The 125450-nt window shown below is 50.4% G+C and overlaps 7 protein-coding genes and 1 non-coding gene across 16 annotated transcripts; 2 read left to right on the forward strand and 6 right to left on the reverse strand.

Annotated features, from left to right (window-relative positions):
* Positions 1–35289: 35289 nt before the first annotated feature.
* LOC122373773 (DEAD-box ATP-dependent RNA helicase 40-like) lies at positions 35290–43857 on the reverse strand. 4 transcript variants are annotated; one of them, XM_043352134.1, is made up of 10 exons: positions 42872–43304; positions 42541–42583; positions 41899–42114; positions 41407–41586; positions 40537–40626; positions 40234–40345; positions 39789–39902; positions 39289–39456; positions 38672–38914; positions 35290–37708 (listed from the first exon to the last, which is right to left on the reverse strand). In XM_043352134.1, exons 3-10 carry the CDS (start codon positions 42080–42082, stop codon positions 35443–35445), a joined length of 3357 nt encoding a protein of 1118 aa, XP_043208069.1. In that variant the 5' UTR covers positions 42083–42114; positions 42541–42583; positions 42872–43304; the 3' UTR covers positions 35290–35442. The 4 variants fall into 4 exon arrangements, with proteins under 4 accessions (XP_043208069.1, XP_043208068.1, XP_043208066.1 ...); XM_043352133.1 differs by lacking the exons at positions 42541–42583; positions 42872–43304 and adding an exon at positions 43621–43857 and having other exon boundaries at positions 41899–42117; XM_043352131.1 differs by lacking the exon at positions 42541–42583 and having other exon boundaries at positions 42872–43411.
* LOC122373775 (1-acylglycerol-3-phosphate O-acyltransferase ABHD5-like) lies at positions 43364–64234 on the forward strand. Of its 5 annotated transcripts, none has more exons than XM_043352140.1 (11): positions 43364–43592; positions 51276–51344; positions 53880–53963; positions 54199–54275; positions 54516–54725; positions 57935–58002; positions 59707–59813; positions 60238–60392; positions 60772–60895; positions 61943–62126; positions 62493–64234. In XM_043352140.1, the coding sequence occupies exons 2-11, from the start codon at positions 51286–51288 to the stop codon at positions 62736–62738; spliced, it is 1314 nt and encodes a 437-aa protein (XP_043208075.1). In that variant the 5' UTR covers positions 43364–43592; positions 51276–51285; the 3' UTR covers positions 62739–64234. The 5 variants fall into 5 exon arrangements, with proteins under 5 accessions (XP_043208075.1, XP_043208071.1, XP_043208070.1 ...); XM_043352136.1 differs by lacking the exon at positions 43364–43592 and adding an exon at positions 44946–45232; XM_043352135.1 differs by lacking the exon at positions 43364–43592 and adding an exon at positions 44946–45142.
* Trnaq-cug lies at positions 62297–62368 on the reverse strand. The gene has a single exon. It is a non-coding gene; the product is annotated as a tRNA-Gln (tRNA).
* A 1256-nt stretch (positions 64235–65490) lies between the features above and the next one.
* On the reverse strand, positions 65491–86331 carry LOC122373777 (echinoderm microtubule-associated protein-like CG42247). Of its 2 annotated transcripts, XM_043352142.1 has the most exons (19): positions 85105–86331; positions 82969–83105; positions 74823–75065; positions 74253–74369; positions 73605–73788; positions 73059–73272; positions 72653–72802; positions 72224–72359; positions 71773–71901; positions 71311–71448; positions 70899–71030; positions 70437–70565; positions 69479–69607; positions 69029–69160; positions 68502–68664; positions 67934–68116; positions 67567–67662; positions 67279–67435; positions 65491–66784 (listed from the first exon to the last, which is right to left on the reverse strand). In XM_043352142.1, the coding sequence occupies exons 1-19, from the start codon at positions 86039–86041 to the stop codon at positions 66628–66630; spliced, it is 3663 nt and encodes a 1220-aa protein (XP_043208077.1). In that variant the 5' UTR covers positions 86042–86331; the 3' UTR covers positions 65491–66627. The 2 variants fall into 2 exon arrangements, with proteins under 2 accessions (XP_043208077.1, XP_043208078.1); XM_043352143.1 differs by lacking the exons at positions 82969–83105; positions 85105–86331 and adding an exon at positions 75357–75884.
* On the reverse strand, positions 78680–81288 carry LOC122373778 (ornithine aminotransferase, mitochondrial-like). Its single transcript, XM_043352144.1, has one exon. It carries the CDS (start codon positions 80950–80952, stop codon positions 79669–79671), a length of 1284 nt encoding a protein of 427 aa, XP_043208079.1. The 5' UTR covers positions 80953–81288; the 3' UTR covers positions 78680–79668.
* Positions 86332–87772: 1441 nt separating the features above from the next.
* LOC122373776 (C-type mannose receptor 2-like) lies at positions 87773–88210 on the forward strand. Its single transcript, XM_043352141.1, has one exon. The coding sequence runs from the start codon at positions 87773–87775 to the stop codon at positions 88208–88210; it is 438 nt and encodes a 145-aa protein (XP_043208076.1).
* A 1064-nt stretch (positions 88211–89274) lies between these two features.
* Positions 89275–112823, reverse strand: LOC122373779 (protein bric-a-brac 1-like). Its single transcript, XM_043352145.1, has 6 exons — positions 112712–112823; positions 102282–102437; positions 98229–98351; positions 95255–95430; positions 91506–91821; positions 89275–91231 (listed from the first exon to the last, which is right to left on the reverse strand). The coding sequence occupies exons 1-6, from the start codon at positions 112821–112823 to the stop codon at positions 90717–90719; spliced, it is 1398 nt and encodes a 465-aa protein (XP_043208080.1). The 3' UTR covers positions 89275–90716.
* A 2165-nt stretch (positions 112824–114988) lies between these two features.
* LOC122373780 lies at positions 114989–121611 on the reverse strand. The gene is made up of 2 exons (XM_043352146.1): positions 121443–121611; positions 114989–117037 (listed from the first exon to the last, which is right to left on the reverse strand). The coding sequence occupies exons 1-2, from the start codon at positions 121602–121604 to the stop codon at positions 115709–115711; spliced, it is 1491 nt and encodes a 496-aa protein (XP_043208081.1). The 5' UTR covers positions 121605–121611; the 3' UTR covers positions 114989–115708.
* Positions 121612–125450: the final 3839 nt, after the last annotated feature.

The raw sequence follows: 125450 nt of genomic DNA on the forward strand, positions 1-125450 counted from the left end.
GACGGAAAACATGTCCGAGTAAGAGGAAGACTGGACAGATGAGCCCTAGCAGTGCTCAGCCTAAAACTGAGCTAAGGATATGTATGGCTTGATTTGGAATATATTTTGCTCCTACCAATAACGTTTTTTTTTTACTTTTATCACTCACTGAAATTTAAACCGTCTTAATACCTATCAACAATATATAAATTTCAGGGGCTGGGTAAAGTATCGATGGCCAATTGTAAGAGAGAAAATGCTCTTCTTAGTTTTTTTTTTAACAAAACACCAACAAAATGTCATCGACACCAATTAAATCAGCATTCCAGATTCCTACCTTTTCACGTAAGAGTTCAAAGTAGCACGCTCTCCGATGTTTGTGTGCTGTGCGCTGCCGACCCCGGGCGCACATGCTCATTGCTCACCGACCTGCCCCGGGCGTCCCGTGGCTCCCGGGCTGCAGCAGCCATTAGCACGTGCTGTGACAAAGGGAGTGGCGCGACCCTGCGGCGCTACCATTACCACCATAATGCACACTGCGGAGCGCGGGAGTCGTACGTAACCCACAGACGAGCGACCTCCGGCCAGCCGCAGACCACCGCCGCCGGCCGGCGGCTCATTTTCATCTGCCCAACATAAACCCTGATATCTAGTCGACCGGACCGACCTTTACAGCCGCCACCCGGGGGCCGGCTCGTGCCGCGGCGCCGGCACACCCATCTGCGTTACCGCGCCGTCGCATTAGCCTTTATTCCCAACAGATTACGGGGACGGCATTTTATGGCTCTAAATCTAATGAACCAACACGGCAACTTTTCACTCTAACAGTGTGTCAACTCCCCAGCTCATTAGCTATAGCGAACGAATGCGGCGACCCTGGTGACGGCGCGACTTTGGCAGAGCCGTTGAGCCCGACCAAAGCCAAGCCGCACTGCGGTAGCGGCGAACTGCAAAGCCGTGCATATATTACAAGGTGTTGCATTAGCCTGACAAGAACAATGTAAAATGTGTGTAATATTACGGTCCAAGCACCGCGGCTAAGACGTGCATTATGACGCTGCTTTGGTGCGACGTGTCGCCCTGATCCAGGGCGGCGGAATTGGCGCCGCTGCGGCGAGCACGGCGCGGTGGTCCGATTTACGGCGCGCGGCGCTGCGTCTCAGCCGCGCCAGGAAAGCCGCAAACACACAACGTGCCATTTAGGTACCGAGTAGTGCAGTGGCGGCAAGTCTTATTACCAATGGAGGTGGCAGGAAGTCAGCATGGTTATTTTGACATAGGTTTTGGTTAGTATGATCGTGTTCGAAGACTGCTGACGGTGTAGTTTCTCAGTTTCTGATTGGCTGTGATTGATGAGAGTACGAACGGCTAAATGTCAGTCTAGGTAACGGGTGTGGAGGTAAAATATCCAGGGTGTGGAATGAGATGACGGTGCCAAGTTATCATAGTCCGACCTGTTACTGATTCATGATACGAGCTAATGAATTATGACGCCCGTCCATCAGCATTAACGACTGCACCCAAAACAGATTTACTATATCAGCAATGCTTGTCAGCAATGCTCTTCATTTCTGAGTATTTCATCAACCCGAGCCATCCAGGCCCGTGGAATTTCACTTTGTCATAAAGGGATCTTGTTTCTCTCACAAGAGATATGGGCTGGCAGTGTCCGTTCAGGTTAACCTAACGATGCTATGGATTGCAAGTAATAAAACTTCCAGCTCGTCGATCTCTTCTGCCAGACTCATTTCGACACATATGTCGACACAACTGTCGACAGGGGACTGCAGCTCGCCTTTTTGTCCAACAGCTGTTGTCGATGATCTTTTTATTCAGGAACAGTCACGCCAGTTCACTGATTTGACATTCCAGGGATTATCCGCGCCAAGATCTTCATGCAGCATCGACATGCCATGAAAAGAATGGAACTGGCCATCAGTTGCGAGCTGTGCTGACCAGTTCTGACCGTGAAAAATGCCAATAGATGGTGTAGCCCATCAATACTGGTGTCACTACGTGCATGTAGCGCAGTATTTTTACACATTTGCAGAGCGATTCCCATGCATTCATGCGCCACAAGGTTGAAACGGAACCGGGCTTGCAGTGGCTGAATGTCACCCTGCCAGTCAAAGTACGTCCTCTTCACTGTCGACATAAGGTCACCAGTATCGATTCGGAAGTCAAGGTAGAATTTGGGGAAGGATAGGAAGGTTAACTGGCACACACTGTCACCGGTTCTACGTTTTAAGTCAATTGGTCGTACCTTGCGTTGGTCTGGCCTATAGCTATTGATGGATGAGGAAGTAAAAATATATTCTAATGTACTGGCTACTACATTAGTTGTGCTAGAACATGTAAGTGTTTTATGGTTAAAATAAATATGAAATACTTATATAGAAAAACGAACAAGACTGAAAACTTACCCGTACCAAATTGTGTATTGTCTCATTCACGTTCGCTTTCTTCCTCTGGACTTCAGAGCGCCCGGCTGAGCATGTGGAGCATTCCAGAATTTACGACAGCATGACACCCACAGAACAGCCGATCTATCCAATATCGGCCGGTACTTTGTCTGACACCGGGCCAACAAAGGCCAACAAGTTTATCGCGTTTGGCGACTTTTATCCCACACCGCCGCATAAGGAGAGGCAATCGCGCTTTTTGCCCATTAACAAAGGCGTAATTTAGTCGCTAAAACGGCAGTAAACTTTATTGGACATAATCTCCGAGCCGGACTGTACAAAGGTGGCGTCCGAAAATGGTGGTTTCCTCTCGGACGCGGACCCTAGATCGACGTGATATAAATTACCGGGCGTTATCGTAAGGGTCCGACCGTAAACGGTCCACTCGGGCTGACTCCGTGTCGGGTAGCCGGACTGCCTCGGGGCTCTGGTTTGGGCCCGATCTGGTTCTTATTTAAACGAAGGCAGTCGGTGATGGGGTATGCGGAACGGTGCAGAGGCTTTTGGATATGCCTATGTGTAAGTAAAAGGTATCATGTAATAAAATGGACGGCATGCAAAATTCTGCAAAGAATGTGCTCATAAGTACTCGTACATAATTGGTCAAAGTTATCACAGCTCATCAAACGCATCAGCACAACAGTGATTGCAACACAAAAAGTCTGCATGAGAGAGCTCGTAATGCCAGTCAGGGCAGTGTTGCTGCATAGTGTAAAATATAATGTGCGTGCAATGGGGTGCGAGAGCCTCATGAAATCCACTGCTCGTGATCTATTAGTATCGGGGCTTCGATAAAACTGCCGCGACTGACTGACACGTTGGGTTTGACCTCCAACTGTTCCATATCTACTAAAATTACACCAGCCCGTCTGGAATTTCTGACCGGGTCGTTATCTGGCCAAACGTCGTCAAGCCTTGTCAACCAAATAGACTTACAGGCTTATCCTGCGATCCATCTCTCATTAGAACCTGTAGGCATGACTTCCAGCTTTTTATAGATGAAACAGCATTTTTTCGGCTTGTCCGCGCTGCTTATTTTACCACAGGAAAGTGATAAACCAAAGGTGCGGGTTGCAGATTTGCAATTTAGCATGAGAAACGATGGAAAACACTGCTAGCTAGCAGAGAACAGTTGATGTTTTACACGACTAAGCTGTCCTCAAACCGGATTATGTGCTTGTACAAAATCCCAGTACTAGAAAATATCTGCTACTGGAAGTTTCGACTCGCCTGATAACCGCCACCCAGGGAATCAAATGGTGGGGGAAAGTCGCCGTCTCAATATAACGACACCGGTTAGGCCATTACGTGTACCGTGAAAACAGATCTTTGGTTATTTCAAAGAAGTTTTGTATTGTTCCGTATCCCCGGACTTTTGGGAGGTTCAATTCAAACAACAATACATTTTTGAAGGAGCTTTTGTACATATTCAATACGTGTTAGTGGGTATCCATCTTTTGTAGATGCCTCGTAGCATAATAAAATATGTAACGTCACCTTTCTTCGAGGCAGTTTGAAGCAGGGAACATAGGTATTCCAGTCGTAGCTAACTTCGAGGGAGTTACAGCTAATATTCATGTCCCTTGTGCAGTAGTTACTTACTTGAAAGCTATAGGTAATAGTGAGACCAACTGCTGCTTAGAACCATGTTTTGCATCAACATCAACCGAACATAAAGTCAATCTGACGTCATTTCCGGCAACCCTACCGTAGCTACCAATTTCCCTTAGGGAACAGATGTCAAATTGATTCAGCAGAAGATGCTGAAAGTTTTGTGTTGATAGGTCAAGTGCTTTAGAAAATTCTGCAGAAAAACGAGAGGGGAGCTAAGTAGAGCGCGCCCCCCTCCCCCCCCCCCCCCCCAGTTATGCACATTTCACAGGTCAACATACTTAAAGGTAGTGTGCCAGCTTTCCTGGACCGTATGGAGTTAATGGCCCAGATAAGGAGAACCGGATTTTTAGAACTTATCCATACCTTCAAAACTCATGGAAACGTCTTAAATTCTTCAAATTTTGAGTACCCCAGTGCGAAATTCGCCCCGACGGGTTGTCGGTCGTACCCAACCACATTTCACACCACTATGAACAATAAATGCACACACTGAAATCGCTATTACCGATATGTTCATCCAATCAAGTTTCGATAAACCCGTTCACCATCATCTCCTGCGGTTTCGAACACGCCTGTTAGGTGGTGCGGTAGACCGCGCCCAAAGCCAGGGCCCCGGTAACGTGAGGTAGCCGAGTCGGGGCAGCGTGCGCTGACCCAAGCCGGGGCCGCGCGTCCTCCCGGTGTCATGTGATAGCCCGGGGCTGCCCGCGGGGATGCGGTAGACCGCGCCCAAAGCTGCGGCCCCGGCTTGGATCAGCGCACGCTGCCCCGACTCGGCTACCTCACGTTACCGGGGCCCTGGCTTTGGGCGCGGCTTCTGCTCATACTTTGTGGTGCGGTGGTGGTGCGTCGGGCCGCGCGCTCTGACTTCGGCCAAGAAAAATGCGTCAGCTGATCATTGTCATTTCTGCCACTTGCGTGTGGTGAAATGGGGTCATAACTTAAGAGACGGCTTTTTCATATCAATTATTTTACATAAAATCATATTTCAAACCATAAATAATGTTCGACAGCCAAATAAAAGAAACAATACCAATACAGGCTTACAGTTTAAGGCTCGACATTGTGTTGTCTACGATTAGACAGCTGATAACTCATTCCCGTACGTCGTAACTCTATAATGACCTTTGCTTATTGTCACATGTGCGCCGCATTCGCGATTGTTGCCGACGCCTGTTTGCAGGTCAGCCCACTACAGTTGTTATACATATCGAAAAACCGATAAACTTTTAGGCGAAAAAGGGACTATTCCAGGCCCATTTTTGATTTTTTTTGCGATATTAGGTAAAAACAGAAGCTTCTTATCCTAGGAAAAATAAAATGGGAAAACTTTCAAAGGTGGCACACTACCTTTAAAGATTGTGGGAAGGAATCAAGGTCCTTTATAATCGCCAGTCTTAGGACGGCCGCATTGGCATGGCAGGTAACAATAGCAGGGCTTTTCCTGTAAGAGAACAGATTAAGACATTTCACATATAACCATGCATAGAAGGGATTGGGAACGAACTCCCGGCCAGCAGTTTTGGCGGTTGACCCTCCCCTCCCCCTCCCTTTCAACCCCGAAGTGACCGTGGATACCGGGGCCCTGTTTCACGGCCGCTGCCAGCGCGCTGCCGCGCATTTTCGCGAGCTGACGTCACAGATTGTGGTAATGTTAGAGATACGAGTTTGTTGACGTCTTCATGGAAACCCAATTTGACACGTATGCTGGCAGCGCGCTGGCAACGGCCGTGAAACAGGGCCCTGACCGCCAGGCGCCCCGCGCCAGTGCCCTTCAGTCGACCTTGACATGCGCCACGCACTAGCCATGAGGGGCCGGGACGTGAAATACCTACAGCCGACTCAATGCATCAATTAAGTTCATGTCACTATGCAATAGCTCACAAGGTAACAGAGACAGTGATTATTTATCGGTACATTACCGTCACGGTGTGCCCGCTCCTGTCCTTCCGTTGGCAGGTCCAGTCTGAGTCTGCTGAGCCACCGACCGGCCTCCATGGCGGGCGGACTGTCCTTGCTCTTTCGACTTCCAGAGTCTGAGTCTCTTTACGCGCTGATATTTCCTTCAGTCACATCACTTTGACCACAAATCACACCACAAAGGCAACACTGCATACTTCGCAACACACCACTGCCACACAACCCTTCAAAACTTCCGGCACATTTAAACAAAATCACAACCGTCACAGATGTCCGTGAAGTTAGCGTCAGCAACAGCAACGAATACAGCGTCGGATTAAGAATCGCTTAAGAAACTCGTATTAGGTCAATTGGGGGACGGGGAGCAAGAATATGACCTTTATTTGGCCCTAGCTCTTACCCCTTACCCCTTAATCGGCCCTTAAAGGAAGGGGCGCGTCAAAAGTGCCTCAAGGGTTCGTTTGATCGCCAAAATAAGTGTCGCAATCGATTCCTCGGGTCAATATCTAGCCGCAGCCTCGGGTTCCAGATGTGTGCAACTTACCCCTTACCCCTTAATCGGCCCTTAAAGGAAGGGGCGCGTCAAAAGTGCCTCAAGGGTTCGTCTGATCGCCAAAATAAGGGTCGCAATCGATTCCTCGGGTCAATATCTAGCCGCAGCCTCGGGTTCCAGATGTGTGCAACTTACCCCTTACCCCTTAATCGGCCCTTAAAGGAAGGGGCGCGTCAAAAGTGCCTCAAGGGTTCGTCTGATCGCCAAAATAAGGGTCGCAATCGATTCCTCGGGTCAATATCTAGCCGCAGCCTCGGGTTCCAGATGTGTGCAACTTACCCCTTACCCCTTAATCGGCCCTTAAAGGAAGGGGCGCGTCAAAATCGCCTCAAGGGTTCGTCTGATCGCCGAAATAAGGGTCGCAATCGATTCCTCGGGTCAATATCTAGCCGCAGCCTCGGGTTCCAGATGTGTGCAACTTACCCCTTACCGCTTAATCGGCCCTTAAAGGAAGGGGCGCGTCAAAAGTGCCTCAAGGGTTCGTCTGATCGCCAAAATAAGGGTCGCAATCGATACCTCGGGTCAATATCTAGCCGCAGCCTCGGGTTCCAGATGTGTGCAACTTACCCCTTACCCCTTAATCGGCCCTTAAAGGAAGGGGCGCGTCAAAAGTGCCTCAAGGGTTCGTCTGATCGCCAAAATAAGGGTCGCAATCGATTCCTCGGGTTAATATCTAGCCGCAGTCTCGGGTTCCAGATGTGTGCAACTTACCCCTTACCCCTTAATCGGCCCTTAAAGGAAGGGGCGCGTCAAAAGTGCCTCAAGGGTTCGTCTGATCGCCGAAATAAGGGTCGCAATCGATTCCTCGGGTCAATATCTAGCCGCAGCCTCGGGTTCCAGATGTGTGCAACTTACCCCTTACCCCTTAATCGGCCCTTAAAGGAAGGGGCGCGTCAAAAGTGCCTCAAGGGTTCGTCTGATCGCCAAAATAAGGGTCGCAATCGATTCCTCGGGTCAATATCTAGCCGCAGCCTCGGGTTCCAGATGTGTGCAACTTACCCCTTACCCCTTAATCGGCCCTTAAAGGAAGGGGCGCGTCAAAAGTGCCTCAAGGGTTCGTCTGATCGCCAAAATAAGGGTCGCAATCGATTCCTCGGGTCAATATCTAGCCGCAGCCTCGGGTTCCAGATGTGTACAACTTACCCCTTACCCCTTAATCGGCCCTTAAAGGAAGGGGCGCGTCAAAAGTGCCTCAAGGGTTCGTCTGATCGCCAAAATAAGGGTCGCAATCGATTCCTCGGGTCAATATCTAGCCGCAGCCTTGGGTTCCAGATGTGTGCAACTTACCCCTTACCCCTTAATCGGCCCTTAAAGGAAGGGGCGCGTCAAAAGTGCCTCAAGGGTTCGTCTGATCGCCAAAATAAGGGTCGCAATCGATTCCTCGGGTCAATATCTAGCCGCAGCCTCGGGTTCCAGATGTGTGCAACTTACCCCTTACCCCTTAATCGGCCCTTAAAGGAAGGGGCGCGTCAAAAGTGCCTCAAGGGTTCGTCTGATCGCCGAAATAAGGGTCGCAATCGATTCCTCGGGTCAATATCTAGCCGCAGCCTCGGGTTCCAGATGTGTGCAACTTACCCCTTACCCCTTAATCGGCCCTTAAAGGAAGGGGCGCGTCAAAAGTGCCTCAAGGGTTCGTCTGATCGCCAAAATAAGGGTCGCAATCGATTCCTCGGGTCAATATCTAGCCGCAGCCTCGGGTTCCAGATGTGTGCAACTTACCCCTTACCCCTTAATCGGCCCTTAAAGGAAGGGGCGCGTCAAAAGTGCCTCAAGGGTTCGTCTGATCGCCGAAATAAGGGTCGCAATCGATTCCTCGGGTCAATATCTAGCCGCAGCCTCGGGTTCCAGATGTGTGCAACTTACCCCTTACCCCTAAATCGGCCCTTAAAGGAAGGGGCGCGTCAAAAGTACCTCAAGGGTTCGTCTGATCGCCAAAATAAGGGTCGCAATCGATACCTCGGGTCAATATCTAGCCGCAGCCTCGGATTCCAGATGTGTGCAACTTACCCCTTACCCCTTAATCGGCCCTTAAAGGAAGGGGCGCGTCAAAAGTGCCTCAAGGGTTCGTCTGATCGCCAAAATAAGGGTCGCAATCGATTCCTCGGGTCAATATCTAGCCGCAGCCTCGGGTTCCAGATGTGTGCAACTTACCCCTTACCCCTTAATCGGCCCTTGAAGGAAGGGGCGCGTCAAAAGTGCCTCAAGGGTTCGTCTGATCGCCAAAATAAGGGTCGTAATCGATTCCTCGGGTCAATATCTAGCCGCAGCCTCGGGTTCCAGATGTGTGCAACTTACCCTTACCCCTTAATCGGCCCTTAAAGGAAGGGGCGCGTCAAACGTGCCTCAAGGGTTCGTCTGATCGCCAAAATAAGGGTCGCAATCGATTCCTCGGGTCAATATCTAGCCGCAGCCTCGGGTTCCAGATGTGTGCAACTTACCCCTTACCCCTTAATCGGCCCTTAAAGGAAGGGGCGCGTCAAAAGTGCCTCAAGGGTTCGTCTGATCGCCAAAATAAGGGTCGCAATCGATTCCTCGGGTCAATATCTAGCCGCAGCCTCGGGTTCCAGATGTGTGCAACTTACCCCTTACCCCTTAATCGGCCCTTAAAGGAAGGGGCGCGTCAAAAGTGCCTCAAGGGTTCGTCTGATCGCCGAAATAAGGGTCGCAATCGATTCCTCGGGTCAATATCTAGCCGCAGCCTCGGGTTCCAGATGTGTGCAACTTACCCCTTACCCCTTAATCGGCCCTTAAAGGAAGGGGCGCGTCAAAAGTGCCTCAAGGGTTCGTCTGATCGCCAAAATAAGGGTCGCAATCGATTCCTCGGGTCAATATCTAGCCGCAGCCTCGGGTTCCAGATGTGTGCAACTTACCCCTTACCCCTTAATCGGCCCTTAAAGGAAGGGGCGCGTCAAAAGTGCCTCAAGGGTTCGTCTGATCGCCGAAATAAGGGTCGCAATCGATTCCTCGGGTCAATATCTAGCCGCAGCCTCGGGTTCCAGATGTGTGCAACTTACCCCTTACCCCTTAATCGGCCCTTAAAGGAAGGGGCGCGTCAAAAGTGCCTCAAGGGTTCGTCTGATCGCCAAAATAAGGGTCGCAATCGATTCCTCGGGTCAATATCTAGCCGCAGCCTCGGATTCCAGATGTGTGCAACTTACCCCTTACCCCTTAATCGGCCCTTAAAGGAAGGGGCGCGTCAAAAGTGCCTCAAGGGTTCGTCTGATCGCCAAAATAAGGGTCGCAATCGATTCCTCGGGTCAATATCTAGCCGCAGCCTCGGGTTCCAGATGTGTGCAACTTACCCCTTACCCCTTAATCGGCCCTTAAAGGAAGGGGCGCGTCAAAAGTGCCTCAAGGGTTCGTCTGATCGCCAAAATAAGGGTCGCAATCGATTCCTCGGGTCAATATCTAGCCGCAGCCTCGGGTTCCAGATGTGTGCAACTTACCCCTTACCCCTTAATCGGCCCTTAAAGGAAGGGGCGCGTCAAAAGTGCCTCAAGGGTTCGTCTGATCGCCAAAATAAGGGTCGCAATCGATTCCTCGGGTCAATATCTAGCCGCAGCCTCGGGTTCCAGATGTGTGCAACTTACCCCTTACCCCTTAATCGGCCCTTAAAGGAAGGGGCGCGTCAAAAGTGCCTCAAGGGTTCGTCTGATCGCCAAAATAAGGGTCGCAATCGATTCCTCGGGTCAATATCTAGCCGCAGCCTCGGGTTCCAGATGTGTGCAACTTACCCCTTACCCCTTAATCGGCCCTTAAAGGAAGGGGCGCGTCAAAAGTGCCTCAAGGGTTCGTCTGATCGCCGAAATAAGGGTCGCAATCGATTCCTCGGGTCAATATCTAGCCGCAGCCTCGGGTTCCAGATGTGTGCAACTTACCCCTTACCCCTTAATCGGCCCTTAAAGGAAGGGGCGCGTCAAAAGTGCCTCAAGGGTTCGTCTGATCGCCAAAATAAGGGTCGCAATCGATTCCTCGGGTCAATATCTAGCCGCAGCCTCGGGTTCCAGATGTGTGCAACTTACCCCTTACCCCTTAATCGGCCCTTAAAGGAAGGGGCGCGTCAAAAGTGCCTCAAGGGTTCGTCTGATCGCCAAAATAAGGGTCGCAATCGATTCCTCGGGTCAATATCTAGCCGCAGCCTCGGGTTCCAGATGTGTGCAACTTACCCCTTACCCCTTAATCGGCCCTTAAAGGAAGGGGCGCGTCAAAAGTGCCTCAAGGGTTCGTCTGATCGCCAAAATAAGGGTCGCAATCGATTCCTCGGGTCAATATCTAGCCGCAGCCTCGGGTTCCAGATGTGTGCAACTTACCCCTTACCCCTTAATCGGCCCTTAAAGGAAGGGGCGCGTCAAAAGTGCCTCAAGGGTTCGTCTGATCGCCGAAATAAGGGTCGCAATCGATTCCTCGGGTCAATATCTAGCCGCAGCCTCGGGTTCCAGATGTGTGCAACTTACCCCTTACCCCTTAATCGGCCCTTAAAGGAAGGGGCGCGTCAAAAGTGCCTCAAGGGTTCGTCTGATCGCCAAAATAAGGGTCGCAATCGATTCCTCGGGTCAATATCTAGCCGCAGCCTCGGGTTCCAGATGTGTGCAACTTACCCCTTACCCCTTAATCGGCCCTTAAAGGAAGGGGCGCGTCAAAAGTGCCTCAAGGGTTCGTCTGATCGCCAAAATAAGGGTCGCAATCGATTCCTCGGGTCAATATCTAGCCGCAGCCTCGGGTTCCAGATGTGTGCAACTTACCCCTTACCCCTTAATCGGCCCTTAAAGGAAGGGGCGCGTCAAAAGTGCCTCAAGGGTTCGTCTGATCGCCAAAATAAGGGTCGCAATCGATTCCTCGGGTCAATATCTAGCCGCAGCCTCGGGTTCCAGATGTGTGCAACTTACCCCTTACCCCTTAATCGGCCCTTAAAGGAAGGGGCGCGTCAAAAGTGCCTCAAGGGTTCGTCTGATCGCCAAAATAAGGGTCGCAATCGATTCCTCGGGTCAATATCTAGCCGCAGCCTCGGGTTCCAGATGTGTGCAACTTACCCCTTACCCCTTAATCGGCCCTTAAAGGAAGGGGCGCGTCAAAAGTGCCTCAAGGGTTCGTCTGATCGCCAAAATAAGGGTCGCAATCGATTCCTCGGGTCAATATCTAGCCGCAGCCTCGGGTTCCAGATGTGTGCAACTTACCCCTTACCCCTTAATCGGCCCTTAAAGGAAGGGGCGCGTCAAAAGTGCCTCAAGGGTTCGTCTGATCGCCAAAATAAGGGTCGCAATCGATTCCTCGGGTCAATATCTAGCCGCAGCCTCGGGTTCCAGATGTGTGCAACTTACCCCTTACCCCTTAATCGGCCCTTAAAGGAAGGGGCGCGTCAAAAGTGCCTCAAGGGTTCGTCTGATCGCCAAAATAAGGGTCGCAATCGATTCCTCGGGTCAATATCTAGCCGCAGCCTCGGGTTCCAGATGTGTGCAACTTACCCCTTACCCCTTAATCGGCCCTTAAAGGAAGGGGCGCGTCAAAAGTGCCTCAAGGGTTCGTCTGATCGCCAAAATAAGGGTCGCAATCGATTCCTCGGGTCAATATCTAGCCGCAGCCTCGGGTTCCAGATGTGTGCAACTTACCCCTTACCCCTTAATCGGCCCTTAAAGGAAGGGCGCGTCAAAAGTGCCTCAAGGGTTCGTCTGATCGCCAAAATAAGGGTCGCAATCGATTCCTCGGGTCAATATCTAGCCGCAGCCTCGGGTTCCAGATGTGTGCAACTTACCCCTTACCCCTTAATCGGCCCTTAAAGGAAGGGGCGCGTCAAAAGTGCCTCAAGGGTTCGTCTGATCGCCAAAATAAGGGTCGCAATCGATTCCTCGGGTCAATATCTAGCCGCAGCCTCGGGTTCCAGATGTGTGCAACTTACCCCTTACCCCTTAATCGGCCCTTAAAGGAAGGGGCGCGTCAAAAGTGCCTCAAGGGTTCGTCTGATCGCCGAAATAAGGGTCGCAATCGATTCCTCGGGTCAATATCTAGCCGCAGCCTCGGGTTCCAGATGTGTGCAACTTACCCCTTACCGCTTAATCGGCCCTTAAAGGAAGGGGCGCGTCAAAAGTGCCTCAAGGGTTCGTCTGATCGCCAAAATAAGGGTCGCAATCGATTCCTCGGGTCAATATCTAGCCGCAGCCTCGGGTTCCAGATGTGTGCAACTTACCCCTTACCCCTTAATCGGCCCTTAAAGGAAGGGGCGCGTCAAAAGTGCCTCAAGGGTTCGTCTGATCGCCAAAATAAGGGTCGCAATCGATTCCTCGGGTCAATATCTAGCCGCAGCCTCGGGTTCCAGATGTGTGCAACTTACCCCTTACCCCTTAATCGGCCCTTAAAGGAAGGGGCGCGTCAAAAGTGCCTCAAGGGTTCGTCTGATCGCCGAAATAAGGGTCGCAATCGATTCCTCGGGTCAATATCTAGCCGCAGCCTCGGGTTCCAGATGTGTGCAACTTACCCCTTACCCCTTAATCGGCCCTTAAAGGAAGGGGCGCGTCAAAAGTGACTCAAGGGTTCGTCTGATCGCCAAAATAAGGGTCGCAATCGATTCCTCGGGTCAATATCTAGCCGCAGCCTCGGGTTCCAGATGTGTGCAACTTACCCCTTACCCCTTAATCGGCCCTTAAAGGAAGGGGCGCGTCAAAAGTGCCTCAAGGGTTCGTCTGATCGCCAAAATAAGGGTCGCAATCGATTCCTCGGGTCAATATCTAGCCGCAGCCTCGGGTTCCAGATGTGTGCAACTTACCCCTTACCCCTTAATCGGCCCTTACAGGAAGGGGCGCGTCAAAAGTGCCTCAAGGGTTCGTCTGATCGCCAAAATAAGGGTCGCAATCGATTCCTCGGGTCAATATCTAGCCGCAGCCTTGGGTTCCAGATGTGTGCAACTTACCCCTTACCCCTTAATCGGCCCTTAAAGGAAGGGGCGCGTCAAAAGTGCCTCAAGGGTTCGTCTGATCGCCAAAATAAGGGTCGCAATCGATTCCTCGGGTCAATATCTAGCCGCAGCCTCGGGTTCCAGATGTGTGCAACTTACCCCTTACCCCTTAATCGGCCCTTAAAGGAAGGGGCGCGTCAAAAGTGCCTCAAGGGTTCGTCTGATCGCCAAAATAAGGGTCGCAATCGATTCCTCGGGTCAATATCTAGCCGCAGCCTCGGGTTCCAGATGTGTGCAACTTACCCCTTACCCCTTAATCGGCCCTTAAAGGAAGGGGCGCGTCAAAAGTGCCTCAAGGGTTCGTCTGATCGCCGAAATAAGGGTCGCAATCGATTCCTCGGGTCAATATCTAGCCGCAGCCTCGGGTTCCAGATGTGTGCAACTTACCCCTTACCCCTTAATCGGCCCTTAAAGGAAGGGGCGCGTCAAAAGTGCCTCAAGGGTTCGTCTGATCGCCAAAATAAGGGTCGCAATCGATACCTCGGGTCAATATCTAGCCGCAGCCTCGGATTCCAGATGTGTGCAACTTACCCCTTACCCCTTAATCGGCCCTTAAAGGAAGGGGCGCGTCAAAAGTGCCTCAAGGGTTCGTCTGATCGCCAAAATAAAGGGTCGCAATCGATTCCTCGGGTCAATATCTAGCCGCAGCCTCGGGTTCCAGATGTGTGCAACTTACCCCTTACCCCTTAATCGGCCCTTAAAGGAAGGGGCGCGTCAAAAGTGCCTCAAGGGTTCGTCTGATCGCCAAAATAAGGGTCGTAATCGATTCCTCGGGTCAATATCTAGCCGCAGCCTCGGGTTCCAGATGTGTGCAACTTACCCTTTACCCCTTAATCGGCCCTTAAAGGAAGGGGCGCGTCAAACGTGCCTCAAGGGTTCGTCTGATCGCCAAAATAAGGGTCGCAATCGATTCCTCGGGTCAATATCTAGCCGCAGCCTCGGGTTCCAGATGTGTGCAACTTACCCCTTACCCCTTAATCGGCCCTTAAAGGAAGGGGCGCGTCAAAAGTGCCTCAAGGGTTCGTCTGATCGCCAAAATAAGGGTCGCAATCGATTCCTCGGGTCAATATCTAGCCGCAGCCTCGGGTTCCAGATGTGTGCAACTTACCCCTTACCCCTTAATCGGCCCTTAAAGGAAGGGGCGCGTCAAAAGTGCCTCAAGGGTTCGTCTGATCGCCGAAATAAGGGTCGCAATCGATTCCTCGGGTCAATATCTAGCCGCAGCCTCGGGTTCCAGATGTGTGCAACTTACCCCTTACCCCTTAATCGGCCCTTAAAGGAAGGGGCGCGTCAAAAGTGCCTCAAGGGTTCGTCTGATCGCCAAAATATGGGTCGCAATCGATACCTCGGGTCAATATCTAGCCGCAGCCTCGGGTTCCAGATGTGTGCAACTTACCCCTTACCCCTTAATCGGCCCTTAAAGGAAGGGGCGCGTCAAAAGTGCCTCAAGGGTTCGTCTGATCGCCAAAATAAGGGTCGCAATCGATTCCTCGGGTCAATATCTAGCCGCAGCCTCGGGTTCCAGATGTGTGCAACTTACCCCTTACCCCTTAATCGGCCCTTAAAGGAAGGGGCGCGTCAAAAGTGCCTCAAGGGTTCGTCTGATCGCCAAAATAAGGGTCGCAATCGATTCCTCGGGTCAATATCTAGCCGCAGCCTCGGGTTTTAGATGTGTGCAACTTACCCCTTACCCCTTAATCGGCCCTTAAAGGAAGGGGCGCGTCAAAAGTGCCTCAAGGGTTCGTCTGATCGCCGAAATAAGGGTCGCAATCGATTCCTCGGGTCAATATCTAGCCGCAGCCTCGGGTTCCAGATGTGTGCAACTTACCCCTTACCCCTTAATCGGCCCTTAAAGGAAGGGGCGCGTCAAAAGTGCCTCAAGGGTTCGTCTGATCGCCAAAATAAGGGTCGCAATCGATTCCTCGGGTCAATATCTAGCCGCAGCCTCGGGTTCCAGATGTGTGCAACTTACCCCTTACCCCTTAATCGGCCCTTAAAGGAAGGGGCGCGTCAAAAGTGCCTCAAGGGTTCGTCTGATCGCCAAAATAAGGGTCGCAATCGATACCTCGGGTCAATATCTAGCCGCAGCCTCGGATTCCAGATGTGTGCAACTTACCCCTTACCCCTTAATCGGCCCTTAAAGGAAGGGGCGCGTCAAAAGTGCCTCAAGGGTTCGTCTGATCGCCAAAATAAGGGTCGCAATCGATTCCTCGGGTCAATATCTAGCCGCAGCCTCGGGTTCCAGATGTGTGCAACTTACCCCTTACCCCTTAATCGGCCCTTAAAGTAAGGGCCGCGTCAAAAGTGCCTCAAGGGTTCGTCTGATCGCCAAAATAAGGGTCGTAATCGATTCCTCGGGTCAATATCTAGCCGCAGCCTCGGGTTCCAGATGTGTGCAACTTACCCCTTACCCCTTAATCGGCCCTTAAAGGAAGGGGCGCGTCAAACGTGCCTCAAGGGTTCGTCTGATCGCCAAAATAAGGGTCGCAATCGATTCCTCGGGTCAATATCTAGCCGCAGCCTCGGGTTCCAGATGTGTGCAACTTACCCCTTACCCCTTAATCGGCCCTTAAAGGAAGGGGCGCGTCAAAAGTGCCTCAAGGGTTCGTCTGATCGCCAAAATAAGGGTCGCAATCGATTCCTCGGGTCAATATCTAGCCGCAGCCTCGGGTTCCAGATGTGTGCAACTTACCCCTTACCCCTTAATCGGCCCTTAAAGGAAGGGGCGCGTCAAAAGTGCCTCAAGGGTTCGTCTGATCGCCAAAATAAGGGTCGCAATCGATTCCTCGGGTCAATATCTAGCCGCTGCCTTGGGTTCCAGATGTGTGCAACTTACCCCTTACCCCTTAATCGGCCCTTAAAGGAAGGGGCGCGTCAAAAGTGCCTCAAGGGTTCGTCTGATCGCCAAAATAAGGGTCGCAATCGATTCCTCGGGTCAATATCTAGCCGCAGCCTCGGGTTCCAGATGTGTGCAACTTACCCCTTACCCCTTAATCGGCCCTTAAAGGAAGGGCCGCGTCAAAAGTGCCTCAAGGGTTCGTCTGATCGCCAAAATAAGGGTCGCAATCGATTCCTCGGGTCAATATCTAGCCGCAGCCTCGGGTTCCAGATGTGTGCAACTTACCCCTTACCCCTTAATCGGCCCTTAAAGGAAGGGGCGCGTCAAAAGTGCCTCAAGGGTTCGTCTGATCGCCAAAATAAGGGTCGCAATCGATTCCTCGGGTCAATATCTAGCCGCAGCCTCGGGTTCCAGATGTGTGCAACTTACCCCTTACCCCTTAATCGGCCCTTAAAGGAAGGGGCGCGTCAAAATCGCCTCAAGGGTTCGTCTGATCGCCGAAATAAGGGTCGCAATCGATTCCTCGGGTCAATATCTAGCCGCAGCCTCGGGTTCCAGATGTGTGCAACTTACCCCTTACCGCTTAATCGGCCCTTAAAGGAAGGGGCGCGTCAAAAGTGCCTCAAGGGTTCGTCTGATCGCCAAAATAAGGGTCGCAATCGATACCTCGGGTCAATATCTAGCCGCAGCCTCGGGTTCCAGATGTGTGCAACTTACCCCTTACCCCTTAATCGGCCCTTAAAGGAAGGGGCGCGTCAAAAGTGCCTCAAGGGTTCGTCTGATCGCCAAAATAAGGGTCGCAATCGATTCCTCGGGTTAATATCTAGCCGCAGCCTCGGGTTCCAGATGTGTGCAACTTACCCCTTACCCCTTAATCGGCCCTTAAAGGAAGGGGCGCGTCAAAAGTGCCTCAAGGGTTCGTCTGATCGCCGAAATAAGGGTCGCAATCGATTCCTCGGGTCAATATCTAGCCGCAGCCTCGGGTTCCAGATGTGTGCAACTTACCCCTTACCCCTTAATCGGCCCTTAAAGGAAGGGGCGCGTCAAAAGTGACTCAAGGGTTCGTCTGATCGCCAAAATAAGGGTCGCAATCGATTCCTCGGGTCAATATCTAGCCGCAGCCTCGGGTTCCAGATGTGTGCAACTTACCCCTTACCCCTTAATCGGCCCTTAAAGGAAGGGGCGCGTCAAAAGTGCCTCAAGGGTTCGTCTGATCGCCAAAATAAGGGTCGCAATCGATTCCTCGGGTCAATATCTAGCCGCAGCCTCGGGTTCCAGATGTGTGCAACTTACCCCTTACCCCTTAATCGGCCCTTACAGGAAGGGGCGCGTCAAAAGTGCCTCAAGGGTTCGTCTGATCGCCAAAATAAGGGTCGCAATCGATTCCTCGGGTCAATATCTAGCCGCAGCCTTGGGTTCCAGATGTGTGCAACTTACCCCTTACCCCTTAATCGGCCCTTAAAGGAAGGGGCGCGTCAAAAGTGCCTCAAGGGTTCGTCTGATCGCCAAAATAAGGGTCGCAATCGATTCCTCGGGTCAATATCTAGCCGCAGCCTCGGGTTCCAGATGTGTGCAACTTACCCCTTACCCCTTAATCGGCCCTTAAAGGAAGGGGCGCGTCAAAAGTGCCTCAAGGGTTCGTCTGATCGCCGAAATAAGGGTCGCAATCGATTCCTCGGGTCAATATCTAGCCGCAGCCTCGGGTTCCAGATGTGTGCAACTTACCCCTTACCCCTTAATCGGCCCTTAAAGGAAGGGGCGCGTCAAAAGTGCCTCAAGGGTTTGTCTGATCGCCAAAATAAGGGTCGCAATCGATTCCTCGGGTCAATATCTAGCCGCAGCCTCGGGTTCCAGATGTGTGCAACTTACCCCTTACCCCTTAATCGGCCCTTAAATGAAGGGGCGCGTCAAAAGTGCCTCAAGGGTTCGTCTGATCGCCGAAATAAGGGTCGCAATCGATTCCTCGGGTCAATATCTAGCCGCAGCCTCGGGTTCCAGATGTGTGCAACTTACCCCTTACCCCTTAATCGGCCCTTAAAGGAAGGGGCGCGTCAAAAGTGCCTCAAGGGTTCGTCTGATCGCCAAAATAAGGGTCGCAATCGATACCTCGGGTCAATATCTAGCCGCAGCCTCGGATTCCAGATGTGTGCAACTTACCCCTTACCCCTTAATCGGCCCTTAAAGGAAGGGGCGCGTCAAAAGTGCCTCAAGGGTTCGTCTGATCGCCAAAATAAGGGTCGCAATCGATTCCTCGGGTCAATATCTAGCCGCAGCCTCGGGTTCCAGATGTGTGCAACTTACCCCTTACCCCTTAATCGGCCCTTAAAGGAAGGGCCGCGTCAAAAGTGCCTCAAGGGTTCGTCTGATCGCCAAAATAAGGGTCGTAATCGATTCCTCGGGTCAATATCTAGCCGCAGCCTCGGGTTCCAGATGTGTGCAACTTACCCCTTACCCCTTAATCGGCCCTTAAAGGAAGGGGCGCGTCAAACGTGCCTCAAGGGTTCGTCTGATCGCCAAAATAAGGGTCGCAATCGATTCCTCGGGTCAATATCTAGCCGCAGCCTCGGGTTCCAGATGTGTGCAACTTACCCCTTACCCCTTAATCGGCCCTTAAAGGAAGGGGCGCGTCAAAAGTGCCTCAAGGGTTCGTCTGATCGCCAAAATAAGGGTCGCAATCGATTCCTCGGGTCAATATCTAGCCGCAGCCTCGGGTTCCAGATGTGTGCAACTTACCCCTTACCCCTTAATCGGCCCTTAAAGGAAGGGGCGCGTCAAAAGTGCCTCAAGGGTTCGTTTGATCGCCAAAATAAGGGTCGCAATCGATTCCTCGGGTCAATATCTAGCCGCAGCCTCGGGTTCCAGATGTGTGCAACTTACCCCTTACCCCTTAATCGGCCCTTAAAGGAAGGGGCGCGTCAAAAGTGCCTCAAGGGTTCGTCTGATCGCCGAAATAAGGGTCGCAATCGATTCCTCGGGTCAATATCTAGCCGCAGCCTCGGGTTCCAGATGTGTGCAACTTACCCCTTACCCCTTAATCGGCCCTTAAAGGAAGGGGCGCGTCAAAAGTGCCTCAAGGGTTCGTCTGATCGCCAAAATAAGGGTCGCAATCGATTCCTCGGGTCAATATCTAGCCGCAGCCTCGGGTTCCAGATGTGTGCAACTTACCCCTTACCCCTTAATCGGCCCTTAAAGGAAGGGCGCGTCAAAAGTGCCTCAAGGGTTCGTCTGATCGCCAAAATAAGGGTCGCAATCGATTCCTCGGGTCAAGCGCGGGAACTTCTTCCAGACTGGGGGGGCTGAACCATAATAGAAATCATCCTAGGGTACCCCCAAATCTAGTTTTCTCACCGGTTTTAGGCCACTTATTTTTCAGACCTTGGCCTTTTCAACAACAAAAAAAAAACGAAAATATTTTCAAAAAGTGAGGTATTCCGTCTCAGCTGAGTGAAGAAACTACCGTTTTGGCAACCTGGAGTAAAGGTTTTAATCTGCCAAATGAGTTGCCGAGCCAGTGAAATAGGTGGATTTTTCACTTACATGCTTTCTTCCTTTGTGACCCACAACCCCTAATTTGGGGAGGACAAGCTGCCCGACGGTTCCTGGCCTCATGAAACGTTGTGGGGCACCGCCCCCACGGCCGCAGAGTTGTGGGGGCAAGCTTCCCCCACTGCCCCTCCCCCGGTTCCCACGCCTATGTATGAATCTATGAAATTATGTTAGTAGATTTCCGATTTCGATTCCTCCAGCTGGGGGGGGGGGGGGCTCAAATACATTACGAGCCCCCCCCAGCCGAAAAGCTGGGGGGGCTCAGCCCCCCCTAGCCCCCCCGGTTCCCGCGCCACTGGGTCAATATCTAGCCGCAGCCTCGGGTTCCAGATGTGTGCAACTTACCCCTTACCCCTTAATCGGCCCTTAAAGGAAGGGCCGCGTCAAAAGTGCCTCAAGGGTTCGTCTGATCGCCAAAATAAGGGTCGTAATCGATTCCTCGGGTCAATATCTAGCCGCAGCCTCGGGTTCCAGATGTGTGCAACTTACCCCTTACCCCTTAATCGGCCCTTAAAGGAAGGGGCGCGTCAAAAGTGCCTCAAGGGTTCGTCTGATCGCCAAAATAAGGGTCGCAATCGATTCCTCGGGTCAATATCTAGCCGCAGCCTCGGGTTCCAGATGTGTGCAACTTACCCCTTACCCCTTAATCGGCCCTTAAAGGAAGGGGCGCGTCAAAAGTGCCTCAAGGGTTCGTCTGATCGCCAAAATAAGGGTCGCAATCGATTCCTCGGGTCAATATCTAGCCGCAGCCTCGGGTTCCAGATGTGTGCAACTTACCCCTTACCCCTTAATCGGCCCTTAACGGAAGGGGCGCGTCAAAAGTGCCTCAAGGGTTCGTTTGATCGCCAAAATAAGGGTCGCAATCGATTCCTCGGGTCAATATCTAGCCGCAGCCTCGGGTTCCAGATGTGTGCAACTTACCCCTTACCCCTTAATCAGCCCTTAAAGGAAGGGGCGCGTCAAAAGTGCCTCAAGGGTTCGTCTGATCGCCGAAATAAGGGTCGCAATCGATTCCTCGGGTCAATATCTAGCCGCAGCCTCGGGTTCCAGATGTGTGCAACTTACCCCTTACCCCTTAATCGGCCCTTAAAGGAAGGGGCGCGTCAAAAGTGCCTCAAGGGTTCGTTTGATCGCCAAAATAAGGGTCGCAATCGATTCCTCGGGTCAATATCTAGCCGCAGCCTCGGGTTCCAGATGTGTGCAACTTACCCCTTACCCCTTAATCGGCCCTTAAAGGAAGGGGCGCGTCAAAAGTGCCTCAAGGGTTCGTTTGATCGCCAAAATAAGGGTCGCAATCGATTCCTCGGGTCAATATCTAGCCGCAGCCTCGGGTTCCAGATGTGTGCAACTTACCCCTTACCCCTTAATCGGCCCTTAAAGGAAGGGGCGCGTCAAAAGTGCCTCAAGGGTTCGTCTGATCGCCGAAATAAGGGTCGCAATCGATTCCTCGGGTCAATTTTTTGACCGATATTTTGGCGATCAAACGAACCCTTGAGGCACTTTTGACGCGCCCCTTCCTTTAAGGGCCGATTAAGGGGTAAGGGGTAAGTTGCACACATCTGGAACCCGAGGCTGCGGCTAGATATTGACCCGAGGAATCGATTGCGACCCTTATTTCGGCGATCAGACGAACCCTTAAGGCACTTTTGACGCGCCCCTTCCTTTAAGGGCCGATTAAGGGGTAAGGGGTAAGTTGCACACATCTGGAACCCGAGGCTGCGGCTAGATATTGACCCGAGGAATCGATTGCGACCCTTATTTTGGCGATCAGACGAACCCTTGAGGCACTTTTGACGCGCCCCTTCCTTTAAGGGCCGATTAAGGGGTAAGGGGTAAGTTGCACACATCTGGAACCCAAGGCTGCGGCTAGATATTGACCCGAGGAATCGATTGCGACCCTTATTTTGGCGATCAGACGAACCCTTGAGGCACTTTTGACGCGCCCCTTCCTTTAAGGGCCGATTAAGGGGTAAGGGGTAAGTTGCACACATCTGGAACCCGAGGCTGCGGCTAGATATTGACCCGAGGAATCGATTGCGACCCTTATTTTGGCGATCAGACGAACCCTTGAGGCACTTTTGACGCGCCCCTTCCTTTAAGGGCCAATTAAGGGGTAAGGGGTAAGTTGCACACATCTGGAACCCGAGGCTGCGGCTAGATATTGACCCGAGGAATCGATTGCGACCCTTATTTTGGCGATCAGACGAACCCTTGAGGCACTTTTGACGCGCCCCTTCCTTTAAGGGCCGATTAAGGGGTAAGGGGTAAGAGCTAGGGCCAAATAAAGGTCATATTCTTGCTCCCCGTCCCCCAATTGACCTAATACGAGTTTTTTAAGCGATTCTGAATCCGACGCTGTATTCGTTGCTGTTGCTGACGCTAACTTCACGGACATCCGTCACAGCACGTGACGACATGTTGCGTACTAAACGCAGTGGGTCACGCATTGTGGGTAATTCGTAAGCTGATCTTGAACGCTGATTGGTCAAGATGCCGACACCCCAGACGGCGCCCGGGGGTAGGGGAGGGGGTCTGGGCTGGAGGGCATGGCAACAGGAGTCGAGACGCGGTCCATGCTCAGCGGTGCAAACGCCCGCAAGCGACACACTGATAGGAAGAATGAGGACATGTGCATTGTGCATTGTACATACAAAATTTGTATGATGAGGCGAGGCAGGATTAATGTTATTGATTTGATGAAGACATGGACATGTGTAAGTGGGTCTAAAGGTGTTACATGGGATATCATGGAAGGTTTTAAAAATACTCCCTAAGCTCTTTAACCCGGCAGTTGCTGGGGTATTTCGCCACCCGCCGTTTGCTGGGGAGGGGCGTTAAACGCCCCCAGCCGATAACTCGAGAACCAATGGTTGCAGCGAAACGCACGAGGCGGCAAACGAAAGAACGCGACGAGACGCTGCAGATGAGTACTTGAAAGTTGAATTTTAAGGTCACAGATCAGGTCAAGGTCAGTTCAAGCACCTGAAATCGGACTTTCGGTAGCATGGACTTCAGAACCTCGTAATGGGCGCCTCTCGTCATAAACTCTGTCAAAACGGTGCACAATCCTTCATATAAGTGCTGCAAGAGTATCAGATCTATATAGGGGTCGGTCAAACATAGGTCAGGGTCAAGGCCAGGTCAATCAGGTAAGAGCATACCCCAGAAAATCAAAACTGGTATTCGCCGTCTATGACACATGGTTTATGGGTATTTTTGGGCGTAGAACACGATGGTGTTATTTATTTTATCATACGAGTACGTTATTGATCGAAAAATATCAATTTAGGAAAAACATGCATCATGATCGTGAAGTGTCACGAGAAATAGCCAAGATTTAGTTCAAGATTTTGGAAAATGTAGAACGTTAATCAAAAATCAAATATGGCCATTTGATTGTACATAAAATTGGCAGTCTAATGGCGTTTACGGCATGTCTGTATGTCTATTCTGTGATTTTATATGATTTTTAGAATATATGCCGTTTTTGGTTGAAAAGTCAGAATTCATGACGTCACTAAAACCTCGATATCTCAAATTTGTTTGGACCGATTTTTTTGAAACGTTGGCAAAATATACTTTAATCAATTCCCTAGAGGTACCCAAAATTTGGCGCGCCTGCGGCGCACCGTTTTTATGCTATGGCCCGGCGAAAAAAGTGGGGGCGTTAAACGCCCCTCCCCAGCAACTCGCGGGTTAATTCAAAACTTTCGTCTTGAAATCGTATGACGGAAACGTTACACATACCACGCGGCACCAGCACGCTGCCTTTCGGATCCCTATTCCCGAACCACAAGGACTGAATGGCGAGTGAAATAATTTCTTCGCTCTCCTCAGAGCCTGCCACTCCCTCGGCAGCGCCCCTCTAGAGCCGCCCGGGGGTCAGCCAGGCGACCGGAAGCCCAGTTCCGGCGGAACCGTCCCGGAAGCCGGAAGGAAGAGGCTACCAGTTGCGGTGGGGCGCGCGGCATTACTCGCTCGCCCAGTCGGGGGCCTGCCGCCGGCGCCGGCGCCGACCGCACAGCCATTGTGGCGTCAACACCGAAAAGAAATGTTTTACAGGAATCAGGCGGCGCCCGCGGCGAGGAGGCCGACGCGGCGCGGCGGCGGCTTTTAGCGGCGCGGACGGCTCTCCGCCGGCGGCGATTGATTGTTGCTCGCGTCGATCGATGCAAATGACACTTTTTGCGGAGCGGAGATGTCGACTGGTGACTGGACCGGGTTCTATAGGCCGTGGAGATGGCCTCAGACATCAGCCTGGCGCTAACCATGTCAGATTCGTATAATGGCAATCCCACTTATCAATATTGTACGAAATAGATAGGTACGTACAACTATGGCAAGACTTGATTAAAATTTACTTGTACCCAATGTGTGGACTTATGATACTCAGGGTTTGGTGATACTCGGCCAGTATTTTGGGAGCAAGCTTTAAATTACGTACCTACGATTGATTTTGTTACGCTCCCGATTGGCATGGACGATAGACGCAACACTATAGGTGCAGGATGACCATCGCATCGAGGTTAGTCACTTCACTGCAAGGCTTAGGTACCTAAGAATTTCGCCCTACGGCCAATGTCCAAATTGCGCCAATGTAGGTATGAGCGGCTACTTTGGTTGCCTTTTTGTAAACCGATGAAGACGTCATTCGACACTGGTCTTTTCTCTTTATGTCCAATGATCATTATCCTAAGTCCTATAACCTCGTAGGTATGGGCGGCCTGCTGTCGGTGGCTCGGTGCCTTTGGGATTGACAGTGACCACATCACATTCCGTCCCGTAACGTCCAATCCGTTCACCCACTCCACCAGTCCCATCCCGTCGAAATCGACGAGGCGTCGCCGGCCAACGTCGACGCCGACGATGACCGGTTTCCGGCGGCTGGAGTGGGCCATATCCGCGCGCCCCTCTCAACAATGGCCACCGCTGGAGACCAGTCAAAGCGACCACTCAGCCGGCAACGAATCACTGCTCGCGCTGGTCAGAAAGGGGCCCGTGTCGACAGAAGTCTGTGCTGATGGATGGGGTGGGGCTGGGGAGAAGAACAGTGACAATTCTTGCGGTAGGAAGGCATAAGAAGCTGGGTTAAACGACAGGAAGTGAGGTGTGAACGGCATCTGGGAGCATGTTGAATTGATTGTTTACTCACTGATTACGTTGCAACGGATTTCCTAGATCTTCGAGCTGCTACATATGCATTTATCTATAAAATCTGAAATCATTCACATAAATTTAGTAGATAAAAACAGTACAAATTACAAAACGAGGTAAAAGTTAATTCAATAAATAGTACGTATAATGATTTAAAAAGGAGATCGGACATAGAGTCCGGGACACGAATTAAAAATTTGGCTATAAAGCATAGATTCCAAAATATATTATCCATATACAGCTGTTCCATGCACTTCGATTTCTTTTTTACTTCTGTCCCCTTGTGCCACCGACAGGCGACGTCCCATCTGTGTTCCGCGAATCCCAAATTATATTTGGTAGGTAGTAGGTACGGTTCTCCAGGGTATTAGTCGTTGGTCGCTCGGCGAGCGGGAGGGCAACCAGTTCCGCCCCTGTATCGCGTGACCCCTTGCTCCGCCCAGTTACGCACGAGCGTACTCCACGCCGCGTAGTAGCGTGGGGAGGGGAGGGTTAGAATGGTGGCATGTGTAGAGGCTAGAACCGGTTTCCACCGCCATTCCACCGCCCAGCGACATGGAGCGGGGTCAGTGACCAGGGCGCAGGGAAAGGTCAGAGGTCAGCTATAACGTAGAGCTTTGTGTCTCCCTCTCCTCCGCGTGTAACGACCGCACGACAGCGGCCGGCCGCCAATCAGGCTTGACATGTCAAGGACACCCGCAGTCAACGGGCTCAGAGGGCTGGTCGAGTGCGTGTCCGTGGCTGACGACAGTCTCGACCATGTGCTATGGTGCCGATAGACTAGCGTGGGTAATAAGTTTTTGTTCAGTGCATATGGCTGCTGGGGTGTGTCATCTTGATATGATGCTTTGTAACGTGTATGATACGCCTAAAACCTCGCTGGCAGTGGCCGAGAGGAGAGGGGGGAGGCGGGGAGGCGGGTGCCGCCTCCACATGTTTATTTTTGTTGATAGCTGCGAGAGCTGAAATTTGGCAAGGCTGACCTTTGATTCAAGCTGAGTTTTTATGGCAGCAACTGTATTTTCACCCTCGCCCATATTGGTGTTTTGCCAGCGTCTATCGTAAAGGGGGGAGGAGGGTCCGTTGGACCCCTTTGCCGTTCAGCTCCTGATCGAGCTAGAGCTTCGCGGAAAAAGAGCGTGTTGCCCGTGACGAGAGGAGGCCGTTGATACACAATTTTAAGGTCCTAGGTCATTGGTTGATAAGTCAATATATACTCAAAAGTCGGGGAATCGGGACCTGTTAGAGCTTCGTATAGTAAAGCTGTTATAAGGTTTTGCGGGGTGCTGATCACGAATTTCAAGTTAGTCTTTATCACAAATGATGTTTTCGTGCATTTAGGCCAGGTCAGGTCAGGTCACATGTTACGAGGGAACCAAAACTACTTCTTAAATGTTCAACCGTTTTCTAAATGCGAAATCAACTCCAAGATCTACCCTAGAAACATGTAGAACTCGAAAGAGTGAACAAAGGTCATCAAAGGTCAGTGACCTGACTGACCTTCACGTGACCTTGATACCCACTAGAATCCATGGGATCAACATCCTTTCACATGTTTGATCGCTTAAAGCCACAAAAAGACAATAAAACGCGCTCAGTCTCGAAATACGCCAAACCGCGATTCCAGCCAAACATGGTCTCGGAAAACAGGTCACAAGTCTTTTGAGTCAGGGTCATACAAATTATAGGGTAGGCGTAATATTGATCAACTCGAGGGTACTGGAAGTTTCGTCGCAATCAGTCGCTTTTTGCGCGAGTTATTTGCGAAAAAAAAACTGAGGGTAGGAGGTCTGTTCGACACCCTCCTACAAGTGCGAAGGTTAAGGTCAGGCCGTTGACCAATGACGTCAAAAGTGAACCTCTGTAAGGTCCCAAAATGTCGCGACGTCGCAGCACCCTTCGTGCCAGGGGACTTTTCAACGGGGAATAAAGCTTATGTGATCTAGTACTATCTCCCAGAGGCCTCACAGCTTGTATGTAGCTATCTCGTATTTTTCTCAAGAGTCACCTGAAGCCAGGTCGGTCACGCAACCTCACGATTATTAATCAATTGGGAAATATGAAAACTGTTATTTTGGCGCCGGGAGCCATCTAAAGCTGTCTCAAGCGCATTAGTTCGCAATTTTATACAATCTTTGCAAGCCCCAGCGGCCAGCATTCACTTTTCCATTCTTAAAGTTAGGCGACTTCATTTATGACGTCACTAAGGTCAGAGGAGTTTTCACCAAAAAGTCCCGATCAAATTGAGCTAGCGAGTCGGGAAGCCACCAGTGGACTTGTGAGGACCTACCGAATCTAAGAAGCGATATGACCTCCTTGGGCCAGCTTCGTGGCCTGAGTGGCTCTGCCCTGACCAGTGACCATGACCTGATGTGAACGCCTTAAATTGACCTCAACAAAAACAAAGCGTATACTATTCGACGCGCTTGAACATGCAAAACTCGATGGTGCCATTATCTTGTACAGTCAGTGGCGCAGCCAGGGGGGGGTCAGAGGGTCAGCTGACCCCCCCGAAATTTCTGTCGGGGGCCCGCTCGAGAGAGAGAGAGAAAGAAAGAGAGAGAGAGAGAGAGAGAGAGAGAGAGAGAGAGAGAGAGAGAGAGAGAGAGAGAGAGAGAGAGAGAGAGAGAGAGAGAGAGAGAGAAAGAGAGGAGAGAGGTCCTAATCTAATTGGACGAGCCCGCTTCGAGAAATGCCTACTGGGACACCACGGGTGAGGGGTCGGCCTGGGGCTCCAGGTGGATGGGGCCCGGGCCCCCGGGAGAACGGGCCCGGGCCCCCTGGGTGGATGGGACCCGGGCCCCCGTGGACGGGGCCCGAACCCCCGGGAGAACGGGTCCGGGCCCCCGGATGAGAACGGGCCCGGGCCCCAGGAGAACGGGCCCGGGCCCCGGGTGGATGGGGCCCGGACCCCCGAGAGAACGGGTCCGGGGCCCCTGGTGGATGGGGCCCGAGACCCCCAATGGATGGGCCCGGGCCCCCGGGAGAACGGGCCCGGGCCCCCAGGAGAACGGGCCCGGGCCCCCTGGGTGGATGGGGCCCGGATCCCCGGATGGATGGGGCCCGGACCCTTGGGAGAACGGGCCCTGGCCCCCTGGGTGGATGGGCCCGGGCCCCCTGGTGGACGGGGCCCGGACCCCCGGGTGGATGTGACCCGGGCCCCCGGGTGGATGGGGCTCGGGCCCCCTGGTGGACGGGCCCCGGAGCCCCGGGTGGATGGGGCCCGGAGACCAGGTGGACGTGGCCCGGGCCCCCGTGTGGATAGGGCCCGGGCCCTCGGGTGAATGGGGCCCCCTAGGGTGACCCGCTTGCTCCGCAACGCGAATAATGGGTATTTTCGATCGGTGGGCGTTTGGTTGGTCTTGTGTCCATGGGTTATGTATCCATTTCGGTCGATTGCCTTTTGACGGGTAAGTATTTTGGTTTGGGAAAAAATATCCATCGCATCGAGGTGCTCGTGTCTGATAACCATGCGTTCTAATATAGAACATGCGAAGTACCTATATTTTATAACATAGGTTGACGTAGGCTACCTATTAAAAAATTGAGGCCATCGATGAATTACTATGTAGAGGTTTGAAACGTTTATATTTTTAAGAATATTGTTGCTCTTCATGCAAAAGCGACGAATGGATATTGGACAAAATTGAATGCTCTTTTCAACTATGCCATTTTCAATTGTCAAACGTACCAGTTTATGCAGCAAAACCCGTGTAATTAAGTAGGTAAGTCATGAACAAATGCCATTTTCTTCAGCGATTTGTTCCACCTTGTTTTTAATCAATTAGCTTTTCACAATTTTTCCATGAGAGGCGGTACGTTTCTCTTGACAACAGGCATTGTTTGAACCCGCTCCGTCTGACAGTCACCCGAAAATAGCATTAAGTCCAAAATCCGTCCAAAAGTCAATTTTTCAAGCATAAGTGCGCTACCAGGTGCACGTGGCATGTGCCATCCCTGCACTGCACACCATTCGATAGCCCGTTCGATTATCATTTACGATACTGTGCTCCCCGTGCTGATCGGACCCACGGTTACCGAGATACTGCACGGGTACCGGACCCGTGTCGGACAAATTTAGCTATTTTCGCCCGATTTTGCAAGCCGATTTATACATGTAAAGTCTATGACGCGAATGTATACTTTTTGAGCACGCGCCATGTCCTCACCACCGGCCCGATTGAGCTGAGACCCCTCACAGGCACGTTGCCCATCCTTGTTCCATCGGTTGCGCAAACTTCAGCGCACTGGGTGCAACGGTCACTCTAGCCTATACCTACCCCGCGCTAAGTAACACCATGCCGGGACCACGGTAACATACATAATCTACGTCACCACATCATCACACCACAACAAACCCGGCCCAAGGCAATACATGTCTCATGTGAGCGCGTTAACCCTAGCCGGCACAGACCATTTTGCGTCCTTCGACGGCACAATTACGACCCCCCTCGCGTATGGCCCATGATCGAGATGTAGAGCTTCGCGGAAAACACGAGCGTGTTGCCCGTGACGAGAGGAAGCCGATGATCCCCAATTTAAAGGTCCTAGGTTAGGTCATTGGTTGACCTTCCAGGTCAGGTCAATGACCCAAAAGTCGGGAAAATCGGGACCTGTTAGAACGTCGTAAATTGTGGCTGCTATAGGGCTTTTTGGGGTGCTAATCACGAACATTAAGTTAGTTTTGATCACAGATGATGTCTTTATGCATTTAGGCCAGGTCGGGTCAGGTCAGGTCAGGTCAGCCAGTAGGGATCGTGACGGGTATTCGTAGAATATACGTGTCAACCGCCTCTGACAGCTTCGTCACATGCTACGAAGGCACCAAAGCTACTTAACCCGCGCCCTGGTGGGGTCTGTTTATAACGCGACCTGGTGGGGGGGGGGGGCTATTTTTTGCCCCCCCCCCTCGTATCTCCGAAACTACTGGACGGATCCGCAAAATTCAAACGGCGTTCGAAAGGCCTGTCAAATTTGTCGAAGGAAACCAAATTTCATTGACCTCGGGGTCACCGACGACGTCACAGGTCAGGTCAAAGATGAAATGTTTCACCGTTCACGGGTCTTCTAGGGAATGCGCTATAACACCGAGGAAAACGCATTTTGTCGAGTATCAGCGATAGGGCGTCAGTTGCCTAGAAGATATGTTGCTATTAGAGGTCACTGACAATACCAGGTCAGGTCACAGGTCAGGTCACCAAGGGTCACAGGTCAGGTCACATGAGCCCAACTTTACTAAGGTTGTGTGATGCATGTTTTATGGCCAATTTTTCATTTCCAACTCAATGGTGTTGGTTATAAGACTATCAGGTACGGCTTAGGTCACTTTCTGGTGAAGTTAAGGTCAAGGTCAGGTCAAGGTCAGGCCAAAAAGGTCAAATTTTAAAGTTGATAGTTTTGCATAAAATGGGCATTGATTCCATGCATCTCGTCACGGGGAGTCTAATGGTGGTCTTTGCTTTGCGTTACGGGGTCTAGAATTGCTAAAAATTGAGTTTGAAAATTTGACGTCATCAATTTTGAACAGTTTTTTTCACTATAACTTCGCTAAAAAAAGAGGTATCAATCTCAAATTTGGTATGTGCAGATGGAAGTCGGCGAGGACTATCACATATATTCCGGTTTTTGCGAAACTCAAAAAACTTTTTGGATTTTTCGATCATTATATCAAAAAAAAATATTTTTTGATTTTTGGGGGTCAAAATCCAAAAATTTCAAACATCCGAGATAGCAGTTTTGTAGCCCTGTCCATTCTACAGTTTTTATGTCCTTATCATTTTTCTGTATTTGCAAAGCTATAGGCCTGACAGCTCTTCCCGCGAAACCCTTTTTTGGGTCGAAAACGGCAGAACATGACGTCACTCTGACGTCATTTCCGGCCAACCTATCATAGCCTTTGGAAAAATGTTTGGTCACCATGTGTAAAATTGATGTCCGGGAGGGTACTGAAAGTTTGGTGACGATCGGCGCAGCGGTTCTGGAGATATATCGAAAAGTCTGGAGGGGGGGCAAAAAATAGCCCCCCCCACCAGATCGCGGGTTAAATTTTCCAATGGTTGCTAAATTCGAATTCAGCTAAACAAAAACTAGCCTAGGAACATGCATAGCTTGAAAAAAGTGTACTGAGGTCCTCATAGGTCAATGACCTGACCTGACCTTCAGGCTTCAGGTGACATTGACATCCACCCTTATGCATGGGAGCAACATATCAAATCACATGTTTGAACGTCACATGAATGAAATCACATGTACGCCGAACCACGATTCTGGCCAAACATGGTCTCGGAAAGTAGGCCAGCTTTGGCCTACTTTCCGACCTTTAGGTCGGAATTTGACCTTGAATTGACCTTTAGGTCATTTGGGTCAGGGTCATGAAATTTCTAAGATAGGTGTAAAATTGATCAACGCGAGGGTACTGAAAGTTACGTCGCGATCATTCGCTTTCTACGCGAGTTATTTGCGAAAAAAAAAACTTTAGGGGGTTGCATCAAACCCTTCCCCCTGTGCCGCGAGGGTTAAAACTTCTTGTGAGCGAATTCACGTAATGAAGAAGAATAAAGGCACAATCTTCTACAGCAGCCAATAGATGGCTTAGAACAGGCACATGGGACTAGTTAAATATTGTCCGACAGAAGCAGGCAACAGTTCTGATTGCATATATGCTATGCATATTGCGGAAGGGGCACATTTCGGCCCCGAAAGATACGAATTCATACGTCATAGCACGGAATATATAGGCTACGAGACTATATATTCCGACATAGACTATATATAGTCTATGTCGTAGACTATATATTCCGTGGTCATAGTAACATATTTCTGTCGTGGTCAATTTGCGTAAAAATTGAACACCGAGTGATTACCGAGCTATTGTTCTATCCAAATGTTCTTATTCAAACTCGCTCAGGGTTATCGTGCAGGTAAAGGGGGCCCGCTCAGCAGAATGTGTATGAAATATGGAGAGATTCTGAAAAATGGGTAGGGGGCCCGCACACCAGGGGGCCCGCTTTGGAGGCGATGACCCCCCCGAAATGAAATCCTGGCTGCGCCACTGGCTCTGTAACCACTTATGGTGGTTGTTTACCAAAAACCGATCCCGCGATTTGGAGCACTTATACTGACCTCAGAGTTTATCGGTTGACCTGAGAATTCAACTCGGGTACCAGTTGCTGCATCTCATACGACGCACGCGCTCAGTTTTATCCGCAAGGCGCTAGCTCAATTAGGGCAAAAAGACGGAGAGGGGTCGTAATTGCCCCCCCCCCCATCGGCCGGGGTATATGCAGAAAACCTAAAATTCCGTTGAGGGTTAAGCACTGAAGTGATATATTATGATGCGAGAAGGTATAGGTCAAAACGAGTATGGACACGAGCGGGTGTGAATAAAACTGTGTTTAAGGTATGCCTTTTTTACTATACATTCGATTTGCTTTAGTTATTGGTAAGAACAGATACAACCAAGAAGAGCGCCCCTGAAGAAAGGGTGCGCACCGGACGGGTGCGGTTTTAAGGTCTAAGGTCAGTCGGGGACCTCTAAGTTCGGATCAATCGCTGCATGTTAGGGGTAAAAAAGGACAAAAAGCATCCCGATTTTGGCAGCATCGTCATGCTTTGTCACATTACTCATCCACCCCCTCGGCCGAAATATTATTTCCTTTTTGTATGAGTTCTGGCATAATCCCGCCTATTATGCTGCATGTTGTTTGCCATGAAAAAAAAACAATGCATGTTCAGCTACGTTTTACGCAGTACGCACTAACCTAACCACCATCCCATCATCCACCACTAGCCACCATCCCGTTCTGTGCTCCCTTCCACCCCACACGAATCAGCCGAGATACTAGTCAGTCGGGCTAGCGCTATCCTATCCTCCCTGACTGCACAGCGCTAAAACCCAGAGCCGAGACTTCCCGAGCGCGACCTCTGAACCCACGCGGTCCGAAGGGTCGGCCGATGCCTAAGGGCGCGCCGCGCGCCGGCCACCCGGATAGCCTCTGCCGAGTCTCCCTTTCATACACCGTTTACTACGCGCTCGATTCATTCATGATTCTGTGTTTCCGCGTTCCTGTCGTTAGATGGCTCTACTGATGTCATAGGCGATCCCAGGAAGATTGCGGCCAGAATACCCCAAACGGCAGAAAATGAGGTTTTTGGTGAATATCTCGGAAAGTGTTTGGCATACAACGATGCAATTTCACAGTCTCGTGGTAAATGTGCATACACATAATTCGGGTTGAGATTCATGCATTTGAACATTGTATAGGCCCAGATATGTCCGAAAAAGCAAAACCAACAAGACTTTTACTGGAGAACCGTACCTTCCTGGTACTCGTATAGATAGAGCTGCCAATTGTGAAGCAAACAATATTTTCTGGTATAAACAGAATAAATCTATTTTTGAATAAGAGGAAACCTGGTGCGGACAATAGACGGCACCTATCGGTGGTCAAACGGAACCTGAATGCCGCGAAGAACAATGGTCCATGGCTGCATCCTATATTCCTAATGATGACCAACTGTTGTAGATGAAACAAAGCCCTGAAGCAAACACACTTGGAGTTTGAACATGTGTATGGAGAGCACAGATGCCGAACAAAAAAAAAAAAATCCCTATTAATGATGTTATAATTCCATGCTCCGAAAAAGGTTTGGAGAAGTGTAAGCAATACCTAAGCAAAACCATGCTTGCTACCGAACTGCACAGGATGCACAAAGACAGCAATGCGAATGCAGCACTCACATCAACGTAGGCAGCGATCCATTCCGAAGTGCGATCACAATTGAATTTATCACTAAAATGTTTTTTTTTCCGCGTTGTAGCTGCATACAGTCTTATAAAGCATAGTCTCTCCGAGTCTTATAAAGTAGGACGTAATACAAAACGAGCTAAGCTCGTACTGGCCTTTCTCACAAGTCGGCACAACAGTCAGGCTGTCTGTTAACGGGCTCATGCTCGTTAGATAATGTGTGAAACTCATCGATCAACTTACCTATTCGGAAAACGTACTATGCGGTTTATTCTAGAGACTCCCGCAGGACTTAATTACCCCCAAGCTACATTTATTCACATGTCAGACCACTAACTCGATAAGTGCACGTCTGCATGATTAATAGGAAAATCTTTAAATACCTGACATGTGTGACAGTCTAATATCGCTGTCAGATATAAAACATCATTACGCCCGGACCGTTCGTGTTTCTATTTTTATATCGCTATCAGCGCTGCCAGTAAAAGTCCTCAGTTTCCTAGTTCAGTCTTGGTTCAGTCTTTTTTCTCGGTTGGATGCCTGCGCTGCAGCGCTCGCTAACGCTCCGTCGCCGTGTTCCGTAAAAGCCCCAGGCTTCCGAGCCGTGTGCTCGGCATCACTCATCATTCTTGCAGACGCCATAAGGGATGGAACAGGCCAAGACTTTGTTCAACATAACAGCCTAAAAGGTTTACCCGTGTCCAACCAAATGCCTCCAGAAATCCCCTACAGCCTCTGACAGCGAACATGGGTATACGCTCGCCGGAAGGCAGGCGTGTCAGACCCCCACGGATTTTATAGACGGCGGCAGCGCAACGGATGATGAGATTCCGTCAAACAACTAGCGACCCATCACCGCACCGTCGACGGAAGTCTGATTTCCGGCGGAAAACCGCTCATATTTTGCAGTTTGTTGCTCTGCCGTGACCCCGGTGGTGTGTCAGAGACAGTACACGCTCCGCCTGAGCTTTTCCATCGCTGAGACCGTGTGTAACCTACTTAACTGTTGCAGCTCGGCCAGCCCAAAGCCCTGGCCACGAGAGACAACGGCAGCCTCAGAGGCGACAACGCGACAAAAGAAAAGATACCACACAATGGAATTATGAGTCTGAGTTCCAGGGAGCTTGATGACGGCGCACTCACGATGTTTCGTTATTAGTGATGGATCGGTGACGACTGGACAGACCAGTTAAATACGATTTGGTGACATACGGATTTCCGTTATTTTATCATAGTGCCTAGATGACATACGAGTAGTGATGCTTTTCTCACGGTCCCGTTTGGTGTTAACCATAGTCAAAGTCACAGCTATCCATGGAAATGGCGTAATCGAACAACGGTATCAAAACTTAATTAATCCCCCTTCGCCAGCTGACGGCACATTTTTTTCCCTAATTTGGCTTAGCCGACCAGAGACTATCTGAACAGCATCATTCAGCGTGCAAGAAAGAAAAACTGCCCGCATCGTCAGATTGTTACAAAAATTATCAATATGTCGCTCACTTCAGCACAATAACATAACTTGCCAATCATTGCAAAATGAATGTATTTTCGGAATCATGATTGAACCCCACACTAATCGCTAGTATGAATGAATCACCCGCAACACGTCTTGGCATCATCACAGAGCAACCGTTATCACAAACGACATCACTGAGTGTTTTATGGATATCACACCTTGTCTACGACTGTGAGAGTCCATAATACTGCGTGTAGTAGCTGGTCATGTGCGACAGGTAGCGGGTCTGCTGGTCGTAACACACGTTCAGCAGCTCGTCCCACGAGTGGGGAGGGAGCGTAGAGCCGCCGTAGGGACCCCAGTTGCCTCCCTGGGACGGAGGATACCCGCTGGGGGTAGTACCGTATGCAGTGGGGTAGTTAGGATACATAGCACTGGGGTAGTTGGGCCAATCGGTGGGGTAAGATGACTGGTAAGGCATGTTGTAGCTGCCTGGGTAGTAGGGATACTGGTCATGTGATGGTATGCCATGCTCATTCCAGAACTCAGACGGGTTGTCATGTGTTGTATCTGGGCCTTCGTTAGCGTGAGGTTCGCTGTAGAACTGTGCTTCAGAGGCAGGAGGGTAGTCGGCGGTTTCAGACTCTAAGTGCTTACCAGACTGTCGATAGTTCGGCCGATGTGGAGGAGCAGCTCCCTGCCGCTGCCGCCCGCCGCTCCGACCTCCCATCTCACCGCGTGTAGACTCCCGAGTAGACTCACTGTCTTCTCCACTGGACGAGTCTTTCCCTGCGGGGAAGGCCCGACCGCGAACCGACTTCCGCTGGGCATCTTTCACTCTAGACGCCAGGAACGCCTTCTTCCGAGCAGCACCCATCCGTAGGTCACGCTGGAAGGCCTCCACGTCTTCCTCCTGGTTGGGGATCTGGCGGACCTCCTCGTCGTAATTCACGACTAATCGAGTTGCTGTCGATGAGCTGTAGGTGGCAGCACCTGCGACTCTGGGGCCCGGTGAGAGGCTCTCGCCCGCATTCACTGACGCAGTGGCGCCCACAGAGGAAACACTAGCATCAGTTTTGGGTTTCAAAACTGTTGACTTAGTCTTATCAGAATCATCACCATTTCTGACAATGTCATCAGGTGGCTTGCTCGCATGTCCATTCACCAAACCTGGCTCGTGGCTCGGCGTCATGCCACTCGTCTCTGTTGGAATAGCATCACAGGCTCCCTCTGCAGTAGAAATCCCTGAGGACACCACAGGAGCAACACGCAGCCTCTCAATCAGTTCTTTTAGGTCGACTCTGCCCTCTGAGAGATCTCCCGCCCGCAGAAGGGTTTGTCTAACACCCTTCTCTTTCACCAGCGCCACAGCCCGACGATACACGCGTCCTTCGGGCGCGCTGCGAGTCTTCAGGTACGCTACCAGCATCTGCAGGTCCTCTTCAGTCAGTGAGCCGACTTCCTTCGGGTTCAGCTTCTTCAGAGCCTGCCGTAGCTGATCTGTATCCACGGTATCAGCTTCAGCATCTTCATCATCGCTTGAGATCTGATCCTCCGTTTTCAGATTGGGCTTTTGACTCACAGCACTCTGTCTTTCATTCAATAGAGTGGTGGTTTCTAAAGCTGGTCCCTTCTGAGGACTACGATTCTTGGCCTCAGAGTCATCCGTTTGCGTTTTCCCACCGCTACCTTTGGAGCTCTTCCTCTGATCACCGTTCACAAGTTTCTCCTTTTTGACGTCTGTCGTATCCACCGCCTCTCCGCCCGCACTCTCCTGTGCGGCCTGCCGTTCCTGATCCCTTTTGTACGCGGCTAGCAGCGCCTGGAAGCTGTCCTGACTGCCATCGCTGTCACTGCTATCACCACCAGTCCCAACCGGCTCGGTTGCACCTTTCCGGCCCTTGGCATTAGTGGAAGGTTGGTCCCAATCAAGGATTGGTGCCGCTCCACCACCGCTACCATCGCCGTCGGGGGCGGCGGCGGGGGCGGGGGCGGCTGGCCTCCGTCCCCTCGTGGCCACAGCGCGCGCCCAGCCGTCCGCAGCGGCCTCAAACTGAGCTTTATCCTGGCGCTGTTCGGCCGCTGTCGGACCGGGCGCGCGGCGACGGCGTGCTGCGAGTATCTTCCTTCCCTCAGGGGCTCCTGTTTTGCCTTCAGTGTCCTCACTGACACCCATAGTGTCGCCATTCTCAGCTGGGGCCACCGGCGATGGGGAGTGGCCATTGCTCCTCACTCCTCCACTCTTCCCAGCCACTCCCTCTCCGTCCCCACTCCCACTCTTCCCCTCCCTCGAGTGACCATTTGTGGTGGCACCGTCCTTAGCCGCGGAGTATGCCGACCATCCTGTGGTGTCGCACGTTTTGATGTCGTCCGGCAGGCTCTGTGGCAGGCGCAGGGGGCTGACGCCAGCCGCTGCTATCACGGTAGTGAGTCGCTGCTCCTCCTCACCGAGCGAGACCAGTGCCACGGCCGCGCCCAGGCTGCCGTACCTGAGGAGAGGAGCGAAGAGGGTCAGTGTGAATTGTGTGATCGAAAGACAGCTTCGGGGACGGAGGGGGTGGCAGAGTGATTTTATTGTTCGATGGGCGTTATCACAAGTGTATTCGCGGCCATTGGGGCGACGTAAGAAAAGAAGAAAACAACTGGCCCCAAGAACTTTAAATTATCAGTTCGCATGCACCTTTTCCTTGATATGTAGAGAATTTACCATTAATTGTTAGAGAAAATTGCATTTAAAATCTTCCATTTATGTTTTTTTCATCGTTTGCACAGTATGTTCTTTTACTAAGCTAGAAACACTAATTAGAAATAGTTCCCGCATCATCAAGAACAATAGGGAAGGCTTGAAGTGAATACAATAATCTAAACGGTTTTGTAATCCATGTGAAGACACTTCGAAAATTGCCTGTAGAAATATTAAAGGCAAAAGTTCAACTTTTTCACAAGACGGATGGCTATAAACCTATTCAACGTGTGACAACTCAGCCGGTATTTCGTCGCCTACAGCCCAGCTTTCCCTAGTGACCGATAGAGGCGCTGCTATCGATGTCCGCCCGTGCCGCCTAACGTACGGGCATCCCGAGCTACAGTACCTGCACACTGCAGACTAGGGAAAACATGATCGATGACCAGCGAGGCAGATTAAGAACCGACAGGGATCAAAACACAAAGTAGGCATGCAATTATAGAGCCTGGTTGTTTAACAGCTCATTTGATTAACGTCACGCTTCACATTCTACTTGATCGGTAAAAACACGCGCCCTTGCTAGCTAAAACGATGAGAATCAGAGTGCAAGGTCAGTGAATCAAAAATATCTCGTTATGAAACATCCTTTCCATTACTGAGTCATAATCTGTCATCCCCATTTACCCTACCTCTGCAACACATATCTCCAATCTTATCTTCAGCCCTCCTCCTCCCCCATCAACCCATGATTCCCCACAGCACTGACCTGCCGGCCCGTCCAACTCTATGAAGGTACGTAGCACCATCCCACGGCACATCCAGCTGCACCACCAGATCAGCGTGCTCGCTGTCCACTCCCCTGGCGCCGAGGTCAGTGGTGACCAGCACGCGGCACCGCAGGCTTGTCAGCTGGGAGAGGGCCTCCAGTCGACGCTCCTGACTCAGAGAGGAAGAGAGGTGGGCGCTGGGCCAGCCGCGCGACGAGAGCTGAGAGCACAGCGTCTCCGCCCTGGGGAGACGGGAGACGGGAGGGGTTAGTGGGGAGGCTGGGACATCGCCCTAAGGAGACGGAAGATGAGAGGGGCTAGTGGAGCTGTGTCTCCGAGCAGGTTTGCAATACTAACATAAGAAGCATGTAATTCGTCCAACTCAATAAGAATTGAAAAGTTGAAAACCAAAATAAGACACGTTACTTTATAGTCAAACTTTCATCTGGCAAAAATAACGGTACGAAACACTGTAGTGTGATGATCACCTGAACCTATTGTATTAACTAGTTCAGCTTGTCAGCTTGGTCATTAAGATATAGCTTAACTGCTCCAGGTCAAGATGTGTTTCCCTCAGCTCCTTTACTTCTCACATTTGTGATGGTTCATCACGCACCTGGTCTGGTGGTTGGAGAAGACCAGACACTGGGTGAAGCTGACGGTGGAGAGGATGTTGACCAGCGCCTCCAACTTCACCTTCAGCTGTTTGGTGACGAGCGGCTCGCACGGCACCGTCATCACGTACTGACGGATACCCAGCAGGGCCGGAGAGCTCTTACCCAGTCTGTTGGAGAGGGGGGAGGGGGCAGCGCTCTTTCAGAACATAGCCTATCATGATTTCGCTCAGAGCAAATACGAAACAGACACTAGACACTGTGTCAAACAGACTAGAAACAGACACTGTGTCACACTAGGACACAACACTGTCCTAAAAAAGGTAGCGCCGTGACTGGAAACGTCAAAAAGTGCCTACGATTGAGCAGTGCACATATGAAAGAGGTTTAAAATCGGGAACCATACACTACATACAGCATAACTCATACGAGTGAGTCTGTGCGTCCAGTGACCCTTCTCCGCTCGTGGCGATCTGCAAGTAGCCTGGCTCGGGTTACTGACCTGACGAAGGTCGGTGACCTCATGTAGCGCGCCAGCAGGCTAGCCAGGGTGTCCGGGTAGGTGGCGCTCAGGGCAATCATCTGCTTACTGGCAGGTAGAGTCGAGTAGATGAAACTGTCGGGAGGAGGAGGAGGGAGAGTTATTTCTCACGTAAGACAACGTACCTATAAATGAAATTCGTCCCGGTCATCACATGATAACAATTTAACAGGTTTTGTAACATCAAACAGTCACGTTAAAGTTAATTTAATGAATCACTACGATGCCCTTTTGAAATAAAACGAGAGAAAAGCTTACGAGAAAAAATCGATGTCCGGAAGAACTCTAAGTTCGGAGTCGACATATTGACATCCTAAAAAAATTGAATTACCTACTCGGCAAAATGTTCTGTCATATCACAAAGAAGCACCAATATCTCAACACGGTTATCCACACAGTGACTCACTTGATATCATCCACGAACGCATCTTCCATCAGCTTGTCAGCCTCGTCCATCACAAACAGACGTACAGAGTCTGTGTTGAGCGCCTCACAGTCCACCAGCTGACGAATACGACCTGAGATACATAAGAGTCAGTGAGGCATGCAGACTTAAGACGCATGTGAGCGCCAGTGAGACATGGTTTACGAGACAAGGGGAAATGAGACACACGTGAGAAATTGAGACACACAGGAAACACTGAGTAGCGTCAGGGGTAAGACAAATAGGATACTTGCGTCCCCACAGCGTCCCATTAGGAGTCCTCACCGGGCGTTCCGACGGCGACATTGCAGCGTCGCAGGTTGGCCACATCCTGAGCCAGCGGAAGGCCGCCGATCAGAGTCTGTACGGCCAGACCTGCGGGTAGAGCACGGCGGGTAAGCAAGAGAGTTAGGGAGGGATAATACTCGTGACCAGGCCAGTGACAGACCCCCGATCAGAGTCTGTACGGCCAGACCTGCAGGGAGGGTGGAGAGGTTAGAGTTAGAGGCATCAGGCAGAGATAGAGACCGGAGGGATGATCCCATATTCTATGAGCAGGCCAGCGGCAGGCCACCAATCAGCATCTGTACGGCCAGACCTGCAGAAAAGGTGGAGAGGTTAGACCGGCAGGGATAGAGGGAGGGATGATATATGTGATTAGGCCAGCGGCAGGCCTTCGATCAGAGTCTGTACGGCCAGACCTGTGGGTAAAGCACGGCGGGTAAGCAAGGGAGTTAGGGAGAGATGATACCCGTGACCAGACCAGCGGCAGGCCACCGATCAGAGTCTGTACGGCCAGGGCTACGGAGAGAGCCCGAAAGGTGAGCGGGGAAGATAGAAGAAGGGATGGTACCAGTGGGCGACGGTCCAGGGAAGATGGGCGGAGAGAGTAGGAGGGAGGGGAGCGGAAGGGCGGGCGAGCGGTGGGTACATACAGTAGGCATGGAAAGGTGCGGGTGTCATTCTAGGAAATACGTGACTCATTTTGACTGGGGAATGATTTAAAAGTGGTAAGCATCATTCCACCTTCATGTCAGCAACACCAATCCTAAAAAGTTATATTTTCCTTTGCTAGCCCACCTGATAAAACAGTTAATCAAGTAACCCGAACAGTGCACACAATTAACATCACCTGACCTCATCACAAACACTTACCAGGCACCTCCACACCGATGGCGGTGATGACCTGTGCCACCTGAACCGCCACCTCGCGGGTGGGCGCCAGCACGAGCGCCCGACATCGGCCGGATGGGGGCGCCGCTACCAGAGCCTCCAGAGCCAGCACGGCGAGGACACACGTCTTACCCGTGCCGGACTTGGCCTGCACGATCAGATCTGTGACAGTGAGAGGGTGGACTGTGTGTCAGCTAGAGTGAGAAAAATAACAATGCATACACAAAACATCATCTGCAATGGCCAATGGGAACATGATATGGCCAAAAAAGTAGGTACTATGTAGCTAGGTAGTGCGACCTGCTACTACGTTTTTTACCAGAGGCCTATCTAACCAGAAAAAGTCACAGTTAATAACTTGCCTTAGATACATATTTTCAACCACACAAGATCGTGAATCGTATGAACCCAACCACATCTGTCCCGTCAAAAACTGTCGCCAGAGTTCTCCGGTGTTCGGTAGTCGGTACCTACCGACAGCACAGCGGCCCAGCGGAATAGCGCGCAGCTGAATGGGCGACGGCCGCTCGAAGCCCGCCCTCCGCAGTCCCAGCAGCACAGGCTCCGACAGCAGCAGGCCGGCGAACGTCACGTCCTCAGAAACGGCCACGTCCGACGTGCGCGGCTTGGCCGCCAGCCGGTGGGCCGGCCGAGACATCACTGACACCTGGTGGCCGGAACTGAAAACACCTGCTGGAGGAGAGCACCAATAAGCAGAGCATAGTATCAAGGAGGAGATAAGCCACTACAAAACAGATAGCATCAAATCATTCATCATTGTTTGCACAATGCACTATGCCTGTGTATTCAATCATCAAGCAAATGGATGAAACATGAATGAAATAATGAACAGAATGAATGAATGAATGAATGAATGAATGAATGAAGGAAGGAAGGAAGGAATGAAGGAAGGAATGAAGGAAGGAATGAAGGAAGGAATGAAGGAAGGAATGAAGGAATGAATGAATGAATGAATGAATGAATGCATGTATGTATGTATGAATGAATGAATGAATGACTTCATGAATAAATGAAAATGAATAATTCACAAATGAACAAATGAATGAATGAATATCCTAGGTATTATCAATAGACATCAATAAATATAAGACATACCTAGGTACCTACAATAGGGATATGCGGGTATATGACCTCAGTCCTGTGAAGAAAGCAGATATTTTTTTTGTGGATGAAGAAGGCAGTATAGGAAAACCGACAGCATGCTGATGTTGACAAAAAACAGTGACCGAACAGAGCTCAGGTAAGAACATTTCCCAAAAATTAAGTGGCATACACTTACACAGCATGTGGCACACGACACACGTTAGTCAGAGAGGCCGAAGTAGCCTAGCGTTTTCATTGTAGTTAATTCAATCTGATTAGTGTCACAACATCTTATAAAACACTTACTCTTCATATTTACACCAAGTTTCCTGCAATATCTTACCTTGAAAGTACTGATGTGATCAATCAGACACAGAGCTGGAGATGAGGAAAAGGGAGTCTCCTTAGGAATCTTGCATGAAACTTTCCCACGAAACTGCCTCCTAAGTCCTAACAAATTCTTATATTTGTTAAAAATCTCGCGACGGGGTGTACGTCGTACTGCCGGCAGAAAACATTGGCCTTGACGCGGCAGTGCGCGGCATGCATGTTGCAAAAAACGTTTAGTTCGTCCCACATGCGCAGGAGTTGAACCAGTTGCAAAACGACAAAAAAACACTGCACTACAAAAGCAAGCCTCCATATTTACGTTCATGTATTTCTGCTAGTTGAATGAACAAAACTTTTTGTAATTCATTCACAAAGAACGTTAAAATAGCAAATTTATCTTCGAATGCGTCATTATGCTAGAAATCGGCAAAATTTTAGCCTTGCTAGTTTTAGCAGTAAAATACTTTTGAGTCAACTGTTAGGATTTGTTCAACCAAATGCTGATCATATCCGAACTCAGGGTTCCCTAGCAACTCGCTTTGATGAAGGCGGTTTATCAGCATGTTGCCTGGCGACCCGAGCTCACTACCTAGCGGTCTTCTCTCAAACTAATGTCAGAACATTCTTAGTGAAGCATTGATTTGTTTACAAAATTTGGTAGTTGACGTCGAGAGTTCGGGGAGGTTGGTTGTGCTGCTCGTCGCGTCTCGCGTGGACATCATTGGCGTTTACTGGTGAGTTCATTTGTTTGATAGGCTGTACCTTTTGTAATGCTGGGTCTCGGAATCCAAAACACTGGCTATCTCAATCTCAATCTTCAGCTGTTTTCAATTGATTGACAAATGGATCACATCTCACTCTTCTTGTGCTCGTCGAATTTACACGTAGTTTATCGAATTTCGCGGACATTTTTGTTTCTTTTCATAATATGGGTGTTCCGTACTTCCAAGTCGAAAGCGAATTAGTTGGTGTTTATTGATTTTAACCGCCATAACCAACCTGTAAGGCTTCTTCAAAGTCAAGGTCATGACATGCAAGGTCATACATGTCATTCATTTCAATTTATCATCTGACATGTGGCGATGCAATAGGGGAAGGTGGGGTAAGACGGACCAGCTAAGGTTTGAGGCCGTATATCTTGCTACACTGCTCTCGTAATTCATATTATTTATAGTCTTCGGAATACTCAATCCTTCCTCTGTTGATATGTGTAAAGACTAAATTTCAACTTAAAGACATCTAGGTGGTGAATGCTCTTAAAGAGGGACATGTCAAAAACTCAGACAAGAAAAAACGTGGGGTAAGACGGACCACCCAGCAGTGCCTGCTATCCGTTCATGTGTATTACACTTCTGCTCTGTACTCTTGTAAGAAAAAGTAACCAGAATGGTAAAATAACAAAATGAACCTTTATTCTTTACTCATGTGTGATGGAAGTGCAGCTAAAAGCTGGGAACATGTGTGTTGATTGTCGTTTGGCATGAATGCATGCTAACTGAGCACTTGCATGCATGGCTCACATGCAACAAAGACTCCTTCCTGAAAAATTAGCTTACTTAAACTTGTGTCAATGTTTTGGAAAAGAACTTTCCATATGCAGGGTACAATGGACCACCACAGGGTAAGATGGACCACAGTGGTCCGTCTTGCCCCAAATCTAAATTCTGTCATTATCATGACGTATATGTCAAATAGCCCAACATTGCAAAACCTTGCCTTTCCTAAAGTGTGACTATAACTAAGTTTATAACTTTGTTCTTCACAGTTAAGTGCAAAATAGAAACTAATCATGCAAGAAAGGCGCCGTAATTGAATCACCCGTAGACCTCTAATATTAGATCGGTTTGACGAAAAACAACATTTTTCTCAATAACTCAAAAGCTATGCATCCTAGCAGCATGAGCTCAAGGTGGCCATTGTTACGAAGGAAAACAAACATAGTGAGTGCATAAAGCAGTAGATACCAGCAGCGGTTCAGCCGGGAGGGCTGGTGGTCCGTCTTGCCCCGCTGGGCCGTCTTACCCCACCTTCCCCTACTGCTACAAGCTATTTTGAAGGTTACTGGTAAGCAGTTATTATATTTGTTGTATCGTGAGCCTGGCTACGCGTAGTTCAGTTAGCGACCGCCAGGTGGAAACCGGTCGCCGGTTGTGCGGCAGTCGGCCGCCGGCCCGCGCAGGGCGCGGATGTGTTTTGCTTGGCTGTGCGCCAAGTGGGCGCGCAATCGCAGACGCGGAATAAAGAACTCACATTATATCAAATTGGCGACGAGGATCAGATCAAGGTGAAGCCTTGGAGCTGTGATTGCGAGTGATGGCGAAACGGACCGGTGATCAGTGCGCGGTGGTCAGCGAGGGCGGACAGGCCACGGACGGTGAGGGCGCAAGCGTTGCTTAGTACGAATGCTTAGTGCTTAGTATTGCTTAGTATTTTTATTTTCGCGCTGCTGCTGGTAGTCTGTCTGTCGCGCGGCGGCCGTGGTCGTGGCAGGATTTCCATGTGATCGCCATTTGTGGCGGCCATGATGCCTCGGCAGTGTGGTGTGCGTGGCGCATGCGTCGGCGTGCTGCACGCTGATTGGTCGGCCGGGGGTGACGCGCAGCTGTGGCAGCGCGTGTGATTGGCCGATTGGTGCGGCGGGGAGGGCCTCAATGCGGTTTGAGGTGCCTGGTCCCCAAGCGGATAATTTCGGCGGGAAGCTGGCGCGCGGCCGGGCGGTTCGGGACGAGTGCGCATGCGCGCGCGGTGACGTGCGTGTGACGTCACTACCACGTGACTCCCCCGTCGAGTAAAGCGCGGGAAACCGCAGCCGGCAGCGCCAAGACGGGCGCAGGGCGGCGCGGTGAGCGGTGACGGTCGGCGTGAGCGGTGGCCGACCGGCGTGAGCGGTGGCCGACCGGCGTGTGCGGTGACCGGCCGGTGTGAGCGGTGATGCCCGGGGCGGGCCGACCGGTGGAGCGGCGGCGGGCCGACCGGTGGAGCGGCGGCGGGCCGACCGGTGAAGCGGCGGCGGGCCGACCGGTGGAGCGGCGGCGGGCCGACCGGTGGAGCGGCGGCGGGCCGACCGGTGGAGCGGCGGCGGGCCGACCGGTGGAGCGGCGGCGGGCCGACCGGTGGAGCGGCGGCGGGCCGACCGGTGGAGCGGCGGCGGGCCGACCGGTGGAGCGGCGGCGGGCCGACCGGTGGAGCGGCGGCGGGCCGGCCGGAGGAACGACGCGCTGGTGAGAGCACGGCAGCGTGATGGATCCAACGGGCATGCAGCTGGTGTCTGCGGGGCCGTACCGGGCAGGCACGGACTTCGAGAAATGGCTGCGAGCGTTGGAGCGCTACATGGTCGCCATGGACATCCAAGGGCCTACCAGACGGTGCGCCGTGCTGCTACACCTGGTGGGGCCTGACATAGCCGATGTCAGCGACTCCCTGCCGGAAGAGGAGGCAGAAGGACCGGAGGAAGACGAGTTCACCCGGCTAAAAAGGAAGTTGGTACGGTACCTGGTGCCAAGGAATAACGTCGTGGCTGAACGAGGGAAATTCCAAGGAATGACAATGGAGCCGGAGGAAAGCCTGGAGGAGTTCCTGGCCAGGCTACGGACCCAAATCCTGCGCTGCGGCTACGAGCCGGCGCAGGTGAACCGGGAGCTGCGAGACCGCTGCGTCCTGGGCAGCCGAGGCGAGCTGCAGCGGAAGCTGGTGAGGGAAGCGGCACTGAAGGGCGACGAACTCAACCTGGAGGATGTCCGGCGGACGGCACGCGCCCACCGGGACGTCATGGACCTGACGACTCGGTTGTCAGGGGCGCCGGTACCGGCTGCGACGGACGGGGAGGCAGTCCAGGTGGTGAGACGCCAGCGGCGGGCGGAGACGGCCAGGCCGGCCGAGCGCCCGGGACCGGGCTCGTGCTTCGGCTGCGGAGGCCGGGGACACTGGCGGCGGGACTGTCCGACGGCCAGGGCGGACTCGGCGCCGGAGAGGGCGCGCCCTCCGGTGGCAGGAGCGGTGCAGCAGCGCGGAGTGTCTCGCCCGCCCGGCCCGGCAGACGGCGGTCGGCGAGACAGCAGACGCGGCGGACCGCTCGAGAAGAGGAGGTGCTTCAAATGTGGCAGAACTGGACACCTGAAGCGGGACTGTCCAGGAATCGGACAGGTGGCGTCCGTGGAGGAGGATGTCGTGATGACGGTGGCGCAGCTGACGAGCCAGGACCGGCTGCCACTGGTAACTCTGTCTGTCAACGGCCGGGAGACTGAGATGCTGGTTGACACCGGGTCACCAGTGTCGATCGTGGCGGACGGCAGCATCCCGGGACTGAAGCTGAGACCGTCCAAGATGCAGCTACGCTCGTTCACGGGTCAGCCGGTGCCGGTCCGCGGCGAGGCGACCGTGCAGGCGGAGTATGGCGGCCAGCGGAAGCGGCTGAACGTGGTTGTCAGCGGTCAGCTCCGACACCACCCGCTGCTGGGGCGCGACTGGCTGCGTGAAATACGTCTGGACTGGCGGTCGCTGCTGCAGGTCAGCGAGGCCAGCAAAGTGAGCGGCGGGCGGACGCTGAGCTCAGTGACGGCGGCGCACGCAGCAGTGTTTGCAGGGGGCCTCGGCACGATGGAGCAGCGCGCGCACCTGACCCTAAAGCCGGACGCGGTGCCGCGGCGGCTACCACCGCGACCAGTACCGTACGCGCTGCTGCCGCAAGTGGAGGCCGAGCTGGACCGATGGGTCAGAGACGGGATAGCAAGAAAGGTCGACCCGTCCGAAACCAGTACAGGCTGGGGCACGCCACTGGTTCCGGTGCCGAAGCCGGGAGGCGGGGTGAGGCTCTGTGCGAGCTACAACCTCACAGTGAACCCGCAGCTGATCGTCAAGCACCACCCGCTGCCGAAGCCGGAAGATGTGTTCGCAGGGGTGAGTGGCAAGCTGTTCTGCAAGCTGGACCTAAAGCATGCGTACCAGCAGATGCCGCTCGATGAGGAGTCTCGAGCAATGACGACCGTCAGCACTCACAAGGGCGAATTCGTCATGAAGAGACTGCCGTTCGGGGTCGCCAGTTCCGGTGCCCTCTTCCAGGAGGCCATGGACCGGGTCCTGGAAGGACAGGAGGGATGCCGGTGTTACCTGGATGACCTATTGGTGTTCGGAGCGGACGAGCAACAGCTGCTGCAGCGGCTGGACGAGATCCTCGGAAGACTGGAGCGGCAGGGCCTGCGGCTGGCGGCGCAGAAATGCCAGCTGGCGGTGCCAGAAGTCGAGTTCCTGGGGTGGAAGGTGACGGCTGAGGGCATCGCACCGACTGACGGCGGTGTAGCAGCAGTGCTGCAGGCACCGGAGCCGACGGACGTCAGCCAACTGAGGTCGCTCCTGGGCTCCATCACCTACTTCGGGCGTCTGCTGCCCGATCTGTCGACAGTGCTGGCGCCGCTCTATCAGCTGACCAAGAAGGGCGTGCCGTGGGCATGGACAGAGCAGTGCGCCAAGGCGGTGGAGAAGGTGAAACGGATGCTGACTAGCCCGCCGGTGTTGATGCGGTATGACCCGGACCTGCCGCTGAGGCTCGTGACAGATGCCAGCAGTGTGGGTGTCGGCGCGGCGCTGGTTCACGTGACACCGGACGGGGCGGAGAGGCCGGTGATGTATGCGTCACGGACGCTGACGCCCACAGAAAGGAAGTACCCACAAGTCGAGCGCGAGGCAGCGGCGGTGTCATTCGGGATAACCCGCTTCCATCGGTTCCTGTACGGGCGGCCTTTCACGCTCGTGGTGGATAATAGGGCTCTATCCCGGATCCTGAGCCCGGACAGAGACCTGCCGAGCCTGGCGGCTGCCCGCCTCCAGAGGTACGCGCTGCAGCTGGCGGCGTACAGCTACGCAGTGGAGCTGCGCCGGTCCGAGCACATGCACATGGCCGACAGTCTGTCGCGCCTGGCCATGCCGTGCTCGGGTGTCGAGCGAGAGAAGATCGACAGAGAAGGAGCCGACGTCAGCTTCCTGTGCTACATGGACGGCGCGGCGCCGGTGCTGACGGCAGAGGCGCTTGCGTCAGCAACGCGGCGCGATCCAGTGCTGGCCAGGGTGCTAACGTTCGTCCGGTGCGGTTGGCCGGCTGAGGTCGAGCCGGAGCTGGTGCCTTTCAAGCGGCGCCAGGACGAGCTGTCGACGGATGGCGAGTGTCTCGTGTGGGGCGGCCGTGCTGTCATCCCACAGCAGCTCCGGGCGCGGGTGCTGCGTGAGCTGCATGAGGGGCACCTTGGCAGCTCAAAAATGAAAAACTTGGCTCGGCGATATGTGTGGTGGCCGGGGCTGGATGCAGAGCTCGAGGGCGCGGCACGCGATTGCGCAGAGTGCATGGACAAGCGAGGAGCGCCGCCCCACAGTGATCGGCACCCGTGGGAGCCGGCCGGAGGCCCGTGGGAGCGTATCCACATAGACTATGCGGGCCCCTTCCAGGGCTTGAACTTTCTGGTGGTGTGCGACAGCTATACCAAGTGGCTGGAGGTGATCCCGATGCGAGAGACGGGCACAGAGAGCACTGTGAGAGAGCTGCGGGCGATGTTTGCGCGTTTCGGCATCCCCCGCCAACTCGTGTCGGATAATGGTGCTCAGTTCACCTCTGCTCCGTTCGCTGCATTCCTGAGCAACAATGGAGTGCGGCACGTCAGGGTGGCACCATATCACCCAAGCAGCAACGGAGCGGCGGAGCGGGCGGTGCAAACGGCCAAGAACGGACTGAAGGCGGCCCTGCGGGATGGTGGTTCTCTGTCACAGCGGCTGCAGAAGTTTCTGCTGGCCTACCGGGCGGCACCGCACTCGGGCACGGGACGATCGCCAGCCGAAATGATGTTCGGCCGGAACGTGCGGACGCGGCTGGATACGCTGCGGCCCGATCCGATGGACAGGTTTCGGGATCAGCAGCAACGGCAACGGGAGGCGGCAGGCGGCCGGCACAGGGAGCTGAACATCGGAGACACGGTGTGGGCTAGATGTTACAGCGGCCCGCAGAAGTGGAGACTGGGGACGGTGGCCGCACGGACCGGACCGGTGTCGTATGAGATAGCTGTTGCCGATGCTCTCTGGTCGCGGCACGTCGATCAACTCATCAGCGCGGAGCCAGTGCGGACCGGCCAGCGGGCGGCCGCCGCCGGGACGGTCGTGCCAGCGGCGCTCGGCGAGCCCGGTGCTGGCGCCAGCGGCGGCGCGAGGACGGCCGTGCCGGCGCCGCCCGGCGCTGCCGGCAGGATCTCCAGTGAAGGCATCAGGTCGGCTGTACCGGGGGCGATCGGCGGGGCCGGTGCCGGCGCCAGCGGAGGCGACGGTGGAGACAGCCGAGTGGTGACACCCCCAGCGAGCGGATTCACAGAGTGTAGCGGCGACGCAGCGGATCTGTATCGGGCTGGTCGCCCTCGGGCGAGCGGTGGAGAGACGGTGAGCGAGGCCGAAGGAACAGGTTGCGCGCGCGGTGGCGCTACTGACGGACCGCCGGCAGCGGTGAGCGGTGCTGGTGGGACCGGCGGCGCGCGCGGTAGCAAGCCTAACGCTTCGCCGGGAGTGGTGAGCGGCGCCGGTGGGACAGGACATGGCGCGCGCGGCGGCGATTGTAAAGGACCGCCGGCAGAGGTGCGGCGGCGGTTATCCGTGCGTCACTCTCAGCCACCGAGGAGGTGGATAACTGAGATGTGATCGGGTGGGAAAATACGTGATTTTACGGAGATGTGATCGGGCGGAAGGATCGAGCGGAAGAATATGTGATTCCGTGTGTCAATAGGTGCCACCGATAAGGTGGATAACAGATGTGATTGGCCAGGGAAAGTGTGGGTCAATTTGTACCGCCGAGAAGGGTGATGACTGATTAGTTATTATCGTTTGGAAGTACAGACTGATAAGCAGTGTAAGGGCAGACGTGCGCGACTCTAAAGTCAGTGAATTTGTAGTTATGTTCGTATCGCACGGATGTGAGCGATGTCAGTGATCGCACTAAAATAGGCGGCAGTGTTGACGCTGTAAGTGACCGGACTGGATTTGACTAGTTTGTGGTGGCTCGTAGGTTGAGTAAGTTATGTTTGATAGTTCGATGTTCGAACTCAAATCCAGGGGGGCAGGGTGTTGTATCGTGAGCCTGGCTACGCGTAGTTCAGTTAGCGACCGCCAGGTGGAAACCGGTCGCCGGTTGTGCGGCAGTCGGCCGCCGGCCCGCGCAGGGCGCGGATGTGTTTTGCTTGGCTGTGCGCCAAGTGGGCGCGCAATCGCAGACGCGGAATAAAGAACTCACATTATATCAATATTTAATCATATTTAACAAATATTGTCATCAACATTCTTGTGCCAAACACTGAATGGCTTTGTCTCAACGTTCAAGTACAGTACAGGGGCTGGTCTCATCGAGTGTTGTGTTGGTGCTTCAGTCATTTATCGTACTTTTTTTTGTTCCACAGATTGCCTCCGATGCTCGACCGATTGATATTTTATTTCAACCGGCTTTTCGTTTCCCGACCGATAATGGGGTAAGTACCTACCTACCTTCAACCTGCAGGCTGTGAACTGCAGAGCCGATGGATTTTCGGGTAACTCCGACTCGGCCTCAGACTTCGGCTTAAAAAAAAAATCGACCCCGACTCTGGCTCCGACTCCGGACGATTCTCTTAAAATCCACTTCAGGATCAAAAAGTTAATACTGGTTAGGCTTTCATTAGCCTGAAACGATCCTTCGTGCGTTCCAAGGTCTTACATTGCACAAATAGGTACTTTATGAAGAACATGCAGAATTAGAAGCAGGTTCTGGCGAATCTGCCGTATTCTGCTTCTTTCGCTGAAAACGCTTGTTCAGAACAGGAATATGACCTTTTTCAACAAAAGCTTATTCCGAAAGGTCAACAAGCGTAGTATCGTCAAGCAAACATGGACAGGACATGACGTTGAGCCATGCAGCGATAGCTCCGACTCCGACTTTGGCAGAAGTGTCCGCTCCGACAGACTCTTACTCAGACTCCGCAGCCCTGCAAACATGATGAATTGTTGAAAACCAAGTTAGTTGGTAGCATAGGCCATATGGGAGCTAGGAACATGAGGTGGAACTTGAGTCGATGTCCTATGACAGACTGATTCGTCTCAGTGGCTAACCGCAGCTCATCTCGTAAGAGAGGTATTGCCCCGGTGGGAGAGGCCACTTGCACGCTCAAGCGATCACCGCTCGGGATATGCGCCTTTCGCATCTGTTATCCACTGCCCATGAGTTGTCTGGTGGAAAACGGTCGCTCCAAACTGGTGTAATCAAGTTCACGAATGGAATGGATCAGGATTGATTCTGATTTCTGATGACCAAGATGGCGAACGGTATTCGCAAGTGCTGACATCGGTAGTAGCAAGTGCTGTTCTGGTTCCCAGTCCCCACTGCCCAATGCTCCCCTGCTCACCACTCATGCACTCACGTCTCGAACACACTGCAATACGCACACGCTCGCGGTCGGTACAGAACTGCGCGGCACGTGTATCATGACCTAGCCGAGCCGGTGTGGGGCGAGGTCATGACACGTGACCGGCGGCGACCCGCGACTCGGGATTGGTCGATCGGTAGAGGTGCGGGTTTTGGGACCATCACGAGTGCTAATGTGCAGTTAGGGTAGCAGTCTGCCATTGCCAATTTACTAGGATAGGAATGAGGCACATGAGCTGGGAAAATGCAAACCAGTGCCGCAGAGTCGACTGGTTTTCGATGCAACAACCTCGACTCCGACATCAAACAAATCGACTCGGACTCAAATCGACGCTGCAGTTTATTCCTGTTTCACCGCTGGGGGTCGGGGACGAGTTAGAACGGTGACCCCAGACCCACACAATTTGGTTGGATGGGGTGATCCTTTTTTATGTGCGAACGCGCAGAGGGCCGCTTTTGCATCTCAAGAACGGCTGAGCCGAACTCGCTGCAGTAGGCACGCTGTTTGCGGCAGATTGGAAGGGTAGCCCACACAAAGCAGTTGAGAGCCCCACTTTACACGCTCGCACGTGCAGACTCATTATTGCGCTCGCTCGTTATTCGCCCAAAATCCTTCAACTGGTTTGATTGACGGCGTTAGATAGTACTGGTTAAACTGGACTGTAGTAGTTACCAAGTTATCTCACGGTCATCCGTTTAGCAGGCTATTTCTGCACTTTTCAGCTTCCCGGATACCCCAGCCTGTGACGCCGGTCATCGTCCCCTCCCGCGGGTCACCGCTACTGGAGTTTGAGCCCTTTTTGTCATCTGCCTCTCCTATCACAATCTACCCCCAGTCGCGTTACTTCATTCTATGTAGTATGTCGACACTGCTGCCAATCAGGTCCGTTCCCTTCCTTCTCCCCTCTATATTTATCCGTACACCGGGTCCCGTCGCCCGTCTTATCATAGCCCGACGCGTATTTGTCGTCCCTGCGTTATCTTGAGCAGAGTGGTTTCTAAGCTCGCCCGGGAAGATGTTGAGCTGATTTGTCAGTCTTGTGGCGATCGTCTCCGTGCTCGGGTGGTTGTGAGCGACTGAGGACGAGTGTTTCGGCTCTCAGACGCACAGGAACCGTGATCACTTCGTACCGTGCGCTATCTGGTTGGTGCTTACACCGGAACGCCGTGATCGTACACGATGCCTCAGTGAGTGCAGTGACCCTGATTGTGGGTTTGTGGCTCACCATAGAGGTGTAATGAGGTATCTGTAGCAATAATCACGATGAACCTAAGTTGTCTTGTGCTTACCTCGCCCAGTCTCTTCCCTCTCCCCTGCAAGTTCCCAGTGCCAGCTTTGCCGTCCCATATTCACGCGTGAATTTTCTCCTTGTGTGCTCAACTGTCTCCTCCTTTCGTATGTGTTTCGAGCCATGGCGTCCGCTCAAGTCTCCCCACGTGTTCCGTGCCTACTCTAGTGGCACTTTATGTTTCTGACATTCCCTGTGCCCTCCATGTGTGCCAGAGCCGCGGTGTCCGCCGATCAGCCGCTGACAGTCTGACGAGTCTTACATACCTTCTCCTCTCTGTGTTTCTGAATCCATTGCTCTCTCTGTCTGTGCGCCAGAGCCGCGGTGCCCGCCGAACAGCCGCTCACGGAGGAGGAGATTCTGGCGCTGGCCGAACAGAAGATGGAGGAGGAACACGGCTGGTGAGTGGGATGGGTTCATTCCAAATGGGTGTTGACTGGAAGGGCGGTGGGCGTCTGTGATATTTTCACCCTGAGATGTATGTGGCAGCGATCGAAACGGCTGTGCAAAATATTGTCTAAAAACTACTTGGCTGACGGCTAGCTTCTCATCTTTCGACTTGCTACGTGGTGGCATTACATACGCGTCTTGTGGTGTTGTATCCGAAGCTTTACACCAGGTGTTCGATTTTTTCAGCTGGCTGCCGGACGCTATCCGCTGGAACCCCACCTCGTTCAAACACGTCCGGGACGCCGAGAAGAACATCCTCAAATGTGAGTACCCCACTGTCGCATAGTTCCGAGGACGAGCAATATAAACGCATTGGACGTGAATCGACATAAAGATACTTGATTTCTGTGACCCGTTGAGCTATTTTTTCATGTGTTCACATTCTGGTAGTTTGTTGAAAGAAGTATTTATCCCCGATCTCTTAATATTTTGTAGTCTTTTTTCTTTTCTTTCGAGCTTGTTTTCGGTGTTATTTAAAGTGACCCGCTCTCCCCGGTCCCCAGTCGTGCCCCGGCCCCACCGTTCGTTCTACGTGGAGATCGGACCTGTGGTGGGCCGCAAACCGAACCGGCTGTGGACGGTCGCCTTCAACGAGGAGTCCAAAGAGGTGCCCCTGGTGCTGCTGCACGGATTCGCCTCCGGTGTCGGACTCTGGTGCCTCAATTATGATGCGCTGGCTGCCAACAGGCCCGTCTACGCTTTTGACAACCTTGGTGAGTAGAAAATGGGAAGGGAAGCTGTGGGCTTGCGGATTTCTGTTGCCTGTGTGGGATAGAAGTGAGCTTGTATATCGTGAAATGGAAGGGCACTGGTAGTAGGATTTCGAGTCGGTCATAAGTTTTTGACCGTCGCCCGGTCGAAAACCGCCGAATTGATGGTGCTATGGAGGCATTTAGCGTAAGGCTATTCACAATATCCTCTTTTTGCTTCTGTCTGGTTCACCACGTGTGCTTTCGCGGCGCGTGTTTCACATTCAGTCACCTAGCAACCCGAAACCTCCAGAATGTAGAGTGGACAGTCTCCGTGCCGGCGCAGCGTTACTGCCCCCCCCCCCCCCCCGGAGGAACGGGTGAGCACTACTTGACTCAATTCGGGCCACTTGAGTGGAATGGCCCAGAGTGCGCCTGTACGGACGGGTCGTGTACTCTGGCCGATCATTGAGCACGGCCATTACACGGGGCTGGGACGGCTGGAGTTGGAAAGGTTCTGGACGATGTGAGAGCCATAGCTAGGCGGCTTGGGTACGATACTATTTCAAGGGCCAGGCTCGTAGATTTTGCGAGTATTTTGTGAAAAGGTCACGTGAACTTCTGACCCATCAAGAGACGTGACCGCTAAATTCACTCGTGAGAAATATTTACGTCTCACTAGTGAATCGGAACTAAACCATTGATGGTTATGCAGTAAGCACCGTTTTCCTGAGAGGCTTTGTCGGAGACTAGGGCGTGTTATTGTCTGCACCGTCACATGTTTGAGCCTGCTGCGTTGCTGCCATATCTCTGCTGACGTACCGACTGCAGTTCGTATCTGTCAAACCGTCAGCCCGTCAAACTCTGGCTGGCTGTGTTTACGGGATCCCCAGTAGTGCTTTGTGGGGCTCGGTTATGCCTTTATTTGAATGAAATTATGGATTGTGCAATATTGCGACTTTTTAGGCTTGGTCATCAGCCTTGAAAAATCTTAGCGTGCGTATGTCTGTATTTGTGGTATAAATTTCCTATCAAAAGCCATCGACAATTGCCGTACCTTAGACATAGTGGCCATTATGGTATTAAGCGTTTATCGTTAAGAATCTGATTTCTACAATAGATGTCATTTTTGTTATTTCCGTCAATCTTGTATCCATGTGTGGGCATTGGTTCTATGCGAACGCACCAGCTCTATATGTATAAGAGCATGGTTGCCTACCCAGTTTCCTTATCCACCAAGTCCGCGTTATTAGCTACTCACTACTCTGTCGTGCGCTCATCAAGTCTTGCCGTTCGAATCCACGAACCCAGCACGGTCGCACTGGCCAGAGTTCACCAGTAACTGCGTTATATCATAGTCCTCCTCAGCATGATAGATACCACAATGACGGTAGCAGCAGGAACAGGAGCTTATCAATTCTGATGCTGGCACGCCTTGACCATGTGCACAGTGGTAGAGTAGTGTACGTTATCTGAGTCAATATCAGTCCGCTGTAACCCTGTGCACAGTGGCACAGTTTGGCACGTTATCATAGTCAATATCAGTCCGCTGTAACCCTGTGCACAGTGGCACAGTTTGGCACGTTATCATAGTCAATATCAGTCCGCTGTAACCCTGTGCACAGTGGCACAGTTTGGCACGTTATCATAGTCAATATCAGTCCGCTGTAACCCTGTGCACAGTGGCACAGTTTGGCACGTTATCATAGTCAATATCAGCCCACTGTAACCCTGTGCACAGTGGCACAGTTTGGCACGTTATCATAGTCAATATCAGCCCACTGTAACCCTGTGCACAGTGGCAGAGTTCGGCACGTTATCTGAGTCAATATCAGCCCACTGTAACCCTGTGCATAGTGGTCGAGTACGGCACGTTATCAGAGTCCATATCAGCCCACCGTGACACTGATGATAACGTCAAGGGACTGCACAGCATCAGTGCCAGTCTTACCCCACTATGACCCCCTAGGAATAGTGAAGGGGGGGGGGGGGCTGCACAGTGCACACTGCACAGTATCAATACCAATCTTACCCGACTGTACCCCCGGGAAAAGCGAGGGGGGGCTGTTCAGTATCAGTGCCAGTTTTAGCGTACCGTGACCCCTAGGAATTGCGTCGGGGACGTTTCATCATCACAGACCATCTTACCTCATCTTCACCCCCAAGGAACAGCGGGCTGCGGCGGGTGACGAAGCCTTATCAGACCCCTTATCAGAGCCCCTCGGTCAGACTCGTAGGGTACGCGGTGGGTAGCGGTAGGACCACGTCGCGGGACGGTCAGGAGCTCTCTGGCAGTGTCTCGACCTTTGTCCCCCTGACCGAAGTACGGTTCGGACGGCCGTACGCAGGGAGCGGTCGACGCTTCGAGGGGCTGTGACGAGTGGATGGAGCTAGGGGATGGGGCAAGGACGGACAGACAAGGTGCACGCGTGGTTGGAACTGGGGGAGACGTGTCATTTTTATCGAATGAAAGTTTTTGGTGGTGACGTAGCGTGGACGTCCGTCTTTCTTTGTCTTTGATGGTGGGTTAAAAGAGCCTGTCTGTGCCTCCGATTTATCTTCGTTGATTTTCCGAGGGAAGCTAAATCAGATTTATTGCGTGACAGTTGACTGCAAACCACCTCACAACACAAAGCAGCTCACACAACACATCAGGAATTAGTCGTGCCAGTTGTAGTTTAACATCGCCAATCGCCATGTTTCTCAAATTCAACTTCTTAGTGCGATGGGCCGACCGTGCCGAGTTTGCACTGCCGTCGAGAACGCTGAGCAATCGTGACTCATGTGTGTGAACGTCCTGACCACGTGTTGTTCAGTCATTGGATCCTGGACGGCGGACGCTGTGCCATGGACTTTGGACTGTACTTCTGACGCAGCGGAAAAGGACTGCCGGTCCTAGCAATGTGACGATCATGTGCTGCTGCTTCATCTTATACATTAATTTTTAGAATAAAATGTGTTGCTAATTGTTCGCCTTCCAGAGTGTTGAAGCGAATTTCGCATGTAAATGTATTTGTACTTATTTCACTTGGCTCATGTATATGCCATTGCACTCTTCATGAATTACTTATGAAGAACGTGCTTTCAAGAACTTCTCAGCCATCAATAACGCTCATGCACAAGCACAGGATTGATCTCACGGACAGCATGCTCTTCTTGCTGGCGTTGCCTGTTGTGCACCGATGTTGTGACTATAGCGCCCCCACTGACCGGATGTTGTTCACTTCCGGCAGGGTTCGGCCGCTCGTCCCGTCCCGAGTTCAGCAAAGACGCCATGGAGGTGGAATCACAGTATGTGGAGGTAAGCTGGTCCCCTCTCTTTTCTATAGCCGCTTTTCTGAACCCACCAAACCCTCACCCAATACCCAGCTGGGTGGGGTCATTGGGTGCGATTGAGAATGTTCATGTATGCAACGGTATCACCATATTCATAGTGCTTGTCCCAAATTTCGTGCTGTGTACATCCATTGAGATTCATGCATGCCCGATGATTCACAATGTCATGAGACTCGTCGGATATTGATAAATGCTGAGCTAGCATTGTTGAGACGGCCCTCTCGCTGATTTCGGTCTTGGGTCTTTGGTGGGGCTTCTGGACCGGCCTTTCCATGTTATCATGGATGAGAACTAAGGACTTGCAGTCCCTCTCATCATTTTTAATCCTTCCATTATCTTTTCAATGTCCTCACATCTAGTGCTGATGCACTCTGCCAGTTTTGGCAGCTTCGCCTTCGGCGTACCTGTTGCCAAGTTTAACCTCTTATACCTGTTGCCTGGACGCCAGCCTAGGCAGTGTTTCTCACACGCTCAGTCCACCTGACTCGATCCGCCCGCTCGATGCCGGCCGACCGGTCGGTCGGTCGCGTCGGAGATCATTTCTGCGCAGTCATGCACCTCTACCGCCGCCACCGCCACCGCCGCCACCGCCACCGCCGCCGCCGCCGCCGCCGCCGCCGGGCCGCTGGCGGCCGGTGCCGTGGCGATGTTAGTGTGAGGGGAAGGGGAGGGGCGTTACGTAACGCCGTCCTGAGTCCGCTTGACGTCACTGCCGATGGCTAGGAAGGTCGATGTGAGAATGTGTGGACGGTGGGATGTTGGCAGGGAAGTTAACATATGTGCCCGAGCCCGGCCTTCTACTGGAGTTTGCTGTCCCCGACCAATGCTGGGCAGTGGATGACGGGATAATTGTTTGGGTTTGACTCTGGCTGTCCGCCCGATGGACCCGTTGACCTTGAGGCTCCAGGAATTGGTCGGTAAAAACTAGGCGGTCTCAACGCCTTTTGCCGTCGATCTTAATGGTTATTATGTTTCATTATGGTAAAAGCACAATCCTTCCTTACCAATTATTGCACATAGAGATCCTCCATCTTATACATAGAGCGTCTCCGTCTGCTACACTCGCTAGACTATCCTGGAAAAGATCCGCCTGTTGGCATGACTTGCAAGCTGCAGCATTTCCAGAACTTTGGTTGTCAGCAGACGAGCGGCTAATTTTACCGACACCCGAGTTTATCCACTCCTCCCGTGTTGCTGTCTCAGTGGTCTATTCCTCTCTATCCCGAATCCATTAGTGGCGCTGTTGGCTCAGCTCTGCAATCTGCATCCATGGATAGTATCCGGTCGCGCGCCGACTGTCCGCATTGATCCAGCGTATACCTGACCTTGTAGGACCCTATCGATTGACCTGTGGTGGGTGCTTCTGTCCCGGCCCGCCTATCGCTGCCTGCTACAGTGCCTTCCACCGCCTGCCGTATTGTATTGTATAACATACAGCGTTGTTAGGGCTGCTCACTGCCTGTGTAAATCGAAGCTGAAATCAATTGTTGTCAAACGAATGGATAAACTGCAGAATTAAGTGCAGACACACATTCAACTAAAAGCTCACGTACACGGTGCAAACGGGGGTCCCCTGCCATGTCGGTGCATGCACTACCTTCAGTCTTCACCATCTCTTTATTAAGCGACGCTCGTAGGTCTTGACCTTGTGGCGTTTATCTGCCCCCAGGCTATCGAGAAGTGGCGCCAGGAGATGAACATTGACCGTATGATCCTGCTCGGTCACTCGATGGGTGGCTTCCTCAGCTGTGCCTACGCGCTCAAGTACCCGGAGCGGTGAGTGGGGCGCATGTCACGCGCTGGTGACGTCAGGTGATGTGACACGAGGGGGTGCTGAGTCATGGTAACCGGGCAATTTTGGCGGATGTGGGGATAGGTTTATAATGATTGGGCGAAAGATTGCTGAATTGTGGACGGGGTTGATTACTATCCAGGAAATGGTTATATGGTATGAAAGTTGTATGGTACGAAATGGTTGGCTTCCGAGGATTTTGGTTCTGTGCAAGATTACTTTACTATGTAATAGGTTCTGTGTAGATGACATCGCATGAAGATAACATGAGGATTACAAGGCGATGACCCAGATGACATGACCCCAGATCGTTCTGACCTCCTCTCGTGTGCTACACAGTCTGGAGCACCTGGTGCTGGCCGACCCGTGGGTATTCTGACTCCCCTCCCTCCCCTGTGCTCCCCACAGACTGGAGCACCTGGTTCTCGCCGACCCGTGGGGCTTCTCTGAGCCCGTCTCCAACGAGGCCTACCGTCTGCGGATCCCCCTGATCGTCCGAGGAGTGCTCTCTGTGGTGAAGCTGATGAACCCGCTGTCCGTGCTGAGACTCGGAGGGCGATGGGGTGAGTGGAGGAGAGAAAGTGGGGTAAAGGGACAGTGTTGTAAAACACTGATAGTCAACCACTCGCTGACTTCTGTGCATTAAAGTGGAGAATACGTTGAAGGATTTCTGTGAAGTTTACGCGGCACTTCTTCATGGAAGCTTTGGGTGGAAGCTGGAGAAATCAATGATATGGAACTGAGTGAAAGTGTTTGGACGAACGGTAGTAGAGCATATTTTAAAGATTACATCATTTACCCATACCAGCTCGTAACCAACACTAGGGGCCTCTGATTTTGCATCTTCTTCTGCAGCTAATCCGTCCCTCCGTCCCCGCTAATCGGTAACTACGCAGCTGTTCTAGCTCCACTCTAACCATGCCTACTCCGCTCTCGCTTCAGGCTCCACAATGATCGCCAAGGCGCGCCCGGACCTGATGAAGAAGTTCTCCGGTATGGTACACAGCCCGCCAGGTACCAACTACATGGCCAACTACATCTACCACTGCAACGCACAGACGCCCAGGTGGGTGGCGAAGCTCTTTAACTGGGGGAGAGGGGTGGGTGGCTTAGGGTTTCTTTGTTTGTTTGTTTTGTTGGGTTAAGCCCTTTCGGTCTGACAAGACCATTTCAGAGCCGGAAGGATGATAGGAATTAGGGGGAGACATTGGTCTGGGCAGACACTCTAGAGAGTCGCCGGGGCTGAGCCCGTCTGAATGGACAGGCCAACCAGCCCCCTAAGCACTTTCTGAACCCGGCTACGGGGTGCGCTCCCTCGGGAGCAGCGGTGCCGCTCCAAGGGAGCAGCCCGCATAAGATAAAGGTGCCTGTCCAGCCCGGAGTGGGGTTGCGGCGTGGAGGAAAATGACTTCAGTATCCTGAGGATAGAAGCACGGAACGGTGTGGTTTGGTTTTGTTTTGTTTTGTTGGGTTAGGCCCTTTCGGTCCAATGAGACCATTTCAGAGCCGGGAGGATGATAGGATATAGGGGGAGACATTGGTCTGGGCAGGCACCCTAGTGAGTCGCCGGGGCTGAGCCCGTCCAGAGGACAAGCCACCCAGCCCCAAGGCACTCACTGCACCCGGCTATGGGGTGCGCTCCCTCGAGAGCAGCGGTGCCGCTCCAAGGGAGCAGCCCGCATGAGATAAAGTTGCCTGTCCAGTCCGGAGGGGCGTTGCGGCGTGGAGGAGAAGGATTTCAGTATCCTGAGGATAGAAGCACGGAACGGTGGTTAGGTTTTCAGTGGTGGGCTGTGAATGTGATGGATAATGGATGATGAGGGTGCACAGTTACAGCGCTGTTGATGCGGCATTTCCAAAAGTTAAAGTGATTCGTGTTTTTAATCGAATCAGTTATGGTCAACTCAAGCTTGTCATTTCATTTATGTGGCCTTCTTTGTAAGAGTTTTCTTCAAAGTATATGATTTAGCGCTGTCTTTTGCCCTTGATGGTCTCGCAGAATCGTATCACCACTTCACCACTAGATGGCAGTACCCTTCGCTTAGGCTAGGCCACACATCCTCTTAGATGGCAGCACCTGACTGGCATACTGACTCTTCTCCTTTTCCCTCAGCGGTGAGGTGGCCTTCCACACTCTGAGCAGCGACTTCGGCTGGGCCAAGAACCCGATGATCCGGCGCGTGGGTCAGGTGGACCCTCAGGTGCCCATGACGGCCATTTACGGCTCCCGGTCCTGGATCGACGACTGCGGCCAGAAGATTCGCGGCGAGCGGCCCGGCAGCTACGTAGATGTCGAGGTGAGCGCTGGGTTTTGACTTTGAAAATTCGTAACGCTTGTAATGTAGTTGCCTGTGATGTTTCTTTTATTGGGGACTTTCGAATGCTTGGCTTTCGAAAGAGGTCTTGCTTTCTTCGAAATGGCGTTGCTGCCCTTGGACAACTTCGGTTGATGAAAAGTGAAAAGTTCAGGTCCCGCCGAGATTTGAACTCGGATCGCAGGATTCAGAGTCCTGAGTGCTAACCGTTACACCACGGGGCCGATGGTCGAGGAGACGTTTCTAAGGAACGAATCGAAATGCGATGAACTGCCAACCACTTTCACTGCGTTTATGCTTCTTTTCGCTAATTTTATGTCGCTGATCGTTACGCTGTATCTTTCTCAGACGATCCTGGGCGCGTCTCACCACGTGTACGCCGACCAGCCAGAGACGTTCAACGAGCTCGTTTCGGCCGCTTGCCTGTTCTCTCGGGGCCGGCTCGAGGCCGAAAGCACCCGCGCCGGGTTCTTCCTTCGTGACGAAGATGACGAGGATGAGGAAGGCCAGGCGGCCGCGCTAGCCGACCGGCCGGGCCCCTCGACCGCCCCCGCCCCCGCCCCAGCGGCGGCGGCAGCGGCGGGGTCATCGTAGGCCCATCATGGTTCAAGTGAAGGATGGATGTATGAAGAGACAATTTGAGAGAGGGTTGATAGTGGTTGTAGTTTGTGACTACCTTGGATGCTGCGCTGTCCTCAGGAACTCTTACATGCGGTGGTGCTATCGTGATGCAGAATCAGCGTGTTGCTATCGTGTGTCTTCTCTGGCATTGCGATTTCGGCGCCGAGGCATCTGCCGCCACTCTATGAACATTTCTGGAGGTCCTTGGTGTTGTTTATAGCATGGTTGGTCAGTTTTTACCAACTTCTCTGTGTAGATACCTGTTTGTGAAGGTGGTAAATGCTGTTTGTGTCGTGTGACCTCGCTGTTTGTATAGTGAGCAGATGTCAGCCATATCTGCGTGATAAGTCTATGTTCGCCAGCCTTATTTTAGAAACGATTCTGATCACAGAAATTCAGCGTAGTGCATTTCAGGGGACGGTGCCTTTTTATACCCGTTTCGGGATTCGTTTTCAGGCAAAGGGCCTTCTAGTTGCTGGCAATGACCCTACATTTGTGGTCTTAGAGTTTGGCCAGCTTTAGCTGTGTAGCTTTAGGAGTAAGTGGCGTCGATTTGTGTCATTTAGTGCATAGTTTGTATGTGTAGCTTTTAGGATGTGACACATCAAAAGTGTGGAGAGTTTGTTAATTATTTTCCTGACATATCTTATATGCTACTATATTTTGCTTTCCCAGGCATCATTACGAACACTTTTATATGTTAATCATGCATAATCCCGCGAGCCCTAGTATTGCGTAGGATGCATCATGTGTCGTGTCATTTATCGCACGTGTTTGAGTATTGTTTGGAGTGTTGTTTTGATTCTGATCCTGGATCGGACGTGCATTTGTGGCCACTCATCTTTGTTATTGATTTAGGCAAGATCATTATGTACAGTTCTTTGCAATGTCAATTTTATCGATCCTGTCATGGGTATGTAAAAGTTTCTCTTTATGAATGCGAGTATGAGATGCTCCTGGTTATGCGGTTTTGTCCCTTCGATAATTGCTTCCGAAATCTTTAATCCCACTCACAATTACAAATGTCCCGGTAGTCGCTGTTTACGTTCATCAAACGAATGGCCATTTGCCTCCGGTAAAAGAAAAAGTGCGTGTGTAAATGTGAAAATCTGCGGGACCACTGTCTGTTTTCACCTGCATAGTCCTACCGGTATAACTCATCGCATATTACTAAAAATAGCTGCTCATTTCATTAATTTTATCTGTTTACCATAGCCTTATTACACAGAAGTTCCTTGCTTCCGTACCTCAGAATACCAACGAGATGGCCGAAATTGCATTAGCTGTGTTGGAAGTTGTGTAGAATGCTCGTTCGCGTGCTCTGATCGCCCCGTGGCCCCAGAGAAGGTTAGCTGTGTGTATCTGTGATTGGGTTGTGAGCTAATGTGTCACCTGGAAGGTGTCAACAGCTGTGATGTGTCAGTGTGCTGTGGCGTGCGAACATTATCAATACAGATAACGACTGGATATTCCGTGTGTTCACCGTATTTATAACCGATTAGTCGCTACCATTTGGGAAGAAAGTAATTGGTTGGCTTCATATAAACCCTTGTATCTTCGGTTGGACAGAAGAGCAGAAATATCCATTAGATTTTTTTTTTTTTTTTTGCTCTTTTGGTCTAATGAGACCACTGCAGAGCCGGGAGAATGATAGGAATTAGGGGAGACATTGGTCTGGGCGGGCACCCTGGTGAGTCGCCGGGGCTGAGCCCATCCAATGGACAGACCACTAAGCCTCTTGACAATCACCGTACCCGGCTACGGGCCTGCTCCTAGGGGAGCTTCCGTCCTGTGATAAAGTTGTCCGTCCATTTGTTTAGTTGGGTTAGGCCCTTTCGGTCTGACAAGACCATTGCAGAGCCGGAAGGATGATAGGAATTAGGGGGAGACATTGGTCTGGGCAGGCACCCTAGTGAGTCGCCGGGGCTGAGCCCGTCCAGAGGACAGGCCACCCAGCCCCAAGGCACTCACTGCACCCGGCTACGGGGTGCGCTCCCTCGGGAGCAGCGGTGCCGCTCCAAGGGAGCAGCCCGCATGAGATAAAGTTGCCTGTCCAGTCCGGAGGGGGGTTGCGGCGTGGAGGAGAAGGATTTCTGTATCCTGAGGATAGAAGCACGGAACGGTGTGAGCCCGTCCAGCCCAGGTTAGGGGGTTGAGGCGTGTGGAGGAGAAGGAGTTGACTACATACCTATTCTGAGGATTGAAGCGACGGAACGGTGAGAATATTTATTGTTTGTTGGTCTGAATGCATTACATAGCTAACGATCCGTTGACTTTCGACTTGACGCAGACTCTGCCTACAGGCGCTGAACCCAGTGCCCTCTAGCAGCAAAAGTGGTAACCTTGACGCCTTGCGGCACAGCATAACTGCAGGCATTTTTGTACTGCCATCTATCGGGGAAGATTGTAACCTTTAAATGCCGTGCGGTGCAGTATAACACCAGGCGCTTTCGACCCCGGTATCTGAGGGAATTTAAACGAAGCTGCAGCACATTTTCGGCGTTCGACGTTTTGTCAATATAATTGAATGTCTGTGAATCATTCCATTCCAATGTCGGCTAGGCAGTGAACACAAATGTTTTATTGAGAATGAGATCAGGGATTCAAGAATCGTGATTCTCAGAAACATTGATGGATCCTGGAGGAGAGGACGGGACACTAAAAAAATTCTCATTCATTATCGAGAAAAGCTTAGGCTAACGTTTTTCACAATTAAAACCAAACGTCAGCTCAGAATGAAATCTCTATTACAATTGCACCGAAAACGCGTATCTCAAACAAAACGTGAGCTCGTCGAGAACACTTTATGGCGCACACCTCCGAGGCCACCAAAGTCGCCAACGAAGGATCTGCCGGTGTCAATTGACTGCAAAGTTGTTCCTACCATCACTGCTGGTATCGACCGCAGCTGGCTAGCAGCCACTTTTACTAGTACATTTTATACACAAGCCTAAGAGCTACGATGTGAACTCGTGTATCATTCAGATAAATTGTAAAAGTCGACTTCTGTAAAAAATGAAACTAAATTAGATATCATGAACGCAGACAACAAGCCATTTTCAGCCGACTGTATAGGTCAATAATGGAATGGACAAACAGGTTGCGAAATTATCATGCCCAGCACTCTGAAAATCGTGCACATGAAAACACGCACATCAAAACGTGAACAAAAGATTGAAAACAACGCACCTTATAAGCAATGGTTGCAAGCAATGATCCGCATTAAATGACACACACCACCCAAACAATTCATTGAAAGTAACCACAGTATCACACAGTCCCTTCCGCTCTGAATTAAAGGCATTTATACAATTCAAACTAACTACCAATCCGCTATGCTTGCTGCCTGAAAGTACACACGAGCTCATACAAGCACTGATCGCAGTACTTACTTTCTACGGATATCACATTTAAGGTCGCACGGACCTTTCTGTCACTGCTGCCTCAGTGAACTTCTCTGATAAACTATCGTACGTCATCTAGCTACTGTCATCGGGACATCTACTGCTGACTTATTGGTTGTTATTGCTGTCTACTTGATACACCCGTGCATCTCTGTTTCCGCAGTCGCAGTGATGTCTTCAGTATACATAGAAGTCAGCGATTGCCTACATTGTGGTCAGTGGTATCACCACAGCACTCTGAAAAAAACTGATCCGTGCTCTACATTATTGGATCAGCATCGCTTTCAGTTTCGGCATTCGCTGGTCCGTCAACCATTCCTGTTCCATCCACGAATTTCCTACATTCTCTGCGACAGTCTCTTTTGTGGCCTCCTGTTGTATCAGTACAGGATATCTTTGGTAGAATGTAGATGCCTCTGACGAGTAGAGATTCCCGACCCTCAAAGGGTCGATAGCCTCTACTGGAGCCTCCATTGAAGGACGGTGGCGTCCGTGCCTCCCACGCTAACCAGTTGCCGGCCGCTGCGCAGGAACTTGATGTTAGCCACGTAGGAGCTCTGTGGCTTGACACTGTGGCACTGGGCCGTCTCCTGAACGTTCAGTGGGCACGGGTACCTGTGAATAAAGGGGTCGGTCACTAAATGTCATAACAGGCACATCTGAACGTTTAGTGGACACGAGTACCTGCCGGGAGGGGAAGGAGTCAGTATGGGTACAGGCACGTCATTCTGTGTGACATCATCTTTACCGTACTAGCTTTTAATGCAGATCTTTCATTTTATCGTCCCCACCCTGCTATCAATCAATCTTGACGACCGTTCTTCTAGCCATGGTGACATTTTCAATTGACATGACTCCATACCCGATATATGCCTCCTCATATAACTCTAATTTCGCTTATTTCCTAGCGTGCTCCTATTGCCCGTCTGAAAAGGCCTGGGGCATTGTTTTTCTTCGCATAATAGTAATTGTGGTCACATCCCCTCACGTTTCCAGCATCGTTCCTCATGCAACTTCCAACCTTCTCAGGCTCGCACATGTCCCCTACCCCTCTCACATCCCGTCCCATTCCATCCCATCCCTCGTCCCTCCACATCCCGCCGGCTCACCTGAAGAGCTGAACAGAACCCTCGGAGTCTCCCACAGCCAGCAGGTCGTGATCTCGCGATCGGCACGCGGACACCAGCACCCGAGCCTTTCGCGAGTCGGCGTAGCTGTCGGTCCAAACGGATTGCTGCCGGTCGTAGTGCAGCTCCGGCCACGCGCCTGGGGGAGAGAGTGAGGGGGTAAGAGAGGGGTTGGTACAGGGGAAGGGAGGGTGGCAGAGGTGAGGTGCAGGTAGAACTTTTAAGGCTGACAAATAATTTATTATATTGTTGGGTGACACAAAGACTTACCGATGACCGGATACCCGACAGTGCATGTATAGGTTGCCCAGTTCTTGTCTCGTAGCTGATGCTGCGACTTTTCCCTTGCCAAAGTTCGCTTGTTCCCTGAAATGAACATCCAAACTGTAAGGTATTTGAAGAGCAGTATGTGAGTAATGGTTTCACTTTGAAGCATCCCTAAATAAACTATAAATAATTTATAAATAAAATGAAAGAGAGCTTTTTAGCACGTAATCACGAGAAGCATTGAACATCGAGCGTAACGTGTCTCCGCACTCTGCAGCCGAGCTTTCCCTCAGACTGCTGAATCAGTTGAGTGCAGACTCACGCTGCAACTGAACTCCCTCACTCCCCCCATCTCCCACTGGGCACTCACAGAACACGAGCTCATGGTCGATGGTGACTGACTGCAGGTACTCTCCATCCGTGCTCCAATCCAGATGGGTCAGCGGCTGGGAGCCCTGCATCGGACCGAACTTGACGTATACCTGACCGTCCCTGCCGACCTTGTACGGGTACACGCTGCCCGTCTGGGCTCCCACTGCCAGCATGTCGCCGCCTGAGGGGCACATCACGGTCGGGACATATAATAAGGATGCGTGAAACATCGAAGGACACATAAAACCTAAAAAAAAAACGTCGAAAGACAAACGTAAGTGTACTACGATAGTTAAAATGGCACCGTTGGAATTAGCCTCGGCGGCCAGGTCAGAGACCCATGAGGTGCATGGAGGGCTCGGGTAATCGAGACTAAAGCTGAAGAGGCCACAAGCGTAACGAGCGTAACATTGCCAAGGACCGTAGCTAAGATAAGTGAAAGCCTGGATGCAAGAGCAGTAGTTTCTGAGACAGCTGAGAAATTTGTTACATACGGGGAATTGCAGCTAAGATTTTGCATGCGTATAACTGTAATTAAGGTAGCTGAGAGTCTTCATTCCACGTACCAGGACTATAGCTGAGACAGCTGAGGGGCTGACCACAGACGCGGAAGGAGCCGACCTGGGAGCCGTCGCTCAGTTTGAAGACGGTCAGATGTCCGTCAATCCCACCCACGGCTACCACCGTATCCAGAGGATGGACGGCGCACGAGACCGCCTCGCTGTTCAGCTGGAACGAGGCGAGGTCACGGGAGTTACTTTTATGTTTAGCCAGAACGACACGAACTCACAGACGTAACTTCAAACTTGCATGTTCAGCTTACTCGGTGCGGGACTAACGACGTTACTCAACGATGCCCAGGTTTAGCGCATTGATCGGAATATGAGCTCGTGCTCAGTCTTATTATCTAGTTAGGATATCACGATCAAATAAGCCCATCAACGTTTGACATAAATCCGATAATCCCTCTATGCTTACACGTATGGATAGCTGCTTTGCCTTTAAAATTATGTCTGTTTTTATTTTACTGCACATTACAGACATACGACAGCCAGACTGACGAACCGAGCGTCGGTCAACCCAAACCACCTACCGGTGCCTTCCAGATGACCTTATGTTGGTCGCTCCATTTGACCACCAGCCTGTCATATCCGGCCGTCACGAAGCAGTCACTATCGTGACAGGCTGACAGTCCCCACAGGTTTTTGCTGTGGCCAAACACCACCTGCCAGCGAAATGGAACGGATGAATGTCACTTGTCAGGCTCATTTCACATACGATGGAGAAAAGAGTAATATTGCAGCGCTGATGGAGTGTAAAATACAAATCTGTCCAATAGTAAGCACTTACTTTGTACCGTACACTGGGTGCGTTACATTCAAATGCCTATCGATGGCATTTATCATTCCAAAGCGGGACATTTTGTAATAGAGTAATATTAATGTCAAAAAGATCACCTATGAAGAGGCAGCCTAAAATGACAGTCCACTTTATTGCATTGACGTGAAATAAGAAAGCAGCAGTCATCGCTTCAGTCACTCACCGTATTGAAGCGTCGCATGATGGAGCCCTCGAGGATCATGTTTTTGGTGGTGCCGGCGTACACGTTCCCGTCGCTGGCACCGCTCCTCTGAGGGCACAGCGTTCGAATTCCGCCCGCGGCGTCCGGCAGCTGATGAAGGGAAGGAAGAGTTATACAGCAGGTTCTGCTTCTTATTGACAGTTTCCTACGGACAATGTAAATATACGCTTCCACGACAAGTGTGCATGAAAAATTTTAGCACATCGGACTCAACTGCACGGCCTGCGCTTGAGCCAGCGGCGCTCGTTAGGTGCTGACCCCACGCAAATGTCATCATTTCTTGCAAGCTCTACAACCAGGGTAGCCTTGATTTTTCGACAACAAAGGTCAGGTCGAATGGCAATGAGTCAACATTGTTGGGTGGTTGCTGTAGGAGAACGTCCACATTAAGACTCTTACTTGTCCAGCGCCCTTGAAGGCAATGGAAAATGGACTCAGTGCAGCTTTTCCGACCATCAAGTGCGAAGCTAAGTTAGCGACCATGTCCTTTTCCTGAAATGCTCGCTACGGCGGTTGATGGCGCAGCTGCATGAAGTCATGAGGAAAAATGCCGGTATCTAAAAAGAGAACATTACCTGCTTCTAGCATGCAGCGTTGGAAAATTAACTAAGCCGTCTTTTGAAGAAAGCATTAATGACACAGACTATATAGTCAAATTAGTATTCGGTAGCTGAAGGATGTTAAACGTTTGGCAAGTAGTGGTTATAAGACAAGTGGAAATTGTTTCATTCTTGAGGCCCGTACTTCATACATACAAGGTAGTATTCAGCACTAAAACACTTTCTGTCCCAGAGCTTAGTTACCGCATAACAGCCCGGACCACAGAAGCATACGGCACACGTATTTTGACGTTGAAGTCGCACCATAACCACCCGACCCTATAGTATGCAGAACTCTTCGAATTAGGGTCTTTATTTACCTTGGTTTCCGCCCGTTTGACGTAGCCCTGACTGGAGTCCCAGGCGCATATCCTCCGGTCTCTCTCCCCTCCGGACATCAGCGTGACCTCGGACAGCATCAGCAGTGACGTCACCGCCGACATGTGCGCCTGTGGTGACATCATATACGGGATATTAGGTAACTTGCGTGAATCCTCGGTAAGTATGCACTTAACCACGAGCAAGACGATGAAGTTGATGAGTCAGGAGTAAGACGGAGCATTGAAACGAAAACGATACGTGGTATTGACATTTTGCTTTATAGTCATTTGAGATTAAAAATTTCTCACGTGGAACACATCAGCGTATCGATATACCTACTGCATATACGGTCCACAGTGCCGGTCGGTCTGTTTCCACCTTCATTCCTAGAGGCCCCTGGACCCCGGCTCTACTCACTGACTTCAAAGTCGACCCATTTGTGGTAGGTGCTGCATACTGACCTCAAAGTCGACCCGTTTGTAGTACTGTCCGTCGTTGTCGATGGTCCAGATGGTGATGAAGCCGTCCGAGTCGCCGGTGATGAGGTCACCGCCCGGCTCAAACTCCACGCAGAGCACCGTGCGTGCTGACGACTGGAAGGGAGAGCGAAGAACGGTGAAGCGGTGCGGGGCGGTGACCGATTTCGAGAACCATGGTACTAAATGAGTGGCGTGTAGCAATAAAAAATGCTCTGGCTTCGGCCTCGAGCCTGAGGTATCATGCGCACGGGCTATAGAGAATAAAGATCTGTGGTTTGCTAGCTATATATTGATTTTTTCGGTACCTAAAACATTTCCAGCGCCCACATGACACTCGATTTCAGTCGTCTTTAGTCATAACTTTTTTCGATCGAGAGAACATGTGAAAACATACCATTCCGAAGACGTCGACCGAGTCGAAGATGCCGTCCCTCCTCTTATTCCAGAAGGTCAGGTGGTTCTTGCCGAACGTGATGATGAGGTTGTTATCCATCGGGTGAAACTTGGCCCCGTACACGTGATCTTGGTGAGTCTGTGGAACAAGTAAAATGTTATTACTCATCGCTAGCAGCTTCAGGGAATATCATTTTTATCTTCTTAGAAGCGAAAGTCTACCGCATTATCACAAAGGCCTGCATTAAAATCGTCCAAAGTGACAACATTTTACCGTCGAGAAGCTGAACTCAAAGAAGATTAAAATGTAAATTTCCACATTGATATCATGGAGAAACATCTTTTATTTTGTAACCTCATTTCAAAATACATGAAATAGTCTACTATACAAATTGGTCAAGATTTCCTCGCTGTGCAAAAGTGAGATACGACAAACCAGTTAGAGACGGTTCAGATAACATACGGCGACTTTGCCGAGGATCTGCTCGTTGTGCCAGGTCCAGACGGTAAGCAGGTGTTCGTCACCGTCGTCTATCGCCAGCAGGTAGGCCCCCTGGTTCATCACCGAGAAACATACGGCCGCTACGCCCATCTAGAGGACAGAATACGGGTGTCAGGTGCCCGCAAAAGCAGGAATTATATATGTGTGAGCAATTGAACAGTGGACACAATTGGTACACGAACAGCTTCTCTGAGTACGATAGCATATCTGAATCGCAAGGCCGAAGGTGGTTGAAATGGTTAGATCGGGGAAGTTTTTGTCAACTAATATCGAATTATCGAGTATCATATTCTTGAGCGTGTATTTATCCGTAATTCATTATACGAACTGACGGTCAAGTGCGATCAAGAGACGAAACTGACACGAAACTGCACCTCCCGCGATTGACCCGCGTGAAGACCCCGTGACTGACCTGCAGCTCCCGACTGCCGAAGACGTGCAGTGTGTCGAGTCTCTCGACGCCCCAGACTCGTACGGAAGCAGACCGGGCACCCGGGCCTGCCCGCTGCCCGGATGCCACGATATGTCGCGATGGGTGCAGGTCCATGCTGTCAGAGGGTCAGATGGTTTGTTACTAGATTGAGCGCGATGTTTATGTAAATGTGATCAAAAGAATGTTTAATACGGTCAGTAATGATAGTGTGATTAGCTTCGGTACCATTAGACTCGCCAGAATATGAATGCGATATTTATAGTAAACATTTACCATTAGGTAAGTAATCTGAAGCTGCTAACAATTTCGGCCATCAGCATAATGTTTGACATTACGCAGCGCTTGACGCTGTTTGACGGCTAACTACGAAAGATAATGCATTTTAAAAGTCAATTTTGCATAGCTCACCACATAATATCCTCCGAGTGTTCGGTGTAGTGCCTCTGCGAGTCCGTGTGTCGGTTCAGTAGCACGGCTACGGCCGCCACGTAGTAGAGCAGCTCGCCCGAGGGGAGGACCCACAGGTTGTGGTGGGCGTCCACACCACGGTACCCATAACTGGACATATGGCGGTCAAGGAAACAGCTGGACGTCGGTGGCACTTGAGCTAAGCCGGTCATATTGCGCCACTTTCAATAGCATCACTTAGTCAATAACATCGTGGATTAGTTAACCGCAAGGCCCATTTTTAATTGTGCAATGAGGACATTCTAATCACTCAAGCTTTCGTATCACTTGGATGCCTATAACATCCAAATGAAGCATGCAGGGTCCCAGTCTCACACCACAACAGCAACAGCACTCAAAAGGATACACCCAGGCCAGTTTCAATCTCTTCTCAGGCGGCAGGTACTGCACGGGCTGGTCCTTGGAGGCCTTGTAGAAGGTCCGCACCTTCCCTAGAAGGCTGACCTTGACCTGGTCACTCGCTCCGCCCCCACCGCCACTTCCTTTGGTCCCAGAGTTGGACTGATAACGGTTCACCGACTCGGACCGTTTGCGAGTTAAGTTGGACTTCTTATCCTTGGCTGGAGCAGAACGGATGGAGTGGAAATAATGTCAGTCTCAGTGCCAGAAAACATGCATTGAACTAATGTAGAACTTGCGTGCGTGTGCGACAGTAAAAACAAAAACAAATTATGTACAAACAGGGATGATTTACACTCTGAGTAAAACTTCATGACTCAGCTGTGCCTAAAGAAACTAAGAAAGCAGTTAGATAATTAGTGGATAATTTTTTTTTTTTAGTTCTTAAGGTATATCCAGACCCGATGACTTAGTTGGACTCTGACTCTGACTCTGACTCTGACTCTGCCATATCTACCCGCGATATTACATATGTCTGCTTTCCACTTCTTACCTTGAATCAGAGGTTCGCTGTTATGCCGTCGCAAAATTTTCCCGGATTTCTTGTCGTTTGGAGGCGAGTTCCGTGACTCTTCTCGTGTCACTTTCGATCCTCTTACTGTGGTCTCTTCACTATTGCTCAGGTAGAATGTGTCTGTCTCGTAGAAATCATTTCGTAGCTGAGAAAAGCTCTTCACCTGTGCAGGTGGGTTAGCAGTCAATCCCACAATTAGTCGTGAGAACTATGAATTCATGACACTTAGTGTTAAATGCAATAATAAATCCACGTCCCAAGCCATGTTACTGGCGGTGAGTTCACATTTACCAACATCAAATGTACTAAGTTACCTTCTGTCTACAGTTGTCCATGTAGGCACGAGCCTGAAATGTCCTTGGCTTAAACGTTACCGTGTCACGGACTAACAAATGTCAGTCCAGGGAGCCCAATCGATACGGCATAACTTATGAGCAGTGTGAGTCTGAGCGGTATTCGCATGCATGCTGCTGGCCATATTGAACTCGAAAACTGGTTCGTTGACGTTAACCTAAGTGAGATACATGTAGGTATCCTTTATTCAGCGTTTAAGGATTAACTAGATGGAATACCTGGCTCCACCGGCATATATAATAAACGTGTAACGCAGTAATGTGTTTTACCTACCTCTTGGCCCCAAGTAGTGTACATTTTCCGTGCGTCTTTCATTTTGATGACCTGCCCCAGGTCCTGGAGAACGTCTTCAAATCGCTGGGTCGTCTTCAGGTTTACTAGGACGTAGCTCTGAAATGATAGAAGAGTAGCCGAGTAAGTGAGCTATTCTATCTTACCTAAATGAACAAAAAAAAACATTGGAGCAGCTCTGCTTATGAATTATCGCATCTGAAAACGCATCAAGATTAAAACATATATGTCAATCTGCACCTATCTAGTATCTAATCAAAATGCACATGCCGCCGCGCAAATTCTGATTCTAACATACTTGTATCGACTCTGTCAAACGCATTAGACCTGCGGTTCGTTAAGCGCTACCTATCTTTGATCGATCGCCACTACTCAGAACGTTCACTGAAAGCATACGTCCTGTGCACTGTGCGCCCTTCCTCATTCGCAGGAGCTTTTTGTGCGCGCACGATTTCCGCTGCAATATTCATCGCCTGGCGGTCGCCATGAATTAATCACTCGGGTTAATGACTGCGATGACGGCATGTGTGTCGGGGCGCCAGTGCACTGTACCTGTATCGACTTGTCCAGGTTGTTTATTATCTTGATCTTGCAGCCATCTCCGGAGCGCCGTCCGCCATGTTTTCCGGACCCGGATCCGGACCCAGACCCGGACCCGGGTCCGGAGCCGGGGCTGGTTTTGCCGAACACGCGCTTCACGACTGGTGATAGCGGTTTGACTCGATGTCGGCGAGGCTTTCTGGGACTCATGTCGCCCGTCTCTGGTTGGGAGCGCTTCATACCATACGGCGCTTTCTGAAAAGAAAAGAAAAATAGGAGTAGGAGGCCAATCCAGAGCAGAATACCTTAAAAAGTCTAAGAGCAATGACGAAAATGCATGACTAATGTAAAGAAAAAGTACTTTATTGACCCGACGCACATCTCGTTATGAGTAACAGCAATAATATGAGCAAAAGGCTTGACATGGTAAAAATATAGGAAAGTCATCAGCTTATGAATTTATCACAGTGGCCCAAGCATATTTCGCTGTTCAATTTCGATGTCATTGTTTGCGAGCTAAACAACGTCTCGTATTTTCAAACTTACAAATCCGCGGTTTCCTGTCTCCAGATCCAGGTACTCGTGTCTATCCCGAACTCCGTAGGCTGTGCTGCTTCTGTGCCGCTCTCCGTGACTATAATGGCCCATACGGTGACCTTTGTGACCCGCACCGTGACCTCTGTGACCTCCATGACCTCTATGACCCACTCCATGACCTCTGTCCCCCTCTGGCGAGCTGAAGTCGGACTCCGGCTCCAGACCAGCCCTGGCTCGGCAGCAGGAGCACCTGGCGTTTCGGTGACCGACGCCGCTGTACAGACGCGCGTACACGGATAGCGGACGAGCCGACGGTGGCGCCGCCCTGGTGGTGACCTGTGGAGCCTCTCTCCAGGCGGCTGATGGGATGGGCTCCTCCAGGGAGGCCTCAGAGGACTCTGCCGACTCGTCCGGAGGAGTCAGAGGAGGAGGGTCGGAGACAGTGAGGAGATGACGAGTAGACGGAGCCGAGGTGGCCGGACGGCGCGGCGCGTCAAAATCGGTCACCGTGATCACCACCATGGTCACGAGGTTGTTAGGTATGCCGAAAGATCTCACAGTTCGCTGCCTTTAGTAAATCACGCTTAGAATAGTCCAAACGAAGAATTTTAGTTCCTCAATGAGGTAGTTCTAAAACCAGTCTTGGAGGTAGGATGATGCCAGTTCACTGGACTTCTGCGTCTATACGGGTCTCACTTGAGATTCCTCAGCTGTTCATCACGCCGTCAAACACTCGGTCGACTGAGTACCACAAACGATGACGGCAGGGAGCGAGTGGTGAGCTCTGCACTCCCTCTTCTCCCCCTTCTCCAGTGAGCTCTGCTCGGCTGCGAACTGCGACGGCGAGGTCGGCGCAGAGAGGGCGAGGGCAGTGCCTGCAGCGAGGAGGACCGACTCTCGGTGATACCGAACCGCTCCTGTGACGCTGTGAGGGACCTCAGTGCTGGAGCGGACGTGGGCGCGGCAGCTGAGAGAGGAGGCAGTGGTCGGAGGCGGGTGCCGCCGAACCGGCGCTGGTAGCGCTCGCTCTCACTAATCCACTCCAAGACGCGTCGCTGACGAATTTGTTCCAGCGAGTCCAGTACGCGGAAGGCAGGTGCTGGACGCTGTGTAGCCCGGATTGGAATGGATGGAAGCGGACGGAGCCTCTGAAGAGCGCTGGGGGCTCGGAATTTTGCCGGAGGAGGAGGCGGAGGAGGCGGCAGCCGAGGCGGCGGAGGCGGCTGTCGAGAGGGAGGTCGAAGCGGCGATTGCGGTTTCGGAGACGGAACTTTTTCAGACGCTGCAAGACTTGGCAGATCTTTCAGCGACGGCGAAGGACATTTCTCGATCTTCCCCAACTTCACTCGCCGCGGATTTCGGTAGGTGGTCACGTCGAAATAGCGGTTGGTTCGTCCCGGCGGCCGGTAGGCGATCCTCCGTCTGGGCACTGTCCCTCCGTCTCCGAGCATGAGCGCCTTCCTCGGCCGCGCTCCTCCGCCACACTCGGCCCACCTGCCGGCGCTCCGCCAGTTTCCGAGCCTCTGTCGGTCCTCACCCCTCCTCCGTCACTGTGTTTACACTCAGTGTTGATCGGTTGCTGGCCAGGAGATAGGATCACCGATGGGCTGCGGCGACCGATCGACCCCAATGGTGAACAGTGAACACCTGCGATATGATGACCTGACCTCGACCGCCAGAGATTGGATCAAACGGGCACCGGACTCGATGGGGTGGTGGGCACGCGGCGAACAGTAAGAGACTGACGCCGGGTCTGTCGACTATTGTGGAATGGGCCTTCAGCAGAGGCGGATGTCGTCACTGGTTGACAGGCATCCATGCATGCTCCAAAAATGCTAGCTGAAATTGAAATAGTAATTGGCTCAGATTTCTTCAAAACTCCGTGCCGTTCCCTTCGAAAATGTGATGCAATGTATGCGCTTTTTTCCATTCTTGGTACCGCCATTGCACTCAAAAAGTGGCTTCCTCGATGCGCTGTTTGTGTTTGAGGCCGTCTAACGAACTGTTGACACGGCTAGCGTGGCGAGTGACGCTAATTAGACATTGGTGGACCGCCGGCCAACCGTCACTGACGAATGGGCACTAAAATTCGACGCCGAGCGCCGGATAGCCGGAAACGGCCTATCCTGAAAAAATCGATAGCAAAATATAAGAATACATGGGCTTCCTCGCTGTCTCAGAATTTGCTGCCCCTCGATGTCGTTTTATAACCAGTTATAAGCAACGTTTGCACGTTTTTGGTATAGGCATTACACATGCAAAGATGATATAATCTTATTTATAAAATCTTTAAACTGTAAAATTTAGAATTTTTCATGATTTTATTCCGCGACCAATGAAATTGGATGAAGCAGCTAGGGGGACTCGAACTCGCACCCCGACCCAGTCCACGTTCAAACATAAATCGCAAAATAACGTTACCACCTAAACGGTAACGTTATACTCACAGAATAACTTGCATACCATACATCGATATAAAGCGGACACCCACCCAGCGAAAACAATGCCCGATGGCGCCGTCGGAACAGAGCATTACCGCTGAGCCGAGAGGTTCTGAGTAAATTCGAGGTATCCGGCCGGCAGGGGCGGGCGGCAGAGTTTCACAGCCAACGCCAACCAACTGTCCAGTTACTGGTGACGTCAACAGCAGAGTATGACGTCATGTTGCAGCCCTACCGACGAGCAGTGGAACCATGAGCTCAGTCGACTCCGACGAGGCACTATGACGTCATTCTCTGTGGATGACGTCACCAGCCACTGGACAGTTGGTCGCCTCGGCCGCATGAAGCTCTGTCGCCCGCCCCAGCCGGCCGGATACCTCGAATTTACTAGAACCTCTGGGCTCAGTGATGATCAGTTCCGCCGGCGCCATCGGGCATTGTTTTCGCCGGGGGAGTGTCCGCCTGATATTGATGTATGCTACCAGAGCTGTTAATCGTGAGCTTTTATGTAAAATGATGGTCACATGAAGCTCAATGCCAACGGCCTCTGAAGAGCGGCGGGTTCGTTCCCAACTGGCTGCCGGGAAGGGTTCATTTCATTTCACCCTGCAGATATGTTCCCCCGTCCCCGTTAATTGTCATCTGTGCCTGCGAGAGACACACAAGTCTAAAAACTCCTAGCACGTTCAAGTCTGACGTTCATGCATTGTAATGAGTTCAGTACCAATTAGTCTAATGAACCCGTGAATAAGTTAAGCGTTTAACGGTTAACCTAAATATCATGAGCGGTGGTAGCTAAAGCCATCAACAAAATACACTTTTTGACGCCTCCTATCTCAAATGATTATACTACGGCCACAGAAGTTCACAAAATTCAGGGAAAAGAGCAGCTGTAGGTCAGACATGTATTATAGAAAAGTACAAAGCACGCACATTATTTACCACTCCGTCACAAATCAACATATGAGTACGGTTCTTCTGTAAATCGGTATAAAATGTCGCGTCGCACATATCGGTCACAAGCTCTCTTTACTGATGACAATACTCATCCTGTAGTTTTCGACTTGACACATACGATCCAAGTGCACATAAACTAAATTTGGAATGTTATATCGATGTGGGGGTGGTTTATTTGTGAACTGCTGATACTGCAGCCGTCTTGTTTAGCAGCAAGGACATGCTGACTGTCAAGTGGCCGGGACAGGCTCTGCCGCCTAGAGTCGTATAATAGCGACAGCCACCCTCAACCCATTTATATCCACAAGCGCACTGCGCAGTAGACTGGGAACAAGGGACAAAGCCCATCCGAGACGGGCGGGCCCATGATTAAACAGGAGATAAAACTAAACGCTAAAAGTGCAAACAGCGCAGAGCACAACTATTAAATGGCACAATCCGGCAGCGGATACTGGACATGGTACCTTTCCCGTGAATATTACACATTGCCGTCATTAAGGCCCACACTGGCGTATTACATTTATGATCGTTATTTTTCGGATTGGCTCACATAAAGTTCATATTAAGCACACTTTTATGAGTATTAGGTATCAGCCCTGCTAGAAGCTCCTGCTACATAGAGAATATACAAATTCGGAAACTTGCCATGATGTTGACGGCTCTATCAAGTGTTTCGCACTTCATGAAGCTTCAATTATATCGTTATGTCATTGACATCAATCACCTCAAGGACAAAGCTGTCGTCACATGACGCTTTTCTTCGTTTCAGTCCGAGCCGCATGTATGGCCACTAGAATATCATGCTGACAGTCGACACTTGACACAATTCATCATTCTTCAGAAAAGCGGATTAAATTGGTATGCGCGATGGCGATGTCATGCCACTGGCATCGTTGACGGCTGAGCAGTTTTGTGTAGCTTGCTCACATGGACTGGATGGTGCGTTTAATGATGTCGGCACACTCCAGCAGCTGCTCCTCCGAGATGACCAGTGGAGGAGCCAGACGGATGATGTCCCCGTGGGTCGGTTTGGCAAGCAGCCCGTTCTCCGCCAGCCTCAAACACACCTGCCAGGCATCCAGACCCGGCGCAATCACCACTGCGTTCATCAAGCCCTTCCCTCGCACCGTGGTGACGGCGTCTGAAGGAATCTTGGACAGCTCGGACCGCAGGAGCTTTCCGAGATGGTGCGCGCGCTCAGCCAGCTTCTCCTCCTCCATGACTTCAAGAGCAGCCATGGCAACGCGACAGGCCAGAGGGTTGCCGCCGTATGTAGAACCGTGAGTTCCTGGGGTGATGCAACCCATCACTTCGTCGTTAGCAAGGCAGGCAGATACGGGAAGTACACCACCCGACAGAGCCTTGCCCAGGATGAGGATGTCGGGCTTCACGTCCTCATGATCGCAGGCCAGCCGGCGACCGGTGCGTGCAAGACCCGTCTGCACCTCATCGGCGATGAAGAGCACGTTGTGTCTGCTGCAGACGTCTCGCACGCCACGCAGGTATCCCTCATCGGGAACCACCACTCCCGCCTCGCCCTGGATGGGCTCCACCATGAAGGCTGCCACACGTTGGTCCTTGCAGGCCTCCTCCAGAGCGGCGAGGTCGTTGAAGGGAATGATGTCGTAGCCGGGCATGAAGGGACCATAGTTGGTGTAAGCGGTCGGATCGGTAGAAGACGACACGGCACTCAGCGTTCTCCCCCAGAAGTTGTTCTCGCAGAAGATGATCCTCGCCTCATTCTGGGGGATTCCTTTGCGCATGTAGCCCCACTTACGGGCCATCTTGTTGGCGGTTTCTCCACCCTCGACGCCAGTGTTCATCGGCAGCAGCTTGTCGAAGCCGAACAGCTGAGTGGCATACTCTTCATACTCTCCCAGCTCCGTGTTGTAGAAGGCACGTGACGTGAGCGTCAGCGTATGCGCCTGTGACGTCAGGGCCTGCACAATGCGAGGGTGACAGTGACCCTGATTCACTGCTGAATAAGCCGACAGAAAGTCGTAGTAGCGCTTGTCGTCGACGTCCCAAACCACGGCGCCCTCGCCGCGTGCCAGAGCCACCGGGAGGGGTGCGTAGTTGGAGGCGCCGTGTCGGGCCTCTCGGGCGATGATCTCGGCCGTTCTCGCGCTGGTGGTGAGGTGGCGACTGGAAGCCGCTCTTGCCCGACGGCCAGCGCCGCGTAGGCACCTGCTCAGCGTGCTCAGCATGGTGCAGGTAGAGAGATAGAACCGAGCCCTCGGAGATCACTAGTTCAGGCCGACGGAGAAGCGATAGCACTGGTTTCAATCACACTGAATTCGCCGGTTACTATGTCACCGAGCCTATGAGGTGACGAAATGTTTACACCGTTCACACCACCACTGGCCGTCTGTGATCAGCTACTGACCGGGCGTCGCACCGGCCGCCGACGTATGCATGCCGCCACCGCTCACTCTCTCCCCCTCCGTACCTCCCCCCCCCCCCACGTGTCAGCGGCAGCCAATCGGAGGCAGCCCTGGAGGCGAGCCTCTGTCTGACCACTCTCGCTGGCGCCTCTACAGACCGGTTTGGGGATGACCGGAGGGCTGCGCGGGTCCTGGCGCGGTCCCAGATTGTCCGATAGGTCTCCCACACCGGCGAGACGCGGCGCGCGCGACCGCTGGGGCCGGGACGCTGCGCTTATCGACAGGAAACGCATCCAGCATCCTTCCCGGTAGTGTCCGTCTAACTTCGACCACGTGTGTGCGTTAGCGGATGTCAAACGTGGAGATGTGTGGTCCCGAGAGAGCGTCTCTCTTGCTAAAACTGACGGTCGTACCACTGTGTTTTAAATTGTATAGCTCGATCAATTAATCGCGCAGTTAAATCCAGGCTAAACAGGGTTTTGTCCATTACACAGTTTTGGTCAACTTTTTGGTCGTCCTAAACCGTCGTACTGTTGCAATTACCAAGTTTAGGCATCCGATGACCGATTCGCGTGCTTGGAATTTGAAATTAGGCATGAAAATCAGAATAGCCGAAAGGGTTGCGGTCACGGTTGTATAAATACTTTATTGGGATAGAGAAAGTTCTCGCACTTTGAAATCAAACTGTTGAGACGACTCATGACGGACACTCTGTTTTTTTTTCATAGTCAGCTGTCAGATGTAACCCCTCGATAGTTCTCGAGCTGTAGGTAAGTGCTAAATATTTTGGACGGTCGTATCATATCAGATCAATTGTTGTTATCTCGTCTCTCTGATTTTACCAAATTGTTTGAATGAATATTTAAACTACATTTTCAATTTATTCATGTGCTTTAATTGATGCGTAATAGCATCTACTGCAGTCTGCACCATGTTACGGTTCTAAGCGTCTGGGTATCCCAACAGCCGAACAGCACCCGTCCCTGAACCCCACATGACCTTGTCAGTGCAGCCGGGGCCTCACATCGAGGCGCCAGTGATGCGTAATTCATTGCCAGATGACGTCACCCCATGCAAGATGACGTCACTCCCCCCGCCAACCAATGGAAGTAAGAGTTGCCTAGCTCAGCGGAGTTACCCCAGCGCCCGCATCGGCTGGCTGGATGCATCGAGTTTACCCAGAATCAGAGGATTCGCTTGTAATGTTCATGTCCGCCGGCGCCATCGGGCATTTTGTATCATTTCTTGCCTGTCCGCTGAATGCAGTTCATATTTATAGCGAGGCAGTTTTGTGATTGTTTTGTCAGCAGAAGAGCGAGGAAATGGATCTTGTCGCTGCAAGCTCTCTTCTGCAATCGTGGGTTCAATGCTCAGGGGTGCCGAGATGCCGAGATGCCGAGATGCCGAGACGCCAAGCCCTACGACGATCAGTGGTTCAATGTGTGGCGCTAAAAAGCAGATACTCGTAAAATGGGTTGTGGAGTAGCAAACCGAACGTTTCGGTACTCCTCTGTTACTTTCGATAGCAACTAATTCATACCGCTGAGCTGAGTGGGAAGGTCGCACGGGCGTTACCTGTGTACAACGGCAAACGTAAGCGTGAAGAAACACACACCACACAAACCGCTGATATGGCGCTGCGTGTTATCGATGTCGTCAGGTGCTGCTGAGGTGTGAATAAAACAATTTAAAACATCGAGGGTATTAGGTACTGTTTCATGCCGCTCGCAGATTGCAAGCAGCTTTCAGGTAATGCCTACGCCCGTAATGTAGGCGATATGAAACATTCTGTCACTTTCATAACAGAATTACTCCATGAATCATCACACAATATCTCACCTGGAACTTGGAGGTAGGTGACGCCACATAGCTGGAACCTTCCACCAGATCGTCAATGTTCTTCACTCGTGTGCCGTCGGTGGTGAAAATGTATCGGATCCCGGACGACAGATCCGACCCATGAACGCCCAGCGAGCCTGGAACAGAGACTGGTGTTAGCTGGGGAGCAATTCGTCGTGAGTTCAGGCGAATGATGTTTAAACGCAACCATGAGCCATGAAGTAGGAATACAAATAAATTCACCGTGTGGCCCAGTGCCATTCACATCACCGTGCTCAATCTCTCTATTTATCTGACAAGTAACGAATCTTCACCAGAGACAAAAGCTCACCAATGCCCTCAAGAAGCCCTCCGAAGACCCCAGTGACACTGTCGAACTCACCACTGCCCCCGCCTGCCGCTCTGACTACCTGGCCGTCAGCTGCATGACTCGTCATCGACCCTGTCCGCGCTCCTTCAGTGTCGTTACCTTAGTTACGGTCAATTGTTTACGCAGCTGCCGTGCACTGGATCGGACACCGCTATCAGCTGATCATCAATGCAGCTATGGAAGCTGATCGCCTTGGTACCGAACCATGTATTTGTTATAAGTCAATATGTGGCTTAGGATGGGTCCTGCACGCCACCGTCAGGGTCATGAAAAGATCATATAATATAGCACATGAATAATAAGAGCACATCTACGAATCACCTCGGATCTCACGAAGGCTTAACACATTGTTTCAGGGTTGTGCGTGCCGCGTTGCATGACACCGTTCACCGAGACAAAGTTGTAACATCAGTGTGCAGAGTGAGTGGGGAAATACAGCGCGCCAATGTCGGCTAGTGTTGCAATCGGTGTGACGTCACGTCAGACGCTCGGAGTGCGTCGGGCGTCGGCGGTCCAGTGCCGACCGGTGTCTCAGTGCGTGGTGGACCCCGGGAGAGGATAAACATCAACCGCGTGTGTCAGAGAACTCAGCCAGTTCGCGGGGAGTCGTCAGTCGTCACCAGTGTCTCTGTGGTTTCTAGAAGACACAACCAGTCCGCCATGGACACTTTGAAGTCGGCCCGACTGCAGAGGCGCATCTCAGGCAGCCCCGTGACCGGCTCAGACGCCCTCGCTGGCAAGAGGCTGGTCGGTGTCTACTTTTCTGCCCACTGGTGTACACCCTGCCGCAAATTCACGCCGACATTGAAGGAATTCTACGAGACGCTGCTGAAGGAAGGCTGTGAAGTGGAAGTGGTTTTCGTCTCCGTGGACCATTCGCTGACCGAGATGAGCACCCACATGAATGAATCTCATGATGACTGGCTTGCTGTGCCTTATGGAAGTCAAACAGCCCGCCGGCTCAAAGCTGAGCTTCAGGTCCACACCATCCCGTCGCTAGTTTTCCTACGAGGTGATGGAACAATCGCTGAACGTGACGGACGCAGCTTGGTGCAGAGTGAGAGCCCATCGAGGGGCTTGTTTGACCACCTGGCCGGCTCGTTAGGCGGTTGAACGGCCTTGGAAAGTGTTGGAATGACTCCACTTCGTGCCGATGCAGGCGTGAATTAATGGGTCCCTTGGGTACTGCCGAGTGGTCGAGGTGACGGCTAATGCACGCGACGGAAAGTCGTCCAACATTCTTTAATTTAAAGGTCGTCAGCAAAAAGCTATGCCTTTGGTCTTTCCCATACTGGAAGTTTGCAGTAGAGCTTCTTTATAATTTTAATGAGAGTACAAAGCTTCCGCAAGCCAAAGTCATCAAGTGCACTCTGAATAAGTGATGTGGAACAACGACTTTGAATACCTTCCTACACGAGGACCGAAACGGGTGCATGCTGGCCTTCGCCGAGTGACTGCCGCTCTTGCTTACTTTTTCTCATTAATTTGTGATGACGTTAAACGAATGTGAATGGCTGTATGGCATTGATTCGTATGGAAAGCTAATGAATGATCTATAATGTGAGTGATGCATGATTTCACCTTCTATGTCTATAACGTCACTGTCATCGATGTTATGTCATATCGTACCATCCCACTATGGCATATTAAGTTCATCTACAACATCGAAATATATCTTATTTCGGAACTAGTGAGCGCACTTTTCTTTCTTACGCAATGTCTCGCAATGAAACATCTTTCAACACGCATAATGAACATTTACTTACCGAAGCGTGCCGAGATCCTGCTGTAGATGTTGTCCATTGTGTCACGAGAGGGAACGAACCGCATCTCCCAGCCCTGGAACCACGGGTCGCCGTTCTTGAACACCATGATACGCTTGGCTCTCCACTTCTCCCCGACCTCAGCGAACCGGCTACCGATCTGATCATAGTCTGTCTCATAGCCCGTGTCCTCTTTCTTCATGGCAAGCCGGGACATAGATCTGGACCGGGACCGGGATCGTCGCCGACGACTACCTCTCTCCTCACTCCTCGGTCGCGGGCTGAGGTCCAGGCTGACATGACGGGTGGTGGCGAAGCTGTCACGCTTGTGAACCTCCTGCCGTTGACTGAGGTCCTGTAGACTGTTGGCGTGGCTCACATTGCCACTGTTCCGTCTCGAATCCACACGAGGCGCAACGTCCTTGTAGCGTGACCGCGAGCGCGACCGTAACTTTCCGTCAAGCTCTTCCGGGATTTCCTCATCGGCACTTTCAGCTCGCGAGGCTGCCCGCGAGTGTCCAAAGCCCCACTCGTTAGGCGTGTTGCTCCTGGCACCGTACGGCACCGCAGTTTGTAGCAACATCTCCTCTTCTTCTGTCAGTGCGGTCCTCGAGAGCTCCTCTCCACGACTCCTCTCGTCTTCCCGCTCTTCTCCACGACTCCTCTCGCCAATCCGCCGTTCGTCGCCCGGAGAGTCGCGCCAGCTCGGCTCTTCCGCCTCGTTGTCGGCCCACGACTCCTCACCAAGCTCGTCGATCGGGGACTGCCGAGCCTGGTAGGCGTCCTCAACGTCGATGGCGACTTCTTGTCGCGACGGCTCGGCCCAGTCGTCCTCAGCGTCTGTGTCCGTGACGGTTATGTGCGGCGGGCTCAGTGCCGGCCGTTTCGCCGGCCGCCGGCGCCGCCTGTTGTGCCTGTCGTCCCGGCGACCGGTCGGCATTGCGGCTGCACCGCGTAATCGATGCACTACATACTCACTTTACAGAGACTGTGCATGGGCCGAGGGTACGTCGGTGAGGTGACGTGTCCGGGAGGTAGGGACCTCCTGGAGCGGTGGACGGGTAGGGGCACGGCACGAGCGGCGGCAGCGGGTGGCGGCAGGGTGCACCCCGACTCCGACTGGGCAACGCGACGACGAGCGCGGCCGAACGGCTTGCCACCGCTGTTTGGTGCGCCGTTTCCACGGCAAGCGCGACCGCGTGCTGTCGTCACAGTTGGGGCCGAGGGGTGCTGAGGGGAGGGGTGTGCAGGGTATGCAGGTCATGGTGCCGCGCGAGCGAACTGGACTTAACATACATCGTTTGACCTTGGGTTTGTTCGAATAGGTAGGTATCGATTGGCTCTGGCACGAGGATTCATAAGTAGGACAATGAGAGGTTAGAAAATTTATTGTCGACCATCAGGGATGAGCCAATGCAACGACGAAAAAAAACATGCCTACCAGAAACACTGACTAAACTTTAAATCAAACGTAAGACTAACCTGCGTTACTGCAACGGTCGTCCGGCCGTTCGCTGGTTGCCTCTTCAAAGTCGTTATATTCAATTCACCCGATTATACCAACTAAGTTAGAAGTACAGATGAAGTGAGAGCACAGTACACAGCAATGAAATAAAGGATACAGCACGGTTCGACAGCCGCGCCTCTCGGCTCCCGACCGGCAAACGGCCCGGCAGCCGCGCCGACGTCCGGTCACCGCCCCTGCGGGCAGACTGTCCCGCTAGGCACCCGGTTGCCGCCCCTGCGGCTAGACTGTCCCGCTGGCTGTGTACCGCGCAGCACCGGCACGGTACCGGTCCAGACATTGCATTCCGTAATTACCCACAGTGGTTTTTTTCTTTACTGACGCAAATATCATAAAAATTACATTCCTTCTACGCAATTCGGCATTGTCTCTTGGTCTCTATGCTATATGATAAGTCTCTAGGTAATAGTTATGCTTCATAAAAGTGTAAAAACAATAAACCGTCGGCGCGACCTTGACCGGTCACATCATCCCGCCACCTAACCAACCACAGGCGGCTGTCCGCCAGAGCCTCGCATATTTCTTGCCGATCTGTTGCAGAAGGCAAGGTGAAGTACCTATCCTTTTTAACTTTCGTCTGTAATATTCAATTCATTTAACTGCGAATTGCTGGCATACCACTAGCCTCATCTGCACGGATGTATTATTTAAAGAATAAACTCGGTGGATTGATACGAATTTACTTCTAAATTTTATCTCCGTTATATAATTATAAGCAGCATTACATGTCTCGTAGGGAGAAAGATTGTGGGGGAGATCAAATAGACGTCACACGCATTGCGTAAGCATATCAATGGTGGTACGATGTTCGTGAAATAAATTACAGTTCGCACAAATCTCAATGTAGCGTTCCCACTTGCCACTTGGCCTTTTCTCACCGGACTGGCCGCTTGTCAAATTTTATCAACGGTCGACCACACTATTTTTTCGCCAGCTGTTTCACCTGTAAATTTTCACACGATTCTGCGCAGATAGCGATATCGATACGACCGACATCCATCATTACTTTTCCACTCGCATTTCTCTCGGCTTCAGCTACGGTACGCTCGCAGTTCGCGCTTCCTCACTCGCTATAAGTTCCACCGATATCTTCTGGACACTTCAATCACCGTCCCAGCAAAGGAGACTCCTCAACTCATCTTAGCCATGTCTCCATTCGTATCTGCCCTGCTTCTGTTCGTCTCTCTGAGCTCCACCACTGCCAGCTGCCCAGGTACCATCGCCAGCGGTCTCTGCTTCTGGTTGGAGTCGTTTGAGGCCGAACACGACGCCGCAAGAATCATCTGCGACGACGCCTACCCCGACTCCTCTCTGGCGCTGGTGCGCGACGACGCGTCGAGCGCGGCGGTGGCTGCCATCACCACCGGCCGTCCCGCGCTGATCGGGCTGGACCGCCGCTCCTCCGGAGAGTTTGAATGGGTGGACCACGAGCCGCTCGAGTATGCCAACTGGGCAGAGGGTCAGCCCGAGGATAACCTGCTCGACTGCGTGGTGGCCAATGTGGATAATGTTGGTGGATGGGCGGTGGCCAGCTGCTCGCAGACGCTGCCGTTTGTGTGCTCGGTGCCAGTCGGTGAGGCTTGAGAGCTGAGGGAAGAGAGGGTGTGGTGGAATGTCTAGGATGTCTAGCCAGTATGGAGGGGAGGACTAATGGGAAATGAAATAGGCTGAGTGACCCTCATGAGGGTCGTCATGGAATTACGTCGCAACATGTTTCAAGATGACTGCACTTAAATAAACGTATTTGTCGTCCAATTATTAGCCACTTTTTATCTTCTTTCTTACCTACGCCATGACAAAAAGAGGAAATATGATTTGAATGCATAATCTCTGGTAAGCGCATTACCTTTCCTTTAGCAGATACGCAATGCCCGATTGTAACGTTTAAAGAAGTGGACGATTCAATGTGCTGCTGAAAACTTATCGCACCCGCACTCGAAGTGTGTTATATAGCAATTTGATAAAACTGGTCGAAGTTTATCGGATATTGCGACGGCTTCAGGTTGTTGCTTCACTGTATTCGGATGTTTTATCGAGTTTCTGAAACGTGAAACGTGACGTCATCCGCCATGACCGTTTATTAAATGGTCACCGTTTGGTAAACGGTAGGTACGCTGCATGCATGACACACCATGCTTCGTGTACTAGTAAATGGGTTCACTAACTGACATTATTCAGGTGCGGCGGGAGCTGCAATAATCACTGACCCGTCTAATCCGCATCACACTAAAACGTTACAGTAAATAAATGGACGTGATTATCAGATAAGGAACTTCGATATCATCACCCATGTGCAATATGATTGTGGACGCATTCCTTTTGGTTTGACCGTCTCCTAATCCAATAAACAGTCGGCATTCCGGGATCACCCACAGCGTTGTTACTCGCGACCACAGGAAAAGTTCATTGGGTACGGTCGTGACCAGTGGTAGTACGATACAGGGGTGCCCCCCCCCCCCACGACCAGACCCTTTGCAGTGGACGATTGATGAGCGAGGGTAATGGCGTGCATATGATCTGTATGTATAGACGGAACTACATGATAGATGCGGTTATGGGTACACAGAAGATATGTAGGCATCGACAGTGAGCCGATCCTTCCATGTGTTGGTGACACGTCATCTGAAAGCTAACGCATAAAAACTCAGTTTTATTTCAAAAATGCATATATTCTCTCCAGCAATCACTCCGATACAAGATTACAAACAACGGCTATGTTTCGCTTGGCCCGGAGCGGCACACCACATTACGCACAAGTCTCTCAGTGTGTGAAGACTACCCACTACAGTGGCTCAGAGAGATAAGGGGCGGTCGAACACACCCTCAGCGCAGAGGGTCACCGCTTCTGTCCGAACGCGCGCGGCCCGCCGGCTCTAAATACGAACGGTGACGCGCAGCGGACGACCGAGCTCGCTCGACGTGCGATTAACAACAGACTGATGTGCAGTGTGAGCCGCGCTGTACAGAAGCTCGCCAGAGAACAACAAAGCCGGGTGTGCGGCCGGCCGCGGTAAGGACATGTTCACACCGCGCCGGGCAGGCGTCAAATAAATACAGCTATCGCTTGGTGGATTGCTACAGCCCAATAGACGTCGCGCTCCGTCCCCTCCGGCGAGCCTGCCGCCGTGCCGCTCAGTCTTTGGGACACAGAAGCGACCTGGTGGGTCCAGCAGGACTGAATGGGCGCCCCTTGTCACTGCAGGATCGAGATGTTCGACAAGCGTGACGGCAGGGTCGCAGGGACAGCGCGCAGACATACAACAGGTTCATAACCTCACTGACCTGACGTTGTCCCCACTCTCAGCACTTTCGCCGTGCATTAACGATAAGCCTTAGTTCGGTTCTTCAACACTGGCTCATTAACCGCACAAAACGTTTGACACCTCACATCGACTAGCACTCTTACATACTGTACCAGCCAAATTCATTTTCATTTAGTCTGAAGGAGCCAGTGAACCCAAGGTGGTTCGGTTGGTATCTTCTTCCCTCAGAACATGATCCCCGCAGTTGAAAGGCACCAAAACATTTCAAATCCATTTATCAGAAATGGCAAATAAAAGAACATGCGCTTTGTCGTTTGACTCGAAGAAGAAAAAAAAACACTAATAACGCGTTAAATATCAATTCTGAACTAACTTCGTATCCCAGCGTACTTCAAACACTAGCAACACATTCATTCAGCATAGCAACGTAGAAACAAGCAAACGGCCTCACACAACCACCCACAGCAACATACTCCAACACACATCAAACATGTGGCATATGTACACCAAAGTCGCCATAGGGAACAACTCATCCACTAGTCTGTGGTTTCCGAAAGGCCACAAAACTCCCGTTTCCAAGAACACACTCCCCTCATTTTCATCTTGCTGACATTCCAATTGAATACCTATCTAGCAGTTGGCAGCGAGCGCGCCAAGCGTCACCCGCCCCCCAGCAGCCTCTCGTTAAAGCCTGTACAACCGGCCTCGCCGGCAAGTCGAAACGATTCTAGTCAGTGTCAGCCATGAGAGGCACCGAGTCTGGTCACTTCTCAGTCGGCTCGGCAGGTCTGCAGTGGTTCTGCCGTTGTGCTAGCCGTTTTCCCGACTCAGGGCGTAGCGTGGATGGCCGGCGAGGTGACCGGTAGTGGCGCCCTCTCTGCCGCTCCCGGCTGCGGCCACAGAGGGCGCTGCTCTGCTCCACCCCCGCTCGGCGGGCTGTCAGGCTGCAGTGGCGGCACCTGAGGCATCAGGTGAGCTCTCTGAGCCCCCACCAGCTGCGTCTGCGCCATCTGAGTGGCCGACTGGACCGCCTGAGCCGACTGCGCCGCCGTCAGAGCGTGAGACAGCGGCGGCGGCGGCTGCGACTGCGGCGGGCGGGCCGGTTCCTCCTCGGCTGACCGCTGAGACTGAGACTGAGACTGTGACTGTGACTGCGGCGGCTCGGAGCTCTCTCCCGTGTCCATCTTCTGTTGCTGAGATGCCTCGGTGGGTGTGGCGGCGCCGGAACGCTCCGGACTGGACTCGGACGGCCCGATGGAGGAGAGAGCCGGTACCGGCCGGGCCGGGGGAGAGCGAGATGTGGGCGCGGCTGATGACGACCGCACGTCGGCCAGCGGCGGCACTGCAACGGGGCGGTGGGGTTAGCACGGGAATGAGTGTCATAGGCTCATACCGTCAACAGGAGGCAAGGAAAAGACAGTTCTTCAATATGCATGGGATTTCTGAGCGGAACAACTGAAGCACTGAGTACCAGCCATGTCTGAAGTCATATCGCTAGCAAAATGCAGGAGAGCTGCTGCCAATTATAGAGCCAACTAGCCAGTCCTGTACTCATTGTAGTGAATAGTGATGGCAAAGTGATGACAAAGCGTTCCTAACTTATCGCCACTACTCACAGTTGATGGTCGGGACGGCTCCAGTCGAAGACATCATCCCGGGCGGAAACATGCCCATCATCATGTGGATGTCCGGGAACCCGAGCAGACTCGGCATCTGTCCGCGTGGCGGCGCCACCGGCGGCGCCGGCGGCCGGCCCACGGCGCCGTGGTGGCCGATGGGAGGCCTCAGGGGCCCCTGGGGACCCAGAGGGCCCGGTGGGCCCCGCGGGCCGGCGTCCATGGTGGGTCGGACCATGCCGGCCGATGTGACGGCGAACGGTGGTCGGCCGTTCTGCTGAGAAGAGGACATCGGCGGCCCGTGGCTGGAGTTCTCCTGGGGGCAGAGACGAAAATGGAAACGTAAACGTAAGTCTCCCGCAGACTGGTATATATGGCGGAGACGGAGACAGGGTCAGGCCGAGACGGAAGACGGAGACGGAAGACAGAGACGGAGACGGAGGCGCCCATATCAGACGGAGACTGTGTCAATATACAAAACGGAGACACACTCAGTGAAGTTTAGTATCACACAGATAAATCGACACGCAGATAAATCGACGCAAGAATCACGTTTCACAATCTAAGCACATCCTTTCCTATTGTCTTCTACTTGAGCCTGCTGCTCGAGCCAAGACGTTACTTTTGAATCATGTTACTAAGTTTTCTATTCCACAATACACCCGGTGACTACACCCGATGACATTCTGCTGAGCCTTAGCCCAGAGACGTCTCATGTCCATCGGTTGACAGCCCACCTTCAGCAGTGAGTGACATTTCAAGGAACATGATAGCCAAATGTAGAGTGCATGCATGCTGTTCCGGGCCTATCGAACAACAACGCTGACGCAAGCAAAAACGGAGGATTTAAATAAAAAGTCAAGTTCACGACACGGCTTTAGTAAAACCATCGAACGAACACGGATCAATGCATGGTAAATATTAAACAAAATCAAATATCGCTTTGGTAAGCAACGATCAGGTAAGGTGCCCTTGATTTCTTTTAGTGAAATATTTTAGTGAAATCAATGCATTGATTTATTCATTTCCAAAGATAACACATTGATCAGGCTTGCGTGCTACAAGAGATTCTGAGCCTATGAAATCACAGGTCTGCATCGTCAGTGTCCAAACCTTGACCTTTCAGGAGCATCAATTTATAATAAAAGCACCGTTGAGGTAGCGAACGTGACCAACAAAAAGTCACAAACATGTTTGTTGGGTGCGCTGCTACCTTTTGTCCTCAAAACGCCTTGGCGCTTGAATCATGTCACGCTATAAATATGCGGTACTACTGCGGATTAACGCGAATTGAATACATCCTTGATCACACCAAATCCAAATATAAAATGTTTTTGGGTGACTGGCGCCAGCACGACATTCGTGTGTAAGTGTATTTAACGTCCCGAACGGGGCGGATAAACTACAGGCGGGTTATTTACATGGCACCAATGACTAACTCTGCTACATCTTTCATCAGCATTTGTGAGGAACTTACATCAGTAATAACGGTGTTTTCCACGAAAACGCCCAAGCCGACTTCGAGGCGATATGAGCGATAGCTTGAATTTGATCATCGCAAATAGCTTCGTTTATTCGTGAATATAAATAACGTTGTCGCTTTTAAATTTCGGAGCTGGAATTTGATCGGGTGAAACTGAAATCAGTCGACATGCAGCCAACATGGGAATAGAGATCAAGTTCTCTTTCGGTATGAAACACTATTTTTTGACAACTATGAACAATGAAGCTCACCAAGCACGTTTGAGAAAAGTGAGATCGCAAAAGTGACTGTTTTCACACGCAGATACATAAGAATTTCTTCTCTCCTGCTGTAAATACTCGGCAAAACATATATTGTCGCCAAGCATTTCTTCACTAAACAACAGTTCAGCCTCCTCCTAAGCATACTGCACCATCTCTGCCGTGCATGTAGCCGCTATGTCAGCACCTAGCCGCTCGCATTCCTCACATCCGGCGTTAGCCCGAAACGGCTTGGTCAGGGCCGCTAGATTTATCTGACTTCGGGTTGGAGCGAGGCAGAACTGCACCAAACCGGTGTCGGACCGGGGGGGGGGGGGGAGGGCACCATGAAACGACGCCGCAGCGATAGGACGGCGATAAGTGGTGGGTATCGGCACGGCACCGGCTGCGCGCGTGTCGCCGTTACAGTTCAGCCGTATATACAGCTGTCTCGGTGGGACTGAAGGCTGGGCACCCCCAAGCCCCAGAGTTCGCCCCCCCTCGAGTTCGACGCTTGCGACACAGCCATACGGTCAACGGAACTGGAATCGCACCGCCAGCTAGTATAACGGAAAGGCGATAGTAGACGGCCGAGCCAGGAGTTGATAAGTTTCTCCGGAATCAGCTTGACAGGAACAAAGTTAGCGATTGGTGGAAAGTTGTGTTAAAAGCCAAATGTCGGGTTAATTGGCATCACACCGTCAAAGGAAAGGACCAACTAAGATCGGAAGAGATTTAAAGCTCCTCAAAACGAAAGGTCGCAAAGTTAAAGCTAAGTCGAAATGCTATAACAAGAGAAGCACCAAATATAATTTGCCATATATCGGCCAAAAGGATATGAATCGGGACTCGTGATACGACTACTCTAACAGCAAGTAAAGCTACCGTCCTATTTGCTACTTTCGCTCTCCCATTTGACCAAACAGCCGCACACAGCAGGAAACTGAAGTTTGTTGCTGTTTCGAAGTCGGAGAAACACGTGACATTGGATTAAGATAAGAATGTTTAGCTGAAATCGGAACTTTCACTTCGGTTTCGACCTCGAAATGGGCGATGATGCTAGAACCACGATAACCCTAAAATGAACGGGTTATTATTAGAATGGCCGTCACGGCATAGTACAAATTGAGGCCAGTCTACAGTTTCATGCATGATTTGTTAGACATTGAGGGTTTCTGGGTTGTTTGGGTTGTTTTGAGAGAGCATGGGCGGATAACAACTTTGTACGTATATTACATCATGGGGTGGAGACTTTCACTGGCGTCCAACTGGCGTCTAACTGAGCGGACTTCCAAGTTGGCGTCTAACTGAGCGGACTTCCAAGTTGGCGTCTAACTGTTGGACGGAGACTTCCAAGCTATAGACGCATCTAAAGTTAGCTGTTGCCAGATAGACGCAGCCGCCGTCCAGCTAGACGCGTCTAGACTCAGACGCGTCTAGCTAGACGCGAAATGGAAGTCTCCACCCCATTTGTTTCTATTTCTGGAATACAGCTTTCCCGGAAAGGAGACAAGTGGCACCAATCATTCCATTGTCTGTAACAATATGTACTATGAAGGTAACATCACTTTATCCACAAATAATGGGTCCGGCATAGGAGGCTCCGCCTCCCAGCGAAACAAAGAGATGTGATATTCCAGATATTTCGGCCATGAAATTAATTACGCGAGGCGTTAACTACATGTCTTGCAAATAATTAGCATTGTTACAAAGACAAAATCTGTACAATCAGACATCTTTAAGCACGAAACAGCAGCGAATCCCTGGAAACAGCGATTTCTTGTGCATGATGTCACGACTCGCCAAAATGCCGCATTATCGCTAACGCCGTCCTATCTTTTAATCTTCACTGCCGAACGGCTAGCACCGGGCGATGTCATGACTTGGCGCATCCTCCATTGAACTAAACTCCGCCCCTGTCATATGGCCGCCCTCCCCTTCCAACCGGAAAGAGACCGAATCACATGAAAGGCTGGAACGAGCTAGGACGTTCCCGGCTCGAGCTGAGCACTTCAGCCGCGACTCACATTATTTCTAGCGGCGGCGGCGGCTGCGGCGGCAGCGTTGGCCTCTTCCATCTGTTGTTCCTTCAGTCCGGAGGTGTCACGGAACACCACAGCACGGATCACGTTCTTGACCGTCTCGTCCGGCCAGCTGCCGAGCAGGATCCGCTGCGGCCGGCCGCGGCCCTTGGGACGCATCTCTGAGGGAGCATCAGTGTCAGCGTCAGTGTCAGCACAACAGTGTCAGCGTCGGCACATCAGCATCAGCATGTAGCCGTCAGCGTCAGCTCGCATATTGTCAGCGGCAGTGTGCGGCTGTCAGCATAAAACGTACAAAGAAACGTTACTCATAAAACTGCAGCTGGTATTTTCGAGTGCTACCTTACACGTATATGTACAAAATTGGCAGTGGACATATCGTATCAAATAACGTCGCCTCGGGAGCCAACACGCGCTTGGCTGCCAATTTTTTTTAAAGGAATACCGACTGAAAGTGCAGTCTTGAATGCAGTAAAAATACTTGTCTACATAATAGTCGCTTTAAAAACAATAATAAAAATAAAGAAAGAAAATGCATCGCTCCTATTCCTCTAAGCTGTTTAAGTTCTTTGCATGTTAACCAACGACATCCAGATATCAAAGACAGATTTGCATTCTTAGTGCAAATAAGACAGGCTCGGGATCTCGACGCTTTTATTTTGTGCCATACAATTTCCAGGATTGGTTATTTACGATACAGTCTGCTGTTTTACAGACACATGTAAAGGAACCAGACAGGGTTTCGTATGGCAGGTGATTGGGATTGTTAACAATGACCAATGCATGAGCAACGAGGGACAAACGGGACCATTCCATGTCAAATGGCAGTCTTGGGTGGGTAGGCTTCGCATGAAACATGAACCAATGTGGTAAGCCTTGTTCATAAAACATGGAACAGCGGGGTCGGAATGGATGTTGGTGGATATAAAGGCATCATTGCAATAGAAAACGGAATATTATTGAGGGAACAAATCACGAAACAAATCACTGCACGCTTCGGAAGCACGTATTAGAAAGGTAGCTTTTGTGCTCATAACACAGCTATTAAATGTCACATTTCATTATCTACAGTTTACTGCTGCAAAGCGACATAAAGGAAAGAAAGTAAATAAAACGAACAATTAGCAGAACATAAACTGGACGTAATTACATGAGACATGTGATCCGCCATCGCCCAGTTCCTTGAACCCGTTCCCCGGTACATTCGTGCAGGAGCGAACTTTATACGTGTTCATTTCCTCCGGGCCGGCCTGTAAATAGTCCGCTGCCCGGGCTGAAGCCAGCGAGACTGCTTTGATGAAATGCACCGCGATCTGTTCGTCTTACAGCATACCCGTACTGAGTACACGCTATCAATAGGACCGACAATCTTGTGTACGGTTGCCTATAGTCCCTGCATGGCTGCATTTCTTGAAGAAAACACCACTTATAGTTAAATGTATAGTTAAATAGTTAAAAATAAATGGGAAAATGTCAAATGACTACCTACATAACGACGAAGTCGTGCAGTATCTTACAATAAAAAATGTACGATTACATAGACTTATCGACACAGTGCAGGAATGTTAAGAACTAATCCGCTGAAATAAGCTGTCATAATGTGTATATGTATAAAAATACCTTGACATCATAAGACTCTTTTTTTCCGCGGTTATATAACTTGCTAAAATGGAATGAATCACAAAATACCGTGAAAATGCATGGAGCTTAAAATACAATGCCAGCAAGAATGTTTTGTTGAATTTTTGCCGCATCAAACCTTGATGTGGTGTGCAAGATATGAACCCGCCCAGGACCAAAAGCGTTTTGACTGATGACAGCATGCAATGCAACAATGCGCTGTTGACGCTTTCTATCGTCAACCTGGCGAAGAGAAATCAGTGCTGCGCAAATATATGTGTGTGAAATAATACCACGCCATTAAATCATTAAAATAGATAAGTTTCTCAGAATTCGTATCATACCTACCGTTTTCATGATAACATGAATTCTACTAAAATTTGGCGACTGTGGGCTCATACAAATATAAGAGAGCGGAGTCGTAAAGATTATCAACAAAGAGCAGCTATACCCAGGACTCGGACAAGCACAGAACTGGTGACTGGTACGCTAGGAAATTCTCGCTCATGGCTTATGTGAGCCACCCAGCCGACTTGGCCGAGCTAAGCCGGCTTAGTTGGCCACCATCTGACTAAGACTGGGGTAAGAAGCGAACCACAAAAACGCTGTCGGCAGTGTCAGAGCGACGGAGCGGTGGCCCAGCCCGGTGTTCCGGCGCAGCTAGAATGACTGGCACACGAGACCTCACGATAAGCGACCGTCATTCGCGAATGGATTCACAGGAACACTCTCAATAACTTGTCAATATCTAGCGTACAAGGCAGACGAGTGCTGGCGCTAGCGTTTTTATTTAGTTGCAGACGGGTCTGCCGTTTTCTTTTGTCATTCAAGTGTTTCAATAATGACGGTTCGGTAGGTCCTACATGCTGGCTTATATCTACAAAGAGGCGTATCGCGGGGATGAATGGCACAGCCTGACTATTTCGACAAACCTGCCTAAAAAAGTCAGGGTGCTGTCCTACACAAATGATCTCCAAGTACATTTCAATCCCTATAGATTCACATCCGTTTTATGTTGGCAGATCCCTTTTTCTCATCCGTCGGTGATCACCCATCAACTGGAGACCACAGCCATCTACCAAGGACCACAATCGTTTGCCGGGGACCACCCATCACCCCACTCCTTAACCAAGGACCACAATCGTCCACCAAGGACCACACTCGTCCACGGAAGACCACCCATCCGAGGACCACAACCGTTCACCAAGGACCACCCATCAACCCACCCATCAACCGATGATCACAATCGTCCACCAGGGACCCGCCGTCCAACGGAGACCACCACTCGTCCACTGTGGACCACCACTCGTCTCCTGTGGACCACCCGTCCACTACTGACCGTTGGGGGCGCAGCCGGGACTGTCCACGGAAGGTCCCAGCAGGTTGTGGACACGGTTGGCGTACAGTACGAACGTCGGGTACGGGATGTCGTACTTCCGGGCCGCCTGCGACAGTGTGTGACCTGGGGGGCACGCAGAGGTCAGGTCAGGGTCAATGAGCATGGCACGACACAAATGAACACGGTACGACATGCGATAACTTCAACAGGGCCACATGAGGTGAACGAAAAGATGTTTATACTTATACTTCTAAAAAAAACTTACTTCTGAAGAGCAAGAATATTCAAAGAAATAGGGACCACGTTAGTTTCAACGTAATGTTGGAGCATGGATATCAATTTTATAACATTATTACAATCGTCGCTTTGTCCAGTACCAGTTATAAATACTATAAATCAAACAAATTTTCACGTTGCAGGACCATACATCACAAAGCCATTTTGCAGAATGACCGCCCCCACATTTATTTACCGATTTTAATATAATCCCACCTTATCGGTAATTTCCTGGAATGTTCAAGTCATATAGGCTCCAGAGAAAAAAAATAATGTAAGCGACGCGAAAAAATGTGCCTTAATGCATTAACCACATAGAAATCGACAATAAAAGCTCAACGGCGCATCAATTGAAGCGGCAAAAGTTTGACATTCACTTAACATTAATAGCAGCTTCAAACTATTACCAGAAACCGGTTTTTGGAGCTTTATATAATCTGGTATTGCAGCATCCCAGTCAAAGGCAGCATACAATTATTCAGCAGAACAATAATGCTGTCAGCAGCTTGCTATTTTAAGACAATACTTGGTGGAATAGAATACATATTTACGTTCTCTTTTACGGATAAATGAAGTCTTTGTGTGCTATGGATAAATGAACACTGCGTATACAGTACCCAAAGGTTCAACATTATTCGGAAAATCCCTATGCTGGATATGATGGCATGCCTATTGCCTACACTTGGCAGTTTATAGCACATGGACATCAATAACAGTTCCGACGAACACTCTCCCCAGTGATTTCATCTTACCAGAATGTTTGTGATGAATAGTTTGGCAAATATTGCGTCAGATATTGAAAGCCACATCCTTAGATTTCCCACCCCGTACGACACGTGTTCTACCTCGATACCGTTTGGCGGAAATGACGTCATCGCTTCTCACAGCGACCGCCCCCGCACCCCCCCCCCCCCCTCCCCCGGCCGCCCTACCCACCCCATCAACCCCAAGCAATACCGTGCCAGGCTTACTTGATTTGTCATCTACGTCCTGAGTTCAAGGTGTATTTCAGACGTTTAGCCGGACGAAACGTTGTAATACTGACTCACTTGGTTTGGATATGTACCGTGTGCACCTCTCAGACGCGTTGTTCATTGTTACTATACAGGCAACAACGAGAACAATCCGGTCTTATCAAAGGTACACATTGCACCGTACAGATGACAAAGGATACACATTGCACAATACATACTCCTTGTGTCCCCAGTCTAGAGAACTATACGGTCTTTATTTATACCGGTGTGAACCAGTTAGTGTTGCTTTTGACACAATCTATATAAATAGGCTCTTGAGACAGCCCGGGCTAATGGTGGCATTATTTTTTGGTAATAAAAATCCCTGCCTAGTGCCTATAATCCTAAAAAATAATATATACATTACTTCAAGTCATGAAGAGTATAAAAATAATCATCGACATACATTTGCAAGCATGAAGCGAATATAATTAACATACTAGCCTAATAAGAAGGTTGTAAAACATGATAAATATATCTACTTTTGCAATTTCGCAACGCTCACATTTACGTCAATTGAAATTGTTGCTTCATGTATATCCATTTACTTAAGTGGAAGCATTTAATAAGACTTACGACTTTAACCATTCTGATTAAAAGATAGACGTCCTGCAATGAATACCTGAAATACTTTTGATTCACTGAGGGCTAGTAACCTTTCATTTTCGGATTAATGTAGCATTAATTCCCGGACTCAATTAAGACAAGACCACACCTTGCTCATGTACATAAATAAAGCATCCAACCCATCTGCGTAATGTCATTTTAATTTAAAGAACAAGGATCTGACAGGCCCTTATATAAACAGAAGGGCGCGATTCAAATTGGCGTGTCCGAGCAACTGAGCCTGCTTCTGCTGGCAGGGCGACCGAAATAATAACTGACGGATACAAAGGACCCTCGAATTCTTTACCCGCATGTATCTCGACAATCGAGCTTTGTCACAAGCGACTTCCCTAATTTGTGCTTGTAATGAGTCCGGATGTAGCTACATAGTTTTTGGGGTGGTGGGCGCCCATTAGTTTCCACTTTCCGAACAATGGGCGGCACAAAAACATGCGCCGACTACCAGCTTGTCCCATCGCTGGCCGCTGTGACCATGGGGATTTCGTGAAAAATAGGTATATATGACGTCAATTAAAACCAGGGCTGCGGAGTCGGAGTCGGAGTCGGAGTCGGAGTCGGTCGGAGTCGACAGTTGTGACCGGAGTCGGAGTCGGAGTCGATTTTAGAAACCCGAGCCGGAGTCGGAGTCGGAGTCACCGAAAATCTGTCGACTCCGCAGCCCTGCTAGGTCTGCGGAGTCGGAGTCGGGAGTTGGAGTCGGTCGGAGTCCACAATTCTGCCCGGAGTCGGAGTCGGAGCTGGTTTTTGAAAGCCGGAGTCGGAGTCGGAGTCGGAGTCGCCGAAAATCCATCGACTCCGCAGCCCTGATTAACCTTCCAGGCGGTGGGGGGGGGGGCAATTTTTTGCCCCCCCCTTTAGTTTTTTCGATATATCTCGAGAACCGCTGCGCCGATCGTCACCAAACTTTCAGTACCCTCCCGGGAGCAGCTAGCGCACATGGTGACCAAAAATTTTTCCAAAGGCTATGATAGGTTGGCCGCTAATGACGTCAGAGTGACGTCATTTTTGCCATTTTCGACCCAAAAAAAGGTTTCGCGGGAAGAGCTGTCAGGCCTACAGCTTTAGAGATACAGAAACATGTTTCAGACATAAAAGGTGTGAAATTAAGAGGGCTACAAAACTGCTATTTCGGTTTTTCGAATTTTTTGGATTTTGACCCCCAAAAATCAAAAAATATTTTTTGAATTTCGAAAAAACCGGAATATATGTGATAGCCCCTATCGCCTTCTATCCACATACCAAATTTGAGATCGATACCTCTTTTTTTGGCCAAGTTATAGCGAAAAAACTGTTTAAAATTGATGACGTCAAATTTTCAAACTCAATTTTTAGCAATTCTAGACCTCGTAGCGCAAAACAAAGACCACCATTAGACTCCCCGTGACGAGCTGCATCGAATCGATACCCATTTTATGCAAAAATATCAACTTTGAAATTTGACCTTTTTTGACCTGACCTTGACCTGATCTCCACCAGAAAGTGACCTAAACCGTACCTGATGGTCTTATAACCAACACCATTGAGTTGGAAATGAAAAACTGGCCATAAAACATGCATCGCATAACCTTAGTAAAGTTGGGCTCATGTGGTGACCCTTGGTGACCTTTGGTGACCTGACCTGTGACCTGACCTGGTATGACCAGTGACCTCTAATAGCAACATATGTACTAGACAACTGACGCTTTATCGCTGATTTTCGACAAAATGCGTTTTACTCGGTGTTATAGCGCTTTCCCTAGAAGCCCCGTGAACGGTGAAACATTTTATCTTTGACCTGACCTGTGACGTCATCGGTGACCCCGAGGTCAATGAAATTTGGTTTCCCTAGACAAATTTTACAGGGCTATCGAACGCCGTTTGAATTTTCCGGATCCGTCCAGTAGTTTCGGAGATACGGGGGGGGGGGCAAAAAAGTGCCCCCCCCCCCCCACCGCGCGGAAGGTGGCTGGTAGGCCCACCGCCTGCCGGGTTAAAACCTTCAATATAGTTCCATCCCATCATCCATTGCTCCATCATCACTCCAGATTATCTTAGATCTGACCAGGTCCGGCCAGAGGAAATGAAATATCACCCGCTGAATCATGAATCTGACTGGGGTCGGAGAAGAGTGGCAGGCAGTGGCAGGCAGCAGGCTTACCTTCCCTAAGCACGGACATAATGGCCTCAGCCATGGTCTCTGGTCGCCAGGACTTGATGGAGCCGCGCTCTCTGAACCGCAGGTTCTGCATCAGACTCTGCTTCTGGTTCCACGACTTCTGCCAGGCGGCCTGCAGCTGGTGCTGGAACGTCATATCTGAAACACAGAGGTCATCGAGGGTCAGCTGCAGGGCCACTCAGGGTCAGATGAGGTCATATAGAGGTCACCATGGTTAAATGAGGTCACGCAGAGGTCACCAAGAGTCATATATATCACAGAGAGGTTACGAAGGGAGAGTTGGTCACAAAGAGATCACCATGAGACACATGAGATTAATAAGAGGTCACCAAGTCACACATAAGTTACATAGGTCACAAAGGTCAAGCCGCACTTTTGTCTTGGCCGGTAAAGTCAGCAGTCAGCGCTTTTTGTCAATTCGTCCTCACCGGTGGGCTCAGTGCACTGCGTTAATTCCAGCGTCCAGTCACGATTTCAGGCCATGAGGAGGGTTAAAATATTGCATGGTGTTATGAAGAACATATGCATAAGAATAGTATGGCTGTTTAAAATGATGAAGCACATGTCATCCACCATTGTCGATTCATATCCACTGCTGCGCCCCTGGCGACCCCGGGTATACGACTTGCTAATATCCCAAAAGTAGCGTAATAGCATAACTCATCCCCACCGCCGCCGACCAGATAACGGCTCTGTCGGCCATTTTGGCATGTTATACTTGCCGTCCAATGGACGTGTGAGACCACCTGCCTTTAGATCAGAGTCAGACACTGGGGTGGACTGGTCCGAGACGGGGGAGGGGGAGGGGAGGATCGTGACGCCACGAGACGACCCTAACGTGACGCACGGCGGTAACGGACGCCGGAAAGGAAATAGGCTACTCGTGACGGTAGATGTCGGCTATACTCACGCACTAGGGGACACCGGTCAGAAGATTTTCGGTTAACCAGCGCCATGTCATAAGCAGGCACAATTGGGTGTGATAGTTAACGGTTTGATACGCATGCTTTCACAGGTATGCGTTCCATTCCGTCACAAAACAGTACCACAATGATAAATGGCGAGGAGGTATGCAAAAGTTGACTGAGGTTCGGTGTAGAAATAGCGATAATTGGCATACGTTGATTTCCTATATGAGGATACTGTTACGGTCGATTTTAGTCAAATCGGTAACTAAGCCGTTTTTACTATGGTTATCTGGCTCACATCCAAATTTGGTGCTATTCGGTCAAATTGGGTTCATCGTTGATTCCTAGTAGTTTTCACGTTAGGTCGCACGAGCTACTTCAATGCCTGATTTATCAAATTACCAGGCATTATTTTCGATAAGAACACTGAAATAATTTCATCGAAAACCTTCGACATTTTCGCATTTCACCATTTCAAATTGATCGGAGAGACCTCGTCACACGTTATCACAGGTGACCGCTATTCGAAGCCTCCCATCTGCATGTGAAACATGCATCCTATAACAAAAACTAGCAGCAAGAAATACCGCCTATTTTCCAGATCGGATAAATACGGCATCCGGTCCGCCGACACGCGAGCGCATCAGTAAGGTCTGGCTGCGGCCGACGCCCTACAGGACGCCACTAGCTTGATGTCGGATAGCCATGAATATTTAACGCGTGGACTCGGAGCGGCATGACCGGGCACCTTTTAGTACATTAAACATAAGACTATCAATATGAATGATTTAGCATGTTCTAAGGGCGCGATGTAAAGCGCCATATTTCGCTGTGGCATCACCCATAAATTATTCAGAATGCAAATTTCCGGTCAACAGATTTCTACATCGCGCAGCACTTTGTAGATGAGTCATCAGTATGAGCTATATCATTGTACGCAACACGGACGAGGTCTCTTCTTAGCAACTCAAAGGCCCACCAGCAGATATGTATTTAATAATTCGACAGCGTTGTCGTAAACAAAACCTAATCAGAGACGGGTCATGGCGCCTGTTCTGCCCCACCCCTCCCCCACCGTTTCCCCATAACACCATCAGCACTCCTGCAAGTGGAGATCACTCAAACTACCTAGGAGCAGGAAGTACTGCCAATTCTACTCCGCCGCCATTTCCGGTACAGAGCCCATGTAAACATACTTCAAACAGTAATTATTCAAAACAGTAATCTAATGGGGCAATGTAATATGATTCAAGTGCCGCCGAGGCGGAATGTACAGCACGATTCATAATTAGTAGTTCCCGCCAAAAAGATCATTTACTGATATTTTCTGTTCGATGGTTGAGAAGTTCGTTGCCAGACTTCAAAGACTTTACCGAGATACCCAGGTGTTGTCCATCTGAACTGCACAGTCACGTGACCCATTTGACCTTCGGATCCAATTCTGGTAGTCAATTCTGGCGCTTTTGTTACCATAGCGAAAAATATAACCCCGTGTTCAAAGTTTTGCTGACGACTAAGATTCTGCGTAATCTGGCCAATGACGTTCGAGAACCGCGGCCAAGCCCCGCTGATCTTGAACGTGATTGGTCGGACGGCGTTTAGAATCTTCGTCGTCCGGGAGACTGCGAACACGGGGTAAGCCAAGGGGTAAACAATCTGTGCGTGGAATGGGGAGTGGTGAACGTGTAAGGGCGATGATAGGCTGATTCGTCGATTTTTATTTATACTTTTATCCTTATTATACATTCTGATCATTTTGTTTATGTTCAGGAGTTTTCTCTGTTGATTTAACATCAAAAACTTTGTGTTTTACTGTTAATGCCAAGTGCCATGTTGATATTGAAATTGGGTTACAATTCCATATTCACCTGTTTTTCTATGGCCTGTTGTGCATCATATTATTGGTAATGTGATAATATTACACATATGACAGTAAAAACACATATGACACATATGACACATATGACACATATGACACATATGACACATATGACACATATGACATAATGACAGTATCGCCGATGAAGTGTTAAACCGAACACGAAACGTCCGATATATGCTGAGTTTTTATTTAATTTCAACGAAAGCTGAGTACTATATTGGTAATGTGAATATAGGTACTTCATACACTGCTATTTTTGGGTATATATTAATGTCTGACCTGATTTTACTTCACGTCTTCACTTCACCTTATATTTTCTTGCAGCAACAGTTATCACACCATTATTGTGCAAAAATAAGGGTGGTGTTTCGCGACACTTGCCAGCCACTTTTGATTTCCATAGAGACATCAACAAGCCTATACCTCCAACACTACCAGAGGTTGACGCTAGCTCACAGATTGCGCTGGCAGCGCCAGCGCGCCCGTGAAACACAGCCAGGGGTTTCCTCTGTAACGTCATTGTTGTCTAGGTACTTGGGCCTTCATCAATTGTTAACAGCTACAAAAATTGGAATTAAAAATGTCCAGGTATTATGAGCATCAGCCAAACAGGGAAGTGAATTTGGCTACAGCCCATCTTGCAACGCCTCAATGAAATTTAACGAGAAACTTAAATTGAGGGAGCAGCTACATAACTGAGGTAAAACCCATCAATCCTTGTGGATTTACCTACATAACTGAGGTAAATCCACAAGGCACTTTGAGTTCAAACTATGAAGTGACTCCAAGCGAAATATAACAGAAATTGGGACTTTGTGGAGCTTAGAAATAATCTGCTTAGTGCTGGATGAATGTTTTCACTTAAAATAAACACCACCATATTTGAGTCATGAAAAAGTGTTTGGTAAGCATAAGCTTGTAGCATAAAAGATGTTTGTGAAATGTCACTAGATTTTAAAGTGTTAGTCTCTGCACATTGATTCTCTGATTGTTTGAATGATGAAGTCTCTGCACAGTCTCTGATTGACTGAATGAGCTCTGCAGTCACAATAATGAAGTTCATGGGAAGATATGATTTGTAATAAAAGAATGTAATATTTTGAGTTGATTTTACCTATTCTGTGAAGATCATAGCATGTTAACAGCATTCCAAACAGGGCATGTCAAAGGTTGGATGGATCTTGCGATTTCCTTGAAGTGTGACTGTTTACCATATGTTGTTTTTTTATTCAAAGTTATTGTTAAAGTCAACCAACTTTTGCAACATTGAGGATCATACTTTAGCTTTGGAAACAAGACATATTATGTAGTTATGCTGATCTTCTTTTCCAGTCTTTGATTATCACTTAATTTCATTCACTTTTGATGTAGTGAAATTCATGATCATTTTAATGACAAGCTACATTTGAAATGTATTGTTGCTCTCTTTTTTACCATGCATATTTTTGTGTCTTGTGAGGTCTCATATCAATATAGCAATAACAAGAGCAGTAACATGCATAGTTTGCTTGTGTTGTCATAACTTTGTACAATATTTCCAGCTTTATAATATGCAGTTACCTCACATTGGGCATCACACATACATTTTTTCCTGCAGGAGGAAAGACAAAGAGCCAACTAGTGACTCATGTTTGTGCTCCTATCACTTCACCCCTGGGGAATCAGTGCCTACACCCCTTGAGTATAATGGTCATCGAGGGGTGCTGTCCTGACATGTTCACTTTCTGTTGAGAAGGTTAGAACAAATACCATGTGTGTCATTTAGTTGCATATATAATACCTTCATGTTAAGTCTGCATTAAGTCTAAAGTCTGTAGCCACCCTTAATCCTAGGTTGTTGTGACCTTAATCTAGCCTGGGTGAATATCTTGCTGTACTTAAAGCACAGACTGCGCTACGCCCCGGCACGGCGGCCGGGGCGCCTCCCCTGGAAGAAAACGGCATCGGGGAGAGGGGACGGACGGCGAGGAGCCGGGGAAGGAGCGCGGCACCGTCACCCCACAAGCCGCCCGCAGCACCGCCGTTATTCTTGTGCCTCTTGGGCGCCGCCGACGCCCTGCGGTTGGGGAGCGCATCCCAGACGGGCGGGAGCCGGGAGGGCCGCCTGCGCCACCCGGCCGGCGAAGCAGCAGCCCGGCCAGGCGCGGCGGGCGGCTGGGTAGCGGCCGGACTGAGACGAGTCCCGAGTCGCTCCATGTCTGTCCCTTGCGAAACTAGTACCGCCGCCGCCCAGCCTTGATGGGTCACTACGAGGAAAAGGCGAGCCCGCTCCCAGTACCTGGCGTGGAGCTCCCGCGCGGGTACGCCGCCTCACCGATGGCCCCTGGTCTCTCTCTCTCTCTCTCTCTCTCTCTCTCTCTCTCTCTCTCTCTCTCTCTCTCTCTCTCTCTCTCTCTCTCTCTCTCTCTCTCTCTCTCTCTCTCTCTCTCTCTCTCTCTCTCTCTCTCTCTCTCCCTCTCTCCCCCCGTCCCCGTCCCGTCCCCGTCCCCGTCCCCGTCCCCGTCCCCGTCCCCGTCCCCGTCCCCGTCCCCGTCCCCGTCCCCCCCCTCTCTCTCTCTCTCTCTCTCTCTCTCTCTCTCTCTCTCTCTCTCTCTCTCTCTCTCTCTCTCTCTCTCTCTCTCCCCGACGCCAAAACCGGCTCACAGCGGCGTTCATGTCGGCCGGGGCGAAATGATTTGATGAATTATTTCATAAAGGCATTAACAGTGACAAAAGACAAAAGTTCAACAAATTCTACGCATGAATCATCCAGTAGGTACTGGCTTCGAGAACAGTTAAAATGAAGATGCACAAGAAATCGTAATTTCCCAATGACATGACATGGCTGTCGCAATGCTTAGCCGCAATCACCTCTTTTTGTAGTTTAAATGGTAAGTAGTTTTTGAAATAATCCGATAAAAATCTAAAATTGATACCATATGAAAGACCAATCAATTCTACACATGAATCAGGGTGTATCTTTGAGAAAAACTTGAAAGTTTAGGTGTGATAAGAAAAACAAATAAAAATGAACCATTTCCCCATAGACTTTACATTGGCTCCAAAATCGCATGGATCCAGAATTTCTGGAAGTGCCCTCGCCACAACTGCACGTGCGCTGCGCTCGAAAATGATCACGTGACCAAATCCAGATGAGATCACCGTATTTATAGTCACCGTGGAGATACCAACGAAACAAATGCCGGACGTTGAGAATTGATTTTGGTAGATCCAGGCTGCACAAGCATAGCCAGTAAGGCATAAAGTCGACAGAGTTTGGCTGTTGTGTTCATTTAGTCTTGAGTCCTTAGTAAGTCCTCAGTAATTGGTCTTCACCGAGACTGCACAATAGCAGGAAGGCCCAGGCAGATGAGAAAACGCTGCAAAAGTTGACTAGACGAAATGACACTGATTCGCAGTGTGTAACGGGAAATAAACACCTCATAACATGTAGCTTCATGCATGTTTTAATGAATAATAACCCGACCCCATGCGATGTTGGACAACTTTGCCTTAAAGTTTCGAAGTTTTGAAGCAAGCGTTCATATTTTATTTCCTGATGTATGAAATAAACATGTGACGGCAGTGAGCTGTACCCAAGACGAAATGAGACCGTTAATATTTTATTATGAAAGCATTAAAGACGTTCAACATTAAACAGATTCTGATGACTGTTACCAACACGTTTTTTATGCTGTAGTCTGTGTTTCCAGTGTATCTGTCATATTCACGTCGGTTCAGTAAGGTAAGACTCAAGAGAAAGACGACTTCACAGCACGGCGTCTGAACTCCAGAGCGATAAAACGACAAAACATGTCAACGTAGTCATAGAAGAGTTTGTGACGAGCCTGCCAGACAATTTTATACCACGTTCCTGCCTACACGCACTGTAAAAAAAGGATGAAGATTGACCTCGCGGTGACCTTTGTTGTTTGAATTCCAGGACGCGTCGACTGTGTAACCATTCACCATTTTACGCTCATCATGGCGACCTCAATTCGCGAGGTGGCAGAATGAATGAGCCCTGCCTCGGGAGAGCCGTTGTACGTCTACACATTCTGTCGACAGGAGTTATACCAGCGGATAGTCGTGTCACCGGTAAGTGACGAAAACTAATAGCAAAGCCACGAGTAAAAGGAAGGAAAATGGGGAGAAAAATAAAGTGATATTAGAGAAAAGGACAGCGGTAAACAAATGCAAATTTTCGACATTATGAGAGCGCACCTTACGCTTTCATCTTCTTTGGATTATTTTGCAAACAATATCAGAAAAAATGACAGTGCTCGAGGCATCAAGATGAAACCAGCTGCTATACGAATCTACTTGAGATTTTAATAAGATATTTTTAAGCCGACAGGCGACATTACTTCCAGTAGGGATTCTGAACCAATTTCACTTTCATTCGACTGACATGACTTTTCATTAATTCCTTGCGTTCACCTTGACAGCACATATAAGTAAGCGTTCAGTATTCTCGGAATCAACAATATCCAAGTTTAGAACTGCTATAAAAGAGCTATGCCGCATAATACGTTATATTTTCCTCAAGCCACGCAATGCTTCTGGTCATTACAAACCGACAGCTGCTTCAAAGTCGGCGCCGGTGGTGTGGCGACAAAAATTAGGGAGAGCGAGGAAAACTGGCAGAGGACAGCTGTGGCGAACCGGTTTGCCAGCTACTGGCCTTCAGTCCGTGGAACAGCCCCCACCCTTTACCCCAGCGCATAGTATACGCAAGCCAGCGCGCGACGAAGCGCCGTACTAAATCGTACCACCCAAAACGGCCCCAGCGCCCCTCCCCCATTACAACCGTAAGTTACGGCGGTATTCGGGGCTGATGGCGTCATCACTAATAGTGCCTACGTCACCGTCATTCTGACAGTGTTCATCGCTGACGCAAGCGAACACCCAGGCAGGTGCAGAAATAAAATACGAATTGAACATAAATCGGCGCCGGTTCGATCGCTGCTCAGAGGTGAAAGTCATGACCAGTCAGCTGATTTTTGGGCAGGGGCAGATCTACGGAAATCAGCATTATAGTTACAATGGGAGAAGGAAAGGGGCAAAATTGCAAAATTGCAAAATTGCAACTGCAGCTACGAACAGACCAACGACCAAACATATATAATAAGCAGGATGTTACAGCCAGCACAGGATGAAATAAAGATCTCAGACACGCTCAACGACATAACGATAAAAGATCTTGAGATGAAAAGAGCTTTAGATGCTTCATAGCGGCAGTGTCGCTGGTGTCCATGGGTAAACGTGTCGCTTCGCTCTAAAGAAAAATGTGATTGCAACGGTTGCATGACGTATCCGTCATGCTTCGCCGCGCACCCTTCGACATGCCATCTTTTGTTTTTCTAATGTTAGCGAAGAGATCAATCGATGTCCTGTCGTTCCTCGCTGATTGGTGGGATAGCTGGTGTGGGAGGGACGATTCACACTGATAGGAACGCAAAGACTGTAACATACATGTGCAATGTGCATTCCTTTGAAAATGATTTGAGTGCTGACAAGACAAAGTTATTCAATGACAGCACGATGCCGAGGGAAGATAGGTGATGTAGAATTGTCACAGCGGCGGACAAAAAGAAGACGGGTAGAAATAGAACAAAAGGTGCCAGCAGACCGAAAAACATGTTTGCCGATATGCGCCACGCACAAGCCCCCTCATCCCTCCCCGCCCCCTTCCCCCATCATGATTCATGGAGGTGCTTCACCCTACCTACACCCAATAAGGAAAAATGCGATGTTTCAGGTCATGGGCGTTCATGAAAATATAATACCACATGAGACCTTACTTTTGTACTGCCTCATCTTTTAGTAAAACATAGTAAACCTATCATATTATTGATCATGCCTTTATCACAGTCGTTCTTTTTGATAACTCCAGCATGAATTGTTGATTTACATTGTTCGAATGATCACTAGACACTAAGCAACATTTGCAAACCATTCAGACACTATAATCCAACAATCAACAGCCTATCTGAAGGGGTTATGGGAAGGTTCAGCACAGCCTGGTTACAGCACTGACCGACTATCGGCTGTCGCTCACCCACGTTAATACGTCTGTGCCCAGCAACCTCTGCTACTAACAGCCCAGAAGGTTCAGAGCCGCCGAGAGCATCGGAGCGTCCAGATAAGACGGCTGAGAAAATCCCGGCAGTTAAATTATATGACGACCATTATATGAATCCCGGCACTGGCGGTGTCAGCATGACTATTCACAACTAGAAGTGCCAGACTGGGGTGACAATAATACAATACAATACAATACAATTTTATTAGGTCCCTCCATTACATGGGTTTTGTGGTGACCACGTCGTATACATGCGAAAACACATCTGGATAAAACACTGCAGTAAAACCGGATAGAAGTGAAACCACAGAGTAAAATACACATCTAAGACATCTTCCGGTACACTAACCAGTCGACCACACCTACTGTTGACGCGCTCCTGAGGACTCGTTCCAGTGCTGGCTGGCGCGAAACAAAAATCCACGACGGCCGAACTCGGTTCGGACTCGGGGCAGACGCAGCTGTCCCCGCTCGGTCGCACGCGTGGTGCGAGCTGACTCGTCGGAGCTGAGCACCAACTTGCTCCGCAGGATTTGTGGTGCACTGTCCGAAGTAAGTAGGCGACTAACCACAGCTACGTCACTGTCACGAATCAAGTCGTCCACACACTTCCAACCCAGCTCGTTAAGCACAGGAGTCACGTGATCTCTTCGGCTGAGGCCAGACACGACACGTGCGCCGAAATTCAGCACCTTTTGGATGCGTTTCCTCTGAGCGATGCAGCAGGCACCCCATACGCTAATACAGTATTGTATGTGCGGAAACACTAACGCTTCGATAAGCAGGCGCTTAGTCTCCGTCGGCAGCCTGTTCCGCATTCTCGCTAGGCTAACAAGTATCATGTTGCAGCGCTGGACGACAGACGTGACATGTGAATCCCACGTCAGGTGAGAGTCGATGGTGATACCCAGAACCTTGACGCTCGGTGAAGGTGAAACTACGTCACCGCCAAAGTGGATCGAGAAACTGGTGTTAGTTTTTTGACGACTGGATTTCAAAATGGTCATTTCAGTTTTGGATGGGTTAATTTTCAGCCGGTTCTGAGTGAACCACTGCACGAGTACAGATAGGTCACTTTCGATGCGGTTTTTGATAGCCAAGACGTTACTGGGAGTGTCAGCGTCAAGGATCTGGACATCATCAGCGTACATCACTAGTTTGACATTTGACAGATGTTGGGCCAGGTCGTTGGTGAAAAGCAAATACAGGCTCGGTCCCAAAATGGACCCCTGTATCACGCCGTGCGTCACGCTCAGCGGACACGACCCGATAGCCTGACTGCGCCCACTCAACCAGTCAGAAAACCAGTCAGTTCGAATCCCGTACCAGCCCAGCTTGTCCAGGAGGCGGCCATGCTCGACGCTGTCGAACGCCTTGGACGTATCGGCTGTCACGAGTGACGTCACGAGGCCTTTGTCGATATTGTCAGTGACATACGTGACAACGTCAAGCATAGCCGCCCCCGTGGACATGCCGGGCCTGAAGCCATACTGCTGCGGGCAGAGCAGAGCGTTGCGGTCTAGGTACGACGTCAACTGGGAACATACCACGCGCTCACACAACTTGGCAACAACAGGAATGATAGATATCGGCCGGTAGTTGCTCGGGTCCTGCCGGTCGCCCTTCTTATACAGCGGGATGATGACGGCAGACTTCCACTGGTCAGGCATGTCGCATTTAGTGACGCAAGAGTTAATCAGGTGTAGCAGATGGGGCCCCACAACAGCAAACGTCTTCCTCAGCATATCGACAGTTATGCCGTCGGGGCCACTCGCGCGGGACGAGCTCATCTGTCGCAGCGCGGCAGACAGTTCCGGTAGCTGGGCAGGCCGCGGCGAGAACGGGAATCGGATTGCGCTTTACGAGGAAACGAGTGCGCCGCCGATGTACACGGTGCGCTTAGATTGGACTGCGCTTTTCCTGCGTTTTTGCACAGGAAAATGCGCCTGGACTGGAAAGAAAGTAAAATGCCGCATAATCTTCAAACGCTCGATGCCACTGAATGAAATATGCATGTATTATGCTCAGGAACATGGCAAAGTAATAATATGACTTAAATGCATTAAATTTGAGCAAACACAGCGTCGAAATTCGCTCATGTTTTTAAGTGCGCTTATACTGACCAAAATGCGCCGTGAGTGGAAAATCAGCAATTTCCCTCAATACTAGTGGACATTTTTAAAATGTGAATTTCTTTAATATAAAGCTGATAAATTACCCGTTACTGTACACAATATGATGCTTTTCATCATATTTACCAGTGTTTTATGCGCGGATCAAGATTTTGGTCTCGGCTAGCAGCTATTCGCACTTCAGGAAAATTGCGCCCCATCTGGCTGTATGGACAATGTTAAACTCATGCAGCCCCACTCGACTTTTAAGCTGAATTTGTGAAAAGTGATTTAACAAAAAAACGGTTAAATTGAAGAACGAGTGTTTGGATATTACTCGTCTCATCTTAAAACATCATAAAACACTTCAATAAATAAGAACTTCGTCATACTTTTCCTAAAAAATAAGTTTTATATTTTGGGCTGGTTCAGTTCTGGCGCACTTTTGCCTATGTGCGCTTTTAAGTCCCAGAAATTTGTCCCTTGTCGGCGCAGTGCGCCGAAAAATGACAAATAAATTGCGTGTTTAAGCGCATGAAGGGAAAAAATGACGATTTAAGCGCATTACAGGAAAAAACTTTATTAATGATTTATATGTTGCGTTGTTTATTCTGTATATTTGATTGATCTTTAGCATTACATAACATATAACACTTCCTGAAATGTGATATTCACATCATGTCCTAATGTTTCACTCTGGTCTTGATTCAGCTATTCAGCTATTTAAGTGTTATTAAGGGTCTTAAGGGGTGTATGGATTTGTGACGTATTACGAGTCTTAATCCACCCTGTACTGTCGGTGTTTATAATTGCATGTGTGTATGTGGGGGGGGGGGGGGGGCGTTTCACACTACTGACCACAAGCGGCTAGCGGAATACATTTCGAAAACGGGTCAAGTATGGTGAATTAACCCTCGCACAGGCAGGTGGGTCGTATCGACCCTTCCAAGTTTTATCCTAGACGGACGCTAAATGTCAGGTCAATGAGTTATTGATGCCAAAGAGGTACAGCCTCCGACCGGTTCTTCCGGGGTGTGTGCCAAAGTCTAGAGGTTTTCTTACGCTGGTACCCACAGTCTTAAGGATCAAAGGATCCACAGTCCAAGGATCATAATGAAACTTCTCACACATGTTGGGGCATCATTGTCCATCGTTTGGTAAAACAAATTTAACCGGGTCATGCTAGGTGGCGGAGTGATGACGTGATAAAAGATACAGTTATCACGTCATCAGTGATAACAGATACAGTGTCCGGCGAATAGTTGACTGGTGACTGATCAAAACCGCAGTGAAATTCGACATTTCCTGTGTAACTTACGTTTGTAGCTGTTATCACATTTCCACAGCCAGTCCACGTGCCAGTGTGCAGTCGCGCCCGCGTGCTTGCTAGTGACCCCGCGACGTTAATCCCATCAAACTCCTAAGCTGTGCTCCCGGCTGTTGTCTGGTATTAAGTCTCCAGGTGTCCCACGGCAGTCATTCTAACCAAACATTAGCCAAACATTGCCATTTGTCTAACATTCTTACTTTACATTATTGCTCTCGGATACTTAATGAAATAATTTTTATATATTTTTGTCCAGCTGATCAAGACAAAGCAATATTTGTCGAAATATATGGACTTGTATGCTATTGATTTTCATCCCAGTGAATTCCGATAAATGCTTATCATCTACTATCGCATACTTGTCATGGGAGCAGGTATTCGTTAACACATACAGTGCTCATCTTAATGCAGTGTATTTTCCAACGACTTTGGAAAAACGCTGTGTGAACGCGAACGATCGCGAGTTCACTCAACAGAACGATTGCGACACGACTGTCGCAGCAGAACTATGAAAACACGCTGTGAACGGTTGCCGATTGCGGGGACAAGGTACACCTCACAACTGACAGAACGATTGCCATACGACTGTCGCAGTAGAACTTGAAAAAAAAAACGCTGTGAACGGTTGCCGATTGCGGGGACAAGGTACACCTCACAACTGACAGAACGATTGCCATACGACTGTCGCAGCAGAACTTGAAAAAAAAAACGCTGTGAACGGTTGAAATTGCGGGGGCACCCCTCACAACAGAGCGATTACACACAGAAAAATATTGACACCGTTAGCGGTGTAATTGCACAGTACATATCTGAGCACTTGAGGAAAGTTAATTTAGTCCCTTCCCCGCTTAAATTACTCGCGCTTCCAAATGAACACCAGGAAGAAGGTAATAGAACACTGTTAGGAGGGTTGGGTGTTTTACTACATGTAGCAAAACACCCAACCCTCCTAACAGTGTTCTATTACCTTCTTCCTGGTGTTCATTTGGAAGCGCGAGTAATTTAAGCGGGGAAGGGACTAAATTAACTTTCCTCAAGTGCTCAGATATGTACTGTGCAATTACACCGCTAACGGTGTTAATATTTTTCTGTGTGTACCACACGGCTGTCCGTGAAACTACCGCCTGCGCGACCGTCCTCCCCTCTCATCAGCATACCGGTCCCACCGCCCCTTCTCACGAGCACTCTGTAGCATTGCCCTAAGTTTGTTCTCGACGCACTTAGGTGATCGTGAGTCAAACAAAGGGCTGTTCCTTGACATCATAGTAAGTGCCAGCCTGCTAGACACAAACGTACCATCACTGATCATCTTGCGCACTTGCTTCTCCAAGACTGCCACCTCTTCTGAGCTGAAGGCCACAGCAGCTGGACGAGGCTCAGAATCTTCTGTGTCTGTCGTCTCATCACAGCCATACAGCACCTGCTTCATCTTTTGCACCGTTTTGGTCGCCTCCGCCCGCCTGTTTTTTGCTGAGTAGGCGCGGAACTGCGTAGCCGACCTGTGTGTCATGTGGTCCGCCAGTTTACGGCGCTCGCTGTCCGTCAGGTCGTCATACGCGGCGGTGGAGGCAGCCTTCCTGATCATCGTAGGCGTCAGCTTAAAGTCTACCTGGAATCCACGGCAGACTTCGGCGATGTCGTCCGCCGGGTCCGATGAGGGGAACAGCAGGTCCACCTTATCTTCTGTTACCAGGAACGACCTGAAGTGTTCGACGTACACCTCGAGATGTTTCACCAGACCGCGAACGACCAAGTTCGCGGATCCGTACGTTGCGTTGCTTTTGTGGTCCTTCACTCGCAGAACTTCGTTCTTCATTTTAGCATACTCGTCCAGTCTTGCATTTTTGATAACCCCAGACCTCTGGAAGTTCTGAAGGAGGATCGCAGAAGTTAGAAGGCGTCTCATCTTTACGGCGTCCGTCCGCCGAATGTCGGAAGTCATCGCGCACATCTTTGGGAGCTCGGCTTCAACTAGTTTCCGTAGCTCATTCAGCTGTTCTCGGGTGGGCAGGTAACCGTCTTCTCCGAGTTTATCTTGGAGTTGCGCCTCTCTATGTAGGTCCAGAGACGATGCATCGCGCTTCCAAGTCTGTAAGCGCCGTCGGGCGGCATCCCACTGCACAGCGTGCTCTGGCTCACGTACGCTGGCGAACCTTTCGAATTCCAAAAGGGCGATGACTGCCGATTTCACCGAAGCAGTTTGGTGGGGGACTTTCTTGAGGAGAAGTCGCTCCACGTCGTCGAGGTGGTTCCGCAGTATATCAGAGGGACTCTTTGAGTCCGACACCTCCCTGAACAGAGCCCTGAGCTGCCGCTCCTGTCGCCGTGCCGTGGTTGGCTTTAAACGCCACCCCTGCTTGGACGCGACAAAGAGGCTGATGATATCAGGTCCGTCTTGAGCATCTTCTCCATCGTCGCCAACTGCTCCGCCAAGAAGCTCCGACTCCTGTAAAAGAAAAGAACAACTAAAATCCGGTGGTATATTTTGCCTCGGTAGGATAGGTCAGAAGGAGGGAGGAAGGGAAGGGGAGGGGAGGAAGAGGGAGGGGAGACGAAAATCGCGTCTAATGACGTAATAAAACACCCATCCCCCCAAAAAAGTCGGATTTCGCCAAAATTTTTACAGAATGTGCATAAATGATGTAACAAAAAGAAACGCAAGTTTAGTGTCGATATCTTAAGCCGTTCTGTAGTCATCACAAACAGGTTTCGGAGTCGGAATCTGAGTCGCCGGAGTCGTGGCCACGAGTCAGGAGTTTGAATAGGCTCAGCTGCCTCGACTCCGACTCCTGAACGCGTTATAATTTACGACACCCCTTGTCGATACAATAGATCTTGCTGGAAAGACTTTTTGCAAATGAATATAGAGGGTGCAAAAAACATGAAGTTTGCTTTCCGTGAAAACGTTTTCTGTCACAACTTTCGACTCCGCAGAGATAGACGATTGAGGCTTGCACAGCCGTGTTTTTCTGATCCATTGTGGTCAAATGATATATACCTAATTTGACAGAAGCACAATTTTAACCTGGGCTGAACCAGAAAGGTCATGCTGCATATAACTCAACTGAATTAGTCTCGATGAGGCAAACACATTGAACTTGTTTTAGAGGATGTAACTTCCAGTCAAAAGTCACCCGTATTGCTAGAAAAAGCTTTCGATGAACTATGATAACGACCGGTGACCGGTAGTGAAAAATTTCATTTGAATCGTCAATGATGAACTTTTGATTTTTTCTAAACATAACATAACATAATGTTATGAATTGATAACTATGCCATTCAGTCTCCCAAACTGAATAATGTTTAAGTCAAATTTGAGGCACTGATTCTGCCGAAGAGAAAACGCTAATATTTCAACTGCAACTAATATTACAAACCTATAGCTACACTCGACCGCACCCCCCCTCCGGTCAACAACTTTTGGGCGAAATTTGGCAAAATGTGATGAGTCATGAGTCATATTTGACTCAAATCTGACTCATTCTGACTCAAATGAGTCAGAGTTGAGTCGGGCTGGGAAATTTGGGATTTGAGTTGAGTCAGAATTGAGTCAACCAATAAAATTTCAGTGGTGAGTCGAGTCAGAGTTGAGTCACCTAGGTTATCACATGAGTCAGAGTCGAGTCAGTCCCGAAAATTTGAGTCGAGCACAACCCTGGTCATTTGAGAGTGGGAAATCCACATTGAAAATCATAATAGGGGTGGAAAATTATTCACCATTGGGTGTCATCTTCAACCCAAATCAAAATTTTTTGGGACATTGATGCCATTCAGATACATTTCAAATTCATCCATTTGACCCCATCGGTAATGGACCGCGGTCGAAAAAAATGGTCCCAATAATAAAATTCGAGAATGCAATTGATGTGTACTGATGTATGAATTACGTTTCGTGAGTTTAAGTATAATCCTTCAACGACTGTAATTGTAAGTTGTGACGCGATGACAAACATTTAGAAATTGATCATTGAGGCCGGGGCAGTTAAAGCCTTTCCATTGTATTTTATTAACCCGCGCCCCGTTGGGCTCTGCCGAGCAACGCGCCCGGTTGGGGGGGGGGCCATTTTGGCCCCCCCTAAGATCTCGAGAACCACGCAACATAGCGACAAGCGGTAAACGGCGTTGGATAGCCCCAACGGGGAACTACCTTGTGACCCAATTTTATTGACCTAGGTCAAACCGATGACGTCACAGGTCAGGTCAAAGGTCCAATTTTCACCGTTTACAGGCACTTCAAGAAATGCGTTGTAAAATCGAGTAAAATGCATTTCATTGAAAATCATCGATGGGGAAATGTTCTTCAAACACATATTTTGCTATTTGAGGTCACTGATACCAGGTCAGGTCACAGAGGTCAGGTCACGGGGGGGTCACAATATGAAAGTGTCGTGTGATACATGTTTTATGGTCCATTTTACATGACAAATGCGATTATATGGGTCAGGCAGAATTTGGGGCCAGCTAAGATCACGTTTTGGTCAAGGTCAGGTCAAGGTCAGGTCAAGGTCAGGTCAAATTAGGTCAATTTTAAAGTTAATATTTTTGCATAAAATGGGTATCGAATCGATGCAGCTCATCACGGGGAGTTCAATGGTGGTCTTTGTTTTGCCGTACGTGGTCTAGAATTGCTAAAAATTGAGTTCAAAAATTTGACGTCATCATTTTTGAACAGTTTTTTCGCTATAACTTGGCCAAAAAACGAGATATCGATCTGAAATTTGGTATGTATATAGAAGAGCGCTGGGACTATCACATATATTCCGGTTTTTTCGAAATTCGGAAAAATTTTGGATTTTTTCAAAGTTTTTCTAAAAAAATCAATTTTTTGATTTTTTTTGGTCAAAAACCAAAAATTTTGAAAATCCGAGATAGCAGTTTTGTAGCGCCGCTTTTTGTCTACTAGACCATATAAAGAACTTTGAAATTGCTTGATAACTGTAGATTTGGTGAGCGTTTCAAGATTGCATGTTTTTTGCTCATTTTTGCTCGAACATGACCTCAGTTTGACCTCAATAACTCCTGACCTAAGGTGACCTAAGACTTGAAATTTGGTGTGAAGGTGTCAAATTGATGCCCGGGAAGGTACTGAAAATTTGGCGGCGCTGCGCGCCGCCGTTTTCTTGCTATTCAGGAAAAACCACAGGGGGGGGCCAAAATGGCCCCCCCCCCCAACGGGGCGAGGGTTAATTAAGTCCGAATGTTTTGATTGGGCGGGTTTGAGGGATCAGAGCCTGCACTAAGCATAGCTTGTTGTGCTGGCCCTGACCCCACCACCCGATCGCGCAACTCCAGTGCTATGACAAAATTTTATCCCAAAGTTTAACATGCCTGATAGAATAACATGGTCCCCTCCACCCACTGACGCTTTCTGGCACAGGTCGGCTTGTGGCCTGACCGCGGATGATAGGTAATTAAGAGTTTCACTAATTGTGGAAAAATGATGTTGGAAAACTTATTTGACGGCAGCACCCGCATCCATTCTTACGTCTTACGTCATCGGAACAATCTTCAAAAGTAGGCACTTCTGTGCCTCCTCCAGACGTGCGAGGAATTTCGTATTTCGTATCAGGCCGGGAGTCGGAGTCAGAGTCGGCGTCGGTCGGGAGACGGGAGCCGGAACAGCACCACCACGACTCCGATACCTTAATCGCGAATATCCGGGAGGGGCAGAGGTGGGTAAATATTACCTCTACCCCACCGCCGAGCGGGTTAAAGTTCGGATTCTGGCGAAGGGGGGGGGGGGGTCCAGTGCCAGATTACTATACGGTTTGTTCAGTAGGAAAATTGTACTGCCCAGGTGACGTCACAGCGGCTGTGTAAATAGGGGGTAGTTCAGATGTCAGTTTTCATCACATCTATACCATGTGGGGCTACAAAATGTATATCTCGGATTTTTCATATTATTGACCTATGGTTAGATCAACATTCGACCTCGCCCATCATAACTCCATGGGGAAATGCGTTTTTGTGAACAACTTATGAAGGGGACATGCTAGACCATGAAATCGACACCCATTTTAACCTTTTTGACCTGACCTGACCTTAGCCTTGGGTCAAAATGAAGTTGACCTATTGAGAACTTTGACCTCTGGAGCCGAAACAGAGGACCTGAGGTCAAATCCGTTGAAACTATACAGATAGAGAATTTCATTGCGCATCTGATGTTTTTTATCGTTCCTAGCTGCCTTAGTTTGGGCGCCAGACATCCCTAACCCACATCCCACTGGGGTATTCCTATAACTCACACCCTGCTGGGGGACTTTTTAGAGCCCCCCTGCTATCTCCTAAAATACTTGGCCGATTTCAAAAATTCCAAAAGCAAGCGGAAGGTCGTCAAAAATTAGGTGGCGTGAACTTCGGTATTTTTGGTGTTAGGTAAAAAAAAAAAAATCTTTGGTCATGTCCTTTGGGCTTAAACCTTTGGTCATGTCCAAAACAAGGGGCAAACCTTAAACTACTGTAACTCGGCACCAGATCATGCTAGGCGGTTGAAAGTGACAAATTAACAAATGTTCCATTCTGGGCTTTCAGAATTGGTGCAATTTGTGCATATCCATACATAAAAAGAAGTCGCTGTAGCCAATTTAAAAATGACATTCATTGTGAAAGACCCTGTAGAAGAGCAAGAAGAACGCGTAAAAAGCATCGGAAAGTTCTTTTCAAGCTCTTTCGATCTGGTGTACTCAAATTTGATCTCCGGTCAACGGTTTGGCCTCCAGAGGTCATGAGTTCTCGTATCGTCATCAGTGGACCGTACTCCCGGCGCGCAGATGGTACAGAATCTAGCGGTTTATTGAGCCGCGAGTGAAATTTGACGCAATTCCAAATACAGTCATCAGTTCGGCAATTACCATGGCACTGGACACAGCGGCGTCTTTCATGATCTTCCGAGCGGAACGGTCTGTCACGCCGTGATTCCGTCTCAGATGCCGCTGCAGGTGTTTGACGGAAGCTCCACACCGATCGCACTGCAGCTTCTCGGGAATCTCGATCTTCCTGTGAAAGAAAAGCATGTCTGCTATTAAGTCGCATCATTTTTACTACCGCACGAAAAGAAAAAGAAAACTAGTGAGGATAGCGCAAATACGGTAATAGTATTTATTAATTTGCTCATCTTTGGAATAGCCATAGGTAAAGGAACGTATACGCAGTGAGGGTGTGTCATCGAGGGGGGTTTTCTCTCAGATTTTAATTGGAATTTGTAGAAAACTTGTACATGGGTGTGGGAACACCGAATATGAAAGTTACTTCACGATAAAATTAGTAATTGGTGAGCGGTAGCGAGATGAAGTTCCTCGACGAGGACGTTTTCAGGCGTTGCAGTCTTAAATGCTAATGAGCATTTGCGATTTGTGTGTAACACCGGACTAAAGGCGATGCGCGAGGAAAACACGATGTTAGCGGATTAAATGCGACCGAAACATCAAAACTGGACCCAGTGAATGATAAATTGCCCCACCGTCAACATAGATCTGGATCCTGGATCTACCGGATCCTTGGATCCAGGTTCTGAAATATTTACATTCGTTCCTTTGCTGTGCTATTGCTGTCAATACAAAATATTAATAATGTATCCAAGGATACCGGATCCTGGGATCCAGGATCTATCAGATCCTGGGATCCAGGATCCAGAATAACAACATTTATTTCTTTGATGTACTATCACTCATCAGTGTAAACACAGGATATCGATACATTATTCAATATTCATCCCCGGTACGCACTCCTGCAAAACAGTTTGGCCCAGCGTTTTCTCCGATAGGAGATACCTTGAACCTTTCATCGACATCACCATCGGATCATCCAGCCTCTCAAAGGATTTACGGTTAGCCGATAGTCCGCGCAGATTCGTAAGCCATTCTTCGTTAGTGTAACCAATAGTGCTGTGATGTACGTAGTTCAGCCGCTCCCTGGCCGTTTCTTCACCGCCAAGCCTTGTGCTTCTCACCTTTCCAACTCCGCGGTCCTATAGAATAACAGTAGCGCAACTGCAGTACAAACGCTTCCTGAAAGCGGGGCGTGCCGGATCAGTTCCCGAAACCTTAACCAAGATCTGGAGCTGCCTCAGCAAGCTGTCGAATTACAAGAGAAGGGTACATATTGTCTGGATCCCGCGCCACGCAGACATCGATGACAACCAGGAGGCAGACAAGGCAGCAAATCGGGGACGAAACCTCATACAAGCAGAAACCGATGTTGATCTCCTGTCGGCTAGGGTTGCCCTCAGGGATGTGTGCCGAAATAAGTGGAGCGGCACGTATTACACAACGGTGCCGCCCGAGCACATCCATCGGACAGCGACCGATTGTGACTACATGAGATGCCGGAGCGGGTGACAATACCACCTGGTATCGGACCCGCCGTCTCTTCGGATTGTATTCAGCAGACCAGACTCGAACAGACGAGGCGCGAGCAGGTGCTGCTTCATCAATTCAGGGCAAACAGGTGCCCGCTACTTCAGGCCGCCCTGGCTAAATGTAATAGACCAGACACGGACGGCTTGAGAGTGGCTCTACGGGGCCGCTCTCACATACCAGGACGGCCACCACTGGCCGTTGCAGTCCACTGTCATCACCTATCCTATCATCCCATAGCCCTGCAATGGTCAAACATGACCGAAAGGGATTCTAATCCAAACAAACAAACAATCTCCGTCGATACACCTGTTTGGAGTCCATCTTCAGTCTGAGGATGACTAGAATCAGTTTGTGGCTCAGATCGTCCTTGAACAGGACTGAAGCTCGTGCTCTTCATGTCACTTAACACCTTCATCGTGGCGAGCCCGGAGCCATGACGTCCCCGTACACACAACTGGAGTGATCAATTCGACTGCGGCTTCAGTCTATTGGTCTCTATTTATAATGGGAAATGATGGCCCATGCCATGGATATTGGATAATAAATACAACCAGCTTCAGCGCACACCTCACCTTCTCCCCCTAGACGAATGGACTGGGACATGAAGGACGTTAGGCACAGCCCGTTCGTTCGCGCCAGTCCCGGAATGCGAGTGCAAATGTTCGCTCTGATTTTGGTTATCGTCAAGCCCATGTCCACAGTGTCCAGCATCACAGACAAGTCCTCGCTGCATCCCGCGGGCCTGACGTGGCCGCCGGGACAGCTGCGCTAATACCTCACGTCCTTCACGGCCCAATCCACTCCTCTCGGAAAAGACCCGCCACCTTTCTATTGCAAAGTGTGTTTTGGTCATAGCACGTGCTACACTTGTGCTAGCGCACTCATTTCTTCAGCATCTTGTAGCGCTTGTCGAGTTCTATCAGTGTGCCAAGTTTCATGGTGCTAGCTCAACAGATGACGATTTTAGAGCGTTTTCCATGAAAAAACGTTTTTTTGCCTCTGGCACGTGCAGCTTGCACCCCTCCGGGACCGAACCTCCCTAGGATAATGGTTCACTATGAGGAGCAGGTAGCCTGTGAGTATGGCGGCGGTGTCATCATCCGTTTGGCCTGTAGCCCTGACAACAAATTTTTGCAGAGCCTCACGTGGCGGCACGTGACACGGATCACCACGTGACCAACGCCATGGTCTTTCCGGCGGATCGCTGCATCGAATGGTGACAACCCCGTTTCGATCGGCCCAGCCGTTTCGTCGCTAGGACCCAAAATGCTCGACAGACAGACACACAGACTCACAGGCCCGGGCCAACTTTTCCGCAGCGACCTCCCAATGGGAATCTCCGTTCGCTCAGCCCGCTACGCGCGGCTTCGCTCTCTACGATTCTGGAAAATTGCATTGAAAACGAAGTACAATTAGTCGCCCGATGGTTCGCCTTTTATTGCTTAGTCATTATATTGTAGAAAAATATGTTATCAAATCATCGGGCGACAGCGCGAGCGCCTCCGGGCTAACAATTCACAACACCACCTTGCCGTCTACTTGAACCAGCTCCCTGCCTGTGGGCTGGACCCAGCTCTTTGGTGTCCACTACTGTCCGCTGGAGCCAGCTCCCTGCCGTTTCATGGCGACTCAGCCGTCGGCGGGAGACAACTATCTGCCGTCAGCGGACGAACCGAACTTTTCCGAACTTTTTCCGAACGAACCGAACGAATCTGCCGTGCAGAACGACTTTTCTGCGATAGTATAGGTGAGTAGGGTCGGAAGAGTTCGTGAACTTACGGAACCATTTAGTTCAAAGTTCAATACAGTTTGGCTTCAGTTAAATTCAGTTCAGTTACCTAACTATCGGCCTGTCCAGAAAGCTCATTCAGCTCGTTCAACTGAGGGTTCCCGATTTTGAAAAAGTTTAGTTCCTTCAGTTCGAAGTTCACTCAGTTCAGTTTAGATCAGTTCTATGTTCGGTTCAGGTGGGCGACACAGGTCATCTGACAAGCAGTGTTCAGTGCACTGTACAGTGTTGACCCACGAGCGGTCCTTGTCAAAAAGAAAAAAAGAAGCAGAACAATAAATGTTCGTCAGTGATCTGGCTTAACGGATTTGCTCCCATCCCTTGAGTTCTCACAGTGCTTACATACAGATGTCGGCAAGGCAGAGAGAGGTTCCCTGCGCGTTTTACCTACACCAAACAGAGGCACTGCCCAAAAAATACTTCACGACATGATATAAAAGGAAGATAAAAGAATGGTATGAAAGAAGAAAAAGTGCAGTCGCAACCTAACTGACCTCCAGCTTCCCTAACATATGTACACATGCGCTGTGTATGAATGTGTCCTAAATAGAGGCCTACAAACAGCTACAAACATACAACTTTCCACCACAACGTGTCGGGATGGCGCAAGTTCAGTTCAAATGGTTACAAATGGTAAAGCAATTAGAAGTAAGTCCGTTCAGTTCAGTTGGATGACTGATCGGGTCTACAAAATGTTCGTTCAGTTCAGTTCA

Source organism: Amphibalanus amphitrite, unplaced genomic scaffold (genome assembly GCF_019059575.1).
Source record: "Amphibalanus amphitrite isolate SeventyFive unplaced genomic scaffold, NRLGWU_Aamphi_draft 001550F_arrow, whole genome shotgun sequence".
Classification (NCBI taxonomy): domain Eukaryota; kingdom Metazoa; phylum Arthropoda; class Thecostraca; order Balanomorpha; family Balanidae; genus Amphibalanus; species Amphibalanus amphitrite.

Excerpts from the sequence above, each read along its gene's own strand:
- LOC122373780 (XM_043352146.1), bottom strand. The coding sequence starts at position 121,604 with ATGCTTTTCTTTCACAGGAAGATCGAGATTCCCGAGAAGCTGCAGTGC. Across the intron at positions 117,038-121,442 it reads CCGCTGTGTCCAGTGCCATG|GAGTCGGAGCTTCTTGGCGG; the intron begins GTAATTGCCGAA and ends TTTCTTTTACAG.
- LOC122373773 (XM_043352133.1), bottom strand. The coding sequence starts at position 42,082 with ATGTCTCGGCCGGCCCACCGGCTGGCGGCCAAGCCGCGCACGTCGGAC. Across the intron at positions 41,587-41,898 it reads GCTGGGCCGCTGTGCTGTCG|ATCTGATCGTGCAGGCCAAG; the intron begins GTAGGTACCGAC and ends TCACTGTCACAG. Across the intron at positions 39,903-40,233 it reads GCGTTCGTGGATGATATCAA|TTTCATCTACTCGACTCTAC; the intron begins GTGAGTCACTGT and ends TCCTCCCGACAG.
- LOC122373775 (XM_043352135.1), top strand. The coding sequence starts at position 45,045 with ATGTGTTTTGCTTGGCTGTGCGCCAAGTGGGCGCGCAATCGCAGACGC. Across the intron at positions 54,726-57,934 it reads CTACGCTTTTGACAACCTTG|GGTTCGGCCGCTCGTCCCGT; the intron begins GTGAGTAGAAAA and ends CACTTCCGGCAG. Across the intron at positions 60,393-60,771 it reads GAGACTCGGAGGGCGATGGG|GCTCCACAATGATCGCCAAG; the intron begins GTGAGTGGAGGA and ends CTCTCGCTTCAG.
- LOC122373777 (XM_043352142.1), bottom strand. The coding sequence starts at position 86,041 with ATGCCGACCGGTCGCCGGGACGACAGGCACAACAGGCGGCGCCGGCGG. Across the intron at positions 70,566-70,898 it reads ACAAACGGGTCGACTTTGAG|GCGCACATGTCGGCGGTGAC; the intron begins GTCAGTATGCAG and ends ATGTCACCACAG. Across the intron at positions 66,785-67,278 it reads GGTTCTGTTCAGCTCTTCAG|GTACCCGTGCCCACTGAACG; the intron begins GTGAGCCGGCGG and ends CTTTATTCACAG.
- LOC122373778 (XM_043352144.1), bottom strand. The coding sequence starts at position 80,952 with ATGCTGAGCACGCTGAGCAGGTGCCTACGCGGCGCTGGCCGTCGGGCA.
- LOC122373779 (XM_043352145.1), bottom strand. The coding sequence starts at position 112,823 with ATGCCTGACCAGTGGAAGTCTGCCGTCATCATCCCGCTGTATAAGAAG. Across the intron at positions 102,438-112,711 it reads TCCTGTTGTTGCCAAGTTGT|ATATGACGTTCCAGCACCAG; the intron begins GTGAGCGCGTGG and ends TCTGTGTTTCAG. Across the intron at positions 98,352-102,281 it reads TATGTCCGTGCTTAGGGAAG|GTCACACACTGTCGCAGGCG; the intron begins GTAAGCCTGCTG and ends CGTGCCCCCCAG.
- LOC122373776 (XM_043352141.1), top strand. The coding sequence starts at position 87,773 with ATGTCTCCATTCGTATCTGCCCTGCTTCTGTTCGTCTCTCTGAGCTCC.